The following is a 134,408-nucleotide window of genomic DNA, read 5'->3' as shown; positions in this document are numbered from 1 at the left end:
CTATGACGTTTTTATGACTTTTATGCCTTACTTTACTATGTCGTTTTTATGAATTTTTATGCCTAGCTATAGTATGTCGTTTTTTTGACTTTTTATGCCTTACTATATACATGACTTTTTATGCCTTACTTTACTATGTTGTTTTCATGATTTTTTATCCCTAGCTATAGTATGTCGTTTTTTTGACTTTTTATGCCTTACTATATACATGACTTTTCATGCCTTATTGTACTATGATGTTTTTATGACTTTTTATGTCTTACTATACTATGTCGTTTTTATGACTTTTTATGCCTAGCTATACTATGTAATTTTCATGCCCTACTATACTATGACATTTTCGTGACTTTTTATGCATTATTGTACTATGACCTTTTTTATGACTTTTCATGCCTTACTATACTATGATGTCTTTATGAATTTTTATGCCTTATAATATAATACATTTTTTATGCCTAGCTATAGTATGTCGTTTTTATGAATTTTTATGCCTAGCTATATTCTGTCGTTTTTATGACTTTTTATGCCTAGCTCTAGTATGTAATTTTCATTACGTACTATACTATGACTTTTTTTATGACTTTTTACGCCTTATTATACTATAACCTCCTTATGACTTTTTGTGACTTTTTTTACCTTATTATACCATTACCCTTTTATGACTTTTTACGCCTTATTATACTATAACCTCCTTATGACTTTTTGTGACTTTTTTTACCTTATTATACCATTACCCTTTTATGACTTTTTACGCCTTATTATACTATAACCTCCTTATGACTTTTTGTGACTTTTTTTACCTTATTATACCATTACCCTTTTATGACTTTTTACGCCTTATTATACTATAACCTCCTTATGACTTTTTGTGACTTTTTTTACCTTATTATACCATTACCCTTTTATGACTTTTTACGCCTTATTATACTATAACCTCCTTATGACTTTTTGTGACTTTTTTTACCTTATTATACCATTACCCTTTTATGACTTTTTACGCCTTATTATACTATAACCTCCTTATGACTTTTTGTGACTTTTTTTACCTTATTATACCATTACCCTTTTATGACTTTTTACGCCTTATTATACTATAACCTCCTTATGACTTTTTGTGACTTTTTTTACCTTATTATACCATTACCCTTTTATGACTTTTTACGCCTTATTATACTATAACCTCCTTATGACTTTTTGTGACTTTTTTTACCTTATTATACCATTACCCTTTTATGACTTTTTACGCCTTATTATACTATAACCTCCTTATGACTTTTTGTGACTTTTTTTACCTTATTATACCATTACCCTTTTATGACTTTTTACGCCTTATTATACTATAACCTCCTTATGACTTTTTGTGACTTTTTTTACCTTATTATACCATTACCCTTTTATGACTTTTTACGCCTTATTATACTATAACCTCCTTATGACTTTTTGTGACTTTTTTTACCTTATTATACCATTACCCTTTTATGACTTTTTACGCCTTATTATACTATAACCTCCTTATGACTTTTTGTGACTTTTTTTACCTTATTATACCATTACCCTTTTATGACTTTTTACGCCTTATTATACTATAACCTCCTTATGACTTTTTGTGACTTTTTTTACCTTATTATACCATTACCCTTTTATGACTTTTTACGCCTTATTATACTATAACCTCCTTATGACTTTTTGTGACTTTTTTTACCTTATTATACCATTACCCTTTTATGACTTTTTACGCCTTATTATACTATAACCTCCTTATGACTTTTTGTGACTTTTTTTACCTTATTATACCATTACCCTTTTATGACTTTTTACGCCTTATTATACTATAACCTCCTTATGACTTTTTGTGACTTTTTTTACCTTATTATACCATTACCCTTTTATGACTTTTTACGCCTTATTATACTATAACCTCCTTATGACTTTTTGTGACTTTTTTTACCTTATTATACCATTACCCTTTTATGACTTTTTACGCCTTATTATACTATAACCTCCTTATGACTTTTTGTGACTTTTTTTACCTTATTATACCATTACCCTTTTATGACTTTTTACGCCTTATTATACTATAACCTCCTTATGACTTTTTGTGACTTTTTTTACCTTATTATACCATTACCCTTTTATGACTTTTTACGCCTTATTATACTATAACCTCCTTATGACTTTTTGTGACTTTTTTTACCTTATTATACCATTACCCTTTTATGACTTTTTACGCCTTATTATACTATAACCTCCTTATGACTTTTTGTGACTTTTTTTACCTTATTATACCATTACCCTTTTATGACTTTTTACGCCTTATTATACTATAACCTCCTTATGACTTTTTGTGACTTTTTTTACCTTATTATACCATTACCCTTTTATGACTTTTTACGCCTTATTATACTATAACCTCCTTATGACTTTTTGTGACTTTTTTTACCTTATTATACCATTACCCTTTTATGACTTTTTACGCCTTATTATACTATAACCTCCTTATGACTTTTTGTGACTTTTTTTACCTTATTATACCATTACCCTTTTATGACTTTTTACGCCTTATTATACTATAACCTCCTTATGACTTTTTGTGACTTTTTTTACCTTATTATACCATTACCCTTTTATGACTTTTTACGCCTTATTATACTATAACCTCCTTATGACTTTTTGTGACTTTTTTTACCTTATTATACCATTACCCTTTTATGACTTTTTACGCCTTATTATACTATAACCTCCTTATGACTTTTTGTGACTTTTTTTACCTTATTATACCATTACCCTTTTATGACTTTTTACGCCTTATTATACTATAACCTCCTTATGACTTTTTGTGACTTTTTTTACCTTATTATACCATTACCCTTTTATGACTTTTTACGCCTTATTATACTATAACCTCCTTATGACTTTTTGTGACTTTTTTTACCTTATTATACCATTACCCTTTTATGACTTTTTACGCCTTATTATACTATAACCTCCTTATGACTTTTTGTGACTTTTTTTACCTTATTATACCATTACCCTTTTATGACTTTTTACGCCTTATTATACTATAACCTCCTTATGACTTTTTGTGACTTTTTTTACCTTATTATACCATTACCCTTTTATGACTTTTTACGCCTTATTATACTATAACCTCCTTATGACTTTTTGTGACTTTTTTTACCTTATTATACCATTACCCTTTTATGACTTTTTACGCCTTATTATACTATAACCTCCTTATGACTTTTTGTGACTTTTTTTACCTTATTATACCATTACCCTTTTATGACTTTTTACGCCTTATTATACTATAACCTCCTTATGACTTTTTGTGACTTTTTTTACCTTATTATACCATTACCCTTTTATGACTTTTTACGCCTTATTATACTATAACCTCCTTATGACTTTTTGTGACTTTTTTTACCTTATTATACCATTACCCTTTTATGACTTTTTACGCCTTATTATACTATAACCTCCTTATGACTTTTTGTGACTTTTTTTACCTTATTATACCATTACCCTTTTATGACTTTTTACGCCTTATTATACTATAACCTCCTTATGACTTTTTGTGACTTTTTTTACCTTATTATACCATTACCCTTTTATGACTTTTTACGCCTTATTATACTATAACCTCCTTATGACTTTTTGTGACTTTTTTTACCTTATTATACCATTACCCTTTTATGACTTTTTACGCCTTATTATACTATAACCTCCTTATGACTTTTTGTGACTTTTTTTACCTTATTATACCATTACCCTTTTATGACTTTTTACGCCTTATTATACTATAACCTCCTTATGACTTTTTGTGACTTTTTTTACCTTATTATACCATTACCCTTTTATGACTTTTTACGCCTTATTATACTATAACCTCCTTATGACTTTTTGTGACTTTTTTTACCTTATTATACCATTACCCTTTTATGACTTTTTACGCCTTATTATACTATAACCTCCTTATGACTTTTTGTGACTTTTTTTACCTTATTATACCATTACCCTTTTATGACTTTTTACGCCTTATTATACTATAACCTCCTTATGACTTTTTGTGACTTTTTTTACCTTATTATACCATTACCCTTTTATGACTTTTTACGCCTTATTATACTATAACCTCCTTATGACTTTTTGTGACTTTTTTTACCTTATTATACCATTACCCTTTTATGACTTTTTACGCCTTATTATACTATAACCTCCTTATGACTTTTTGTGACTTTTTTTACCTTATTATACCATTACCCTTTTATGACTTTTTACGCCTTATTATACTATAACCTCCTTATGACTTTTTGTGACTTTTTTTACCTTATTATACCATTACCCTTTTATGACTTTTTACGCCTTATTATACTATAACCTCCTTATGACTTTTTGTGACTTTTTTTACCTTATTATACCATTACCCTTTTATGACTTTTTACGCCTTATTATACTATAACCTCCTTATGACTTTTTGTGACTTTTTTTACCTTATTATACCATTACCCTTTTATGACTTTTTACGCCTTATTATACTATAACCTCCTTATGACTTTTTGTGACTTTTTTTACCTTATTATACCATTACCCTTTTATGACTTTTTACGCCTTATTATACTATAACCTCCTTATGACTTTTTGTGACTTTTTTTACCTTATTATACCATTACCCTTTTATGACTTTTTACGCCTTATTATACTATAACCTCCTTATGACTTTTTGTGACTTTTTTTACCTTATTATACCATTACCCTTTTATGACTTTTTATGCCTTAATATACAATGTAATTTTCATGACGTACTATACTATGACATTTTTGTGACTTGTTATGCATTATTATACTATGACTTTTTATGACTTTTTACGCCTTAACATACAATGACATCTTTATGAATTTTTATGCCTTATCATATAATACCTTTCTTATACCTTACAATACTATGACGTTTTTATGACTTTTTATGCCTTAATATACTATGTTGTTTTTATGACTCTTTATGCCTAGCTATACTATGACGTTTTTATCACTTTTCATGCCTTACTTTACTATGTCGTTTTTATGAATTTTTATGCCTAGCTATAGTATGTCTTTTTTATGACTTTTTATGCCTAGCTCTATGAAATTTTCATTACGTACTACACTATGACTTTTTTATGACTTTTTACGCCTTATTATACTATAACGTCTTCATGACTTTTTATGCCTTATTTTATAATACCTTTTTTATACCTTACAATACTATGACGTTTTTATGACTTTTTATGCCTTATTATACTATGTTGTTTTTATGACTTTTTATGCCTAGCTATACTATGTAATTTTCATGCCCTACTATACTATGATATTTTCGTGACTTTTTTTGCTTTATTATACCATGACCCTTTTATGACTTTTTACGCCTTACTATACTATGACGTTTTTATGAATTTTTATCCCTTATTATATTATAACTTTTTTATACCTTACAATACTATGACGTTTTTATGACTTTTTATGCCATACTATACTATGTCATTTTTATGACTTTTTATGCCTAGCTAGACTATGTAATTTTTGTGCCCTACTATAATGTCATTTTCATGACTTTTTATGCCTCATCATACTATGACCTTTTATGCCTTTTATATGCCTTACTATACTATGACATTATTATGACTTTTTATGCCTAGCTATACTATGTAATTTTCATGCCCTACTATACTATGACATTTTTGTGACTTTTCATGCCTTATTATAGTATGACCTTTTTATGACTTTTTATGCCTTACTATACCATGATGTTTTTATGACTTTTTATGCCATAGTATAGTATGTCATTTTTATGACTTTTTACGCCTAGCTATACTGTCGTTTTAGTGACTTTTTATGCCCTACCATACGATGCCGTTTTCATTTTAGGATTTTTTATGCCTTAATACAATACTATGGTTTTTAACGTTTTATCCTTTACTATTCTATGACATTTTTTGATGTTATTATCACTTACTATACTATCACGTTTTTTGATGGTTTTTTGCCTCACTACACTGTGACTTTTTTATAAAATTTTATACCTTGCAATACTATGACGTTTTTTGACGTTTTTTTTACTTTTTCATGCCTTACTATACTATGATGTTTCTGACATTTTTATGTCTTATATACTCTGACGTTTCATCCTTACTATAATAATGTTTTGACATTTTATGCTTAAATATACTTTTTTTTTTAACTTTTTTTTACATTTTTTGTCTTACTATACTAAGTCTTTTTATGGCATATTTTTATGTTTTCATGCATTACAATACTTTCCTTTTTCTGAAATTTTTGACTTACTGTACTATGATGTTTTTCTGACATTTTTAATGCTTCATTGTACTATGACGTTTTGACGTTTTCATGCCTTACTGTATTTTGACGTTTTATAACATTTTATACCATACTATTGCATGACATTTTTATGAGATTTTATGCCTTGCTACACTATGACCTTTTTCGACATTTTTATGCCTTGTTACATTATGACGTTCTTTTACACTTACCTAAATTAATAAATTAACTGAGATAATCTGAAGACTTTTTCAATTAGGTTGATATGTAAACTAATGAACTATAAATATCCGAAGCAAAACCTCAAAAAAAAAAAAAAAAAAAACTGCATAGAACTACAAGGCTTGTTTTGTTTTCACAATATGCAATGGGAAAGAACTTTTCTTCTCTTTGTTGTTATTAAATCTGGTAGTTTTGGTAGATGGAAGTGACAGAGTAATGAAGTCATGTCACTTAGTCTTGAGCAGCTGAACATTGCAGCTGAGCTGTACAGTTTTTCTGCATATTCTATGATGTTTTTATTACATTTTATGCCTTACTATAATATGATGGTTTTATGACATCTTATGCCTTGCTATACTTTGACATATTTTGATGTTTTCATGCCTTACTATGCTATGATTTCTTTATTACATTTTATGCCTCATTATACTATGATGTTTTTTGACATTTTGACTATGTCATTATGACATAAATGCAACTTTATCAAAACAACATGCCTATCAAAATTTGAAATGTTTGTATACAATTTTCTTAATAATTTCTTATTAAATTTAAACATGCATGTCTATCTTTTATATTTACATATAATATGAACATATACTGACAGGCTTTCAGATGGATATATAGTCAAGTAACATATGTCTACAATATATACACACATAAATAAATACATGTTTTTATTAGCCAAACATATTTGGCAAAATATGATATTGTTCCAATTTCTAAAAATTGTTCAGACAGTAAATGATTGTATTGCAGACCTTGAGATCCTTGCATTGTTATGCAGTGTCACCAAATAACAATCGGCCTTACCTGTTCGTTTGTACTATTCAAAGCTGCAGCAGAGTTGCCTTAACAGAAATGTAAAACTGGATGTGCAATATTCAATTTCTTCCTGTCGTTCTTTCATTTTGTTCCCACTGACTGCTCCCTTCGTCACCTCCCTCCATCTACTGCCACAGAGCATTTTTCCCCATTATGGATGAGCTGCACTCTATTGAAATCACGTCAAAACACAATCGAGCACAGAAGCGACACAGTCCTGAAATCACACAAATATAGTACATCATATTGAAGCCCATCAGAAGCACAAATGGCTGACAGATTACGTTAAGTGGATGTAGGATATTGTGAAGGTGTATTGACAAGATAATGGTTCTTCTTCTCTTCAGACCTCTCTCCACCTTATTCAGTCCTTATTACTGTCTCATCTTACAGGATCTGTTAAAAGCTCAACAGCAGAACACATTCACATTGGTGTGCTCTTACAAGCACTCATACTAATTGAAATGCTTTAATGTTGTCTTTTCCTTTACATTTATACACAACATCTTTTTTCCAATCCCTGGCTTCTTCTTTCTTAGGATAAGGCTGGAGATGCTCTGTATTTTTCTTATTGTGAACAAAGTCATGAACAAGTAATTCCAATATAGTCTGGGCTTATTCCTTTGTGGGGCTGCAAGCAACCATTATTTTCATTATTGGTTTATCTCCAGCTTCTTTTCTTCATTATAGTGTAGCGTAGAAGCTGCCTCTCCTAAAAAGAATAAGGTTGGGCGCCAGACAGGCAAAAGTTAATCGACCTTAAACCTATCAAATGTTTAAATTATTTAAATTAGTTCCCTTTGGAGAGAGCACAAAACCCCAGCTGCTCGCTTACTTCAGGGCTACAAAAAATAACATAACCCAGGTGTCTCAATATTCGTATATTAAATAGGTCAGCAACCACAAACAAATATCCTCATCATCAGAAATTAATCATTAATACCGGTCTTTAGAATTTAGTCAGCAACAAATATCATCATCATCATCTTAAATAAATCATCAATACCAGTTTTCAGATATCAGTCAACAACTAAAACAAATATCATCATCATCATCATCTTAAATAAATCATCAATACCGGTTTTCAGAAATCAATTTACAGAAATTAAATAGTTAATTCACAGAAATTAAATTCACTCTGTAATCAGGCTCATAATAATGATAATCAAAGGCTAGCAGTTCAGCTCAGTTTAGGTTGAAAGAGTTCAATTCAGTTCATTTCAGTTCATAGGAGTTCTGTGGGGTGTGGGTGTATAAGGAAGGGTTGAGAGGGTGTATGAAAGGATGAAGGCAATAGAATGAATGAATGCAATGGAAGCCGGGGGGGGGGGGTTTTTGAGGATGAATGTAAGTGTGTGTGGGCATGTGAGGGGCAGGTGAGTGGGGCAGGTGAGTTGGGCAGTCAGCTGGAGAAGCCTGGAGAATGAGGGGTGAAGGGACTTATCTGAAGGAGTGCGGCCTTTGACCTGGACAGAGAGAGGTGTTTCGCTGAGATCCAGACTGTCGCCTGTTCCCCGGAGCTCAATCCTCTTCTCCTTAAACCGATCCTTTGTTCCTTTCTTTTGTTTTTCTTTTGCCACCTTCAATTTACTCAGTTTTCAGTTCTAGATCCCAGTACTGGTTCCTTTTCCTTCATTTCCTTGTCTCACTTCTCACACTGTTTCTGCTTCAGCCTCCTTTGTTCTCCTTTATTTGAGCTTCCCCCCTCTCCCAGCTCAGGTGTCTCTGATTTGTAACCTCTCCTCCCTCCTCTTGTGTGTGATGTCACTTCCTACTCACCATCCTGCCCTGCTACTGCTACAATAGAATTAATCTTTTGAGACATAAAACATCAGAAAATAATGAAAAATGCACATGTCCTGGAGTAGAAGTTGATGTCTTCAAATTTCTTGTTTGGTTCAACCAACATAAAAACCCATAGATATTAAATTAACTATGATGTAAGAACAAGAAAAGCAGCAGATTCTCACATTGAGAACCCCAAACCATTAAATGTGGATGAAACTACAGTTTCAAATAGAAATTCATAGAAATTCATAGAAATTATTGGCAGCCCCAATTATAGACCATAATAAAACTGACCATAATAAAACTATTAGGTATTTATTCTATCTATTTAGGACTTGTTTTAGATGAGTCTCATTTGTCTAAACTTCATAGTCAGTAGCTCGTGAAGAAGCTGAAGATTAAATATAGTTTTATTCTCTCTTAGATAAAAACAGGCTTGTGTCCGTTGTGTATTCTTGACTCAAGGAATGTACTTTAGAGGTATCCATTGTCTCAATACTAAAATCTGAAAAGCACCAAGGCTTCTCACACATCACTGTTCATTGCACGTTGGGGTCAGCTGTTTCTCCCTCACCTCTTTAAGACTAAGTCCCTCACTGACACACATGTGATAAAGCCGGAAACAGGAAATGAGGGGAGAGGGAGATGGGTAATGACATGCAATAAAGCTCCCTAGTTGGAGATGAACTGGAGTGTTGTGGTTTATGGTTTAAGCCACCAGAATGCCCCTTATTTATTTTTAGGTTCTTGGGTTGTTGTCCTATTTAGGTTTTTTATGATTAAATCTTTTATACATATTAAACATTTTATTTATGATTTCTGTATCATTCTGATTGTCATTTGTTTCCTGTCTCATTGTATTTGTTCGTAACTCAATTACTCTCACTGTTATTGCTGCACATCTCTCTTGAAACAAGATTTCTAAGGTTAAATACATTTAAATAACTTAAATAAAAGTTTAGTAAATTGTAAAAATGAATGATTTACATCTTCAACGCATCTTTTTTTTCCCACACTGCCTAAACCTAACCTTAAAGTTTCCCAGTAGCAGTTGACAGTAGTTGAGTTTGTGAGGTTTGTCCTCTGTACTGTAACAGTGAACACATGGATTCAGTCATAAGCCTTTCTGTCTCTGCCGGTGTCCTCAGAGAGAAACAAGCAACCACGGAGCAGTTAAATGGATGGTCAAAAAAAAAAGTGTCAACTAACACACCCTGTGGCTGAATGTTGGTACAGTCTGTCTGGATACCAAGTGTGAAAATTGTCTGGTGTGTGTTTCTTTTCATCCGCTTACATCCATGTTTACACTCTTCAGTCTGTGTTTCTCAATCCTTTTAACCTTGCAAAATAATCCATAACAATCTATACACCTCAAGGCCAGATACTGTATGATTTCCTCATAGAAGGAGGAGGCTCTGACTTCTACTTACAGTGAGTCTTATCAATGGCTTACTGTCCTCAGGCACATATTTCCATTGCAGATGGAAAAGAAAAATACTAAAGGGAAAACTTGGCGTCTATTCTCAGATGCACATACATATTTTCTTAATATGAGCTTCACATATTTTTTGCTTGAAAGTCAAAAAACACATTGCGAATACACACACACACACACACACACACACACACACACACACACACACAGATCACTCATGTTTCCCTCAAGTCCCATTTGTATTTTTCAGCCATGGAGCAGATTGGAGTAAAACAGGAGAATGAGAACCAGGGATGACACAGGACAGCGTTTCCACAGCCACAAAATCTTTCTGTGACATCCAGTTTGATCTTTCCTATCCAAATGTAGGCCTACCACACACTGCGCTGGAAAGAACTGCACTGTGTTGAAATATGTGGACAAAATGACTCTGTTTCAGGTACAAAGCATTCTTTTTATTTACCCACAAATCCATGAAACAAAGATGAAGCAGAACTGAGTAATCCTCTCATACTGTGTATACAGTGGCAAGAAAAGGTATGTGAACCCTTTGGAATGAATTGGTTTTCTGCACTGAATTGTCATAAAATGTGATCTGATCTCGATTTAAGTCAAAAATGTAGACAAACAACACACAATTATAATCATGTAAGTCTTTATTGAATGCAGCCATAAAACATTCACAGTGATGGGGGAAAAAGTACGTTTACCCTTGTATTTAATAAATGGTTGATCCTCATTTGGCACCAACAACCTCAAACAAGAGCTTCCAGTAGCTGCTGATCAGTCCTGCTCAATGTTCAGGGAGAAATTTGGACCATTCTTTCTTTAAAGAACTGCTTCAGCTCAGACATATACTCAGGATGTCTGGTTTGCACGTTTCTCTTCAGCTCAGTCCACAGCATCTCCACTGGATTGAGTTCTGGGCTCTGCCCAGAGGTGGATTTTCTTTGTTTGAAGTCATTCTGCAGTAGATTTACTTTGATGTTAAGGGTCATTGTCCGGCTGCATCACCAGCTTCTCCTGAGCTTCAGCAGGTGGACAGACACCCTGACATGATCCTGGAAGAGACTGTGATAAACTTCACCTTTGGGATGATGTTGGGATGTTAGTATGCAGTGCCTTTCTACACCACACCACACTTGTGTGGTGTGGTGTAGAAACACACACGTCTGTGGAGTCCATGGCAGGACACCATGCATCATGTAACCATGCACCATGATGTGTGTGTAGTAGACTCATGAACAGAGATGTGAACCAGCGCCATTGACTCCTTTAAATATGGTCTGATCTCACAACACAATCTATTTTAACTAATGACACACAAATCGTTGTTTTGTTCTTGTGCATGTTGAAAACATCATTCAAACTATCACAGTGTGGGTTGGAAAAAGTATGTGAACCCCTCGGCTGACGGCATTAAATAAAGCTAATTGGAGTCAGGAGTTATCAAACCTGGAGTCCAGTCAATTAAAGAAGATTGGAGGTGTGCATTAGAGACTCTTTGGCTTATAAAGGTTTGCAGTTCACAACAAACATCTGTTGATGTGAACCATGCCTCATAAAAAAGAGATCTCAAGAGAATTACCATCAAGAATTGTTGATTAACATGAAGCTGAAAGGGTTAAGGATAAATTTATACATAAATGGAGGTAATTCCAAAGGGTTCGCTTACTTTTCCTGCCACTGTATAGTAGTGAAATAAAGAGTTGCTCTTTCACTATTAACATGAAGGGGAGGACAGCAGTGGGATCCAGACATAACATCTCACTTTATTTCAACACATTTGTGCAGTTTTTACATTTCATGGCTAGAAAATGTGATGTTATATTCCTCCCCAAAGCAAACGGACATGGGAGGTGTGAAAGAGGTTTTGGAGACAGGCAGGTGTAAAGTGGCACAATGTGAAAAACAAACATGTCTGCCTTCTCCTCTTTTTCTAACCGTGGCGCAGTCATCATCCTCAGATAAGACAGAAGGAGAAGGACGAGGGACGGGATCACAAACAATCTGCTGCTGATCAGGTAGGACAAAACACAAGATGATCTTTAATGAAGCAGAGTTGATCTTAACACATGGAACGTTTTTTTTTCTTTTCATATAGTGACATGCATTTATGTTGTTGTCCGGCCAGTTACTAAAGAACTTGCTATTCTCCTAAAAATTACATTTCAGTCCTACCATGTCATCTTTAGATGCAAGTGTTGCTAAGATATTCTATGCACATCCAGATTCACTTTTTTTTTTTACAAGTCAAGTCTTTTGTGTTCTTTCTTTCAGTTCCTGAAAGCATGCATGCTCTGTACATGTCTGCTCTGCTCTGCTCACTTCTGCTCGGTTTCCTGTGTCCTACAGGTATGGCAGCAGCTCATGTGTGACATAACTTGAATGGACTTGACATTGAGACACACTGTCACTCTGAAATGGCAGACAAGGTGTGAAATAATGTTCACACCTCCTTCTGTCTCTGTCTGTCTTCTTTGCCAGGAGCAGAGGAGAGCGAGGCAGACGGTGGGAGGCAGGAGAGGGAGAAGCGAAGCTTACCCTACTGGGACTTGTGGTCGTCAGACTTTTTCGGATGGTTGGAGGAGCTACGAGCTCAGGCGGCTCACGACGGGATGCAGGACCTGGCTCGTACCTTCTGGGCTCACTTTCCAATCGGCAACGAGCTGGGCTACGACAGTCCAGAGTCTGACCCTCAACTTCAGGAGTGAGGCAGAGGAGAAACAGGGTCCTGATTAGAGATTGTGTTATCATGTTTACAGCTCAGATGATTCACAGTGGTGCTGTGACCCTTTACGTATGTGTAAAGACAGAATTTTATCCTTTTTTTTCAGCAAAATATTTCTTTTTCTTCTAACCTTTATTGAACTAGTATGCAGAGTAACTCTTCCCTTTGACACAAACTGGACTGGTACAGCATTTGATGTAAGTGAAAAAATACAGAAATTAGTAGTTGGTGTTTTGCAAAATGCTATTATTCAAAAACTCATTCACATACAAAGAAATGTCTTACATAGTGATGTTACCCATAGAAATGTAAAACTCAGTTAGACATCTTACGCAGTAACTGTTAAACTCTGATAACACAAATCCAAATAGACTTATTTAAGAGGTGTAGTGCTGCATAAAAGCTACTCTGATCACCAATCCACTGGGTTTGACCGGTGTTTTACAGCTGGGATGGAAATGTTAAGAACTGTACTTGTTATTATTGTACAACGCTAACTTTATATGACAGATACAGAGAAATTAGTTACAAATTGTCAGCAGTTCCATCAAAGAGATATTTCACCTCGAAACTTGTGAGATGGTTTCATGTAAGAAATTCAAGTATCCCAAATTTCACAAAAAAAGTAAAGCTTAGAGACAGATCTGAGTACTTCTCCCATCACTGGGGTTCTCTGAGACTCTGACAGAAGTAAAGCGTAATTTTCTGTAGCAGACTTCTGAAACATAAAATAAAAACATAGAGTACATAAAGTTCTCATAAAATTAAGAAGTCAGGAAGTGCTGAGGGGAATGAACATTTTTATGTAGATATATATTTTTTAGCAGTTAGAAAAGGCCTGTCTCCTGGGCCCTGAACAGAACTTTAGGGTTAGATGGAAAATTGAGGTTCAGAAATTCACATCTGCACATGTTTTAGGTAATAAAAGGCTTTCATTGTGGTCTGGTTTTCAGTTTGGATTTGCCTTTTGGGTGAAGAGTGTTCGTCTGAGTATTTGAGGGTCATCTATGATGTCTGTGTACTGAAGTGACTTACTGAAGACACTTAAGTAATTCTGTCTAAGGTCACAACACTCAGACTGTAAGGTCAAGTGTGAAGAGAAGAGAGAAGGGAAGATGGAAGCAGAGTTAGACAGGCGTGAATGAACAAAAAGAGAAAATTGTGCTTTGGAGCAAAGTTCAATGTATATTTCTGATCTTACAATGTTCCATTTCCTAACTCCCAGGACAACACACACACATACTGAAACATATGAGGGGATTACGTTATCTGCTTCATTTTTATCCAGGAATGCTCCGACGTTGAGATGCTCGTTTCACAGATTTGTTGGCAAATAAAAAGTAAGCTTTGTACCTGAAACAGAGTCATTGCATGAACATATCCCAACGCTTTGCAGTTCTTTCCAGCACATTGTGTAGTACGTTTGGATGGGCAAGATCAAACCGGGTATCAGATGAAGGTTTTGAAGCTATGAAATTCTTCATCCTGTCAGAAACTCCATGTTCTCTCCGCCCATCATGTCTCTCATCTCTGGTTCTCATTCTCCTCGCTTACTCCAATGTACTCCATGGCTGACAAATGGCACCTGAGGGAAACATGAATGATCAGTGTGTGTGTGTGTGTGTGTGTGTGTGTGTGTGTGTGTGTGTGTGTGTGTGTGTGTGGCAGAAAAGCTGCATGTGAATCTGAGAAACCCACAGATGTAGATTTCCCCTTTAGCATTTTTCTTTTCCATCTGCAATAAAAAAATATGTGCCTGAGGACAGTGAACTATTGATAAGACTCGCTGTCAGTACAAGTCAGAGACTCAGCCTCCTTCTATGAGGAAATCATACAGTATCTGTAGGTACGCCTGCTGCAAGTGGAGGCTTTTCACTGAGCCAAGTCTATGTGCATCTGATTAGTGTGTGACAGGGCACATGGTGAAAATGCAGGCGTCATAATGAAAGTGTAGCGCCTTTTGGCAGAGCCTGAATGATGAAATAAGGACGGAGGATTTCTTAGCAATTTCAACCCCACTCGCCTTCCTCTACCTTCCCTCTCTTTCCTCATTCTGTCTTTTGTCCCTCACTCTCCCCCTCTCTCCAAAATCCCTCATGAAAGCAGCGCAATCATCAGGCAGCTTTTGGTTTCCTGCATTCCAGCTCTGTTCGTGAGACTGAGAGACTGTTTGTTGTTCCAAACCAAATGCTCTCCCTCTCTGACACACACACACACACACACACACACACACACACACACACACATCATTTGACAAGCTCAGGCCAAATCAAATGAGAATTTCTGAATTAAATCTCTATAAAGTGGCAATTCATCATTGACTCTGGTGTCACAAAGGCTATGATTAATCTATGTACAGTTACTTTGCAGGGAATTAGTAACTGACAAGTACAGTGACAGTAGTCATTAAAGCAAGACTATGTGATGTTTTGTATATGCAATCTTCCCCTTACTGAAAAACTGAAATCAAAAATAAAACACGCCACTGCTCAACTAAATACATTAACTGGTTTTGTATCGCCTTATTTGGTCTGATATGACGATTAGTTTTTGATGGCTAATGGTAGCAAAATTCAGAGCATGGAGCATGGATATAAGAGAGCTGGATGTGCTGTCACTCAGTCTTGTGGCTACTTTGTACTGGTGGTCAGTCGTAGTATTGCAAACAAAAAATCCCCAGCGGACCAAAAAGCATTTTCCATGTATATAGACCACCATTGTAAAAAACTATAAATCTGTTGACAGGGCACCACAAGCTCAGATATCTTTGCTGTGATCTTGCAACTATCTGTGAACAGTCAAGTTGAAAATCTGTGACGTTTGTTTTACTCCACTCCAGTTCTAAGGATGATCAAAAGATCAAGATGGCGTAAAGTGTACACCATGTAAATTGAAATGTGGGGGGGGGGGGGGGGGGTGTTCCTAGGACTAAAAGTTTTTAATTAATAACTTGCTGCTTAAATTATAAAACAATACAAGCAATTACACTGAAATATTTCAGACTCACAGTATATTCAACTAAATTTCAGCCTCACGCACTACATTCTCACTCCAGCAGTAACCTGAATTAGACCTTTCTAACATTCATGAGACTCTCCCCTCAAGACACTTGGTCTCTCTCATACAGTCAGCAGGCTGAGTGATTGATGTTTCAAACGAGGGCAAAGAGGTCCTCAGGCTGTTGGTCACTGACGTACTGCTGAAATTAATTTCAAGTAGCTGTTGCCACTGCCCAGATCTATCCTCAGGTATTTTAGCAGGAGGACGATGCTGTCATAAATAATACAGAGACACCTTCAACATGCATACAAATCCAGGCAGAGTTTGAATTATTTAGCACAGTTTACACTTGATTACAAGACAATGGGCTCAGACAGTGCAATCTTATTTCTCATTATTTACTGCAGCTACTTGTTTCAGAAGCTTCAAATTGCAATGTTTTGCAAGCTAAAATGGAATGCAGCTTTTTCTCCCTTCACACTGCTACTCATGTAGCCCACTGTGTGTATGGGAGATGGAAAAGTACCTAAGACACATGAAGATTCATTTAAGGGCGGAAAAGCTTCCAGTTGCAGTCTTGTTTCTGTAGGCAGGGAGGTAAAAGACATTCCACCGCCATAGGCCAGTTTCCACTTGGAAAGTCTGGGTAGCCGCCCACTCCTCCCTCTGGTTGTGCAGCAGTTTATGCACAGCTGTTGCCTTTAAGCAGCTCTGTAAAGACTGAACGGGGACAAAATGGCATCCCAGCAGCTCTATCTGAGGTTAATAGGGCTGGCTATATTGGTGACACTGTTGGCACTTAGAGGTGAGCTCAATCTTCTTCTTTTCTTTTGGTTTTCTCCTGCTTTACCTTTGCTTTGCTTTTAAAATGTTAAATTTTTTAGTCCACATTCATCTTTCACCATCTGGCCTCATATTTGTGTCTAGATTTGTGTGGTAGTTGGGTTTTTAACAGCACTCTGGTTTAAAAAAGATGAATTATGGCATGTCAGAGCATTTGTTTTCTATAAACATGTTAGAATCTTTATCTCTGCTACCGACTTCTCTCTCACTGTCACACACACCTTAAGATAACTTTGACAAAGGAAATGAAAACAGTACAGAGAAAATGTGGACTCATCAATAGACAAGAATTGATTTTAAAGGGTTATACTAATAGTTTTGGATGTTTCCCAGTTTACTTTTAAAGAAGTGTAATTAGAGCATAGCACATATTTGAATGCAATTTGCCAACCTTAAGTGTAGCTATTCTACTCCATTCTAGAGTAGAAAGTTAATGTACACAGTACATAATGAGTTATATTACAATTCACCTTCAATTAAAAAGTCTGAACTGCATCACATCAAAACATACCTTTTAACAACCTTGTTTTTTAAAAAGCAACATGACATGCCTGTTTGAAAAAAAAAATGCTGACTGAAAAATAGGACAAGCTCATCAAATACACAAAAATCTGTGAACTAATGCTATACAACTGGCAGTAATGCGAAGTATACCTTATTGGTAATAAATGGGATAAACATGCCATGACAATGTGATGGTCCTAAGCTGAGAAAAAGGTTAAACTCATCTCAAAGAAAATGACTAGAATGCATCTGTTCTTAATAACTACCTCCAACTTCCAAGCCTGTAGTAAACTCAAAATCTGTTACACGGTGTCAGTCATACAGTCCCTACAGCTGCAGAGTTGCACTGCACTCTGTTGTTTTACGACATACCTGTCAGATTGATACTAAATACATATTTATTCTTGGTAATCAGTCCTCTGATACCTCCAACATCACAGGTGTGCCACAGGGTTCTACCTCAGGACAACTGGTTTTTAATCTGTGTAGGCTGCAACTTCGCAGTGTCAATACTATACATCTCTACACCCTTCAATCACACTTAACAATTGATTGCTCTAATAACAATACCCACGGCTTAACACCAAATGAGTTTTGCTTTTTACAATATTTAACATGTTTATATCTTCAGAAGTACTACCTAGGCTTAAATGTCTAAAGCCATTCTAGCAGCTCTGTGAAGCTGTACTGGGTTGAGCTAAATACTAATGAAAGAATGCTAACATGCTAATATGCTAATATGATGTTTAGTACATATAATGACTAACATGTTTACCATCTTGGTTTAGCATGTTAGCATGATTATATTGTTTATATTTGTATATACACACAGTACAGCTGATGTTTTGATGTTATTCATTTTTTTTTATCACAAACCAAACCGACCAATCAATATTGCTCACTATTTAGCCATGCTGCTAGCATGGCTAAAAAAGTGAACTGTAAGTCAGAAAGAGGACTATAATGCACATTTAAACCTTTTAACTTAACCCTTTACAACATTTTTCTATCCTCTCGCTCTTGTATGAGTTTACCCTTTGAGGAGGTGCCATTTTATCCTTTAACTGTTATTATGTGGTAATGCTTTTATTAAAATGCACCGATAAGCTGATAAACGGGCTATTACAGACATCAGGAGGTTCACTCATTTCAAACAATGACTGTGGGAGAAAAGATAAATAAACAGCCCAATGCAGGCCATAAAAGCCAGCTGTGCAAAGAATGACTGCTACTGCCCATGTTGTGGACAGACTGTTATAGTAATGAGAAAGTCTGCAGGAGTTTGCTGTTCATAGTTCATTTGCAACACAAGCTGGAGAAAAAAAAACACATGCAAGCAATTTTCTCTGACTGTATCCCTCCACATCTAACCACACAGTGAAAGACAAAGTCTACCTCAAACTATGGACTGGATTTCTGTGCATTCTGAGGCATCTGGTATTCTAAGGTAGATGTGTCTTAGCCTTCTGGACTTTAGCCTAAAACAATAAATAAATAAATAAATAAATTAAACCATTATAGACTAATGGAAACATGGTATAGGGCTTAAGCACTCTGAAAGAACAGTCAATTACAGCTACAAGTGTAAAAGGTCATCTGTCTGAACAGGTAGGGTGCAGCAAAGAACAAGATACCTCATTAGTGTCCTTTATCTTTATAAGGATTCACCACACACAGTGTAGCTCCAGGGCTCCAGGTGGGTGAGAATAGCAGCAGGAAGAAAGTTGCTGCAGCAAATATATTAACATGAAAAATAGCGAAGGCAAAAATCCCTCTATGCAAGTTGGCAACTTTTCATTTAACCCTGATCATGGCTCCACTTTAACATTTGCATCTATAATAAAAACTGAAAATAAATTCATCCATAAAACTGGTTTAGTTAGGGGCAAAATTTAGTGTAGGCCTAAAACTACTGAAGCCAATTGTTAAAACTGCAGCAGTGCAGGCAGATTGTGATGTAATTCTGACTAAGAAATTGTAGCTCGAAGTTTGACAAATCAGCTATAAATGAGTAGCTTTAAACATCTTATACAAGTATAGAGCTAGCCTTAAATATTGACCATTAAAAACCAATTTCAGCTGTATTCTGTTTGCCCATAACTGGCAAAGACCTATCGTTTAAACTGAACAGAAACATTGTGTGGGGATGTTTTAGAAATGAATGACACCTGATTAACTTGTTCACACTGCACCTCATTGGCTCTCTTTTGTCTCACTTTTACAGATGTAGACGGTGACAGCAGCTTGCTCAAGATCTTAAGGAAAAGAGATGGTAACACCCTTAACTGACAGTATTGTTATGCTGCTGACAGAAAAATTAACTCCATTTTCAAGTGTTATTAAAAAATACTCTCATTATTTTCCCTATTGTGCTTCCATCCAGTGGCAGGAACTAGTACTACCCCATCAAAGTCCTCTGTTGCTGTCCCTCCATCCAAGGCTCAAGAGTTCCTGGCAAAACTGAGCAGAACCAAGAGAAACATTTGGGATCGCAGCAGACCAGATGTACAGCAGTGGATTATGCAGTTTATGTATATGGGGTTTGACGAGCAGGTGAGTTGTGTCTGTTACAGGAGGGTTCAGTGTTTCTCTGAACTCCTGAAAAGCAGAAATCATTATCCAGTGGAGCTGTCAACATGACGGGTATTCTGAAAAATAAAACCCGACGCAAAAAAAAAAACAACACATAGATTTACCACTTTTGAGAGATAATCCTTAATGTAGTTGTTCAGTTTTTAGAAATAAAAACACAGCACAGAAATACAAAATTTGAACCCTTACCAAGAACTCATGCCCAAACATTGTTTGTATTTTAGTCAAAGAGAAAAAAAATTCCCAGAGTTGACAAAGTTCCTCCAGAAGAAATGATACCTTTCTACTACTACTGACTGATTTGTAGATTGACTTTGACTTGTAAAGATGGTGGAGTGCACTGATGTTTAGAGACATTTGGTGGTTCATGACGTGTGCAATATTGTGTATTGATTTAAAATACTTAAAAGCCCTGAGAACCTGTTTTCTCAGTCAGCTTCTTACTGTGACCAATGTAGTCCTGCAAACACAGAAGGCTTTCTGATGCAGCAAGAACAGTTCTGATGATTTCACTTGACAGATTTCTGCATTTTTGTTTTTGTCTGCGTTTATCTCACTGGGTTGAAGTGGGCAGTGCGCAAGGGAGATGTCATGGACTGCATGTCTGTGCACCAATCAGAATCATAATAAAACACTAGGTTGAAAAGTTTAATTTCCCTTGGTTGAAAGTTTCAAGCCTGTTGCACCTCTGACAAAACTCAGTATCAGATAGTTGTGATAGTGTTGCACTTGTAACCACACCCAACAGTGATGTCACAGTGCACTCACACACACGTCTACGTCACTAAAACAGGGTGAAACGTTAAACCACTGGAGGTCAGTGAAAGCAAGACCTTCCACTGGTGTTAAATGACTTAAATCAAAATCTGAAGACAGTTGCCAGGTTGTTTGCTGACGTTGTCAGGCCTCTATCAATTCAATTATATCAAACCACATCTGATATGACCACATCAATATTTAATTTTGAGGAAAAAAAAGATTTTCTGGACCTGACAGAAAAAATACATAAACACGAAGACATAAAACAGACAATAAAAACTTCAGTCATCTGGATCTTTATATAATCTCAGATATTCAGAGGACAAAAATGTGGAGTGACAAAAGTGTATTAGGTCTGATGTCTAAAAGATCTTAAAGTCTTTAAAAAGGCACATGTATTCTCAAAATGTTGCTGTCTGACTGAATGAATAAACACAAACATGGAACGGAGTACATGGCAATGCGTAAATTCCCTCTCACACAGATAAATATAACCCCACTTACAGAGCCAGTGTCAGTTTTCTTTCAGACCAGTGACTGTCATGTAGAATTCACTAGAGACAGTAAGGAATGGAGGGAACAGATAATAAGGGCAGAAAAAAAAGGGAGCAAAGTGCACAAAATAACCCTCTACCCCCACTGTATTTGACAGCATTTGCGTTTCAGCGAGTATATAGCAGTATTTCTCAAACAGCCCCATGCATGACACCTTGTGCTTATGCCATTTGCTGTTGCTTCCTTAAAAGGCCAAAGCTGTCAAAGCAGTGGCCTTTTCAATGTTTGCCTTTCATGCATGTCTATTTGCCACAGCTGTGCCCGCTGACAGTCTCAGTGGGCACCTTATCAACTGCCTGTGTGTCCATTAGCTTGAGATTTGTTGAGGCTGAGTTTTCCTAACGAGTCACGTCTGTGGTGTTTTTCCATTCCCAGAGGCTGGAGACTGACCTGTCGTACTGGATGGACCAGGCACGCTCCAGTGACCAAGGGCGTCAGCATCACTATGATGAAAATTCCCCCATCGGCCCACGTGACCCTGGTTCTTACAGACACGGAGCGAATGTCAACTACGACTACTATTAGCTGCAGTCATACACAAACACAGGCCAGTGCTTCTGTGAATGGTCAAAGGGGTTGGATTCTTCATATAAGTCAGTCCCCTGCCTTCTCTTTGAGAGAACAGTCTGTGCTAGTTTGTTAGTCTTACACCTGCCACATCTCTGTCTTGATTTTGTTACACCCACCATTGTAAACCATAATCCACGCTTTCCCTCCATCCCCACATTAAAAATCAACAACTTGGCTCTGGCACTACTGTAAATAAAGATGTGACTCTACAGTGCCTGAATCTCCTGCTTTTTCATTTCCTTCCACACACACACACACACACACACACACACACACACACACACACACACACACACACACACACACACACACACACACACACACACACACACAATATCTTCTTCCCTAATTATATCATACGCAAAATATTGTAAATATTTTATTAAAATAGCATCTTCACCTGAAATTGATAACACATATCCTGAAATGAGAATTTCACAAAGTAGAACACAATGAAGTCCTGATAAACACATAATGATGCTGTAACAGTCTTTCTAGAAGATTTGTCCAGTCCTGCAGTGTGCTGCACAAGCAGCCAACAGGGTGCTGGCACGCCACTGATAAGAGGACAAACAACCAGCGGGAAAAAGAAAGAGTCAGGTAGCCAATCTTCGGAGGCAAAACACCATGAAACTGATTAACACAAAGCACTGTGAGATTCTCATGTCTGCAATTTAAATAGCAAAAGCGCAAATTCACAAAAAATGTAGGCTGGGTTTCAGATTTTTTTTTTGTCTTAAATTGCTGTTTTTGATTCAGACTTGTCCATCCAACACGCAAGCTCTGGCAAGGAAATCCTTACCCCACAGTGCAGCTGCAGCTCCAACACAAGGCAACGCTATCTTTTTTAAGAGACTAAAAAGTTGTCTCTGCTTCTCAAAAAAAAGACACCATATCCCAGAGTGCTCTACTCAACAGTATATTTAAAAGAGTTTCTCTTCGAGGGTCCTCTGAGGAGTGTTAACATCCTTCTCTGTTATGGGAGAGTCTGTGGTGGGAAACACGACCTCAGTTGTGTCTGGGCCTTCCCTTCTTCATGCGGGCGGCTTTAGGTTTGGGGATGTACTGGTTGTTGGCCTGGTGCTCAAGCTCTCTGCTGAAGTACTGGATAGTTTTGTTCAGGCCTTCCTCCAGCGGCACCTGTCAACACGAGACACAACACATCTTTAACATACTACTAATAAATAACTACACTACACATTACATATATGTTCATATATTGATTGGATGATAATAAGTCAGAGATTGGCTACAAATGTCTATACGTCAGTCATGTAGTCTAATGCTAATGATTACATGATGCACACATGATGCAGAGCTCATGATATATTTTGTAAATTGATTGATCATCTAATGATTTATTCATTCCAGTTTCCCCTGGCATTCAATTACTGGATTGGGCCAACATGCATCGATGAGCTAGATTCACCTCAAAATAAATAAATATAATGTATGTTTCAGTGGACTGTTGCAATGATGGTCTTCAAACTGGAAATACTGAATACCTTCCATCTTTTAGCATGGAAATGTCTTTTTGGAAATATCTCTAAATATCAAATATAAAAAATATTAGTGATAATTCAACATTCTTTCTTCTTTTCCCTTGAAATTTAAATATAGTGGTTCATTTTTTACCAAAGTCTCTCACTGTTAAATCTTATACTTTAATTTACAGACTTTCTTGCAGTAAAAAAAAACAAATGCATAAAAGTTTGCGATCATTTCAGTCTGGCATTTGTCACACATACCACCGGCTCCCAGCCGAGCATCATCTTGGCTTTTCGGATGTCGGGTCTTCGCCTCTGTGGGTCGTCTTGGGCCTCTGGAAGGAACTGGATCTGACTCCGGCTCACTGTGAGTGTGCATGTTAACAATCAATCACAAGACGACATGGAGAAGGGCAGGTTGTTAGTCTGAAAATTGCCTGAGCATGTAAACACACTGAGTGATGAGTAAACACATGCACAATTTTAGTGTTTCATACAACTGGAAGTGGATGTACTACTACAGCTGACATGCATCTCCTCAAAACTGTTAGTACAGTACATGCTCTGGTTATGGAGACGCCACACAGAGACCAAAACAACTGTGGTCAGTCAACTTGTGCTTCTTGTGTTTTTTCCCCAAGTGCCTCCAAAGCCAGCAGAGACCAATCATAGGGAAAACTAACTAGAGCAAACTGAATAATCTAATCGTCTCATTTTTTAGTATGGCAAAGCAGATTCATATTTAGTGCTCAGCAAAACCCTTTCCTGTGCAAATGTTCTCCTTGAAGCCACTGTCACTCTCAGAGTGAACGACAAAATGTGTGTATACAGTGTACTGACTGCTTGGCACAGCCTGACAATATGAGACATCCATTCATACAACAATAAAAGAGGTTAAATCCTACACTAACACTGAAATACATTTCTTTTCAGTCACACACAGACTTTCTCAGTTGATCTAACACCTTACCCACAAGGCTTTTGATGAGACGAGCAAACTCCAATATAGTGTGTTCTTCTGGGTTCCCCTAGAAACAGATTAATACACTTTGTTCACATCAGCGTCAGACAGTCAAATAAACCGACCTGCCAGTAAACTGTCTGCTTATGTGGAATTCATTTTCTAATTCAATTTGTGAAACACGACTGGGTAAGATGTACTCACCAGATTGACCGGACTGCTGATGTTACTGTTCATCAACAAAACCAGGCCATTCACCAGGTCACTGGAAAACAAATTAAACACAGAAGGAGAGACATTTAATATAGATTGTCATCTTTTAAATTCCACTCTAGCTTTGCTTTGTGTGAGGGACACTGCTCGCGTCTGAATTTCCCATGTAGAGATTTGTTTATGAGAGCATTATGTATATTTTGCATTCCACGTAATACAAATTTCTCAGATGACTCAACATAATTGTTTCAATAGCTTTCCTATTTAACACATCAACAAAATGTTCCAGGGCCAGGTGAGAAATGGCAGCCTCAGCACCCTCTCCTCATTTCATCCGGCACATATTGCTCAACATTATAAACCCTCTAAACTCTTCTGTAAGTGTTGTTAATTTGAAAAAAACATAGTCTGTACAGAGGTTTGGCTTTTTTTTTTTTATTGGGTCATGCATACAACTATACCCACATGCAGAGCATACATTTTATACAATACTAATAGGAGTCCAAAAAAAAAAAAAGCCAATTCACAAAATTTTCATAATTATGTTTTTAATTCTGATCTGGTTGACAAATCTTTAAAAAATACCATTTAAATAGTCCATCTTGCCTTGTTTTCTCAGCTTTTGTACCACATGCCGCCCACACAGATACATATACGATTCATTTGTATGATTCCCTCAATAGGCTTTAGACCTTGACATTACCAGGGACATGCAAACAAAGATAATGATATGGCAGCTGCCTCACCTACCACAGGTTGGAGAATAACAGATGCTGGTTTACTCTAAAAATCTAATTCACAAGACTGCACCACATCTACATCAGTTAGCTGTACTTTCTCCAATATGTCAAATTTGCATTCATGCATATGTGTTTTGTCCATCTCATTGAAATCAATGAGGGGAGGGTAATATCTCAGTATAACGCAATATAAATCAACACTAGCACAAACTTCAGCCTCCAAAAAAACTGAACATTATAAGCTTCAACAAGGTAGACTCAGTAGCCTGTTGTATTAGACTGTATATATGCACACATGCTGCTTAACCATACCACATCATATAAATGGGGTAGTTAAACATGACGGACTCAGGCTTTAAACATTGTCATGATTGTTGCAGAAGATTTTGTAGGAACTTAGTTTATCCACTTTGCAGAGGTTGGTGTGGTAGTTAAAGTTGTGTGTAAGCACATGATACGACATGACCCATGACAGCACGTCTTCTGGTTCTACAAATATTTTACAGATGTATTAATACACACCAAGAGACTGGTGTTGCTCTACTCCAAAGTTTTTCAAAATGCGAGGCAGGCAAGGGGTGAGAGGGGGAGCGCAGAGGGAGAGACGTCAGGCAAAAGTATTCTGTAAGATGAATGGGACGGGTGCGGGCTGGTGTTCTGATAACAACTGGCAGTCAGTTATTGTAGTTTGGCCCACTGCTCTGGCTCACTTATCAGTACAGTCAGCAGTTGCAGCAGCAGCGGCGCCTTTGGCGCACACACACACACACAGACACATGTAGTTAATGGAGGCAATAAGGCACTTGAAATAGTAGTAAATAGAAGTAATTTTTGATACTAAAAGCATTGGAGCCTGAAACTTCGAGCTGGGTTTTTCCTTGGACTGGCTCAAGTGACCCAGCGTGGCCTCAAGGTATCATTTGTTAAGGAAAGCCAGCTAATGAGAACATACGAGTTGTGCCACAGAGAGCAGAGGCATTTCAAGGAGAAATGAGTGGTGGAGGAGTTTAGCTAAGCGAACCTGAAGGCAGCTGAGGCACTACACATTACAAATGCAGGAAAGGCCTCTACCCTTGTAGAATCATTCACAAAACATTCATAAAGGTAAAATTTAAGATATAATTAAGATGGCAACACTATAGTGACTCAGATGCCTGATGTAACGCATATCAACACACCACCGGCTCCAGTTCTTTTTCCTCCTTGCACACTTGGTGAAGATGTATCTCCACACAAAGCTTTCCCTTACACACCAATATGCTACTGTCTGTATGCTGTGTTATAGATACAATATATTCTGCTGTGTTTTATAATGATAAACTATTTTATAATGATTGATCAAGGTTTCCAGTTTATCTATTAAATAACTGATTATGTAATAAATTATTTTGGATTTTATATTTTTAGATAATTATTTCTTCATAATTTAGATTTGTCTTCCCTTTGTATATTGCATTTCTTTTCTATTGATCAGTCAGAAGAAAATTAAATACATTAAATACTAAATATATTAAATAAATTAGTCATTAAAGCTGTTTAACAGTTCTGGAATTGATCATTAAAATTTGAAAGAGAAAGAACAGATATGACTGAGGGGAGGTTGTTGCTTTAAATCTTCACACCTAAACAGTTTTAACACAAGGTGGAAATAATCTGAATTTACTCAAGTAATTTCAGGTTTTCTGAGTTTCACTCAAAGGAGAGTTTACAGAAAGACCTTGGCTGTGTACAAAACACTAATGTAATACAGGGCAGAAGGTGAATGCTTTATGGACACAGGGGAGCTGTTTCTGACCTCTCTTCTCCAAACTGATCAGTTTAATCATTATCACCTGCACATAAACCATTAAATACTCTTTCGACCTGCCAAATACATATATTTCGGCATAGTTCAAGGATCTTGTGTGTGTGGAGGTCCATACAAATAAATGCATTGTTTTTATTGTTTCCTAATTGGTGCGTAAACAACAATTAAAGCTTTTCTACTGCAAATATTTAGATACAGATCAGTGGCGTGCAGTGACTTTTACAAATAGGCAAGCAGAGCTATAGAAACAAACACATGTTGATCAAGGTGACTAAGACAACTTATATTGACTTGTTTACTTTCTACTGCTGCCTCTTAATGCTTAGGAAGAAAAGACTGTTGAAGCAATTTTCAAATGCACAAGAACAGCTAGTCACCTGTCAAAGATCCCAGGATTATGTTCAATGCATAAGTGCAAATGTCCAAAAATGTTGCTCCCCTCTCTGCTTGATGAGCCTCAGCCTAAGCCAACAGAACACGGCCACACCCACGAAAATGACAGGAATGATATATACAGACGCTGCTGGTCAAGCTAGCTTCCCGAGACAAAAGCCTACTGCGGCTACAAGAGGGCAGTAAATTAAATGATGGATGCAAAAAGGCATCAGATCAGATCAGATGTAATTGATGGCTACTTTAAGCTTTAACTGGTCAAGCACTGCTTGCTTTGCTTGACAAGCACTTGACTGGTACAGACTAAAGGGAAGAATGATACATCTGGGGGAACATGACAAAACGAGTATAAATAGGTTACAGTTCCTCATCTTACCTTACATACTGAAAGGCTCTTGTTTGGGAACCGGTACCATAAACCTGGAACAACAATAGGTAACTGATTATTATTTCTGCATGATTCTCATACCCAAGGTAAATACGTTTTCATGTCTTAAACAACAAATAAAAACTACAAAACTTCCATGTACAGCACTGCTAATTATCTCTTTCCTATTTTACTTCTCAATGTCACATTCATTTTCAGTTCCATGCATTAGAATCAAATACTATTAAACCATATTCAACATATTAAATATAATTCGAATGAAAATCAACTGGATGCAGATTAAAACTACTAGTGTCTGACGTTTCACTTGAACTCATGTTCAATTAAACAAGAGTGCCAAGGTTTTTCATATGCTTTCATACCATTCAAGATGCACACTTGTACAGTAATCAGTTATCATCTCACAGAGGCTAATCTAGTGAGAGCATCCTCAAAATGCTAGAGGTGAAAACAAAGAGCCTGATGTGTTCAGAGGTTTGTCTCAAGCACTAATCAACACGATAAAAGCACATGATCAGTAGAAAGCTTAAAATGCATACAGTTAGAGGTTCTCCCTGTAGAGCCTGCAGGATGAAGTTGCTGACAACACGTCCATCATTCATGTGCATTCGGGAGCCAAACGTATTGAAGATTCTCGCCACTCTCACCTCAACTCCTTCCTGTGAGCAAAGAAGAAAGTGGGTGACTTATACTCTGATATACCAGAAACTACACTTGCAATTCATCTACTCCTCTACATGTGTCATTCATATCAGATTCAATATCAAAACCTTTTTAAACTTTTTATCATGTTTTCATTTTTCAAGTATGATGACTTTTCAAACTAAAAGGATCAGTCAGCCTCCCCTATTAAAATCTGAATAACCATAGCAGCTGTCAGCACATTTCTCTAATTGGGTGACAGTAACAAAGTGAGCCATTTACCCTCTTTCTCCTGTGTCTGGGCAAAACCATCCGCCACTTAATTAAAATCCATTTTCTGACCTGATCACTAGAATCAAAAAGCTGATTAAGTTCTCTGAGGTTGAAGGGTATTGTATATTTTCCACACATCACTTTTATGATCCTTGCATTTTACAGTCTATACATGTTAACTGGGATTTGATTATTTGATCTTTATGTTGCCTTTTAGCATCTACTCTGGGCCACGCGGGAGAACTGAAGAAAATTAGCCAGCAACTGTGGCCTATTTAGTTTTTACCCCTCTAGATCAATGGGCATTTCTCTACAGAACTGAAACTATCTATACTTATGTTTATATTTATAGGGCATAGCAATAATTTTGTGTCACATGCTGCCTTTCCTAGAAAGCACTTCTTTCATACAGTAGATCATTAAGTGGTACAGTAGTGATATTCATTTTCTTTGCATGTGAAGCAGAATTAGCAGCATTTTGTGAGAATGTGTGAGGGGAAATTATAATGATGTGTTGTCAAAATATTCTCCAGGTGAGTATGACACTAGGCTCTCCTTACATACAGTACATACACACTCTCCAACAAAGAATATATAAGCAAGGCCATGCAACATCATGAAAACACACACTGACCCCACAGACACAGAAAACTCTCCCTTTTAGAAATCCATGGCCTTCTTAAGTCAGTCTCGTGCATCAATACATATTGCTTCAGATGGGACATGGACCCATCTTGGGTCACATGGCATGAATAAAAACATGAAAATTATGTAGATTGTTCTGTTGAAAATGTGGAGCATGAAATTCAATGGACGAAACCCGCAAATATATTCAGTGTGGTGAGGCGCACAGACATAATAAGGACAACATGATAAAAAGGTCTTGGAAGGGGTGTGGGTGTGTGTGTGTGTGTGCGTGCGCGCGTTCACAACGCCCTGTAAATGTAAAAGACGGTGTGTGCACAGGTACAGTTAAACACTTACCAAGATGTTCTTTTCTTCAGTTATTTAAACACATCAGTTTACACACATCACTGAAGAGGTAAACACTGATACTCTAATTGCTGAGAGAAATCGCCTTGAATCAGTATGTCAATGACAACAGTTTGAAATAACCTACATATCCCAGGAACTACAATCCTATTGTTTGCCGCTACACAGGAATGTCCCATAAATCCAGTGCATCTGTGTAACTGCGTCTGACTATGTTGACTGGCACGCTACATATTTGAGTAGGCAGCCACACTGACTTCAAGTGATTTAATTCTCAATGTTTGTGCATTTACACGTATATTACTGTCCACGGGACACTTCCTTGGAGACATATGTTCTACCTTATTGGATAAAGAGAAAATACAAATGAAATGTACATAAGAATGCCAGGCAGCAAAAGGTAATAACCACAAAATTGGGCTTTTATACTAAACAGTACCAAGGACTAAATTGAGGAACTAACTCAGGGACTTCACGTTCTTTAAAACGTGTATGTAAATATGACAAGACAATGTGTTGTTAGTAATTTATAGTTACGATATAGAGATATATTAATGGATGTGGGAATGAAAATATGCAGAAGTAGAAATTGAGATTCAAACCCAGAAAGGATGATAGTCGAGTGCATCAGCTGAGTATTCTCTTGGGTTTTTATGTGTGGCTATTTCACCATGGTGCCAAATGGTTTAGAGGTTAAGATACCAACCATGAACCACAACCCAGTTTTAATCTGTCCAGGAATCTTTGTTACGTCTTTCTCTCCCCCATGTTTTGTCATCTCCACACTATCATTATGTAAAAAGCCTTTAAATGCCAAAACAAAAAATAAACAATAATCAAATCTGTTTCTCTTGCTTAGAAATTTGTATCTTTTGTCTTTATATTGAGACCAGCCTCAGTAGGTGTTAACCCTTGATGTGAGGCCGTATCAAAACAAAAAGTGATCACTGTTCTTGATGCCAAGGTGCAGATTAAGCGAGCAATAGTTAGGGCCATTAGTGCGTGACTGAGGAGGTGTCATCATATAACCCAGGTCATGTCAGGGCTCTACTGTGCAAGTGTGAAAAATTATTTAGGCATAGGCTAGACATTATACTGATAATTCTTATTTACTTGATGTTATTCATTCTATCGTTTTCACTTCTTCTGGGTCATGTTCTTATTTTCATTTTATTTGGCTTGCCTGGTTTCATTTCTTTGGTAAACCACTTTCTGACTTGGACTTTTATGAAAAGTGCTTTAAAAAAAAAAAAAAAAGTTTTTTTCTTATTCTTATGACGACTTGTGTAAAATGAATGTGGAAACTGTTGTAGCCTATTACTGCAAGCTCTCATATGCTCTTCTAACTTTGTAGGTTACAAGGTTTTTGGACTGTCACAGTGTGTAATGACCGTACCCAGCTACTCTCCCAACATAAGTTCAATGTGTGAGAGTGCATGTGTATGTGTGTACGTGCGCTTGCTGTGTGCACTCATGCACCATGATATCTTCACTACCGTGGCTCAGTGAGTTATTTTGCCCTACTCTTCCTGCTCTGATTTTACATTGTGTAATTATCGCCCTTGCTCTCTCACAGCAGCAGGTACAGTATGTTACGAGAGTGGAGTGTAGCGCTTTCTCCCTGACCATTCAGACGAGGCTTGGAGCAGGAGAGGACCACAGCATAGATTGTCAAATTGCAAAGCTGTCAGTTTCATTATTTTATATTCATGCATTAAATGTGCCTTATATGGTAATCCGCATGACAAAAAAATATTATTCACAGACATATGTGATCAGTGCAAGCAGTTTCCACTGTAGTTCCAAAAGAATGTCTTACTTACGTTAGTCTGCCCCTGCCTCATGTCGATACAATATGTTTACTGTTAAAAATGTACTAATGGTGTTAGTGAAGGTTACTAGCTGAATGTCACAAGAACCCTTAAAAACGTGTGTAATGTAGAGCCATGTGAGTGACTCACCCTAACACTTGTTGGACACTTTCTCTAGCAACCTGAACATACTGTCCGATTACAGTGAAAAACCTTAAAGAATAGCTGACTTGACCCCCGGATGACCAGTGTCATCAGTAAGCTGAGCAGTATGTGTATCCGATTTGTCACCTTTGTAAAACAGAGTTCCCACGATCTGTTTACCTGCTGTGGACTGTAGTTTTGGGGGACAGGTTAAAATGCTAGGGAGACTGGCCTGACTTGTGTGACACAATGAATGAAAATAACAGTTGTTGCATCTTACAGGAGTAACACTGGCAAACTAATGAGCAAATATGTACAGCCTGTCCACTTCCCCTGACTTGATGTTGAATGTTGTGTTACAACACAATAGCATTAGCTACTGCCCACTGTCTGTGCTGCTTCACTGGTCTTCTTGCTGTTAAATTAAGCAACTCTGCTCTTTAATTTATTCCATGCGTATGAAAATGCTTAATTAAACCTGATGTGTTACATGTCTTTGAAGGATCTATAGTGCACATACATGTATACTGATTCACTGCTTTTAACAGTTGAACCTCCATCTTCTCTTCTGGAAGAAAAGGCTTATTGTTCATCCTATATGCTTGTCACGTGCAACCTAGACAGCCATTCATCGCATCATAAAAACACATTTACATACAGTACAGACACACTCATACGTTCCCCCCTCCTGGTGAATGATAATTAAGAAGTGCATCTAATCACCAATCCTCACCACATAAAATCTTTTGGTAGGTGCTGCATCAGGAAAAACATCTGCACACTCCTATCTGTGCAATACTCATTTATTATAATTAGGAGGAGGATGCCATCATTGACTGCCGCAAAATACATAAAGAAGCACTGGTGCATCTAATTATAGATTCTAGTTAGCTGACTCTAAAATCAGTCATAAAATGTGATTATATGGCCAAAGATATGCCCTATCCTTCACTTCCTACTGGCTATAGCTCCTCTAAATTTACTTTATTTGCAATAGATCAGCTGCAAAACCACAGAATTATATAGTATGCATAAGAATACAAATATCGGTATCAATAAGCAAAACCAGTATCAAGATAAAATCCTAACAATTCTCATCTAGACACATTAAACAGGTAATAAAAAATGGGGAAGTAACCATCTAAATCGTGTTAATCAACACTTGTCTTGTATATGATCATGATCTGTCTTTATGAGTAAAGTTTTGTTTAAAAGCATCTTGTCAACTGGAAATCAGACATCCACTGATATATAGTTCATCATCTTTATAATGTTTGCTTTCTGTCTGAAAAGCAGGTATTGCTTTTTGATCTGCTGCATAACCTCATCAATTTTTAAATGTTAATGAATTTTGATTACATGACTGGGCAGTAGATTTAATGTGTGATATTCTTGTCCCTCTGCATAAATGACTGACAGCTGGATATTGAAAGCCAGCCATTTCCCAGAATTCTCCCTGTAAGTGTGAAAAAAAATAATGGGCAGCTGAGGAGGAGCAGGAGACGAGGCAGATAAATAAATATCACCTGCCTGAAGGAAAGGCAAGAGAAGTCAATCATATCTGATCATTAAAGGCTGGTGTCAATCAAGTCGTAACAGGAAAAAAATGATCAAAAAGTCTCAACATCATTTGGATGTTTAGGGAAACATGCATGAAGTTTTCAAGAGCTTTGATGAATTTTTCATCATAAAGTTCAACACAGACTCAACAAAAGATTCACTGATGGCAAACAATCCTGCACTGCACTACACAGCCACTGTGCATATCAACAATTTTTTAATATTGTTAGAGACCTGGTGGCAATAGGGCTGTGGTTCCACATCCTATTTCATTATTCTGACATTAACTTACTTTCTTACTGAAAATTTTCTACAGATCTAAGACAAAACAAATCAAATAATTTCATTTTAAAGTGATATATATATATATATATATATATATATATTATATATATATATATATAGGCTAAGGCTACATTTGCAAATTTGTGATGCTGTTCAAACTATTCTACTCATGGAAAAACTCTTCATAAACGTCACACAGGCAATAACATGACCATCCATCAAGCCAACCACTGTAGCGATATGTGCTGTAGAGTTACAGTGATGGTACCTGTTTCATGTAGGCGTAACACATAGTCTCTGCTACACGTTTCCCCTCATCGTAGCATGCTCGAGGACCAATTGGGTTCACGTGTCCCCAGTACTCCTCATTCTGTGGGTGTACCTCTGGATCTGGATCACAAAGATTTCAGAAAGATTTCAGACACATTTCAGTTTTCTGCATAGAGGTTTGGAAAAGCATTTTAAAAAACTGAAAGTGGAAACAATGAGTCCCTGACCTTCAGAGCTAGGTTCAGTGATGTATTCTGGAACAAATATTTCAGTTTGTTTTGTCAGATGAGAGAAAGTATTGATAATGATTTAGGGTCATAAATGCTGCCTAGTAAACAGCACTAAGCATAATTGGTGTGCTGTAGAAATGAGACACTTGAACAAATCATCACTTTACACTTGTGCAATTCTCCACGTGTGACTGGATACAATAAAACACAAAAAAATAACAATCACAAAGAGAGCCAGACAGCTGCGAAAGGTGAAAAAAAAAAGAAGAAAAAGAATCTTAAAAAAATATGGCTTGGGGTGAGGATGCTGCAGCAGTTTAAAGTGTTGCTACACATCCATCCTTTTGTTCACAAAGTCACTGGAAAGCAGGACAAGCGTCAGTTCAATCTGGTTTTGTAAAAAACACTTAGATATGAGTGGGAGGCCATCTTACTTACCTCCATAAACCTCAGAAGTAGAAGCCAGGAGAAGTCTAGCACCCACACGTTTGGCTAGACCTAAGAGACAAACAACACAATCACAACAGTCTTTTTTTTTTTTTTTGCAATAGACAACAGAGTTTAAAATGTGGCTTTAAACCTGAGATTACAAGAGAGAAGACAGACAGCAGATTGTGCCGCCTTGACAGTGGTGCACTATCTACAAAATGTGCCACACAGTGATTATACACAAGTACACCTTGCCCTTTAAGACATGGAATCTGTAACATTGCTGGCTTCATTTATCTATAAAAGCACTGATATTTGGATTTCTAAACACACAGTAGGTCTCGTGAACAATGGCTCTACTTGGTACACAAGAGGTTGTGGTGGCATTGCTGAAGAACCACAGTGAGGTGGAAAATAAAAAATATCAAGGAATAAATGTGTCCTCAATTTTCTCAAAGACTATAAATAATGGATTTTATAGTTTGTTTTGCAGTTGGAAGCTTAACGACCATTGTTAGTGCGATGGACGCTTGTCTCCGCTTCTCAGGCAAAATCTTCTCATGAACTTCATTTTTTATTAAATATATGATTCTGCTGCCTAACTTTGATCAATCTGCCAGCACCCAGACAAAATAACAGGAATCTCATTTTAAAGCACAAAGTATTTTGCTGGATATTCAGACTGTAAACAGTTGGCATGAACAAAAGCTGAAAATGTAATGAGGGAGAGGAATGGTCTTGTAAGAACTATGGTTCTTACCCTTTTTGCCCCACAGCACAAAGGGAAGAAAAACAACTAATGAAAACACATTTTTAAGACCAAATCTCTAAGAACCAAAGACAGTTTGAATCCATCTTATTTGTGGTATTTTGTGGTTTGTTAAGCTGTTTTTATTTTCTTGTATTAAAAATGATACATGACAAACTTATTACTGTGCTCTTAACAAAAGAAGATAAGGTCAAACAAAGTCTGCATTTCATATAAAGCCTTTGTTTTGAGACCTATAAATCAGCATCACACACTTACATACTCACCGAGCATGTTAAGAGTGCCAATGGTGTTGGTCTTGAGAGTTTTGATGGGATTGTACATGTAATTGGGGGGAGAGGCTGGAGACGCCAGGTGATAGATTTGGTCCACTGTGAAGAACAGGAGAAACATAAATCATCTCACCTTGAAACAAACATTTGTTCCAGTAAAATGTACTGACAGTGCAACTGAATGATTTCCTGTGTTTCATTTTCTAAATGCTGCAGCTTTTTGGAACCTTGACCTTGTATTACTGATAACCAGCCTTGGGTGTGTACAGTGTTTCATAATGAGAGAGGAAATACAAATTAAAAAAATGCTGGATGAATACAGTACAGTACATTCAAGCTGAAGGAGGATGAGTCAGACAAAAACGTGTCCGTCTATTGTTTCCCATGTCCACTCCCGAGGAAAGCCAATTTATCTATACTTTGATGTAGGCCAGAGCAAACAAATGAAACCGGAACCTTCATGATGAATAATAAGTGTAAAAGGTGACCCACTACTTCATAATTTATACTTCATATTTATTGAGTGAATTTGAATTTCTGACCACAGCAGATCACATAAAACTGTTGAACGTTGAAACGTTGAACGGCCGTTGCTTTCAGTGCTTAGAGTTAAAACTATGTGTCAGGCACATAAGCTTTGTGCTTGTCCTCTGTAATAGGTGTAATCGCCCTATATGTCTTTGGTAAGCTCTTCTTCCTCTACAATCTCTGACACATTCTTTTCTCTTTTCAAGGTGAATAACACCTTTTGAACACTTTTTGAAGGCTTGACCTCCTGATTCATGACTCAAAACATTTTCACTTTCACAGCTTGTTCCTGCTTCTCGCTCTTCATTTCTCTATTCATTGTAATGCTTCATTTCCTCCCTGAAATAAAGATATACTAACATCAGATTTGAATGCAATGGCAAGCAGCAAGAAGTCTCCCAGTATCTGTAGTTAGTTTAACAAGCGATTCACATTTTTAGGATTTTTTTTTATTTCTTTTTTCTACTTATTGCAAGGCTATAAGTCTGAGGCCAGATGTGGAACACCATGTCCATTTTCATGGAGTTGGCAAGACTCCTTTCACCTTAATTCTTCTTCAACGCAACAAACTACAAACCCTGCAAAAATCATTATTTTACTGTAGCATACATGCAGGGATGAGAGACATGTGATCAATAGGGTCATGGATTTTCACAGCTTGTGTCTTGGTGCCTGTGTAACCTTATGCATATTTACGATTTAATGCTGCTGCTGTTGTGTCTCCCAGACAGTCTGTGTGAGTCGATATGCAGCTGGCATGCCAGATTATGTGAAACACAGAATTTTATTTCAGTATCTCTGGTGAATGTAAATTGGACATGTGTGCATGATACCAATCTATTGTAATAAGTTGCACTGTATGCACTTGCACTGCCCATGCATTGTGTTATTCTAATGGGGCAATCCAAAGTCATCTTACCATAAACTGGAGTGCAGCCTGTGAGCTAGTTCAAGGTTGACAACCCAACTGCACAGCTACATTCACACAAACACATAAGGTTCTATTTTACCAGACCAAAGTGCATGGTCTAAAGCACATGGCGCAAGTGCACTTCGCTATTTTACCAGGAAAAAAAAAAAGATCACCGCACCGTTCAAACGGTTGAAAAGGGTTGTACTTAGTCTCTTAATTAATCCAAGGAGCTTTTTGGGTGTAACATGCAATAAACCAATCAGAGTGCCATCTCCCGCTTGCACCTTGGTGGATTGCTATTAAAATTGCGCAGTGTTTCACGCAGAATTAGATTCTATTTGTGGCGACTTGATTACATATTGTCACTGGCCAGTGAACCCAGTCCTGACACATACACACAGGGATGAGAGAATCAATTCATTGCACACAGCTCTACAATGAAGCAACATCACAAATCACATCGTTAGAAATCTTTTTTGTTATATTATGAGAAGTGGAAATGAAGTAGTAGTGAGTAAGTAGTAAGAAAGAACGCTTCTCTGTAGAGCATCATTTATGTCCAAGAGACATCCATGATGGATGGCAATGTTGCACAACACACAATTTGTGTGCTATATAAATTAATTTTATCATTATCATTATTATTATGTAAGAGATCAGAAATTGATCAGGCTTTATATACATGAAACACTGATTGAATAAATACTTGGATTGGCTCAGGATATTGCTAGCATTACAGGCACCAATTCCATGGATATTATGAGCACCCACTGGAAAATTAAACCCAGAGGTGACCAAATCGGAAGTAGGGCTGGGTTGAAAAAAAAATCGATTCTCTAATTAAAATCGATCTTCATTTGAATGATCCGATATCGATTTATAAGCCCCAGATCAATATTTTAATGCACGTCTCTTACACTCTCCTTTGAATGTGTGAAGCTGTCACCAAGAAATCTTTTCAGGTGAGTGTAGGTGTAGAGCTGCCGGAGCCTCCGGAACGAAGCTGCGCCACTTTTTTTTTTCTCAAATTGTTGAAATAAAATATCTCCGGTTTGCAGAAGCTGGTTGATATATATCTACATTTATAAGTGCTTGAAGATTCGATCACTAAAGCGTATCTCATGTAGAGAGCCAAAAAAACAAAACAAATGAAATGGATTGATTTCCAAACGTCAATCATGCAGAGTAACAGGCAAGAAAACATTCCAGTGTCCGGTAGCTGCCGGTAGCCTCTGAGCTTCTCAGTGAATTAAATCGCTAAGTAGTTAAAATGGGAACCGCAGAAAACATCCGTTCCTTCATCATTCACTCTTCTGACAGTTTCTTTATCTGTGGTGTATTCATACAGAAACATAACGAAGTCAGTCTGTTACACTTGGACAGCTTGCGCTGCTGGAAATTAAAGCTAGCTTAGCTACGTTTTCATAGCCTAGCCTGTTAGCTTCAGCTGACCTCTGCCTGCAACCTGCAGTTGGCTGAGCTAGGCTTTATTTGTATTGTACAAATTTTTTTCCGTCACATTACATCCCAGTATACCCTTTGTTATCTGCAATACCCCTTCTTTAAAATAAATTTAAAAAAAGATTACAAGTAGCGTAGCTATCCTGATGGTTCTGTTGTGATCAGGTGGTTTTGACAGGATTTATAATAATGATTAATGAAGGGTAGGTAGATCAATATCTGTCCTAAAACAACAGTCAGGTGTCCATAACTACGCTAAAACAGGTTTTGCTTGCTGTAAACATTTCTCCTGTCTATACTGGAAATTAAAAGATGCCTTTCTAATGAGCTTCCAATGTAAGTGTTGCCAGAAAAAAATCCAGTCTTTCATGCAAAACTACTTGCAAAACTTTATATGAAGCTAATATGAGACTTCAGCAGACTGAGTCAGGCGAATCAAGTAGGTATCTTAAAAAGGCGTGATCAGTATGAGATTCCCTCCACCATATCTGACCAGGGAAACAGTCAAGGGCAACACAGGAGCTATGGCACTGTCATGGGTGACAATTCTGCACTCTACCAAAGTGCTTATTCTGATTCCCAAAGCATGTCTCTTAGCTATGCTGTTACAAAAACAAAAACAAAAATTCACCTAATGTAGGCCTAGCATTAAGCTTGTTCTCTGTTCTAACCATGCACCATCTGCGTGTTAATGTTTTGTGTTGCTCATTTCCATTATGGCAATAAGTGACATATCCTCATATGGTCTTGTGTAAAAAATGGCTTCACCAACAAAAGGCCATATATATATATATATCTGTTGTATGCTGAGAGTAATTTGTATGACTGCTCTGGCCAACATTATCAGAGGCAGAGACCTGGCATTTGCTTTTCAAAGGGGTGTTACTCATCACAGTCAGAGAAAAGGATGATTATTTTCTTACCTGACATAAAATTATGTTCAAATACAATGGAATCAATTGAAAAATAATTGAGATGGATGAAGGTATTGTGGATTACTGTTTCTAGGTAACTATACATCATTATAAGTGTTCAACGCAGCTCAGGCTCAATGGGGCCTGAGAGTAATCATGTTCTCAAGTGAGCAGATTGCTGATCACTACAGTTCATCATTTCTTCTTATAAATCAAGAAACATCGTTAGGAACTCAAAGTTAAGAAGAAACATCATATCCCCAGCTCCACTTTTACTAAGGAAAACTGTTTTCTTGGTCATAGATACGTGTAACTGGGTGTGTCTAATCCACTTTTCATGTGTGCATATATAGGACCACGTTTTCAGACAGGGAAAGTATCACAATGGCAATAAAATTTCATGATGAAAGGAAAGATCATTACAATTAGCAATACATTATTGGGCTTAAACTAATAAACTTAAACTTAAATAAATTAAAACTGAAAGTAGCCTCTCTTACACTGGTCAAAAAGCCACCAAAACCCGCAAACATCTGGCTTTTGTCGGCAATGGGAAAAATACAATTATAATTCACGCCCGTGTAAAATATTACTCTGCAAGTCATGGGTATTTATCGGCTCCAATCGGTAGAGATTTAAATACAACACCCAGGTGAACACGCTAATTTTTGTCCCTTTTCCGTCTTTCCGAGCATGTGAGCAGACCCGTCATCTGTCCAGCACGATGCTGTTAAACCAGAAACACAGTGACGCAATCACCGATCCAAGCGTCTCACACGGAGGCTCCGACACTTACAGGAGCCCCAACCTGGGTATCAGACATGACGGATCCATTTAACCAGTCTGCATGGCAGCTAACCGCTCATTCTTTCTACCATGCGTCTTGCATGTGTATGTTCTGTAATTGCATGTGATGACATTACTCCCTGCAGTTACGTGTCTGTGTTCACTCGACTGGCAGTGTAAAAGGAGTCACTTTTAAAAAACCTGCTTATACGTGCTAATTTTGGAGTAAAAGGGGTATAAGTAGCCTCTATAACACCTAATACATACAATATACATGAGAAATGTCATTACTAATGTTAACAAAATAATTATTTGTCAGCCTTCCCCAACTCTACAGCAATTTGACCATTTTTTGTTAGTTCTGGCAAAGCTGTACCTGGTTTGACCCTCAACAGTAAGTAAAAACCATTTCATCACCCTCAATGTTTACTCTCTTGCTCACCTTCAATATAGAGAGGCTCCACCACATCATGATTAATGAGCTCAAAGTTTTCGTGGCCAATCCAGTGCTCAACATTTCTTTTCCTCCCTGTGAAGAAGTTGTCCACCACAGTTACCTCATGGCCATCCATCATCAGTTTGTCAGTCAGGTGGGAACCCACGAAACCAGCACCTCCAGTAATCTAGTGGAACAACACGTGTATGGTAACATCAGTGATTTACTATTCTTGATCATGTTATGTCTAGTCTTTCAAATAATTTATTTACATAACAAGAAATTAAACAGCCTTTCAGCGAGACAGACCGACCGACCGCTGTTGTTATCCATAGAGTAATATCGCTAGTGTAGCTACAAAATAAGAGCAAGGTTGTATAAAACCTGAATTTCCTTTTTAAATGTGTGCAAACAGATGCGAGTGTCTTAAAGAACATCTGAAGGACTTTGTTTGCCCAGAGCTGAGCCTTGCACTTATGTGCACTACTTTTATATGCTCCACTAATCATCACAAATATATAGTCACCCATTCACACACACACAACATTTCCAAAGACAAAAACAAAGTGCTGCCAAACGGCTCAACTCAGGGTTAAGATCATAGTATCGTAGTTATCTTGAATGTGATTGAAGTTTGAAATTGGGTGTTTGATGCATACCAAAATTCTCTTCCGATCCTTTTCTGACAGGAATTTGACAGGTGGGTATTTCTGAGAAAAACTGGGATAGAGAAGACAAACTCCTTAGTGATGAACATCTGGAAGAAATAGTCCATAAGAACATAACAGATAGCATAAAAGAACAATATCTGTAAGCTAACAATAAATCCAGTTCTTAAATAGTAAACTATTGAGATTTCACTACATTTCTCTACAAACTCTGCTGTCATAACATGCACCAAGAACAAACTGATTTGACTTAGGAATTATTCCCTGTCCCTGTCAAGCACTGAAGCAACATGGTGTCTTATTTTGTCTGTCTTTAACATTCAGACTTCATGAATGAAGTTAGTAATGGGTGATTTTTACTCTATAACCTTTCTAACTTATTTTTTTCAGGAGGATTACATGGACCCTTTGAAAGGGTGACAATTTAAAGGGTCCGTGACATTTCAAAGATTAATAGAAAGGAGCACAAATTAGGAACATCTCTTGGATGCAATCAACTAAATAAGTGCCTTTGTATTGTTGCCTTAATAGTAATAAATGAGTAAAAGATGACCCCAAATAATTGACATCTCAAAGCAGAATGTATGCACCATCAGTAACTGAAATGGAACAGAAAACCTTGGGCTCCATTCATCAATATGCTTATCCCTGCATAATGTTGTACACAATTCACCTGTAACACTCCACAGTGGCTTTTCAGGAGGATTATATGGACCCCTAATCCTCCATGGGTCTTGAAATCCTCTGACATGTTGTAGATTAAGAACATGGGGCTCTCTTAGGGATGGGAACTGATGAGATTTTATTGATACCAATGCCATTATCGATTCTGCCTATCAGCGTTGATAAAAAGAATTGATGAGCTCAGAGGTATCCGATTACAATGGTTGGCACAATTTGGAACCAGTTCTTGATTCCCATCCCTAAGCTCACATGGATGCAATCATCTAAACAAGTGCCTTTGCACTGCTGCCTCAATAGTATTCAAGGCATAAAATGTGACACAAATGATTAACATCTCAAAGAACATGGAACAAATAATAATGGCGTCATTCATGGACAGGATGCATGAAGAAGTTACAAGCACCACATGACGTCTAATATTACAATATGTTTTGTTGTATCCTTTTTTTCAACATCTGGTAAATGGGGAGGAAAGCCACGCAGATCAGACTCACTAGTTTTGAGTGTGTGTACACATTTGTACACAAAAGCACACATACAAACCTTTGTTCAAGATCACGAATCTTCTCTCTGAGAGGAGCCACAGCCTAAAGTGAGATGAAAAGTGAGACAGATGTGAGATAGGAGCACAAGTCACCTCCTGCTAAATATTAAATGGATCGTACTGTGCTACCAAATCAGCATGTTAATATACCGTAAACTAGGTGTTAAATTCATGTCATTTTCTTGCTCATTCAATTAAGTAGCCCTTAACCACAAACATGTATGAAATTTGTGAAAAGAAAAAAAAATCCAACCAATCCACCTTCAAACAAGAGAGAAAAGTGACGTTATATAAGAAGTATAAAACAAGCAACAACCTGTCAAAACAAACTAATATTATTAGAAAAAATATGGAAACATTTGAGAAGACAATTCCCTCCGATACTCTACAATCAAGTTTCTTGCCACTTTCTACACCCCCTCCTCTCTCTTTAGCCCCTTTTACACTGCCTGTTAGAGGCGGGAATGTTGTGCCTTTATTCCGCCTCGCTGTTTCTGTGAAAAAGACCTGGCATCACAGGACAGACACCAACACGCTGTTGTGTTACGTCATGTCTCTGATTCCAAAACGCCAGCAATGCTATCTAAAAATCACACACTGGTGCAGCATTATGGTTCCGTGTAAACCTGCAAAGGCAGCATAATGAGGGGTCTTCTTAATGGAAGTATAGTGGGATCTCTTTGCAAAAAGGACAAGTGGCTAACAGAAGGTTAGCTCTGACACATTAAAATGAAATGGTGAGCCCAATAGCAACAGCAAGATCCGCTTTTTGCTCATGCCAAATATCTCTGTGGCCTTGTTCAGACCTGGCATTAATATGCATCTTGGGTGATCTGATCACAAGTGGACAACTCTAAGCACAGGTACGAAGGCACCCAAGACGCATTGAGATCTGATTGCTAAGACCACATTTAGAGATGGCAGTGTGTGTGTGAATGTATCCTGGGCCACACTGAACGACTGTCTACTCAACTGACATCGTTAGAGGTACATACTAATTTGCGCGCCAACAGCATCATATTAAGGTGTGACCACGGGCATGTAATGGAATTGAAAAATTGATTCTCTTAGTGGAAAATGGATAATGGATTCTCATGAACTGAGTACACATGAAACACACTGTATGAAAAATTCAGGTGATAGACATATATTACAAGTGTGTCAAACATCTTGGGTGATTTGGTTTGCTTGGAACACAATACACACAGTCTGTACTGTTTTAATTTCTTCTTCTTTCTTTAATTTCTGGCAGACTAGGCATGGGAAGTGCATTGCTGTCCCGCAGGCGAAGAACAACAATGCATTTGGTAATCACAAACAGAAATGATGTACATGTTTATTTGCATATAGAGCAGAGATGTCAGATCCAATCACGAGTAGTTACTTGAGATGCGAGTGGAGACACATTCTAATTCCAGCTGTGAACTGACATACTGTCTACTTGTGATCAGATCACCCAAGACACCTGTTAATGCCAAGTGTGAAAAGGGCCTACATTACCATTACATAAATTAGCTCAAAAAGACGACTCCCACATTCACTTAACCTTAGTTGACAGCAAGGAGCCTCGTCTGTCTTTTTGTGCAGCACAATGGAGCCTATAACAGTGTATACTACCACTACTGTATACTATGTGTTATGTCTATTATGGATAAAAGTGTGAAGGAGAAACATGCTGGACATGAATGCATGACCCTAAGTTGCACAGGTGACAAAACATTTCTACATCAAAAATCATCAATTTAACCCCTTTAGATGAACATTTCACAAGGTTATTCAGATTAGGTTATCCAGACTTTGGTTAGTTGAAGAAAAAGGTTATGCAAATTGTCCTTGTATCAGTTGTTAATGAAGTAAATGATGATAGCATTCTTCCTTTAAAATTACATAGAGGAACACAGATGTAAAACCTGGCTTCCTCGGTCACCTTCGAATTTCTCTGTGTAAATAAATTAACAGTTTCTCTTGCAAACTATATTTCTTGTCATAATCGTGATGTGGAGTTATCATTATAGTTACTTCAAAACGATTTCAGAGCAGCAGAAAAATGCCTGTAAGATAGACAGCAATGCGATGGATTTCACAGGCAAGCCGACACTTTTAACTCTAAGGTCAACCTGATAACAAACTGAAATTATTTCAGTGAGCATCTGCAACATATGATAAGCAAACATTTTGATTCAATATTGAGGCAATTACAATTTGTGTCATGTGGCTGACTTTTCAGTTGCAATGTGTGTATGTGAAAGTATGCAAAGGTCTGCTAAATAAAAAAACATGCTCATATCTTGTTTCATTTAAATTGTCAGATGATGCTAGTTAAAGAGAAATTAATATGAAAACTACTTTTTCATGATGAAGACCAAGATTTATATTTAAAAACTTGAACTAGAACATGTAGAACATAGCTAAGAATAAAAAAAAAAAAACCTTGAGGACTATAATGCTTTACTTTTTTATATGGGCACAAGAAGTGTGTCAGAGCACTTGTTTGTGTTTTCTTGAAATGTGGTTGCCAATTTATTTAGACATTGTTCAAGGGTCACTAACTTACAGCAAGTAGAAACAACCAGCCAGAAAAGGAGAAATTAAGGAATTTTGACATTATCATTAGCAGTGAACTGATATGCGCTTTGACATATGTGCAAAAATCAAACATATAAAAAGATGTGAAGTTTAAAATGTTTTGATGTTTTTTGTGACTAGGATTGGTTGGGTCACGAAAAAATTGAAGCCACACAGCATTTCAGGCCAGGCTACACCAGATTATTTAAGAGCAATCAAAAATCTTGGTTAGGCTAAAGCAGTATATATAATGTAAAGCCATAGAATATCCTCACATTTATGGCTTTACAAGGGGACATTCTAGTAAATGCAGAATAATATGTCAATGAGAAAGAGAAATACTATCTGATAACAGATTAACTGGGTGAAAATGGGATTTTACTCACTTCATCAATTCTCTGCTCAAGCTTTATATCTCCATGTTCCTGTATTGATCTGTGATGAGAGAAACATAGAGAAAAGGAGAGGGGGATGACATGATGGCAGCCATAATCATAAAGTCAGAGAAAATATCTCGTCTTCAAGCACACTGTTAGACAGCAACCACACATGACCCACCACCCCCACCCATCCAAAAGTGGAATAACATTGTCTATCATGGTATATGTAACATTAAATCACAATACCTATATTTCTATATCTTGAAATGTTCTGTTTACTGTTTATGAATAAAACAACAGAGAGAAATGTTTTTAGCAAATTCAGCTGATCAAGGCAAGTCATCGAAAATGCTAAATAAAAATCTAATACTGCCATGAAGCCGTGGTGCTCACTGATTCACACCACTGTCAATAATGACCAATTACAACTAAAAGGAAAAGCTACCATGCTATGAGAGCCTAAATGGTTGACAAACTCATACTGTTTCACATCATTAATATACATCTAATCAGCACAATCACTGCAGGAATTCACACAGCATTTCAGAGGAAATAGAAAAGATAGAGCTGTGATTTTTACACACAGAATAATATTTATTACAACACTTTAAATAGGAACATCAGGTAAATTTCTTCACATTTTATAGTTATGACATGGCATAGTTCAGCTATGACAGAGGGAGAAGCTATATTGTGTTGTGTAAGGTATATATGTATGCGTGTTAACAATCCAGTCTGCTGAAGTATTAGATGGAGAAGGGAGCCACTGTGTGAGTCAATTATGAGAATCTGTCATTCGGGAGAGGATCAGTTATTCAACAACAAGTGTCAATTTACCTTTTCATGATTCATTTGATATTTCTAAGATTAAGAATTTTTTCCACACTTATCTATTTGACACTTTGAACTGCAGATACCAAATCATTTATAGCCCACATGCATTAGAGCTGTTTGATTAGTTTGTTTGTCGCAGGAATCAGATGTAAAACAAACTGATGAAAAAATTATATAATATATGGGAAACACTGCACTACTGTTGAGACAATGAGTTTAGTTACTGCAAAGTATGTCAAATATTTTACTTGAAGCAGTTAGGTAATAGAGAAACTAATTACTGTACCTCATGTTCGTATATGTTCCCCAGACAGCTGGAAGACAGAAAGAGGAAACTTGTCATAAAAATGGCAGCATCAGGAATGCAAAGTAGACATACAGGATAGAGCAGTGTCACATTCTTTATAGGAAGGGGCGGACACGGCTCTATTTCTGAGGAGGCGGGGGTCCGTTAACATCGGTAGGAAACTCCTGCAGATGTTTTACCAGTCCATGGTTGCCAGTGTTTTTTCTATCTTGTGATGGTGGTGGTGGGGCAGCATTAGAGGAGAGACAAGATGCAGTTGGACAAACTGGCTCTGTGGTCGACATGGAGCTAGACCCTCTGGTGATGATGGCAGAGAGAAGGACCTTGCACAAACTGCTGTCTATCATGGACAATGACTGTCACCCACTGCATACTGCCGTAATGAAGCAGAGGAGTATGTTCAGTCAGTGGTGGGTTGCTGTCACAGAGCTGCTCAATAGACAGAATCAGAAGATCCTTTGTACCCAGAGACATTAGGCTCTTCAACTCTTACCAAAGGGGGCGGGGGAGTTGAGTACTAGGCCTGATGCTCTGCTCTCTGTTTGCTATATTTTACAAGCTGTATTAGCCCTGATCATTATGCACTTGAATTTTTCCCACGTGTAATTATTTACCTGCTCCATCAACAATCATATGTGTAGGACCCTGTGCTTTAATTTCCTAAAGCATCTTCAGGATATCTGTCTGTCTTTGCAACAAACCTCCAGTCACCAAGCTTATAATTTTGTTTCGTAAGACACTAATGGTACAGTGCATTTGGAAAGCATTCAGAACCCTTCAATTTTTTCACATTTTGTTATGTTGCAGCCTTATTCTAAAATTGAAAAAAATAGTTTTTCCCTCATCACTCCACAATCAATACCCCATAATGACTGTGTGAGATGGGACTAATCATACCTTGATCTCAACCTGTGTCAGATTGTATGATATCAGTTTGAGGCATGTCAGATAGTCATACCACTTCAAAAATAGAAAAAATCATACAGGAGTGTAGGCATGTCATCAACTCGTATTGTCCTCCTGTGCTGCTTCTATATTTAGAAAATGCAGCACCACAAGGTTTTCCTCTTTGTCAGTCACACAAACTTTCTTTTCCATTCTGTTTGTGCATGTGTTTTTTCTCCTCAACTTCATTCAAAAATAGTATACAACATGTTGTGCCAACCAGTGTATTTTATGTCATTTCATGATGTATTCTGTTAAGCTGTTCACCAAAGCTCCTAATTAGCCATGAGTAGACGTGTCTCACAGTGTGATCTAAGACCACCGTTTAGGATTTACCACAGATTTTACATTTTTCTAACTGTCAATTTTTGTCACAGACAGTGCAACATCGCACAGTGTAAAGGGGCCTTAAGTCAGAGTTGAATTTGCTTGATCTTGGACTTTAGTAAATGTTTGTTGCCATATCACCTAAGTCAAAAAAAGACATGGGTTTTACAGACACCATGTTCACTGTGCATCCCCAACACAATCCTCATATCAACCACTCTGTTCAGCAAAGTAGACCAATCTAACATCTATACAAATACAGTTTGTTAGACTAAACAAAAATGTACAAAAAAAATTTGGTTTGCATCCATATTTGATGATTCAGGAAAAAATGTAGTTTGGGAATATATAAACACCAAAGTCGGTTTACTTCAAGTCTAATAATAGAGCTGCAATAATAACAATTTTCATGATTGATTAAGCTCTTCACTTTTTTTTTTTTTGGTTAGTCAATTATTTAGCCTATAAATGTCAGAAAATGGGGAAACATGTCTCCAAAACTGACATTTTCAATATATTAATATGAAAACAACAGTTTAAAACCCAAATATTTTCACTTTACAATTATATGAAACAGAGAAAAGCAACAAATCCTCACATCTGGGAAGCTGAGACCTGTTTAGCATTTTGCTTGTTATATGATGTTTATGAATTCAATAAATAAATCAAACATGTTCATAATCAATTTTCTGTTCATCAAGTAACCAGATTTAATTCTTTCAGCACTAAATCATATAGTTTAACTTTCTTTGAAACACAAACTTTTACCTTACACAAGCCACCACTTTTTTCCCTAATAAAAATGGGCTCACTTTAAAACTGGATGGTTCATAATTAATATCTAACACATTTTTACTGTATGTTGAGCCTGATTGCTTCGACCATGGCTCACTCGAGGGGTAACCTAGGTTTTTCAAACTATGTCAAACCATTTTTACAAGGTGCACTGTGGGGGCTTGACCACTAAAGATTATGTTGTGTCACTTTAAACTCACAAGAGTTTACAATTTGGATATCATAGTTTAAAAAAAAACAAACTGACACGGGGATGACGACAGTCAAGGTAAAGAGTTTCAGGTCAGAAACACCCAAATACACAAATCTGCATACTTACAGGCGATGTAGGCGATCAAAGCGAGGGCAAAAAGTAGCTTCATCATTCTTCTGTTTAATCCTGATATCAGCCAGATGACCCGCTTCATCATCCAGGACACCAACGAGTCACACGTTCAAGTCCAGCTACAGCATTTTGAGTTAAGATTGCTCATGTCCTCGGTGAAGTCCGGTCTTTAGGATGTATTGGTTTTTTAGGCAGGTTGGCAGTGACTTGGCACACCTTAGTCACACAAAATGTAACTAGCTATACGGGACAGGCGAGTTAGCTGCTGCTGCTACGTCAACACCAGCAGGAGCAGTTTACGTGGCTAGCAGCGTACACACCGCACAGGTAGCAGACTGTATCAGGTGGCAAGCGACACTGCGGAGTGTCAACATTCACAACTACAAATAAACTTATTTATCAGCGCCATTTATCCCCAACTACACGGACAGTTATATTGTGTATCATTTCTTTCTTACACGGGTATCTTAAAGATACCTTTACAAACTGCAGTGACGCTAGAACCCAGACGGTTAGCCGTTAGCAACACATTAGCAATCAGCTACGTCCAGCTAGCAAGCGACTAAACAGACAGCGCATTTTTCTTCCTTTCACAGCGGCCGCTCAAAAACAACACACGCGAATTCCGCCTTGCAGTTATACTCTATAAAGTGCCGGGAAAATACAACAAGTGCTCATTTTCACGCAGAACACATCTCGGAGTATGCTCCTCTCAGTTGGGCCGAGGAGTATCAGATGAGCGATTAGTCATTGCTCGATTTAGCAGCCTGACTTTTCCTGCAGCAACTGTGTGACGCTCATTTGACTTGGCGAGCCTCTAATAATAACAAAAATAATAACCGTTTTATTTTAGTATTGCCTTTACCAAGACTGTTGCCATTTTTAGTTTTAACGGCATCATCTAACATTGCAGCACTTATATATCATATTTATTCTCTTTTCAAGTTACAGAATAGTCATTTTTTGACACTGTCACAATGGCTCATTCATTCCCCCGAAACTTTCCACGGTGCAGTGAACGTAACTTGTTGATTTTCCCATTTCAGCCACTGAAGCCTGGGGGCTATTCCAGAAAGCAGGTTTAGAGCTAGAGAAAACCAGAGTTACTTAACACTGAGATGAGGGAAACTCTGGGTTTTCCATTGTACAAACTGAGATCACTTTAACTGAGTAAGTTACCGCGGTAAATTACTCTCGAGCTAACCTGCTTGCTGGTAGGTTTTCTTCAAAAAACCCTTAGTTTCTGTCTGTCTCCGCCCCTCCTGCCGCGATTTAACAAGCTTCTGACACTGTGCGTCATTTTCTCATTCATACTGTCTATAGAAAAGTATATTGGAGCGGATTCATTTAAAGAAGTTTACATTGGGATTAGATTAAAATACCCAGTATTTTATACAGTTATAGGCTGTATATAGTATTTAACAGCATATCAGTTACTGTATATAAATTTACAACATGCTGAAATTTAGTCATTGATGCTGTTGAGCAAGATATTTAAAAGTAAAGTAGACATCTGAAAATTAACACTGAAAATCACCAAAATCATGAGGCTGTCCCTGGGTCAGAATATGAGGTTACAATCATTTTTTAATTAAATAAGAGGGGTCAAAAGAGATCTGAAAATAAAAGAAAGCAATGTGCAATTGAACTGCAAGAAGTATTTCATATTTTCATGTCATACAAAGTGAAAAGAAGTATACAATTATTCCATCCAGAATACTTTATAATTTACTTAACCCCAGCGATGTTTAATAAAATGTAATAAACATTTGAGGTAGACAGCTGGTTTAGGTGTGGAGTAACATTCTGGTCCAGCTCAGACCTGTACTTGACCTTTAAGATTATTAATATCCACACATACCCTCTGAACATTAAGTCTCTGCATGTACAAATTCAACCAGACAAACATCAAAAATACATCTTAACATCACTCTGACTGAAAGATAAACAAGGATGATGTTACCAAATTGATTTTTTTTTTTTTTTGGCACAGTACTGCTCATATGGTCCATACTGATATCCGGTTTCTTAGATGACACTCCGCCTCCCAGATGATTACTCTCAGTTTATTGTGGTGATTGACTGTATCTTTGATTTAACTTTAAATTATCTAAAGCAGTGGTGTCCTTTTTTTGTCAAGGGCCAATAAAATTTAATTTCATTCAAAGGCGATATTAAATGTTTGTTTAGTGCTGGAGGCTTCTGAGACTTCTGAGTTGACCACTAAGCAGCATTGAATGTGCATAATCAGCTTTATGAAAAATTGGGAAACTTGTGCGTTGTAATATCTGCTGTAGCAAAGTAGAATAATAAATAAATAAAAGAACATGCTGTGTAAGTATTATTACAGTTTAACTCCCAGTTGACTGAGAATGCGTCAGATGGTGACTTGACCAACGCAAACAAATTTATAATACTAGAATCAAGTGAGATTAATGTCACATTCAAGCATTACTTCAATCTACAAAGTGCACCTGGTGGAAACAAGAGAGCAAAAAAAACTGTCAATTTCCTCTCTTCCGTCTTTTCAAATTAATTACAGACTTCAGAATAAGTGAGAATAGCTTCTTAAACTTGTACTACACGGTCGCTTTAGGCACAATTTACTCAATTTAAAGTCAATTTACTCCATTATCAGTGTTTCTGGGTGTGCTGTAAAGAGGGCATCCGTAACCAGACACAAATGAATTTCTATTACACTTTAACAGATACATGTAGACAGTTCTATTTGACCTTTCAACCAGCCTGAGACAACAATTGGCCTACAGCCACATGACCATAAGCCCAACCCATCTTTATAGAAGCCCTATTGGCAGATATGCATGTGTTAACATAGGATTGGCTGTTTTATATTTTATCTGTCTCATACTTACTTACTTACTGTTTTGTGATGACCCTGATGAAGGCCACAAGCCAAAAGTTTTGCATCAGTTTAATAAAGTGTCTCAGACATGGTGACAGAAACCAGAGCATCACGCACTTAAATCTAACTGCTAAGATCTACAGGAGTGTTTGGGATATTTTCATATTTCACAGTACTTAACTTACATAATATATACATGTATACATAATATACATATCATGTGTCAGCTATAGTCAGTCTAGAACCAGATTGGTTGGTTGCGTCACGTCAGTGCAAAGTAAAGCAAATAGTCTTTATTGTCTGCATAACCAATAAGCAGAGAGACAGTGGATCAACCGAGTGACATCAGAGTCCCATACTATAATCCCACATGCAGGAAGGTTGTAGATGCAGACATGGAAGCTGCATGCATTAGAAGGAAACTGGATGAATTTGGTCTGAGGACAGTGACAGTGCAATGAAGTTAATTTCCTGAATGTCTTTGTACTTCATGCTTAGGAAGAAGGTACTGACACGAGCACTCAACTGAGAATAATCCAGTTGTTCAGGTCTTGAATGGCACAGGTCATCGGTCAATTGTGCTATACAAAGCACAATTATCTCAGTAAACAACTCTGTGATGAACAAAATTTTTCTAGTTGACTGTTTTGTTTCAAGACCATAAAACATGCTTACAAAATGCAATCCACTGCATGATAAAAAAAAACAGAATTAGATGTAAGCATCAGAGGCTAGATAATCACAGCATGATTATTTGAAAGCATTTTTCTTAATTTGTTTATTTCACATCAGAAGAGTTTGCATTATCACTGGAGCTGACTGAAATAAAAAGACAAATATTTATCATCTACCAAAGGCTGAATTTCTTACAAACAAGTTGGTCTTATCAAACCTTTGTCATTCCTACAGCAAACTGTTTGCAGAGAACTGCTGAATGCAAATTAAATGTCAGAAGATGAGTGAGAAAGTTTTTTTAGATTGTTTTTTAACAAAGACATTAAACACGAGGTGGTATTAGACCTTTTTATGACATGTTTTAATTTGGTTATGTCATTGGCTGATAAAATTCCTCAGAGGCAATTTCCAGAATAACCCATCTGTCAGGGATGTTTGGTAACGGACCATCTGACAGCTGTTAATTGTGGGGATTGGCGTGAAAACAGTCAACACGGAACTTCTGTCTGGTCATTTGGGGCCATGCCACATCATCGAGAGTAAAAACCTTGGGAACTATATACCAGAGGACAAATCAGAGCAAAAATACAGTTATGATCAAATGGACTGGACATCACAGACTTGTAATCACACGGATCTCCACATGTATTGTAATGAAACAGAACTGAATAATAGAAATTGAAACAATTAATAAAACTGATTCACAGCCATTGAAAATGTGAATTCACTTCACTTTTTCCTCAAACACCATCATTCTTTTTCTCCACACGAAGTACAGCAACTTTGGTGACAACTTTTACTTTTACTTATGTAATTCACAGCTTGATAACAGTTTTATTTTGCATGCAGGCCTATCATTCTTACTGGTTAAAAGGCTTAAAAGGTCCTTGAAAATCCTGAGTGTATTAGCTGCTCTAGATTTCATGAGGCTGCTGCTGTTTTTACTTGAAATGTGGATTAGCATTTGCCAAGCTCCCTGTTTTCACCCAAGAAAAGTTTTCTCCTTTTAAATGTCCTAGTTATGACTCGTCATCTCATAATCTGGGTTTTGTAGTTAAGAGAAAAAAGGGGAGAGAGGTCGAAATGACTACACTAACAATTCCTAACAAAATATAATAACAATTTATAAAACGAAATTATGTCATGTACATATTTGTACAAATCAAATCAAACCAAACCAAAATATGGGCCCTGGCTGTATTGTATGTATTCGTCAATAGGCCTTTATCACAGCAGACATTTTGACAGTGGGAAAAGCACAGGTGTAAATGATAAAATGAATGATGTTTGATTACTGTCATACTGCCACGGCTTACTGGGTTACACCAATGGAAGTGAACCATTGCTAATGTTTTTAGTTTACCTGCGCTTTTCCTATGATGACAAGTCAAAATGTCTGCTGCGAAAAAGGCCCATCACTATTACTATGACTGCTGTTAAGATGTGCCAGCAGAAGTATGTCGCACATAGGCCTACTTCATGCCTAGCAATATAACACACTCAAAAGTTTAGATGTAGAGAAAACAGTCACAAGATCGACGTTTTTCAAATTAGCTGAGTATCTATTTAATTAAGCTACAGTTGAAAATGAGCCCAGCTGCAGCTCATCTGATCTCATCTGAGGATTTGCTGTAAAATAAGCTGTGACTAGAGGCAAGGGTGGAGAAGATGAAGTGTAGAACAAAGCACTCTTTGGTTGTAACATGTATCTTTAACCCTACTACTGTTGAGAATTTTTTGAATTTGCACTTTTGCCATTTTTCATAGCTTTTACCATGATTTTCCCTGATTTCCCTCGATGTGATGTCAGCACATGTGCCGGTGGCCTACAAGACAACAAATATGACCGGTTAAAGAGAAAATAAGATCAAAGAGAGATAACAGGCCTCATACATTTCATAATATAAAAAAATATCATGATATTCCACAACATTGCAAAGTTCAGAGACAGCAGGGGCATCTCTCCACTGCTGGTTTCGTGCTTTGTGGGATTAATGTGCCAGAATGTGTATATTTTTGTAATGCAAAGTAAAACGTTAAGTGAAAAAATAAATGTGAAAACCGTAAAACTGCTTAAGAGTAGAAGTAGTCAGAGGAAGAAAAGAGGATCTTGAAAAAACAGAAACTTCTGAGATCATCTACAAGTTTTTACTCATGTTATCATGTTAATTTATCTAGATGCCTCAGGCCAGCGATTGCAGCAGGTTTGCGGTTCATCACTGCACTATTAGGATGTGCTTAGCTTGCAGTTGTTACTGCAACATATTTAAATTTTGCCTTTAAAACCCTTTAAAATACAATCAAGAGATGCTGGCTGTTAAAGGATGTGACGCTCTCAGTTAATCTACTTTGGAGGCTTTAAATAGCCTTATATTGGTGCTTTGGATTATTTTCTTTAAAGATGAAATACTGTAGTTCCTACTTTTAAGTTATCAGGAAGCTGTACTTTGAATGAAGTTATCAGCAGCCCCACACATTCCTCAACAGAAGTTCTTGTGCTGAGATATTAAGAAATTGCCCATAAAGATATTAACTAGATGACCAGTTGTTTCTGACCCTCAACACAAATGTATCTTGGTCTTCTTGCTATAGCTCACAAAGAATTGATGGCTGGACAATGAACTCTCTTGCTTTTCTGTGGGTTGGACCTTGTTCAATTTTCAGAGGGACATGACTACATATCATTTAATAAAAAGCTGTGTTTAAAGCAACCCTGAGAAAAAAAAAATCATTACCTGCAAGTGAAAAGCAGAAGCTGGTACACGATGTGTCATGGAGGTCGCACGTCTGTCTGTACTCTCTGTAGTCAGCATTAGAATTGCAAAGGCAAAGACCAGGGAATAATGATCCAAATATCATGGTGCCTGCAGCCATAGAGAGGAACAAAACATGATGAAAAGGCTCACACTTTCTCATAGTGTTGCACCTTGTTGTACCCTGCTCAGGCTTTCAGTACCACACACCTGGTCAGTCGCTACATGAAGTCAGCACGCTTGTTGGATTTTTCATTTCATCCAAAACTCACAGAAATTGTTGAACCAATCGTTCAGCAAAAAAAAAAAAAAAAAAAGCTGGACCCGGTTCCACTTTGGCAGCAGCACAATACATCATCTGGCAAGAGCACATTCCTGGTAGAATCCTTTGTAAAGTGAATACTGTAATTCTGCTGCATCACAAACATGAATGTATGACTCACACTGACTTGTAATCATCCCACCATTACCCGTAGCTGTCAAATCTAAAATCTGTTTTACTCTTGTATTCACTGTCAGCGTAGGAGAGAGAGCCTTGAGTCTTTTGTACATAAAAACAAGGGGCTTCCATAAAGTCACTTTCATATCCAATATTGTTTTTGCTTAGCCCCCAAAGCTGGTAATAACAATAATTTATGTACAGTAATGTGGCTGTAGCTGTTGCTCAACAAGACATATACCTAAGTGACAGATATTACATTTACTCTAAATTAATCTGAATGTATAAAGTAAGACAAGTTACAATCAAAGGGGTGATAATTAAATAGTAATTTCAGTCTAGATTGTTGATGACTGTGAAGGCCCTGCGCCCCACAGGCCTGTGATGTAAAAGCAGCATTCAAATCTATCATATAATTACCCTGCTGTCAGAAAAAGAATTAAAGGAAAATGTGAGTAAATTAAAGTAAATGAAGGTACAATTAAAGGAGCCACACACACACACACACACACACACACACACACACATCCCCCATGACCCCTGTCATCCCAATGCCTCGTGACGTCAGAGTCGCCTTTAAAAGCTGCTGGATAGCGGCGCAGACCGCACTTTACACAACTGTCCATCCTGCGAGAGCCTCCAGTGTGAGCACGGATTACAATTAATCCAAGAGAAGTGAGATGGAGATGACAGACTTACCGAACATAAAATAAACAGTTAGAAATAGGTTGAGTCATGTGCAAACTGGGATGAATAATAACAGTTGTCTGAAAAATATGAAGGCGAGAAAAGAAGCTGGCGCGCTCACTTGAATTTGGTGAAAAAAGAAGAGGAGACGCGCGATGCGTTAAGGTAACAGGTGCCACTCCGGTTACAATGTGTCTTTTTGCCTTTGTGTCAGTGTCAGTTTTGTAGGAAGCTGCTGCATGATCTCGACATCAATGGAGGAATGTGCGTTTTGAACACAACGTTGAGTCGCTCAGGTCCCATGCCCCAGAGGAAAAACAGCATGGAGAAAGACTTAAGGAAGAAGCTGGTTTTCATAAACTTTGCGATGTGACCAACCTTAACTACCAAAACGGCTCCAGAGTGAAGAGAAGCTCCGATGAATGGACCGCAGCATGTTTTCTGGTCAGGCTGGTCTGAATTACAGCTTCAACCTGAGCGATGACCGGGAGCTGGTGGACACGCCGGCGGGCAGAGGGAACCTCTCCCCGGCGGGCTTTGTAGTGCTGTCCGTGGTGCTGGGCTTCATCATGACTTTTGGCTTCCTCAACAACTTCGTCGTCCTGCTTCTGTTTTGCAAATTCAAGAAGCTGCGAACACCGGTTAACATGCTGCTGCTGAACATCAGTGTCAGTGACATGCTGGTGTGCTTGTTCGGCACTACTCTCAGTTTCGCCTCTAGTATTCGTGGAAAGTGGCTGCTGGGGCGCAGCGGCTGCAGCTGGTACGGCTTCATCAACTCCTGCTTTGGTACGTACTTTATGTTTTCTGACACTTTTCAGACGCCCGAGCAAAAATATTATTTCAGCTCGTATGTTTGAGAAAGTAAATGTGGTATATGTCATTTTACATAACGACAGCACTATTTATGGTGATATTGTAGATTTTCTGGACATATAGGCTTCAGCACTTTATGGACAAGATAAACACAGGAGAATGAATACAACCTGAGATAATGAAGGGAAAGCGATTAGATGCATAAATGATGTTTTCTGAAGAGTATGGCTGTCCATCCTCACACCATCTGTTAATTTATTTACTGTATGAGAAGCAGTTTAGGCCAAAATTGAATACTTCACTTGCACATAGGCTACAGGCTACATATATACTGGTACTAAGCACTTGCACGTACAGGCTGTCATGCAAATACATACATATGTACATGAGTGTGAGAAAGTATGTGTGTTTGTGTAAGTATCCATGTATTTGACTGTGAGAATGTATGTGTGTGTATGTCAGAATGTTTTATGCTCATGCTTGAGTATTTATATGGGTGTGTTTAATAAGTATGTGTGTACATGCGTGGTTGAGTATGCATGTATCTGGAAGGCACCGGAAATTGGAGCCACAAGGTGAGGAATGTCAGTTACTGAGAACATGGTACTCGGTGCACCATTTGAGCCTGCGTATAGATATGTTGGTTCTATTTCACATGGGATATGTAAAGACGGTGGACAGCCCACCTCTCTCGTCATCAGCTCAAGACCAATCACGGACAAACTACCGCTAACTGGACACCAGGCCTGTCATTTCAGAAATGAGGGTTAGGGGTCAGGGTTGGCTACAGTTGAAACCCAATACTTGTTTCACTTATAACATTGGTATTGTTTAACAGAATACAGTGAAAATCAAGCAACACCTCCTTATCAATAATCACCATATTTTACAACCAAAGGTTCACAATTTTCTTTCCCTTTTCCACTATTAAAGATCTCATGATTGTCAGAGGGAACAGAAATACGAATCTACCGTTGGCAGAACATTGTGATCTTTTCCATACTAGATAGAGGTAACATGTTCTTGCTCTGGAACACGGCCACAGCCATAGCTCCACAAGGTGGAGAGGGGCCAGGATCCTCCTGGTGGCACCTCAGTGGCACCCTGTGACATCACGCAACCACGTTCTACTTTTTTGTTTTTCATATATTTCATCTAATTAATTCCGCCAAAGAGGTTATGATTTCGCTTGTTTAAAAATACTAAGGGGAAAAAATAGACTCTTTACTAATCCTCTGTCTCATTAATGTAAGAGTGAAAAAGAAATGAGCCGAGCTGAGATAGTTCATGTATACTGGGTACTCCACTTGGCTCACATGCTAGTTGTGTTGTGTGGCTACTATGAGAACTAGTCACTTCTGGGCTTCCTGTACAACAATAGCTGCTACTGAGTCTACTGGACACTCAATATGACTCCACTCCCAAAGATATTACATCAAACACTGCAGATAGCTCCCATTTTCACTCTTTGCTTTGCTTTTAAGGGATTATGTCTGTTTCTGGAAATCCACTCTTTAGTCATGCAATATACATTTGGCCTGTGATTGATAATAGATAATAGATAATAGATCATAATATCTTAATAGATCATTTGGATCAGATGACACAACTGTATCATTGTGCCATTTTAACTCTCGCCATTTAATTTCATAGTAATATCTTTCTTGTGTAAATGTATAATCTGTATGTCTTGTGAAGTTAAGTTCTGTTTATTCACTTTCTGTGTTTTGTTATGCCTCACTGAAAAAAAGAGAATTTTGTTGGGGAGGAATTTCCAGTGAACTGAAACACTTCATACTGTGTTTTTGAAGTAAGCGAGTGTTCGTTTTGACTTTGAGTTTGTTCCCCTTGGGGCTTCCATACTGTGGTGCTCAGTATTTGTTTGTGTGGCATGATAATGAATGCAGGAGATGGTGCACACTGAGTACTGACGTCCAGTGAGTCTGTCAGTTACCAGACATCAGAGGCTTATGTACAATGCTTATTTCATGTTGCCGTTCACCTGCAAATATTGTACCTGCAGGACTTGGTAAAAAAACTCTGAAATGCTGATGAGATATGCTGCTTCACATTGATGAGACACTGACTTCTTAAATACACATATATATATTTTACATACATATATGTATATATATGTACACACACACACACACACACACATAAATATATATAAGACTAGCGGTAGAGAGCGATGTCTACCATGTTGGTCCAAAATCTCCCATAGGTGTTCAACCAGGTTGAGATCTGGTGACTGAGAAGGCCATAACATACCATTCAAACCATTCAGTGAGCTTTGTGGAGGCATCTGCATTTGCCGTTTCTCCACTCATTTATATGTAATTCTGTACTTCTATTTTGTACTTGTAATGTACAAATGTTACTCACAAAAAAAAAAAACACTCACAAGCAATACAAGCAATCTTGTATCATCTTTCACAATGGTACTCCTATATGAGAGAAGTATTACAGTACATTACTTGTCCTCCACAGTGGTGGCCTTGTTAAAAGAACAATAAAACGTCAGTGCAACGATGCATGCTTACGCTTGAATGTGTATGAAAATGGCAAAGTGCTCTGGTTAAATTGCAAACAACCATATTAATACCTGACTTGGATTATTTATTTCTTTTACAAATATCCCGGCCATCATCCGCACCCTGCTGTTTCTCCTTCAGATGAGATAGCAGAGGGGCTGCTTCTATACGTCCTTGCCGGAGCACTTACTCACACATTATGTGTAACAACATGATTGATCACCAGTTGCCTGAGGCTAGTTTCAAACAAGGATAAAATTTAAAAAGGCTTGTGGAGGATGTCATATTTTTTGAGGAGAGCAGTGAAAACATAGAAAGTCCCTCCCATCTTCTCTATAAATCATCTTGTCTGTCTATTTAGAAAACCAAAGGTAATGCCAGAGACCAACATGATGCAGAATGACTCATGTTTATTCAATCCGTTTATTAAAGTTGTTCAGTGTAGCTTTACACGTTTGCCGAGTAATGCCTTTGATGCACAACAGGATAATTTGTGATGAATTTGGTGATCCTCTGACTTGACATCTATTTCCATCATCATGTCACATTTTTTATTCGTCTAATAATTTAGTGTATGACCAACGCATTTACAGATTACAATGCATGTGTTAAAGGGGCTTTTTAACAACAGGGTTACTTAATTGCTTGTGTGGGATGTTGACAACAGATATTGCAAATCTTGGCTCAGACATGACCTGCTGTGGTCATCACTCTCCTATGTGTGCATTATGTTGAACACATATACATACAGTAGGGTAGAGAGTAGGACTCTAATGCACTTCTGAGCTGCTAAAACATGTAAGTCATAGACGGTTTCATAAAATAACATATTTTTGAGCTAAAAAAAAAACAGATAGATTGGTTGTAGTAGAGTGGTTGGCCAGAGTGAGGGTGACCCTAAGGGAGAAAAACAACTGCTGTCAGAGTGGCATCGCATCCATTATTTTTGGGTTTTTCATCAGAAGGTGTTGTGGTGTGAAAAAGAACACCGAACCACAAATATGTCATCATGTTGCTTCGAATAATCCTAAAAGTCCTAGATTTTCCAGCCATTCAAGAAGAGCTACATGATAATACATGAGAGTGAAATGAAGAATTATTCAGTGAAAGTATGTTCACTATTTTTCATTATAAATAGATAGTTTCACAAACAGCAACATGTTTAGAATAGTAATCAACCCACAACGTGACATTACAGGTTATTGAAATGTTAAATGTTAAAAGGTATTACCTAGTTGTGTTTTCATTTTGAATTGAAATATTTATCACAAGCATTGTGGGGTTCACGTGCTACAATCCTTCAGATAGAGAATAGCTCTTAAACCAAGAGAGCAATCAGAAATACTTTTAGCTGTGCAATGTGTCAAAAAGATTTTCTCTTTCTCTTTCACGGTTAAGAACAGGAAGGAACACTTCAAATTTTTCAAAGGTTAATATAGGATTCAACAACATCCAGATGAAATCCATATTAATTCCAGTCAGTCAAACTAATTCCATGATTACTGCTGCCTGTCAATGTTGATCATCACTATTGTGTAATAGTATTGGCATTCTAGCTTATTTCCAGCTGGTGAATGATGTAGGCTTTGGCATTGCAGGCTTGAAACACATAAAGATATTAAAAATGCTGTAATGGCATTGTAGAATGTAAAATCCTAAAAGCTTTATTTTTAATGAGATGACAGTTGTTCATTTCTTCAGTCATGTAATCCTCAGAAAGAAACACGGGGGGTGGAGTTAATCAGTTTTTTTCATCTTAAATTTTTCTCCATATGGTTTGTTTTGTCTTTTTACCTCCAATATATTAACCTCCCCATTTCCATTATACTTTATTTTCTAGGTTACACCAAGACAAAAGTCCTGTACTGTTTTGGCTATTGGAGAAATACTGTGTGTAGGATTGCAAAATATTTGGAGTAGGTTATGTAGCTATTGCATTTACTCAAATAATGAATTATTCACATTGAACTGTATTCAATAGTGTTTGTGTAATTACTCTCACTGACAGAGGAGGGAGACAAATGTTTCACACTGCAAATTGAAAAAAATGTCCTAAAACAGCTGGTCACTGTAGTTTTTAGCAAGTCACTCAACCTGGAGTAAATAATGCGTTTGTTGGGGGATATATGCACATTTTGTGTATTATAGAGGAAATGCAAAATTCATTATAGCGCAAATGAACAAAAATGTCACTCAGTGCAAGTGAGAGGCTCACTGATGTGTTTCAATAGTTTTGGGACAACAGCGGAGGTTTATGGTACAGAGACATACGTTGAATCAGACTTTGGCTACACCGTTAACACTTGCTGTTTTTGGTCATGGGATTAATTGACAATAAAAATATAGAGAATATTCATCAGACTTTAACGTATTCTGTTGGATGATGAAAATTAAATTGAGTTCAGGAAAGAAAAATAAGGCCCAAATCTAATCTCCGCCATGATAGACTTACATACAGACAACTACCCAAAAAAATGCTTGAGGGCCTTTACATGAGTTCTCACTTCTGCAAATGAGTTGGGTATACTTCTTGCATGATAAGATTTGTTTGTGTGAATATTAAAATACTACCACTACATATAACATCATATCAACTTGGACTTAATTACAGTGAACGACTGTCTTTGGCTCATGTGAGGCCCATATATTTATAAGGGTTTAAGGTACTTACATACCAAGTTGAGTATTTTCGAAACATCTGAGTTAATAAATAATTATGGCTTGGCGTGTTGACATGAATGCTATTTACAAGTTTGAAACTTGTTAGAACAGTAGTTGCGATATGACAAGAATGCAGCATTAGGGTCGATATCAGAGCAAGAACATAAGAGTCTTCAGCATCTCTAGCAGCTCTGTGAGGCTGTCATAATCGCTGCAAAAAAATCAAGATGTTATCGGACACCTGTTGAGATCCAAGGTTTGTTTTTGATCCTGCAGCGGAGGAAAAGTAAAAAAAAGTGGCCATATGCTGGTGTTGTGTGAGAGGATAGTAATAGCAAGCAGGTCAATATGAGATTTTATGTCATATAATAATTTAGCCTCTGAGGACCATGAATATTAAAAGGTGAAGAGTACGTGTGATTTCTGTATGTTTATCCATTTTACTACATACACATTCATCTCTCCCTTAGCTGTAATATATTACCCTGTAAAATTTGATGTCTGCTCTAAGAGCTTATTTTTACTTTAATTGGAAACGTTTGCATTTCTGAAGTTGGGGCATGTAGAAGTGACCCTGAACTCTACTCATGTACGAACTGCCCCCAATGTATCATCGGTATGTTAGTGTAGGTGTGATAGGTATGTGCTGTTGTAGTAGCGCTGTATGAATGTGTGTGTGAATGGGTGAATGTGACTCCCAGTATAAAAGCAATTTGAGTGGTCAGTAAGACTAGAAAAGCCCTATATAAATGCAATCCATTTACTTTAATCTTCACTGTATATTATAAGTTCTGAGTGACAGTAAAAAGAGGCTTTCAAGCATTTTGTCATGCTTCAACTGTTTTTCCTCTCAAAAGATCCAGGATTTTGTGCCTTCTAACTCCCCATTCCTCAAATGCCAGATGTCAGAGGTTTTTGAACTCCACATCACCATCACATTACAATATGACTAGTCCTGCACAAAGGTTTTGTCATGAGTCCTCCCTTGTTTTTGAATTATATTGGAAAATGTTGGTAACATCATGACACTGTGAAATAGGAGAAAATGAGAAAGATATAGAGCTCCAGAGAGGAAGATATGAATGGTGGCGGGTGGGTGACAAGGTTAGATTTGGCCAGGGCTGTTTCAGCGAGCATTAATCCTCCATAAAAATGTATGATAACTGCTCTGAACAATTGGTTTGCTCTGTTCTATTTTATAATGCAGAAACGCAACATAGATCCCACAATCAGAGGACACATGAAAAAAGCCAGTACTGGGGCCCTGTGGTGACTGCTGCTCCATCACAATGTGTGTGCACCATGTGAAAACTACTGACATGCCATAGATGGGATTATAGCTTCAATCAGCCACAGATAAAGAATGAAGAAAAACAATATGATTGAAACTAAGAAATTAAATTTACATTTCAAATGCATCACTATCAAAATCGGCCCCATTTCTAAATTAGGTCCCATGGTTCAAAATTAATCTATATTATCATCTGACAATAACTAATTAGGGACTTAGAGAAAATAAACACTTGGGTTTTATTACAAGTTCTGTTTTGTTGTTAGTGCACTTTAGAGCTGGAGAGGGTTAGGGTTAGAGGATTTTTGTAAGTTTTGCTTTTGCTATTGCTACAGCTAACATTAGCATCAACAGGTGTTTACTTACCAGTCTAGAAGAAATGTTGAGCATGCGAGTTCAGCATAATTCTTTTTCTCACGAAGAGTTGTCTCCACCTGTGGAAAGCAACACCAATGTGAACTCTATCTCTATCATGTCTTTTCCTCTACTGAAGTTAGCACGCTAACCGGCTAGCCCTGGATGATAGCAACTCACTGTAGCCTCCACTTTGCCCTGAAGGGGCAGTGCTGCTCAGAGGGCATTAATGATGGCCAAAGATCTTTCACCACCCACTCCTGATTGACTCCAGGTTTTACTTTCAATCAAACAAGACACTGATTGAAATTCACTCTATGCACCTCTAATGGTCAACTTCAGTGAGATGGTTTGGGATGTGAAATAGTTGGGAAACCCAGAGAGTGACTAATACAGTGTATGTGTCCACTAAGCCCTGCTAATGCAGCAGCTCTAGAGATGGCATAGTCGGTGCACTGAAATATTTCTACAACTAATGAATGGATGGCAATGACATTTTACACAGACAGCAATGGTTCCCAGCAGATGGATCCAACTGACTTTGGTGATACCTTTACTTTTGCTCTAGCAACAACAGCAGGTTGATGTTTTTACTTATTTACTTATATCAACATCTTCTTAATGGATTGGCAAAAAAAATTTGAATAGACATTAATTTTTCCAAAATGATTACTGATGCTGGTGATCCTTTGACATTTTCTCTTGCATATTTTATATTGAAATGTCTTATTGGATAGATTGACATACATTTTTGTGAAGACATTAATGGTTTTCTAGAGGATGAATGCTACTGACTTTTCATCTGGCAACATGAGGTTGACATTTGAGGTGAAGATCAAAATGTTTCATCAACTATTGGATGGATTGTCGTACAATCTGGGTTGTCCCTTGCAGAATGAATTGTAATCACTTTGATGATTCCCTGACTTTTCATTTAGCACCACCATCAGGTCAAATTTTGAATGTGTTGTTTTTGACCAAACACCTGCTAAACTAAAAGCCCATGAAGCATGTAACACACAACTTTTGTAGTCAAGGCTCACCAACAAAGTATTCAAGAACAAAACTGCCGGCACATCAGACCCACACACGCAAACAACCGCAGCAGACCATGTCCAGACCATTAATCAGAGAGGAAAGAAGAAAAAACAAGTTCCGGTTCACAAATCTGTTTTCATTTTTTAGACTTGTTGTCTAATCTATGATTTTTGGTGAGATATTTGATCATTTCAACATTTATGGAAATAAAACCATGTGAGAAGTTTAGAGGGGAAAATCACCATTTGGTGGACTCTTAACAACTCAGACATCTGAAATGTGACCCCGATTAAACACTGCTTTTTGTGAGAAGAAGCCAAAAAAGTTGAAATGTACTTAATTCATTTCCATCACTGATAATACAATTACTTAGCTTTCATCACATAGGTATTTTAATATTGTTCAATTAACAAACCAGATAAAACTCCTGAGTGACAACAAAGAGGGTGTTTCTTAAAAACCTAATACCAAAAAGGTGAGACTAACTAAGCCACCACACCAACACAAAAGACTATTAAAATGAATAACCCTAACCCTGACTGAGCACCAGTGTTTGCCAACATTAGATATTGGTAATGAAATGATAAGCTAACATTGGAAATGAATCGGCGCTTTCAGCTAGCTAACATTAGTTAGCTAAACTGTAACTTGAGGCAAAAGTTAGAAACAAGATAACGTCAGCGTTCATCTGTAGATACTTCACACAATCTCATTCAAAAACAGTGGTTAAGACAGTACAGTGTGTTAAACCAACTCGATATTTTGCTACTGCCACTTACATTTACCATCACTGACGCACGGGGGCAAGACGCAACGCGAGACACTGACGCGAGTAAGAAAAGTAAACAAGACTTGACGTCAGGGTTAGGAAATGGTACGGCCCAATTTAGGGGTGTCTGAAATCGTATCACAGGATTCTTTAAAGCATGAATATGGGGAAGTTATTGTAATAGTTATAATTACAGGTAAGAATAATATATGGATATAACAGCCACCAGGAATGTTGTTTTTACCTCCTTAATAGGCAGTAGTATTTTATTCTACGAATTGGCATTTTAAACTTTAAACACTGACTGATTTAAAGTATTGTCTTCATTATTTTTTTCATGTTATTTTTGGTATTTTATAAAACTTTGTTAAATGTTTCTGTTCATTGTCTTGGTGAGCCAGATGACTTAAAGCTGCCTACACTCACTCCTCTGCCTCTCTATCTTCCTCAGGTATCGTGTCGCTGATCTCTCTGGTGATCCTCTCCTATGACCGTTATAGCACTCTGACTGTATACAACAAACGTGGGCCAAGCTACCGCAAGCCCCTGCTGGCTGTTGGGGGCTCTTGGCTATACTCCTTGTTCTGGACAGTGCCCCCCCTACTGGGCTGGAGCAGCTATGACATAGAGGGGGCAGGAACAAGCTGCTCTGTATCCTGGACGGTTCAGACAACCCAGTCTCACGCCTACATCATCTGTCTCTTCACTTTCTGCTTGGGTCTACCTGTCCTGGTGATGATCTACTGCTATGGCAGGCTGCTCTGGGCAGTCAAACAGGTAGAGAGACAGTACAGAGTATGTGTGTGCTTGTGTTTATGCTATTTTCCTGTTAGATGTTTGAGACGATACCACACGTTACTTGAATGTATTATCCATCAAAATCCACCTTTTGTGTATTGAACACTGCAAGCTTGAAAGGAGGCTAAAATAGTCAAATCAGTGTATGTTCAGCCAGCAGCCCCATGAAAAGGGGCATCCATTAATTACTGCAATCCTTCAATTTCAGTGTCTAGTGGAGCGGCAGAGTGGTGGACTCAAAGCACTCTTCTTATGTTCATCAACATCATCTTCAATAAATTTTAGACAGACCTCACCCATTAACAAAGCTGTCTGAGTCTAGAAAAAGAACCCTGATGCTCGAATTGCTCTTTTGTGACAATGACTCTTCAGACAAACGACAGAGCCGAAGGGTCATGAACAGATCATTGCATGAGAAGAGTAAATCGTTACATATGGTATTGAGTGACCTTTGCAGACCCCCAGGTAATGGCAAGATCATGCTCAAAGTTTTCATGTTCCCAAGCCTGTGCGCTGGAAGTGCACATGGCCTCTCACTACTCCCATCTGACATTACTTGTGCTAAGTACTGGCAGAGTACGAGGCATTTTCAGGAATTTTTTGGTCTGCTTTGGGACCATGAAATAGCCAGTAAAAAGGCACAGCTTCCCCGTCCTCCGCTGGGACTACAGAAATAGCTTCTTTCTGCTTTAGCTCCTGTATCTTGCTGGAGGGAGAATCCGCTTCCTCCTGGGAAGAAATTTGTCTCTCACACACCACAGTGGAGGAAAGAGATATTTTCCAAAATTGAAGCAAACAACCCAAATATAGGGCTTGCTCCATCAATTCAATTTGACTGTGTTGTGACAACAAACCTGATGCACGCTAAAAGAATATACCTGAAAACTCTTTGGGCCTCTCCACCATTGAAATGTCCCAGTTGGACATGTTTGTGGTGCCACATTGGAAAGGTCAGTGGCTCCCTGTCAGTCACATTAAAATCCTAGGACACTACACATCCATCTCAGACATCTCCCAAACAGAAGTGAGAGAAGATGACATGATGTGATGATGTAACATCAATGAAATCTTAAGCACAGCTGTAATGAAGTTTGATGGAAGAATTAATTAGGCTAAATACACCAGCAGCAAATGTCAGGTTTGGATGACAGTGTAGATCAAGGAGGCATCCATCACAGAAAATTTACACCTGCAATTTCTCCACTCAGCTATTAGACCAGAGTGCAGTGCAGCTAGAAGGTGTTTTCACACATACACTGTCTGTACTGCTCGGCAAAGTAAGGGAACAAGGGAACTCATTACTTAAAGTTTTCTTTTGTGAGGCAGGTTAGGGAAAACGTTGTTAGTAGTTTTCTCTTATTATTGAAGCAGTTTTGTTAGTTTTTAGCTGATCTTTAAGGCAAAATATCAGGGCACATGAAAAGAGTAGTGCAGACCCAGCGCAGTCTGCACTGTGCACTTTGTGGAAGCCGAGGCACAACACATCTTTTAAATACATGAAATGAAACCAACCGGTAACATGTGTTAGTTCCCCACAGAATAACCCACTGAACACAGCAAAATGATATTATCCTCACACTGTAAGTGGATCCAGCTGTATGGACAATAGCTGGACTTCCAGGCGTCTTTTCACCATTCATCACTGTTAAGTACATCTAAAGTATCCATGGCTCTGACTGGTACATGGAGTTTTGCTGAGTTTTAGGGAGTGACTTCACTCCACTTAAGTAAGTTAAATCCTTTGCACTCCCAGAGATTTAGATAGTTTAATCTTAAGGGTAAAGGGGGTTAGCACTGCAGGGGATTATCATAGCATTCCACTTCAGACAAAATGTAAGCCACTTGTTTCTTCTCATTTTAATCCACTGTCTTTTAAAGCACTTTGGACCTCTGTTTTTAAAATGCTATACATATAGAGATTATTAGAATATGATTGTGCAGTACACAAACACAGAAGGATAATGAAGGAGGAGGAGGAGGAGGAGGAGTTGTTGTTGGCTTCCCTAAATAAATCATTTTCTCCGTTTGGACCGACCCCTGGTATCAAAAGGCAGCTTTTGCAAAGTGCCCTTGGCCTATAATCACCTCTGTATGGGTCACATAAGATGAATTGGTTACAGTTCAGTTTCATTACTTTTGTTCAGTCACTTACACACAAAAACATTAACACACATCACACACTTTAGACCTAATAAGTTTCATGTCATGTCAGATCAGGAAATTATTACCCTAAAGTTACCTGATCATTGGGCAAAGAAAAGTTGAAAGGCACTGAGTGGGAACTGGATGTGTTTTTGTAGACTGTGAATTAACCAGTTGACTCAATGAAAATGATTTCATTTTCTGATTGTGTCATCATCCGTCTGTTCAAAGTGAACAGAGCTGATCACAAAACAAACAAGATGGAAAGCAGTTTCTTTATGTAAGATACCACAAATATGTGAAGGTCCCCCTCTGTAGTCAGCCCAGGCGACTACAGTGATTCAGTGCATGCACAAACACCATGTTTAATACTACAAAGCATTCCCTATATTCCACAATATATTGTACATTCCTGCAGAAATATCACATCACATCATACATTATATTATAGGGATTTATTTCACTTTGGCCGTGGTCTCGAGTTATTTTATTTTTTTTACAGCTTATTTAAAGGCCAGGCTCTCATTAAGTCTGTCTGAAAATAACACCTATGTGCCATATGTATATTGACTGAGTATTAGCTGAAATCATTTCTCCTGTCTATGTTGGCTGCTAAAAGATCCATTCTTTTGAGAAATTTTCACAGTAATGGTTGACAAAATCCTCCGTCCTTGTGCAAAAATGCATTCGAACAGCTCATTTGAAAGTTTCCTCAGTTAGAGTGGCTAAGTTTAGTGTTTTCAGTACAAAAAATCTTCTTTTTTATTAACTATTAATGCCTCATTTCTCCAGTTTGTTGCATACTTGTAGAGACCAATTTGACTCATAATGACAGTGTGTGAGTACATGAGAAATCACAAGTAGAATAGTGTAATGGTGTGTACATTTTTTTTTTTGTAAGCATTTGAAAAATGTTGTGTCACACATCAACCTATATGTTGTTATAATATGTTTGTCTTATTCTGACAGAAACAACTACATCAAAATGATAGCAAATGGTTTTACACTTTGAATGAGCTGAAAAAACAAGTTGGAAAAACTAATCCACTCTCATCAAATATGAGCTTAGTAAAGTCAACAATGCCAGAAGCTCTGCACATAGAGAGGGGTGGTGGTGTGAGTTTGCATCACATCAGAGTGATAGTGAGACCAGTACGATTATACAACCCAGTGTGTACACCTGCGTGATACTAGCTGATTCTAGTGTTGAAGCACCTGGTCAATGAATCACTGATATGAGGTATGAATAAAGCAGCCGATGGCAATCAGTGTCTGTCTGAACTGATCATGGATGTATGAGAGCTGGATACAATGCCACCATTCAGCCTGGCTGCTCATTTAAACCAGTGGCCAGTGCTATCACAACAATACAAAGAAAGCATTTTAGTCATAGACCACCATTATAAAAGATATCTGTTAACCTTGAAATGCAAACAAGGTCAGTTATTATTCCTTCTATTATGACTTCCATGATGGTTTTATATTTCTAAAATTCTCCCACAGTCTACAAAAAGGCACTTTTAAACAAACCTTACTACCGGTTAAGAGTCCCGGTCCTTCAGTGTCAATCGTTGCAGAAGTTTAAGAAGTCTGCAAGCCAAGCTGCCGCTAACGTTTGCTCAGCTTCTTCCTCTGAAGAACTTGAGATCCAAATGACTGATGACTGAAATCCTTCATCCGGTTGAAATATACAGTTAAAACGACAAAAATGTAAAAAAGTATATCCTAAAAATGTGGCTTAAAATTGGATCAAATGTCCATTATGACCACTTATGGCAATACAGAAGAGGTACATATTGTACCTTTAAGTGTGTGACATCATCTCAATGAAAAATCCTTGAGCTGAGTGCGCAGAGGGAGCCAGAAATAGAAACACTAATGTGCAGCTGGCCGAACAATGTGGAAGCAAACCCAGAAGCTAGAAAAACGATTTGGCTTATGCACTGGGCAAATAATTGTCACTCATGTAAATAATTGCCAGTGTCTGCTTCAGATAATACATCCATGGAACTGAAATAACGCTTCATTACTGTGGGAAGGTATGCAACAACAGACTCCCTCACCTACTTTCTCAGTGTAAAAGTGAATGATGAGAGAAGAAAAACATCAATGTTACCAGAAAAGGGGGGGAATTTTATTTTCAACTTGCTTCTTGAATAGGAATTTATTGGATATCTCCTGTATGAGTAACTATTTCATGCTATTGAAGTTATATCATCCATGATTGGAGCTGAGCCCCTGCTGGCTCTGTCTCGGTCAAATCCCATCAAAACTGATCATTTTCATGAGGCGCGCAGGAGTCTCAAATAAAGTTATGAGAAAGAACTGGGCTTAGTGGGTTTCATAGAGTATCTGCATGTATCATGCAGTGAGCTGGAAAAGTCTCCCACTTCAGTCCAACTCATCATCATAATTTATCAACATAACAGAAGGGTGAAAGAAGGGCTAAGATTAAGGAAGAGCCATCTGTGTTTGAAGACATCCAAAGAGTGATGTTAAGAGAACTTTAATTGGATTAGGATTAAGATACAGCTTTAAATATATATATATATCAAGAGACCGCCTGTGTGTAAGTAGATTTGTTGAATTTGGTTACTGCTACTAATCTGCTCAGTCCTCTCAGTAATCTTCCTCCCAGACTGAGGAAGACCAGTTGTGCTCCAAACATCAACCTCTCTGTGTAGAATTAAAGAAGGGAAACAAGGTAGCAGTGTGTGGGTATGAAGTTTAGATTTTCTGCTGTCTGATTTCATTATCTTATAGATATACAGATAGTTACAATTAACAAGTCATTGCCTTTTTGCATCTCTTTTGTTATTGATGCATAATAGAGCAGTGAACTAATGAAAACTGTTACTATATCGATGCCTTCCCACAGATGACATGTTCATCAGTTTTTTAAAATGTCTGCGTATGTTGTTCTCTGAATTAGCAACACAGCAGGTGCATTCAGTGACTGCTGGAAGTCAGAGCGTCCTTGAATGCACATTCAACCTGGAGTCTTCCTAAATGTGACATGTATTTTTCAAGTTTGTCCTGCAAGTTTGGTACAAAGACAGAAAACCATCAGCTGCCTTGAAAGATAGGAAATAAAAGATGGAAATGAATCAAGACAACAAACTATCAAAACATCTCAGCTCGATCACTTTCTCCTACTCTCATGCACAGGTGGGCAAGATCCGAAAGACTGCAGCCCGCAGGAGAGAGTATCACATACTGTTTATGGTTCTGACCACAGCCGCCTGCTACCTGTTGTGCTGGATGCCTTATGGTGTCGTGGCCATGATGGCAACATTCGGTCCGCCCAACATCATTAGTCCTGTGGCCAGCGTGGTGCCCTCGCTACTGGCCAAGAGCAGCACCGTCATCAACCCTCTCATCTACATACTTATGAATAAACAGGTAAGTCAACAAACGTGTGATGCTTGTGTGTTTGTGTGTGTGTGTGTGTGTTTGTTGTCCAAACTCAAAGTCATCATTTTGAAAATCAAGGACAGTTTGACATGTACAACAGCTTTATTTACACAGTAAAAAAGACAAATTACAACAGCTGAAATCATACAAATGGTCTATTTAAATATTAATTCAAGTGTAATAAGAGGAGAATTCACTGACAAATCAAAGTCAAGAAGAACACCCTAAGGCTGTTGGGAGTGAAACACGACCTTCACTCTTCATATGTTCAGTTATGGATGCTTCTTTTTCTCTTCCTCATTTGGGGAATGCTGCAGGAGGAAAATGTATTAAAAAAATTTTTTTTAAAAACTTAAAATGTTGAGCAATCCTCCAGAGGCAGTGTGTGTTGCAGCAGTTCCAACAAAACTGAAAATAAACCAAAAAAAACACCAGACATGAAAAATAGGCCTCAAGAGTAAGGAGCTGAGAGGAGGCGGCTGAGAGGGCCAAAAAGTAATAAACAGTGTAGCATGTTTTCTCATCCCACCGCTTCATCCGTGGTCATACATTAAAGTTAATGTCAACTTTCACTACAATGTCCTGTATTTAATACTGGCAATAAAACTGTTGTATTGAAGAGGATCAAAAATTAATTTATGTTTCATCTTAAGCATCCCAGAGAAAGCAGAAGCACCATAGGGGTCCTGCTATCACTTTACTTCCTCATCCCGGGTTTAAATTGCCCAGCTGAGACATAATTAAAAGGGAATTTGGCACAATATTAAGATGTGAAGATGAAGTTGCCAGAAGGAAATTGCACTCACTCAAGTGCATCCAGGGAATTAGTGATACCTGCACCGCAGCTGGATGTGATTTCCCTGGCCACAAGCATGCATTAAAATCTGTAAAACACCGTGTGTGAAAAAGAAAATCTTATAGTACAATCGCCTCTCACAACATTAATGACAATGGTGTCTACTTGCAGCACAGTACGGCACAGACAGTTTAAGACTCGGCCCTGATCTTGACTTGCATGCTCTGTGCATTGGAAAGTGATCAAAAATGATTAGAGATATACATGTACAATATGTTCAGGGTTTCTGCACCTTCAGTGTGTTACAATCACAAGTACTAAAACATTTAGTAATTTATCTCGACAGAGAAACGTAAAAACCTACAGCAGAGCTGAAAACCTGCATGATTTTAAATTAATGCTGAAATCTCCTTATGTTTCAAAAATGGTTCTTTGCGTCTATTTTGTAAACCTCTGGTACAGTCCTCTAACAGTTGCTGAATTTCTGACTTTACTGGGGTCCTTGTACCACAGCAGCTTCTAATGACATGCCATATAATCAACATGAAACTGGGGCTGGGTATCAAACCTTCATACTTTTAGTACTCGAGCCTTGAGTATCAGAAACTCTCTTTTACTTATTACGACATAACTTGTCAACTGCTATTAATCAATGTATTAACCATTGTGTGAGATGCTGCACGTCAGTGAGGAGAACTACTTTCTCGGTAATATTCGATTTGCAGAATTTTGCATCAATGTGATGAAGTACTTTTGTCATGTATGCAATTCACTGAATTAACTTTTTAATGAACTGTCTGGTTCTTTCATCAACACATAGTTTCAATAATGACATGCAGTATATCAGTGTTACAATATAAAATACCATGATAGAGGATTTTACCTATATTGTCCACCCCTACTATGAAATATTGGAACCTGGCGCTAAATATTTGGTCAAATTCTTGTTTCTTTCCTTCAATTTGTTGAGTTTGTTGAATGATACCAACCCCAGAATCATCTACATACAACTACAACCACTACAACTACTACTGAGCCATCTTCTTCAACATTCAAAGCAACATTTCTGTGACACGTTTTTCACAACTTATACTGAACCACAACCAAATGGCACAAGCACATTTTGTAAAATAGCACAGCGAGTAATAAAAATCTCTGTTATAGGCAAGATTTTTTCTGACTGCATGTCTGCGGCAAAGAAAAAACAAACACAAGAACAAAAAAAAAACAAAAAACCCACAAGTAACCCTCTTTTCTACACTGAGCCAATAACTCTACATTGTGCCGCAGATGTGGCACTGACTCACTGTAAACATAAAAGTCTTCCTTGGAGGAGACAAAGTAAATCTGATGATATTACCGGTTCAAATTCCTCTTTTATAATCATCTTTACTCTGAGCTGTGGAAGGGCACAGACCAATATCAGAGGATTCAGAGAATATGAGACATTTATAGTTGTAGGAAATGAGCTTCATGCTTGTTATGTGACGAGGAAATAACCCTGCAATGAGCTGCACATACGCAGACCCACGCTGCAGTAGTAAGCTTCAGGAAAGGTTTGGCCGTTCCACGCTGTGGCAAAATTACATTCAATAAAAGAGTGAACTGACCGTCAAAAACAGGGGCTGGTGATTGCAGGGGCAGAGCTGAGAATCCCCCTGACACAGATCACTTCAGCGATATAGACTGCTCCGCACCTCTCATGCCAACCAAACTGCACGGTACTGCAGTCCTGCCTCAGTATCTAGTGCATGTTTCCAAACAGCCACAAGGCAACCCGAGGGAAGTGTTCAGTCGACCACTAGGCACAGGGTTACGGCTGTTCTGAGCACCTGTTTGTACTGTAGATCCATTTTGGCCCCATTTGTTTTGATTTAATTACATCCTCAGTAAAAAGAAAAAATGTGACTATAGCACGCAGTAACACGCAACACAGCTTCTGATTTCATGAGAAGATATCAGAACAATGCCAAACAGGAACACCTGCTATAGAGCAATGAAATATACAGTAATATGACTGATGTGACTAAATCTGCCTTTTACTCTTTGCGTTCCTCTGCATGTGTCTGCAGCGTGCTTGTGAATGTGTGTTGCATTTGTGACATTCAGCATGAATGACTTCTTTGCTTATTCACAACCCTTTGGACCAGAAAAAAAAAGAAAAGTAAAATCACAAATATCCACCGTTATAAACAGTGGCTTTTCCTTTAAGTGGAGAACCACCCGTTACTATTTAAAAACACGGATTTTTACACCATTGAAACACACCCAGTTATTGAAAATTCACTTGTCTATCTAAAAACATTGATCTGTTGCTACCCTAGTCAGCTCCACAGCTAACGTGGCTCAGCTAAAGCAGAGAGAAACATCTTGTACAGATCCATCTCGGAGACTCCTCCTGCAGGTCTCTGGTCTGGTAAACCCTCTTGATGAAGACAAATTCTTTCAGAAGCCTCCACGCTGATCCCTCCCCAGAGGGGGGTATGGCTTATGTTCTTCATGGGTCTAATTTGAAACTTGTAAGATTCATCCTCTTTGTCTCCAGTGGTTTTATTGCACCTCTCCCTTAGTCAGCCAGAAAAGGCCAGAGTGTGTGTGTACATCAAGGTATGTCAGCTTTCATATCTCAGATGTCACAGTCGACGGTGCTGAAGCCTGGGAGAGTGACCCGTCCCTTCCTCCTCAGGTCACTCTCGGGGCCCGTGTTGATCCGCTGGATCAGGCTCTTCTCGTATAGGAGGGGATGGTAGGCACCCAGTGTACAGGCAGCGTCATAATAACGCTCGTGGTAGTGGCACAGGTCTGTCTGCCTCATGGAGGGAATGTACTCGTACACGTGCACCTGCTCGCACAGCGCCATCATCAGGAGGATACCTGCAATGGGAACAGAAAGAGAAGCTCTGACATTCACTTGTAATCATCTCCTGGCTTACTTTAAAACCTGCTGTTACCCTCAACAGGGGAATTTAGCAAAGAGCAGTGTTCTTTATTTTTCATTGCCCAGTACAGCCACAGTCTGATCTGCTGGCCATTAAGCAGCTGTACTGGGGCAGTTTGGGGTTAAATTAATTGTTTTGGGAAATGCACTTGTTTGCTTTCCGGTCGAGAGAGATGTAATAGCCTTCCTCAAAGTCGGCTACACTTGCTCCTTTAGGGAAAGCATTTATCATCATAAGATCTCCACCGGATCTGCACAATGTCAAAATTCAAGGACTGCAGTTAAACCGTGCAGTTCTTGGGAACACATGCAATTGTTAAGTGCAAATGTGAGGTTCAGTTGTGCTGAAAAAGGAGCATGCATGTTCAGCAAAAGCCTCCTTTAGATTAAAACAGAACTGAATACATAATATATGAAGACAGTGGGTTTTCCTGCCTCAGCAGGCGCTGCATGGTATTTTTTGTACACACTGATATGTTACCAGCACAGAGAGATGTTGGCTCCCACGTACATTTTATTACCTTTGTTGTTTTTCTTTCCACCTTGCTTTGTACTTTGCTGCTGATCTCCATTTATCATTTTCTCTCTTGTGGTTATTATTCTGCTCAAAACCCTACTCTTACCCCTGCTACATTGCTGCTCTCCAGTGTGATCACACACACACACACACACACACACACACACACACACACACACACACACACACTGTTTCCATGTGTTGGGTCGCCTACTTCTTTTGTTGGATTGTGCTTTTACAGCACAATCCAACAGAACCAGTGGAAATGAGAATGTGTTTGTTTTCTACAACTGCACACGTTAAAGGCCATCAGAATCATCAAAACAGTCCTCAAGTAATGGCCTTCAAAACTGCAGAACACAGGTGCCCTTACAAGAACTTGTCGTGTCCCATGTGTGTGTGAAAAAGCCCCGCCTCGAGTTGTACAAATTCATCATGCAACAGAAATGAAAGGTCAAGCTCACCACTAAGTGTTAGAGGCAACCGCCTCTACTCTGCCAGTGCAACAGGCCATTAGGGGACCATTCTCTCTTCTCAGGCATCACTATCTGTTCACTCTGAGGACATGTAAGTGCACTTAGACATGATTTCTGCCTAATCAAACTGAGCAGACCTGCGCCACGAGCCTCTCTGGCAGTGTGAAACAAAGGCCAATCCATCTCTGACGTTACCAAGGACTCGCACTTTGGTGGGCTTACATTATGTTCACATTATCTTTCTTTCCCTCTCAGTTCTACAGGTGTTTCCTGATTCTGTTCCACTGTGCTCACTGGTCAGCGGAGAACGGCAACATCTCCATGCCGTCCAAGACCACGGTGATCCAGCTTAACCGCAGAGTCTACAGCAACACGGTGGCCTGCACCGCCCAGATCTCCACCGACGCCCTCAACCAGTGCTGCAGCACTCCGGCCACCAGGCAAACAACCCCCCCGAGGTCACTACCAGAGCCTGAATGTCCTGAATATAACCCGACCACAAACACGGTCATCACGCAGCACGAATAACTCACACCTCATAACTGCGCTTACAATGTGAACTACAGTGACACGTGGACTCATGCCTGACGCATTTAGACAGTAAATGTAGTATTTGTATGAGCTTGTGTTTGTACAGAACAGAATCGTTTTGTGTGTGCACCCACTCAGTTTGAGTTTTTGTATTTATTTTTTCATGTGCAAGGTACTAGATGGCCATAGAAATATAAATTCCATACATTATACACAATATGGCCAAGTATATGTGTATATATGTATACAGTATATGTGTCTGTTCAACACCTCATTCCTCGACTATCTGCATTTACATGTTGATATAACAGCCTGCACTTTTCTGGGAAAGCTTTCCATAAGAACCTGGCTGCAGGGATGTGATCTCATTCAGCCCCTGATGTTTGGCGATGAGGCCTGACTCACAGTCAACGCTCCAGTTCTTCCCAAAAATGAGTTGGACTGGTTTAGGTCAGGGCTCTGTGCAGGCCAGCTGAGCTCTTCCTCACAAAATTACCAAATTACCAAAGGAAAGTCTTTCTTTCTTTCTTTCTTTCCTTCTTTCTTCCCTTGTCAAGTTGAAACAGGAGAGGGTCTTCCTCGAATTGCTGCTAAATGTTAGTAGCTTACTATTGTGCAAAATATTGTCTTATGCTGATGTTTCAGTTTAATTGGAACTAAGGTGACAAACACAAACCGTCCAGACCAAAAGTATACAACTGTTATTTACTTTTGGCCACGTAATGTCTTTAACCCTTGGGTTTTTTTTTTAGGTCTGGACTGTAAGTGCATGACATGCTTTTATCCCAATAGTCATTGATTGATCAATTCAAAACTGTCAGTTGATATACGAGGTTTAGATTGTTGTCGTTGTTAGATTGTTGTTGTTTTTAATGAAACAATCTGCCGATCTTATTACTTACTAAGCACATTTTCTGTAAACATGAGAGACAGGGTAAAAACATGTAGAAGGGTCGAGCATTTTATGGTTCCTCAAAGTCCTCGTCTCTTAAAGATTCCTGACCCCAGCTGCACATTCAGGTTGAAGTTATTGATTATTGATTTCAGAATTGTAGCATTTATGTGTTTTTATTCCTTCACACTGTGATGCCTAAAGTATTTAACATTTCTGTGATAACTTTCACACATATAATTTATGTTGGCTCAATTCCTTTCTGAAATCCATGGACTGTTTTTTTTTTTTCATCCATTTTTCTTTTTACAAAGCAAAAATCTGGTGCCTTTTTCTCTGTTGCTGTTGAGTCAGTCTGTCATTGTGCTGCTGTAAATGGCCAGGCTCCAATCAGTGTCTAAGTGGATTGATGTATTTGTCATTTCATGCCCATCTTTTCTTCCTCTTACTCCGGCCTCTGTACTGCTCGGACTATAAATATTGCAGATTCCTAAAAGTTCTCACACAAAGACCTTATCCTACATTTAACTTACAACTTGTATATATCTAAAGTTAATCATTTCGTTCTGCATGTAGCCAAATATTTGTTTTTTTTCTACTTGTGTGTGTTTGTTTCTGTCCTGGTTACTTTGTGCTGCATGATTTCTTTTGTTTCTTTGTACATTACATTTTAAAATTGATCAGATATCTTGAAGTGAGACACAAACACTTAGACCTGTATTAGATTAAAGAGCTCTGTAGCAGTGACTGGTCACATCTGTAGTCCCACTCGGGGACAAAGAAGAAGAACCAACATAGACCCCATAGACCCTATAGACGGGAGGCCATGGGGGCAAGCGAGACAACGCTGACCACTATGGCCAAGACAGGTGGACCACAAGAAAGGGGGATATGGGATGCCAAATGGCTCCTATATCATCAGCGTTTAGTGTCCTCCATGCCAGGAGGAGAGAGGCCGGTCTGAAATGGGAGAGAAGCTGTGATGTGTCACAACAAGACGTACAGCCAAAGAGTAATGGTCGGCCAAGAGGACACAGTGTGATGGCTAGGAGGGGGAGATGGCTGTGATGCAACGTGCTCAAAGAGCTAAGTTTAAGGAATTTGTAAAAGCTTCTCCGAATGTGTGCGTTTTCCACAACAGACGACGTGTAGATTTAGAGGGTTTCTCCACCTCGTCCGCAATGTTCTCGCCCAGAAGAACCAGGACTGGAACGCATAAACCTACTGGAGACAGAAACTGCTGAAATTTAATGGCCCTGAGTGAAAAGGTCACAAGTCACAACGTAGATATCAAGCATGTTTGATATGAACTCCAGATGTGATTACTTTCCTCAAAGACTGTGATGGCTGACCTTCTCACTGCAGGGTGCTGCCAAATATGTTTTCTGACAATCTGACTTGAGCCCACCCGGATGCTTAGTTGAGTCAGTTCCAGTTGTGAATGGATGCCAACGCTACTGACTGAACGGGACAATATAAGAGCTGACAATATTGTATTTTATTATTGGATTTAATCAATTTAATGAATATCATTGCTGTGGAAGAAAATGAATGCACTGCCTAAAAGAGGCTGGTGGTTCTCATGAGAATGATATGGAAACAAAATGAACTGTACGACTCAAAATGATGTGAGGCTCTGATGTGCCCGAGTACTGTCAAGAGATTTCCGTCCCTTTCATAATGATCAACACAAAAAAAAAAAAGTGCCACACCTGTCTCTCAGTGATGCTGAAAAAGAGTAGATGTTGTGTGAAATTTTAACTCTGACAATAAATTCATGGGATGTTTGAAAACCTGTACCTGACAAGACAGTGTTTAAAACTTCTGTTTGTGTTCAGAAGAGGTGGCATATCCGCACATAACAGAAATTAAAGTGTGATATCAATCTAAAAATGAAATGATTGTGTTTTGGCTGATTGGTGACAGTGTTAGAATTCCTTCTGTGGAGAGAAGAAAGATCCCTTCATGGCATGAGTACAGTGCACAGTGCCGCCCCTCCCTCTTGTAGTCATAATGACTGTATTTCTTAGAAAAGACAAGAACAGAACCCTGTATTTAGGATGTCACCCTGATAAAAGGAGTAATTAACAAGCGATGCTAGAACTTACCAATTTCCTGTGAAAAAGAAAAGCTTAGCTGCTGTTCCTACAGAGGCTGAATACACAAAGTTGCTTCGAACCAATGACATTTTCCACATAAATGTCTTTGGAAGCAAACACTGGGCCATTTGCACCACGCCTCCGTTACGCAGCAATGTGTGGCATAGGGAAGAGACTAATTATTTTTCAAGAAAATTTATAATTTCTGAAAAGAGAAGGTCGCAAATGATGAGCACGTCTTTAATAACAGGCGACGGGGAGGAGGGGGCGGGCTTGAAATTAATTAATATATACATACATTTTATAACAGAATTAATCATAAAGCTGTCTAATTTACAGCACTGGTAGTCTAACATGTAAGTAACGTGGCAGGAGTACACACAAAAGCGAGGAACATGCTGACATTTTAATTTCATTAATATGGATGCAGGCAGTGAAGCCTTACAACTCTCATTTAAGGCGTGTAATCAATTGCTGATTTATGCCAGTGTGATTGCAGATAATTTAATAGCAATAAGTTACAACAATCAGGACAGAAAACCAGCCACGCTGTGGCTGAGAACCGGTGCAGGTCAAACAAAAGCTCTGCTGCCTGGGTTGGAACGAAGCACGGCTGCTTAGCTGTGTTTGTTGAAGGGCTGATAAAACAGATCAACATGTGGCCCGTTTCTCCTCTGTGGTTAAATTGTGTGAAATTCCCTGCTGTTGTTGACGGTTGATTGTTTGTTTTTTTTTCTTTTTAAATTCTTTTCCCTTCAGATGCTTTACTACTTATGCTTTGCTTAAAAGACAGATGACCAGCAGAATACAACTAGAATGCTAATGCAGCATGAACCTAAAGAGAACAATGATCTCAATCTGTTGCTCCTGTCTGCTGTAAGGAGTTCACACCATTGTTCAGCTGCCTGGCTCAAAACTTTACTGTTCTGGTTCAACATCGCTGCTCTCAGATTGTTATTTTCGTTTTTGTTTTTAAAACCCACTATTTTAGCACAGTTAATAAGTAGCTGGTGATCAAAGGGGAGAATTTAGCAGCTGAAGAGACGGACAGCTCTCTACGGAGGTGGCAGAAACAAAAAACTGAGATAAAAATAAAAATAACTAAATAAACAAATAATCCAATCAAATTGAATACTATACATTGCTCTACATCTGCTGGATATGTGAGGAAGCTGCTGTTTGCTGACAAGTTCGCCACATTAACATAAAAGGTGGTGATAAGTCAGTGCAAGTGACAAAAAACTGTTTCGGTTTCATCCAGTATATCCAATACCAATTCAATAACAGATATTTAAGATCTACAGCTACATTGCTGATACATAAAAGAAGCGGATTGTGGCTAGCAATGTAGCTAGAGAGATCCAACTTCAACAACAACAAGCCTAGAAAAACATCTCTTTCAGATATAACAGCCGACTTGTTTTGTACAAAATCCATTGATGATTACAAAAGGTGTACCTTACTCAATTGTTAAATTGCACTAATTGTGCATTCAACATCGGGAGTGAAAATATCATTAGAATCAGTGGATCAACCATAATAATAAGGGTCTGCCTCGGGCAGGTAGGGCTCCTGCCATAATTGGATGTTTTTTTTGTGTCTTGTGGCCGTGTGAGGGGGAAAAGCACATAAAGAGACCATCATGAAGTCGATACTGACATGCTGGAGAGTTTCTAAGATGGGCTTACAGTGGGCACATTTCCACCACCCCCTGCATGGATGTGCTGCTTTGGAGTACATCGCATGGCTATACTGCATGCTGATAATGTCATTGTGCATATTGAAGATAAAAATTTCATCATGTCTTACCGTGTCTGTGTGTGTGTGTGTGTGTGTGTGTTAGTGTGCGTGTGTGTGTTTGTGTCTCTATCTGCTCCAGGAGCAGGCAAGGAAAAGATAAGAGTCCAGAGGCTGAAAAGCGAGAGAACAGACGCACAGCGCATACATACTGACTGTATATATGCATGTACGTGTGTGTACTGACCTATGAAGCCAGATGATGGGGGATTGGGCTGGATGTTCTCCTGAGTGTTGCCCTGAATCACGTCCCAGAGTTGCCACACATAGCCGGGATGAAGGATGTAGAATGGCTGGCCAGGATGGAGCTTGCGGTGCTCCACATAAGGACCAAACAGGTTGTAGTCTGGACTGGCATACCACTGACAAGACAGAGAGGAGCAGAGGAAACACCTCAGTTTAGACAACAGGGAGGTTGAGTCTTGTGACAGTCTTTTTTTTGTACTGATTCTCATTCTTCTAATCATTACTGAACTTTTCTCTGGTTTAAAATGTTAAAAATTACATCAATATGGTTTAGTCAAAGTGCCAGGGTTTAAATCCCCCTACGTATCACTTCCACCACACAATGACAGATTATCAAGAGGATGAACAGGTTGTGTGCCCACAGCCATGCAGCCAGTTTCCTTAATGCCTTTTGCACAGCACTGTGTATGCAGATTGACACTAGAGGGCTGTTTTCATCTGCTGAAGGGGGGACACTTCTCTGTGCTCACCTTAAATCTGGGTTTAACACATGTACATGAAAGCATCACAACTAGTCCGGAGCTAATCATGACCCAATATGCAGATTAAACAAGTGTGATGTGAAAACTTGAAACTCATGAAAAGACACCTTTTGGTGAAGTTTTAAGAAGGTGATTGAACTTTTTTCAATGACGTCAAACACAATTCAGTTTTCAAAGGAGAGTATTTTTATACATCTTATAAGACTTGGATGAGGCTTCTTCAGCTTAGTGGAAATATCTGAAAAAGAACTCACTTCACATTATATGTAAATAAACAAAAAATTAGCATAATTATGTGTTTATATGGGTGTTCTGTAATTTAGACAATTTAACTGATTGCTAAGTGGAAATAAAAGTGTCAGCTGTGATGGGAAAACACACAGCGCTCAGCAAAAATATAATATAAAGAAAGAAGATAAAAGGCTACAGATAGAATTGGGCACTATTTTAACTGAGCTAGAGAACAATCATTTTTAGTCGTTCATCTGATTTGGACATCAACATCTTTCTTTTCATTTTGGGTACTTCCGATCTCTTCTCAGACCTGACAGAGTTTGCTTTCATGAGATCGTCTAAAACCAGTGCACATATACACATGTACATATACACATGTACATATCTGTCTGCGACTGAGATGGAGAATGTTCCTTTTTGAAAATGTCAGGGATTTAAAACAAATAACAGAGAGATGCGTGATGCTAACCCTAACACATCTGGAAGTTGTGGCTACTTTTATGACTTCTCTTCCAAGAAAACTAAGAAAAACCCAACGCTGTGGGTAAAACATTTCTCACTGCCATTTCGTTCCGTATTGTGCAGGGTGGTTGTACAATAGCAGTGGCTTGCACTACATTTGATTTTTATTTATGTATTCTTTCACAGTCAGTTGCAAGGTGATGTTTTATTCACACACGTTTTTTTGTTGTTGTTACTCTTAAATAATGCATGATATTCACGACATGCACGGAACAAAATAGAACTAAAACACTGTTAACGTAACTTACCAAAATAACCAACATACTGTAATGACAAGAAAAGAAGGTTCACGAGTCCTGTGTGCTGTGAGAGGATGTGAGCGGTGCATGTGCAGTATGTTTCCTCGTGTAGGTAAGAACCCTTAGTGAGTTTGTGTCCAAAGACCATATGATGTCTCCTTGCCCCCCCAGGTCGGCGTTTCAGCAGAAAGTGTTATACAGATGACTGAGCTGCACAACGGTACGATCCTTGAAAAGTTTCTTCCAGAAACCCAATCGTTTTTTGACCTATGTTAGAGAAAGCCTGTCCGAGACGATTTCGTGTTAAAACACTTCAGTGTTTGGAGTCAGTCAGAATATACAGGAAACACTGTATTATCCTGACAGAGAGCGTCCCTGTGTCTAACAGCTCAGTTTGGTTTGGCAACCCGACTGTGGAAAATGAAAACAAGCAGCCTAGAGTTGTCGAAACAGTCTGAACATTTTTTAAGCAACTGACAAAAAAAAAAAAAAAAAGATGATGAGATGCTCAGAACAACACTGCTGTATAGAGAAAAGCTCTGCCTATGATCGATGGCACTGAACACCTCTGTGCTGCATTTGGAGAACTGCCTTCTGGTGGATGTTAAAGAACACCTCTGGAAAACAAAAATATGAACAAGAGATCCTTTGTACCCAGGGCAATAATACAAACAACAAACACCACTATCCTCAAGCAACAGATTCTAACTCCAGCTACAAGTTGTATGAACTTCTGCCCCCCCCCCCCCCCCCCCCAACTTATTGTATTCTATAATTCTTCATATGTACCTACCAAACATACGGTACAGTACAATGGACAGAATGATGTAATCAGTGTGTCACGTACTGATGTAAGTAAAGGTCAGTTATAATGGAGTCATGGAAGAAAAAAAAAGAAGAAAAGAAAAGCTCACCCCATAATTTATCCTTCTTTAAACAGAGACACCGGAGAAGATCAAATCATTATATCCTTTTTGTTGTTTTTCATAATATAAGGAGAGCTGGATGAAATAGAGTTTTTTTCCATAGAAGAACTGGCACGAATAATACATGACTTTGCTGTTAAATGAAGTACCAAGTACATCCAACATATAATACATTTAATGACACTAAATACATGGATTGTATTTATTTGGAACAAGCCATTAATTTTAGCATTGTAGGCAATTTAGTATCACACCGGAATCTGTTTTTATTGTTTGTCACATTTGTTGTTTTGCTGCTAATGTCATGGGTACTTGAGAGCCCATTAAGCATAATTAAATCCTCCCAGTCATTCTGGCAGTTGCAGTTAAAGGACATTGGCAGCCCTGATTTGATCTTATCACCAGAGGTTTGTTCAAGTAACAACTTGCAGCCAGTGTTCACCTGTTATAAATAAGGCTGTGCCTCGAGCTTCCAGCAGATCATTGCTTATTAAGTAACATTGTGATAGTGAGAAAAACAGCAACAAAACAAGTCAAATTGTTATTCTGGGCAAAGAGAGGCTTCCTCAGCATCAAATCATGGTTTGACTAAAGCTTTATGAGGGGGCAGTTCATGGAGCTCTAAAACGCTTTGCAGTAAGTGGATCAGTTGTATCCAAAGCACAATGAAGCAGACCTAAAGTGACCACGCCATCAGAAGATCAATGCATCAAGGTAAGATAGAAAAGCAACATCATCATATATACAGAATTTACTAAATACAGAGCGAGCAGAAGCAAGTGTCTAAACCACTTCTAAGGAGGGAAAACAAGGCCAAATGCCTGAGGTGGGCTAAGAAATACCAGAATTTCACAGTGGATGAGAGGAGAAATGTTATATTTACTGATGAATCCAAGTTTGAGATTCATGGCAGTAACAGAGGGGAGTGTGTAAGGAGACGAAAAGGAGAGAGAATCAAACCGACAGAGAAACATGGTGGTGGGAATATTCAAGTCTTGGGGTGTTTTGACCAACCAAAGACCAAAGTACAAGGAGGCCCGACTGTCTTGGACTTTCCTCCACAGTCACGACTGTGCAACACACATTTTAATTTAAGAGCAATAAAAAAAAAATATATATCATCATTTTTAATCATTTGTCAGCAAAACAAAAACCAGTGTGATGGAAGATGTGACAATGCTAAGCAAAGCATCAAGACTTGGAGACAGACTGACCATGAGGCACAGCAGGTGATAGAACAATACACCCCAGCAACAATATACTTGGTTACTGGCATTGGCAGAGGACAAAATATTGGAGCTGTATACAAAAGATTTAGGTGTAAGTGAATGACATCATGTCCTTTACAGAAATCCCATTACTCTCTTTTCAAAAATCCTTTCCGACAGCTTTTTGTGTTGTGGTCTCTTTGTTCAGCTTTAGGTAGTCTATTGTTTGGTATTGTGAAGGACCAAAGAGCTACATAATGGTCGTTTGTGTTGTGGCTATTTTTAGTGACACACTAACACACACACTAATTGGCCTTTTTGTTGTAATCTTTGCTTAAATTACCTGTTTCAAGTATGGCATAGAAATGCTTCCCCTCCATCTACAGACACTGCATCATGTGATACTCCTCTAGTAAGTAAGGTGACAAGCGTGCACTATAACAGCCTCTGCTCCTCCAGAGAAATAAAGGTTAAAGCCCTGCTGATTAAAAAGGACAAGTGCTTTTATTATTAACCTTTAAGAAATAAATGCTGACAGAAAGTTAATAAGAACAGACAAGAAAGTTTCTTAATATTCTAATAAAACAGGAATTGGCCTGATCATTTAAATCATTAAGAGAGAAAGCTACCTGCAGCATGCATATCAATTTTAATCGCATCATGCAGTTTTCACGTTGTTAACCTGATTGCTTCAGCTCTCGCAGGAGTCTAGAATCTTATTGATTGTGCCAGCAAATCGTTCCCCGAATAACAGTTATGAGGAAGCATGAAAAATAAAAAAATAAAAGGGGTGGGGTGGGGGGGGTGGGGGTTGGAAGAGTGTGTCGGTATAAAAACACGCTTCAGGAAACACGTGCAAACATGAATCCCAGCCATTTCAAGGGCAGGTGGAAGTCAGGGATCGAGGGGGCAGAGATGGATGCGAGCAGACGGCGGATATGACAGAGGGGGGGCGGGGTCAATTACAGTAGTGAAACCACTGTGGTCCCTATGGTGGAGTGGCAAACTAGCGAAACCTTTCCATCCATTGTATGGGCTGAATACATTAACATTTTCCTTCCACTCACCACCGTCATCTCGGTCTCACAGTGAACACATCTTCTACTGAGACCGCTTTATTGTGTTTTTAAAGCTCGCAGAAGCAAGTGGAAGCAGTGCAACAAACAGCTTAATGAGCTGCCGTGTGGATCATTTGACAAAGACAAAAACAAACCTTGTGTAAGTTGACAGTGTAAGGCGCTGGGTCCCAGGCCACCAGAGTCACATTCTTGTAGATGGAGCTCGTGTTGAATCGATGTCTAGGATTTGCCAGAATCTGTAGAGGGATGCACGATGTGAAGAATTAAATCTATGTATGCATGCGAGTATCAAGCAAAATGGCATATTGAAGTTATTTTACCAAACTCAACTCAACTTCACAGCCAGAAAGCGAAGGCAAAGAGTTCAACATTTTGGGAAGCATCTTTATTCATAGCATCCAATTAACTTAGCTTAGTATAAAGACTATACATGGGAGGAAACAGCTAGCCTATCCAAGACTCACTAATAAACGCATTCAATTTTAAAACAAGGCTTACTATTAGTCAAGAATTATGTAGATCCCAATCATATTTCGTTTATATTTTCATCATTTGCCACATCACATCCACGTCTTGCATGTGTTTCGGTCAGTGACACAGGTCTTTGCATCATATATCTATTAATGATTCATTATTATGCATCACACACTGGCTGGACTCTCACTGACCTGCGAGTTGATGATGCGGATGGTGGTTTTGTTCCCCACGTCCCTCTCGTATCCTTCTGTAGGTGCAGCATTGAACCGTAAAACCGCATCATGAGTGTCTGAAAGGAAACAGAGAGGTCTCCTGAGGCACGTAATGAACTGACCTTGAGTTATACATGTTATTATGACTATATATATATATATATATAGGAATATATGAATACTATGGATGGGTAATGAGATGAGCTTCAGTATAAAAGCTTCTTTACGTGCCGTTACATATTTTGTAGATTTACATGCAGCTATGTAAATCCGACAGTATAGCTTTGGTATTTAGAGAGTCCTTGAGTTGTTCAGATAAATACAAAGTTAGATAAAGTCAAACCTCTGAGACAAAACATCTTGACGTCTATTAACAGTTTCACAACAGTAACCAGAGTTTGTCAATTTCTTGTTGTAGTCACTGTCTTCTACAGGTACTGCTTAGTATCATCAACTTCAAATATTTGAAGGTACACTGTGGCGCACACACACATACACACACACACACGCACAGTGTTCATGGCAGAAGTCACTATGACAACATGGTGGCAGCAGTGATGTAAGTTGTGATCACACTGACGATGACATCTGGCAGGTTTACAGACAATAGTTCTCTGCAGTGGTGAGTTCAGGTACCTGCCAACACTATCATAAAGAGCTTTACTTTCAAAATATTACAGTTTCACCAGGGAACTCAGGATTTTGAGTCCATATGTTGTTCATTTTGTTCGTATAGTGCCCTTTGCAGTTCACACAGCAAAATGAAATCCTCAGCTTGACGGATGGCTGAAGTAATAATTACAAATTTGTAATTTCTGCCTGTCTGTTGATCGATCTGTCAGATCTAGCAAACCCATTCCCGTGTTGATCTGACACCAGAATGGATGATGCGCCACCTTTTGATCTGATGCTCCTTCATCACTGCCACCGGTCGACTGTTACAACAGCGTTTGGCATTCAGAACATCACTACCTTCTGCAAACACTCCGGAAAAACATGCTCACAAGCTCGACATTGAGTTTGCCCTCCTGTTCCAATGTAATACTGTAAACACACCTGGTCCCTACAGAACTACCAGACTGATGGATTCTCAAGATTGTTTTCTTAAAGCAGAGATCATTCTTTGGCCACATTCAGCAGACAGGTTTCTCATGATAAAACCAAAGACAAAATAATGATAACTTAATAATTTCTTTTTCATTTCTATTGTTTTCTTTTTCTTCGAGAATGGGGAAATGCCGGCTGAGGTCATCAGGGACCGGGCCCCAAGATGTTAGAGACACACACCCAGGTTTGATCAGCCTGTGGTGGGCCTGCCGAAACACCTGATGAGGCTAAGGTTCACAACTGATGATATGTCCCTACCATCTGCTGGCGGTCACTAACATCTGCTGGCGGTTGGCAAATTCATCATCAGTCTAGTGCGGAGGGCTTTCAGACATACAAGGGTTAATGACCATCTTGTCCAATCTTTTAAAGTTGAAATGCTTAAATTATCATTTAGTAGTTCATATATATTTTGTTTTATGTATATTGTTTTTTGTTGATGTTTTACTATTGGTTGTCTGAGGAGCCTCGCTTACACATGTATTTGCCGTAGCTAATTAGTAGCTTACAAGTGTTTCACGTATTTAAACCTTTGGTCTGATGAAGCGCTGAGTGAAAGGCGCTACTTTTTCTCAGTGTTAATATCAGATGAGAGCGCGGTCACTATCACATTCAAATATTTTGTGTTACTGAACAAGTATACCACCTTGACAGAATATAACTAAACAAATAAGTGGGCACACTGGAGCCTACTTATAAAATCCTAATAGACGTCAGGGAACCAGTTCCAGCCCGTGAGTTGTGTTCATGACAAATGATTTCATTTCTATGAATATTTCTTCCTGCAATCAGTGATTTTCAGTGCTGTCTGACTGTGACCCCTCAAAGTGAAGTGATGCTTCACTTGTGACCCTCTTTTCAGGTAGTGAAGCGCCATTGGGAGCAGTATAATCGAAATAATGTTTTTTTCTATTTTCTTTAATTCCTTCTCAGAGGAGACCTAGAGATTTTAAAACTGTCAAGTACTTCAAATCAAAGAGAAATTCAGAATAATACAACCAAGTATAAATGGCGAAAACTAAGAAATACCAATTACCTCTTCACAACAGAATAAAATGATTACATGACTCAAGCCGTGAGAATTTGTCTAAATTCATTTCATTTAATTGTTCTGAAAGTAAAGGAGTTTCAAATATATTAGAATTAGTTGCAGGCTTTTATTTTTTTTGTTGTTTAAAAGCTTTTATTTTCTCCTGCCAATGCAATCAAGCCCAAACTGAAAAACATTTATCCAACCCTCCAAAAACAGCTTTGATTTTCATAACACACAACACAACATTTTGTAACATGTTCAATTTGAAAGAAAAGATCGGTTTGAGTTCAGGATTGATTTCAAAATTTGTTGCACAGAAAAGTTTAATGGGAGAAGTTAGATTTAGCCATGGTCTTAATGAAAACATTATTTTGTTTTCCAGCGTTTAGTGGCAACATCAATTTACCAAATTACCAGTTTATTAACTTAATCTGTGCAATCCACGACGATCAGACTGATGCTCGATTCAACTGCCACATTCTGCCGACTGTAGTTCGCAGCTTATGTTCATTAATAAATTCAGATGATCTCAAGTCAAGAGCGTGCTTCTCCCTCTCTTCTAGTATTTATGACAAGGACCTGGGGTTTCTAATTTCCTGCTGACTTTGTGTGTGAGCGCATTACAGACACATCAGCACGTTTAAAAGCTGACAGTTGTTAGTATTAATGGCTGAGAGTAAACACTGGCTTTCTCCAGCTGTCAGCGGACTGTATGAAAAAGAGAGAGAGATCTCATCGACACAAACTACTACATCAGGTCCGGCCGTAAAGTATGTGAAGCTTGTGACACATGCGGTGGTGGCGAAACTGCAGTATTACAAGATCATTATTCACACCCTCTCGCAGAGGGATTGATTACTGCACTGCCAAGGGCCCATCTATCAGGGCCTATGAGATTAAACCTGCATGAGCCCGCTGCTGCTCTGTTGATGGTGATATGATTTAATATGCTCTTCTTGTTATGTTACAAACACATTTTACAGTAAGAGATCGACACTCCTGTGTCTCCTTTTGACACTTGGGGACTTGTTAGAGAAAGATATGTGTGCATGACCACTTGCACATAACTGCTAGTTAGCTTTCAACTTAATATAACTGACCCTGTTCAGCTGCTTTTGAAGTTATGATGCAGTTACTTCAAAGTTAGGAATCTTTCTCTGTCTAACGGTGTGGACGCCATCTACCATGCCTGACAAATACAAAGTGGGAGAAGCAGCCATGAATGTCATAAGGAAGCTGCTACAGCAGATGTCTGGCAGGAAATGAAGTGTCCATTCATGTTTGGTCCAAGTCAGGAGGGTCACTTTGGTCATCTGCTAACGTGTTTGTTTTTTTACCTGAACTGAATTATCATGTGGTATCAATCATGGCTCCAGTTATTACTGTATCATATATTCCTCTGTGCTGGCCACCTTTCACCAGCTTAGTGTTAGGTTATAAATCAAGATGATGCACTCACTTCTAAAAGGTATGAAATGGCTTTGTTCCAATTAAATTACCAACCCGTTAACCCGTTATGTGCCTGAGCGTTCTCTGACATCGGCAGGTTAGGCCGTGGCGGGGATATGTCGGCTGTGGACTGTTGTACGGATGTTGAAGAGTTATAAGGCAGTTTTTGTAACTTTACACGAAAGCTTTTGTTGACATGTTCTGGTTTTACGGTTTTGTCTTTGCTATTTTATCTTTTCTATTCTTTTCTATTATTATTTCATTTTCTTTATTCGTTTCTGAACAAATGTTATTGTCACCGACAACGGAGCTGAAAAACGCTGATTAATGAGTTGTGAGACAATTCACAGAAATTTGACACCGATTTTGTTACGTAGTTATTTACTGAAGTCATTAATCAGGAAAAAAAATCTAACATTTGCTCTTCCTCTACAATGGGGGAATTTTCTTCTTTTCTAATTTACATCACTGTAAACTGAATCTCTTTGGATTTTGGATCATGGATTGGAAAAAACAAGTGATTACAGGACATCACCTGGGCTCTCTGGAAATTGCAATGTACATTTCCACAGTTTTTGACATCTTATACACTGAGCAAGTCAAAAATAATTAATAATCATTATATGTGCTATGTTCTTTTTTTTTCATTGATGTCTTTTATTCTCATGGATTCAGAATATGAAGACTAAAGGAAGGGAACAGAAATCCATATTGGACAAAAAAAAAAAAAATCTACATACCAAGGAAATCTAAATGTGTTTAATGTTTAATGCAACTGCAACTAGCCTTTTCATGTGATTAGAGCTTTGTTCAATGATTTTAATGGTGAAAAATTGGTGCAGTCTAAGAGGACTCAGATCCACTGTCTTTTTTAATACTTCCACTGGAGGGCACCAATTCAGACTGAATCAGTTACAGACAACACAAAGCGGTTTCATTCACTTTCACTTTAATCTGAAATAATGACTCACCGTTTGCAGAAAAACTACACGAACAAAGAGGGACAGGAGTCAGAGACTTCACCAACACACACTGGTGGATCCTTAACAGGATATTTACTCAACAGTATTACAAACTATGATTTCAAATATAACCTCAGAGTGGAGTCAAATCCTCTCAAACAGTCCCAGAAATAATAAACATCGCAAGCTTTGGGGAAACCCGGTAGCTCACAGAGTAGAGCCCGTACCACGTGCTACGGCTGAGTCCTTACCGCAGCGTCCCAGGTTCAAGTCCGGACCGGGCCCTTTGCTTCATGTCATTCCCTCTCTCCCTCTACCCTGACTCTCCTGTCTGTCTCTACTATAAAAATAAAAAAGCAGACATGCCCAAAAAAATGTAAAAAAAAACAAAACAAAACAATTACAAGCTTCAGAAGGAGAATATCTGTTTAACAGAATAATGCTATACTGGGCCCTCATCATGTATTTTCTCCAGCCCGTGTTGCACTGGAGACGCTGTTCATTCTGTTCGCCACAAGATGGCAGCCACACATCGTCACACATCAAGACACTGAACTAAACCGAAACCACTGTTACAAAACTCTCAAATGGGGAACTCGGTGCAGCAGCTGCTGAGAAACCCTGTAATCTAAATGTCAGCCAACCGAAGGAAGCGATTTTCACATCTATTTGTTTTTTTTTAGTTTTTTTTTGGTTCTTTTAGGTGATTCATCACCTCTCACAGCTGCATAATGAGCGTTTTGACTCAGTGAAGCCTGCTGGGAAGGACAGCAGTGTGAGCGCAAGTAGACAGAGTGAGATCAATGCAGTTTGATTTCCTGTTGAAGCTAAGCCTGAGAATTAATGTAACAATGTCAAGCTTCTCCAGCACTGCGAGGCTACTTAATAATTAAATCGGCTTTGGTACATTTATCTCATTCATCAAGTCACTAAGTCTCTAAGTCTCCTCTCAAGAAAAATCTCTTTTTAAAAAGTGAATAGCATGATGATGACACAATGAACCAATACTCTGCTGCTCTGCTGTTTGACATACAGATGCATGCAATAGCCCCCAGAGAAGAGCCAGTCATGAATAACATGACAACTTTTATGTTCTCATATTGACTTCAGATCCCGCTTTGAACTTTTTACAAGGTATGCATGTTGGAAACTGGGGAAATGATAATTAAACTATGACGCTGCAAAGACATTCACTTCCTTTGTCTATGAGCATGTGCATATGGGTCACATTATTGGACAGAAACCAAAAACAAACATGGGGGATGATGATGCATCAAGAGAGATTTAGAAGCACCTGCAGAGTTTAAATCCAAGCCCGGGCGCCCAAAACTGAAGACTGACTCTGCTTTTCTGTGCTACTCAGTCAAATGTTCTTCGTTCTACAGTATTAAAAATCCTAATATTCATCAGTAAGTGCAGCAAAGCTGTTTGTACCTGCAGCAGGGGAACTTTTCTTGCAGCATACGGGGGGCGTCGGTGTTGATAGACCACAGCGCTCACACATTGCGAGTGCAGATGCAGGTTTACCTCACTTGCATTCATCCGATTTTCTGAGAAAGGCGTTTTGAATGCTGTCATTTTCTAGGCCAGGATATAATCTGGGTCAGCCAGTGTCTGTAAAACTCTGTCACTGTTTAGAAATGTTAAATGTGGAAAAATAACAACACACAAAGCCGAAGCCCTCCGTATTAATTCTAGTGTTTGTTCTGAGCAGCTGAATTCACAAGGAAATGCAAGGAAGCTATATGTGATGCGAAGAAGCCTGATCGGTTACCAGAGGGGTTTCTGCTTTCTTCTAGTGAGCCATCTGTCACTGAGTTCACACTCTCCCCACTAACCAAAGAGCTGCCAACGTCTCCAAACCAAGAGCACACACAATCTAATGCAAAGACATATAGCCTGCTAGGCACACACACACACTACCCTGCTTACAATCAGCTTGACAAGTTAATCAGCAAATGCCATGAAAAAACATGAATGCAAATCACTGCAGGTGCAGATGGATATTTGTTGAACTTTAAAGTACAACATCTTCGTGGGCCACTGTAACAGATCAAGAATACATGATTAGCGCTGGCCCACAATGAACAAACTAACTTTTTCTTCTGGAGTTTCCACGAGTTCAATGCAAACTGCTTTTACACTGGTCCATTCAAGGCTTTATGGTCACGCACCGAAGTCCAACCCTCACAAAAGCTTTCACCTTCTCCCGTCTATTCAGCCTTTATGCTACTAAACTAGCTGCCAGCCACATAAATGGAAGCATTACAGCCCTCAGCAGGTTTAAAAACTCAGTTGAGGAGCTTTAAGCTGCAAAGGTAGCGACCATCGGACAGTCAGTTGTCAATACTCGAAGACCCGAAACACTCAGTACATAAGGAGGTCCACACCTTACACACACACGGAGGGAACACTCTGATGTCCTAGCACTATGATCCAAATACATGACGCCTGGTAACTGGCTGGCTTAAATGTAACTGGGGTTGTTGACATGGATGCAGCTTTACTACGCTACAGCTCTGCTTTGTAGTGCTTTTATGATGCTGAGCTGCTTCTAATGAAACTCAACACTTCTTGGAGAAGTTTCACAATAAATGACTTTATTGAAGTGAAACATTAAGCCACTTGACCTGTTGTAAGTGTTTGAATTTAAAACAGATGGAAAAGCATTAATTGCAACCAGTGCCAATACCAAAGTAACACAGTAACAGAAAATGGCAAGTTCTGTCTCTAATAATTAATTAAAGGTCCCAGTTGAGAATTAACGATACAACTATTTCTCTGTTGGTGATTTTACTTTGAAATGGCATTATATTTATTGAGGGTACCACTGTGACCGTTTTCTTTCCAGGACAAAGGGTCTAATTATCAGATTTAGACTTTAGTGTGAATCTTACTCATCACTGGAGCTTAAATAAAAAAGATTTTCAATACAACTTCAACTTTTCATTAAGCACAAAATGCCAATTTGTACACAAGAAATATTAAAATCTAACTAACAGATGCCATTAAAGCTACTGAGAAAATTCCCTCTCACTGTAAAATCTTTCTATATCAGACACTAAATTTTCCACTTGCACCACCCAGGGATCTACGTCACAGCTGTACATGACTGACATATGGGAATCTAACAGGCAAATTTGCTCAGTCGTGCTCCTGGAGCAATAACACTTTTAGGTTTCATTGACCACATGGTGTTTCCTCGGCACCACATTCAGAAAAAAGTAGATTTTAAGTCCCAGAGTTGGTGTAATGTGAGTGAACATTGCCACCTCAAGGGGAAGTGTGCATAGAAGGGCTTTAAATTTTTATTACAGTGCAAGATCTGCATGCATGCTTTCAAACTTTATTTTTATTCTCTTTAAATGTCGCCCTTACTCAAACTCTACGATATCTCTACTCACCGATCTCCTTGCCCAGTCCTGAGCGCAGGATGGCACCAGCCGAGGTGACCACCGCACAGGTCTTGAAGCTGCTCTTTTCCTGCCGCCTGTACAGTTGTTCCAGAGGAAGGGATGGCACAAGACGAGCCCAGCCAAGCGAGGAGAAAGGCTGCTCCGAGCCATCCACCGTCCTCAGCCGAGCCTGGGCTTTCATCTGACACAGCAGCTCCTTGGCACTGTGGGCAGCCCTGCGAAGCCTCTTGTAGGAAACATGGTGTTTGTTAGCACTCACGTAGTCTTTCATGGCCCGCTGCAGCCGAGGACTCAGCATGCCGGCGGACACGCGGCCCCGCCACAGCCGCTGCACCACAGAGGCCGACTTGGAGAAGTAATATTCCTCCAGGTCAGAGGAGTCACCGCCGGCTCTTCTGTCTGCTGTAGTCCTCACTCTGTTTCCCAGTTCTTCATCTTCATTGTCCCTTTCATCTTCTTCTTCCTCCTCCCCTACGTGGCGGTGTGTGTTGCTGACATGGTTCTGATACTCGGTGGTCTGAAATGTTCTCTCACGACTCTGGACTGAAGGGTCTGAGTGAGAACCCACATTCTCTGTACCAAAGGAGGACCAGGCAGCCAGGCTCTGAGGGTCCAGGTAATCCTGGCGGCTGGCTTCCTGGCTACCATAGATGGCATAGGGAGCGCTGTTGGGGCTGTGGCTGACCTCCAGGCTGGACTCTGGGGTCATGGAGCTGACGGAGGGCTCCGGCTCATCTCCAGGGTAGGTCGTAGTTAACGTCAAAGCCAGTTCAGGTCGGGAGCCGACGATGGCATGCTGTTGATGGGAGGCCTGTATGGAGGCCAGGCGGCGAGTGTCGGGGTGCTGGGAGAGTAAAGAGCCGGCAGAGGTCAGGGGTTCATCCACGCGAGCATCCAGGAAGTAAGAGAGGAGGGCGAGGAAGAGCAGAACCCAGGCCAGCATTCCCACCAACACCAGCCTCCGCCACTGCCTCATACTGGACTTCATCACCTCTCACTCACATACACGCCTGTTCAGCTGGCCCACCAACAACAAAGCCCCACGGCCAGGACTTAGCCCAGAGGTCAGCTGGAGGGCCTGCAAAAGAAGAAAGCTCTGAATACAGCTGCTCGGGGGACGAAGACAAAATGTGGATTATTATGAAAGAGGTTTGAAACACTCACCTCGACTGATGCTTCTATTTCTTCATGTCCACGTGTCCGCCAGGATATAACAGGACCCTGAGAAGAAGAGTGCTACAAATTAGTGGGGTCAAAAGAGCACATGCATGCATGAGGCTGTGTGTGCATGAAAACACAGTGCTCGCATAGACACGCCACAGGAAAACGCCTCCTGCAGGGCAGAATCTGGCTGCTCTCCACTTATAACATAAAAGGAGAGTTTTTCGAAACTAGGCTCGTTTATTAACTGGAATTAAATTTACAGCTTCCTTCATATAACATTCAACACTAGAAGAACTAAAGACTGAACCATGAGTTGTGTTTCAACGTCACATCACAAAAAATAAAAAAATAAAATCGTACAAAATATGAATAACCTGAAGAACATCTAAAGTAATAACAAATATACTCCAGGGTTTGACTGAGGAATGTGGGAGTGTGAAGTCAAAAGGAACTTTAAAATCAACTCCAAGTTAATGCAGACTCTATGGTGTTCAAATGGTTATTATCAAACTAACTTCAGCCTGACCTGCAGTGTAGCTGTCGGCTTTATTTCTCACATCAGCACTGATTGTGACTGATGAGGCGTTTTTTTTCTCTACATGGAAAAACTCAGAATTAGTGTATAAACACTCTGTAATGTTGTTGTAAGGCCATTTGTAAGTGTTTAAAATGTATTTGTCAGCAATTGTAACTTCTCCTATGAGGACATATTTTGTATTATTACAACTGTTTTATTACACTGTCACTCATCATCCGTCCTGTCCACAGGAGTTGTTGTTGTTTACAAATACATTACTGGGCACTTGTGTCTGCTTAAAATTACATTAAAATGTGTTAGAACCTATTTATGCAGTGTTTATATACTGCTTGGACATGCTAAAGAGGGGTGTTAAAATATCAAGTTAATGATTAATCAATTACTCAATTGACATAAAATTAATTGATCGAAAATTGATTGATATTGATCGATTCCTTAGTTACAGCTCCTAAATTGTGAGGATTTGTTGCCTTCCTTTGTCTGATATATGATGATATGATTTATAATAATGAACTGAATATCTGTAGGTTTTGTACTGTTGCTCAGACAAAGAAAACTATTTATTAACATCTCCTTTGACTTCAGGAAAGTGTGATGGACATTATTCACTATGTTCTGACATTTTATGGACCAAAGAATTCACTGACTCACTGAGGAAAGTTTGGGAAACTGTCCGTTCTTTTGGGGCAATCAAAGCAATAAAGGATCAAGTGATTGCACGCTGGTGTTAAACAGATATACGGTGCTGTGTTTCTACAGGATAATGACAGCCACAATCAGAAAGATCCGTCTCCAGTGACAAGAAGAACAGGAAGTCCCACAACAGATGGTCTGGTTCCCACAGAGCCCTGATCTAAACATCACGGAGCCAGCCTGCGATTACATCAAGAGACCGAACACACTGAGACAGACTAAGCCCACAGAAGAACTGTGGCAAGTTCTCCGTGATGCTTGGAACAACCAATCTACCAAAAACTGTGTGCAAGGCAAAAGGTGGTCACACCGAATATTGATGTATGTTTTTCTCTGTTTACTGCACTTTGTAAGAAGTTAACTAACTATTCATCACATTATTTTCAAGACTATCTCACTTTACTTTTAGTGTCTAAAATAACTGCAGTGCTATGTTTTCTCTAAATAGACGTAATAAATATATAAATAACTGTTTTGTTTTTTTATTTGGATTACAGTTAGCTGTCGCCACAGTAACAACCACTGTTCCGTTGCTCCACTGAGTTGCACTTTGAGTAAGACGCTACATCAGAAACCTGGACTCAGCTCAACACATGTGCTTCAACATGTCACCTTTGCTTATTTCGTTCCTTTGCCAAAATCATTAAAAATAACACTGAACAATCAAACGTCGTTATCAGCCTGATTTATTTTTGCTGCAGCTTTGATAATAATCTTGTGTACAACACGTTAGGTTCACTGATAGCTTACAGAGTGAAATACACAGCAACGAAGGTGAATAAATGAAGCATTAAATTGCCTCACATCAGAGGACTACAATCCTCTCATCCACGCGTAATTATGAGTTTTGGTCTCCTGATGTGGGAGTATTTCTCTTGAGAACACGGCAGAGTGAGGCAGGAGAAAAAAAAAAAAAAAAAAAAAAAAAAAGCTCCTGAGTGTTAAGCCTCCTCTAGTCCTAATTACAGCTTCCTGTGTCTGTAGCTGCCAGGTCCTGCAGAGTGAAGCAGAAGTGATTTCAGGCGCCCCCGCTTTCCCTCCTCCCCATATACTCAGACATCCTGGCCTCTCGCCCTGGGGCCACACAGGAGGCCAAAGCTCATCCACTGACCCTGGGTCAAGACGGAGGAAACCAGCAGGGAACAACTGGGACACAGGGAGCAGAGACAGTATGGGAGAAAGAAAATACTGGATGGAGACTGAGAAAAATGCACATCTGCACAAACACACAGCATCTGATTATTTTCTATAAACTTGCAGCATGTTCTGGCGCAGGCCTCAGGGCCATAGTCAGGTGTGTCTTGACAGTAATCCCCCGCGCAGCAGTTTCGACGTGTCTGCCACACTGAGGTCAAATGTCACTCAGTGGAAAATGCGCCATTTAACACCTGGAAATAACAACAGCACACCCAGAAGACAAAGAAAACAAGCAGAACAGCACACCCCTACCCAATGGCAATGTTATCAACAAGCAAATGCCATCTATATGCACCACTGCTCCACACAAGCCCACTGCAGATGTATGCGCGCGGGCCCTGAGGTGTGTCGTGCATGCATGTGTGTGCGTGCAGATAGCTTGCCTCACCTGGCAGCAATCAGGATGTGTGCTTCAGTAACTGTGGTGAAACAACATAAATGTGTGGCACAGATGGAGAGGCGGGGGTGGAAGACAGAGCTGGTTTTGTGAGGGCTTCACAAAGAAATGGTGCAAAAAAGGAAACATTGAAACGTTGCGTCTGCCAGACAGCAAAGGACGACTAAATGACTGAGTGTTAGCAGGAGACAGTGATGAACAAAAGGAACCTTAACAGAATATAAAGCACAGATCTTTTAAAGAGCAAAACCTGAATCCAGATTACTTGAATATATGATAATAATTGGATAAATGTTGATTTTCTTTTATATAAAACTTTGAAAAGCAGATAATCTCTTTATAGAGAAGCTGTAGCGAATGGGATGTTTAAAAGTGATTTGAATAGTTCATCTGTCAATCAATAAACTAATCATTTCAGTTCCGATGACTTTAAAATCAAACATTGGTAGTGATGAGTTCTTGTTTACCACTTGTCTGTTTTTGATTGGCAGCAGCTGCATTGTGAGGATTACCCACAGCTCACAGCAATATGAGTGTGACACTTCAAATATTGAGGTCCAGAAATTGTTATTATGGGTCACATGACCAGGGCATATGGCCCATTGTCGCTGGTGACTGGTGGCATCTAGGACAGCCGGCGTCAGAGACTGAGAACATGAGAACATTGAGACGATGAGTAACTTTGAACTGCAGCAAACAGTGGCGAACGCAAATGGATGAGGAGTAAATCCGTCTAATAATGACATAGTCACCTTAAGGTGTTGTTCCCAGGCATCTTTTATCTTGGTCAGTGTTGGAGGATTGATGTGATGAATTGTATATAGTCTTGAAATACAGCCTACAGAAGAAAAAAAAAAAAGAAAGAAGAAAAACATGGCAAGATTGGTGTTTGGAGATATTTTACATTTGACGCAGATCATCAGGGACAAGTTATAGGCGACCAAAGTCCAGTCTGCAAACGGTGACACAGAGCATTTCAAATGAAAGGAGGAAACACCTCAAATTTATTTAAGCAGCTCAAGGACGGATATCAGGGTCCGTACACAGAATTCAGGATGAGTGAGTTTCAGTTATTACCAACATGTTGTCAAAATGTTCATGTCCTGAAATGTTGCTGCTATTTTTTGTGAATAATGACAGCTGGTATCTGTTGTAGCAACGTCGTCTGTCAGAATATAACGCTGAGTTTTTAAATTAACATTTTCACACTATAGTGGTCTATCACCTTGTATTATTCAATTTAAACTACTGCTCCTCGCACACTGACAATATGGAGTGTGCATGTATGTTTTCTGTTTTTTGCTGTGGAATCGAATTTGGTATCAAGAATTGTGGAATTTCATTGGTATTGGCATCAAATTTCTGGTATCCGTCGTTTGTGACATCCCTGGTCCGTTGTTCATTTAAGGAGTCCTTGATTCATTCAATGCTAAACCTGTGACTCATTCGATCTCAAGTACAGAGTACAGGGAGTTCCCTCTATTTCCGTTTGGTCAGTGTGCATATAACAACTGCTGACTAATGTGAATTTCTTTCAATATTTATATATGAAACAAAAATACTTGATCAATATAATATAATATAATGATACTTGATCTCTTTAGGCCAGCTTAACACTGCAAAACATCTCCACAACAGAACCAGAAAAGTAAGCGCAAAATAGAGAGCATATTTATACATCCCAGTCCCAGCATGCCTTGCTGCTCCATGCTATAATATTCTCAATGTGTCTATAGTACAGGCATTGCCAGAGGTGACTTTACTGAATTCTAGCTACTATTTGACTGCCAGGTAAGTACATGGCCAGCCCTTCAGGGCATATAGCCACACATCATCTGACTGAAAATTGTTCATTCCACTTTACTACACCCTGCTGAGGACCCAGGGTGGAGAGGCTGTGTTACGAATGCTTTAATCACAGCCAACTTGAAAAATTTGTCTAATAAGCGAACTGAGGTTTCTGTAGGAAATAAAGATTCTGGCTTTTAGCATGGGAAGGTAAAGGCCACATGAATTTTACAGAAACAACTTAAAACGGGAGAGTTAGCTCAGGTTAGCTCACAGGAACATTTTCTCAATACTTGTCTCTATTCAAGCAGAAAATAGATGTCAATGGATAGAGCCTGATTAGCCTAATAAAGATTAGTCCATGGTGTTTCAATAAATATGTCTAACAAAGAAAGGCTTTGGATAAATGGAACAGAAAATAGACCAAGAGCTGGTTCTGCAAGAAAACATGAAGTCCTCTATTCTGCACACTGCATGGCAATAGGATGTTAAGTCTGCACATTCTCTCGCATAAAACACTGACCAAGGGGCTTGTTCCTCATAAAATATTGAGCCCTCAAGAGTGGAGTTGTTCTCCATCTTAAAAAAAAAAAAAGCCCTTTTCCTTTAATATTCAAGCAGCAACTGGCAGCTACAAACTAATAGATCGCTGCGAGGTTATAAAAAAGGCGACAAGACAAGGTCCACTAAGCCAGACAAGAGTGTGAACGATGTGGTCAGGAGTCACCTTTTTAGATTTCTGAATTCATTTGTGAACTTAAAAATTCCTGTCCAAGTCTCCCAGGATTGTGTGAAGAGAACATGGCATCATTGCAAATACAGTACGTGATCTATGTATAAAGTGTTTTTGCAGTAAGGTATTACATGAGGGGGTAAACATTTAGAAAAAGGATGTGGTTTGAAATAGAAGTGGGTGGGTGTATGCATCTTCACTACTGGGGCCCAGAGTTATTTATGAACGTCAGGGTGAACTTGGGTGAAGTGTTTTTTGGTTTTTTTTTGTTTTTTCGTGGTTTGACTCAACCACATCGTACTCCAACTCAGGACCTGAGTATCTTCGAAATCAAAGTGCTTGTCGCAGTATCTATCTGCATTTAAAAACACACCCCCACCCCCCACAATTTTCTGCATCGACAAAGCGAGGAAACTTTATGAAAATAGAGCGCACCCTTTTCCCCCTGTTCACACATACGGACTAGGGGTGGAAGGATTTTTCAAATTCACAGTTCAGTTCAGGCCTTGATTTTTGGTGTCGCAGCTCCATTTTTCAGCATCAAGACACGACACATCTTCGTGGTTTCGCTTTAGGTTTCAGAATCACTACACTCCTTATATAGGCAGGCTTGTGAGTGTGTCTAGTTGAGCATTTAGTTTCCACACTGGATTAAAGACACGATATCTTGTTACAATTCATATTGCGTGTGAACGCTATTTACCTTGATGACCGACTTCTCCCACATTTGCACGACATGTTTCTGCAAAGTTTGGTTGGAGCTAAAAGCTGTACTTCTGTTTCTCGAGGGTAAAAACAGACACAACCGGTTATCTCAACATTGTTGCCCCAGCACATCAGAGGTAGAGCTGACAAGTGCTCAACTTTTCCAGCAAGATTTTTAAGTCGAGGGAAGGTGCCAGGCCGCTATTTGTATGTTCCAGTCACAATAAATAGCAGCCTGTCACACCTCCGCAATTGGAGTCTCTTTTTGTGAATGCCTTGTTGGCGAGAGGTCAGGGAGGCAGTGTGACACAGTCAGGAGCAGACTTTGACTGTGGCCTTTCAGAGCAGGTACAGACACTTCTGTCTTTAGACATGTTCAGCAGACACATCGTACAACTTAGCTTGTTCCAAGTAAACTGAACCTTCATTCTATCTTCCTGCAGTAGTCGCCTCAAGTTTATTACTCTGCCAACGGGTTTATGTTTTCACCAGTGTCTGTTTTATTTGTCAGCAGGATTACACAGGAAAGCCAGGGAAGAGCACTTAGATGCGGATCATTTACTGTGAATCTGAATTTTTTTATTTTTTTATTTTTTTAAATCCACACAATCTCAAAACTAATCTGTACTTCAGAGTTCACGCTCCACTCCAGAAATATAATGAACTCCACTTCAAATGAGCAAATTCCAATTTTAACTTTTCTTAACAAAGTTTGACTAAATGATCGCTCTAACAGAGGAGTCTTTGTACCCGTTGTCTCCACTGAAGAGATCTTAAATTAATCTCAAGAGAGCAAGGTATAACCTTGTGAAGCAGATAAGCAGCACTTAATCTCACCATTTGATCTGCCACATGTTAGTCAGGGTTCACACAGAAATTATCTCATCAACACCTTTAAAAGTCAGAATTCGGTACGCGTCAGACTTTTGGGTTGCATGTGAATGCTCCCTGTCAGATTGGTACATTCCTAACATTAGAACGTCTTTAATACAGAGGTAATTACACATGTATTGATCTTGGGCCATTTTTGCCTTCCAAACTTGGCCAATACAAGGAATAATATTTCACTGTACAACATATACTGCTGTACTTCTTCATATAATCTCAAGATAGAAACTTGTGCAGTTACAGATCAGAGAAGAAAAAAATGAGACACTGCAGACAAGAGCAAGGACGGACTGTAACAAGGACATCAGAAGTCACTTGAAGTCCTGAACTGAAGCGAGAAAATTGAGCTCAAAGAAGAAGCATATGCGCAGACCAAATGAATTGTGTCTCTCTTTCCTCACTTAATGAACCCCCAGCTGCAGGTCCACCCTGCTTTAGCCTCCAGAGGCAATGAGGTTATTACCGTGTAGGACATCAGACTTCACCCTGTGTAATTATACTGCCAGTGTCCGAGCTTTCCAAAAGGCTTCGCTGCACTTCATCACATCTTGAAACCCTAAAGTGCAGCTGTTAAGAATAGCCAGTAGACTGAGTGGCTGGCTACCTAAGTCCATATAAATGAGCAGCTAAAAATAGGATAATGTTGAAGCTAAAGCAGAGTCTTGTTGTGTAAAACAATCAAGAAGTACAGATTTATCCAATGTTACTTCTGCCATTGCTACTACTTTTGTAGCATAGTTTCCAGGCCAGTCAGGGAGGAGAAGAGAAGAGAGGAGAGGAGAGGAGAGGAGAGGAGAGGAGAGGAGAGGAGAGGAGAGGAGAGGAGAGGAGAGGAGAGGAGAGGAGAGGAGATGATATATAGCATGTTTGTGTAAATATAACATATAACATGATGGATGTAAGCACTATTACCCTTTACTTCAAAGGCAAAAACTTTCAAATCCAGGGGTTAAACCCTCCCTATGTAGCCAGCCCTAATCCTACCGCTGCTCCAACATGATCACATAATGAAAGGCTTCCTCCTCCCTTCACTTCCACTTCCAATGCTCACCTTCTTTCCTTCCCCCACATCTGCCTTATTCTGTGACCTACATTCAGCTATGGTGCTGTGCATGCAGATGTAAGTGCAGACACCGCTCCACTGACTGTGTTTGTGTCGATTTGTGTTTGCTCTAAAGTCAGTCATTTTAAAGATTATGCCTTACCCACGCGAAGAACAGAATTAATATTGCATCCACTACTGCATCTCTGTCCGTGTGAGCAAAAGTGTATGCGTGTAGTTACTGTACTACTGCTCTGCTTGCCAGTCTTTGTGTGGAAATGTGACTTACTACCAGCAGTAAATCAACCGCCTCCTCACCACTGGCACCTAGCATGTGGAGCTGAGAACACACTGCAGGCGATACAGCTCATTCCAGCCATCCAACTGCCTGCCAATCACATACACCAGAGCATGCAAGAGCATGACTGCATGCACACATATAGATGCACTGCTGAGCACAGGCCAGCTTTGAAACCTAAAGTGAAGCACACATTTAAGCCACAAATAGAACAAAACACTGGTTAAATCTCAGTCTCTCCTCATATGTAAAGGAGGCTAAATGGAAACACAGAGGGCCAAGTTACAAAGAAAAGAAAAAAAGAAACAAGAAAACTGGCATTCCTAGCTTTGCCTGACTACAAAAGAACTTGCAGGGACTTGAATGTAATGCAACTCAGCATGAGTGTTGCTCTCAGCCTGTACAATGGCACTGCTTTCAACACATTGCCTAAATGATTCAAAAATAATAATAATAATAATAAATATATAGTCTGGTAGTATGATTTAAATTCCCACAAAACAGAAAAAGAGTAAATTAGATCTGAAACAGCAACAATTTTAACTTCTCTATTGTTTAAGTCAAATGTGAATTTGCTGGTTTTCTTTGTCTTCTGTCACAGTAAACTGGATAACTTGAGGTTTGGACTGTTGTTGGACACATGGCAAGGCACACTTTTTGACTCATAACAAATATTAACAGGGTGATTAGAGCAGCTTTAACTTTGTTTTCCAGTGTGTGTGTGTGTGTGTGTGTGTGTGTGTGTATGTGTGTTTGTGTGTGTATATCTGACGTTTTTTTAGGTTTTATGGCAGTCTCAAGACGATGTCAGCAACATGTTCTTGTCGCTCTTTGGTGCACTGTCTTCATGGTAAGAGAAAAATATTTGTTTTATATGATAAAAAAAGGGATGATTTCTGTTCTCCTCTATGCAATACACACACACACACACACACACACACACACGCATGGACGCACGCACGCACACAGAAAAAACATCAAACCATGTTTTTCATTTTGTGAAATGATCAAAGAAAAACAAGCAAGACGCCTTTGATCCTGATTCTCTCTTGGTGGTAGTGGGATCAGACTCATGAGGGATGGTTTCGTGCTGCTGTAATACCAGGTCCAACAAGGTCAAACCAGAAAGTCCTAACTCCATTAAAGACTGATCCCAGTGAGGCAGATTAGGTCTGTCCTGTCCCCTGCTATCCTCCTCCTCAGCACTGATTATATCAGCAGAGTAAAAAATGTCTATTTTTGCAAAGGCTTGCGTAGACGCTCATTAATCTTGCTCTAAAAAAGCAACCACAACCAATAATGACCAAAAGGTGCAGGATCGTGGAGGGAGGTGGAAGTCTCTCTCACACACCTGTCACGGGCCATCTGCTATAGAAAATTCACACCTGATCCACAATGCAGAGAGGAGACAACAGGGTCTATATCCTGCATCTATGTGCCCACACATGCCCACGATGAGCCTTCATTTTGCAGACAGGAGTGCAGGCATCCACACCGTAACACCGAGCTGACACCTGGACACACACAAACCCGGACAAGGTCATTGCACTACCAATTAGCCCCTCTCTTTCTATCAGAGCACCGTGTGAAGTGTCCGTGCGCCTTGTAATTACCAGAGCAGAGGACGCGTTTCATTTAAAACCAGCACTACTGACACAGCTCTTGAGAGGAAACAAGCCTCTGACTCATTCAGAGTGAGTAACAGGCAAGAGAAAGTCATCAGCTATCAGACGTCCACTGGCTCCTCAATGTCTAAAAAGGGAGGTAGACTTAAAAGTTGAAATCTAACAACACAGTGTCTAAAGCACATTAGTCACAGGAAAAAGAAATGACACTCATGTTTAGTTGGAAAAGGGACCTCCTCTTTCAGAAGAAAGGACGTCTGATGAAAACACACGACCGGGAAGAGTTGAATCATCCTGACCTTCTAAGCACATCCTATTCTGATAAATCACACAGGGCAGCGGTTCTCGATGACAGGCTTTCACGGTGCACAGAGCCCTCTCAAATACAGCCTGCCAACAGCAAGGTCCTGTGAAGGAAATGCAGCTCTACACCTCACATTATGGTCCATAAATACAGCTGGGAGCGCTGACGCCCACAGCGGGCAGTCGTTTGATGTGACAAAAGGAGAGAAAGTCCACTTAAGGTTCATTTCACTGTCCATTCCCCTTCTTGTATAGGCTAAATGGACCTAACAATGCTTGCACCAGCAGACTGTATTGCTAGTCACCCTCTCACACCTACAGTCAATCACACTCCTGTTTGTTTCTGTGCTGGGAATAGATTCACCAGAGTTGAAATTTCATGCTCATCCATGATTCAGAAAGAAGAAACTAAGATAGAATTGAGGCTCTTTTCACTCCAAGAGCTAAAAGCAACAGCATTTGTCTGGTTCAGACACAGAATGAGAGCAGATCTGACAGGTTAGCACATATGCTAATGCTTTAAAAAAAAAAAAGGATGCTGACAGGATTCATTCATATCAGTATTTCACACACTGGCTGTGGTATATGAGGGGGGGGGGGGAACAAGATGTTTGACTGCCCAAAGAACAAGCCCCTTAATCTACAGCTCTACAGCCATTTTCAAACAGCTTAACCTCTCTATAATCTGTCTGAACTCTGGACACTTACTTCTAAACATGGACTGAGATTAGCAGCCTATCAGAGACTTATAGTACAACTATGAAAGCAATGCCACAATAAGCTGCTCAAACAGCCCATGTGCCTATTTAAGAAGATACAACAGGAGTAGAGCACCATACATCAACACACACGCATGCACACATACACACACACACACACACACACAGAAACGAGTGCCTAAACAACGTCTCCTCTCAGGAAGTTTACAATCTTGTGAAGACAGCTAATTACTATGGACGCTCATGTGTTTCTCATGGAGAGTCCCGTCCTCTGTGTGTGTGTGTGTGTGTGTGTGTGTGTGTGTGTGTGTGTGTGTGTGTGTGTGTGTGTGTATGTTCGCGCACTCACTCAGCCAGGAGTGAGCGGCACAGCTGGTCTTGATGACTCCAGCGCTCCTGCTTTTGAAGGCTGAGCTCAGATAACTGCTGCTCCGGTAAGTTAGTGCGCATCTGAAATTACACCTCCACCTTCCCAGAATGCCCTGCCCGTGCAGTCCATCCATTCCTCTGTACTGTATCTCAGCATATACAGTCTGGAACAGATAAAAAATGAAACTCTACCTCTACCTAGCCTCAGCCAGCGGTAAAATTATATGAGAATTTTAGGATTAACTAAAAAGAAGAAGTATCGACCCAAAAGTCTAGCCTTGCCAGTTCATGAGCAGATGTGTGGTGCTGACCACTGAATTTTGATAATGTGAAAAGGAGTAGTTTGTGGTCATGAACCGCTCCTCAGCTTTACAAAGAGAAGTTCAGCTCAGTGTTTTGCTGTCCGGTTCAAAACTACTGCTTGGTTTCATTTTCACGACCCTAATAGCATTGTGTGTGGCTGCAGCTGCTGTTTTCAGTGAAAAAGCTCTAAAAGCCCACTGAACACTATCTGCTCAGCACCATACAGCAGTCAGTCACAGTTAGAGACTGTAGCTAGTGCACATAGTGGAGCATTTAACAGTTAAAGAGCTAGATATTTCCCTCAGGAGGTGGAAAACAGAGTTAATAGAGAGTGAAATCATTTACCAGGTGACTACAAACATGACTTCAAATGAATGCCAAGTTGCTCCGTAACTGCTAGATGTGTAAATACAGCAACTGCTCACTGAAGCAAGCACGCTACTTCAACTTAGAGGTGCTGGTGTGTCCATGTTGTGCTCACAAATTTCCCTAATCTCATTCTTACGATACGCAATACCACCTTGTGGTAAAAGCAGTGCGACTGTTCTGAGCAACTGTAACGGTGCAATATTTTAAAAAAGATGCTTCGCTGTGCTGCTAATGAACAGATCAAATATTGCTTCTGTGTTTCAGAGACAGGAAGTCTGCATCCCTTCAAAATGCGTCCTTCAACAATAACTCCTTCCTTTTCTGTCCTGGAATCTATTTTCCATTTCCCCCGCCAATGCCGTAAGATCAGGTTCAGGTTCAGGTTTATTATCATCTCCACACATGTGCATGACATACACACAGAGAAACGAAATGTGGTTTCTGATGGTCCCCAGTGCAACATGGGAGTCATCCAATACATCACAATGAGTTGTAACTGAATATTTCATCTTTTTTGCTTTGTTCAGTTTAATGTGAACACTGGAATTCAATTAATTCACTATATTAGTTATCAATTACTGTGATTTTTGTTGAGCTCCATCTGATTGTCTTTTCCCAACACTCTCTTCCACATAAATCGCTTCCCCTCTCAAGACGCCAGTGAGAGCAGTCAATTCTTGAGTTTACCTCAATCATAGGGTTGTCCCTGAGAGCAATCATGTATTTCATCAGTTAGTATTTTTAGAACACCAGGATTTTCTCACTGCTATTCTGCACCTCAAAAAGAGAGAATCAACCTCCAACGGTCCCTTTCGGCCCACTGGCTAACACGTTGGTTTTGCACAAGAAGAGGTGAGTAACATTGGTGAATGAAATATTCTCAGACTGTTTTAATAGAGAACAGGCTCGGGCTGTTGTTACAGTAGCGTGTCCACATGCACTGCTGGGTACATCAACTCTACAATAATAATATGAGATAAATAAAATGCTAATTAAACATGAACATACAGAATCATCTCAGCATATTAAGTATGCTGAAAAACAAGGCTCTCCAAGACTTCTTGTTGATATGTCTGGTATGGACTACAGTCTTTTCTTTCAGATACTTTGTGTAATTTTTGTGCATTGTAAGGGAATATATATGTTGTAAATAAAGTATATATTGTTTTGTGTTGAATTTGTCTGACAAAGACCTTGTAGCTCAAAATACATCAAATAAAATTTGCTTTAAGTATTCAGTTTGCAGACAATTTCTCTTTTTCAGAAATCCTTGGCTCTTGACCCTTGGGACAATACTGAAGACTGCCGACCTGCCGAGACAAACGTTGGCATCTCAAATGATTTTGGTCAATATTGATTTTCATATCATTTTGGTGGATAAAATACAGGAAAATAGTGCGGAAAATGGCTCCAGGTTGTCTGCAGTACAGTGCTGCGCCATGGTCGAATAAAAGTGGAATATTGTTAATGTGTACAAAGAATGCAGCCCCTCTACACACCTGCGCTCTGTCCACACACACACACACACACACACACACACACACACACATACACACAAAAAAGGGTTCGCCATTTGAGACAATAAACATCCAGCTGCAGAGACAAAGAGGTGCCAGCCCGTGTGTGGCGGTAATTAGATAGAAGTTATGTGCAAAAGCAATAATGAAGATGTTCTGCGAGAGTCACAACCTTTTCACACACTGGTGGTGTGTATGTGCATTTATCAGGTGACTATTAGCACATTCATAACGAACCATTCAGGTGGGTGACAACATGTATAATTCACTTACTATGAAAGAAAATCTCCTGACAGAGAAGAAATAAATAATTTATCTTTAGTTTTATATTATGTGCATATTTTCATCTAAACTCCCGTGGTTAAAAACACTGTCCACTGAATTCAACTTCCGTCCTCATGACAACCTCTCAAAAGCTTTGAAAGCCAGAGAGCGCATAATTATTCAGCAGCTGCACGCACAAACAAAATGACACTTTTTGATGCAATGTCACGTTAACCTAGAGAGACGCTTTCTATTTTCTTCCTCATGCTGTTTATGCTGCACAGGGAAGACAATACAAAGAGGAGGCCCGCTTTTGATTAAAGTGGACGACGGAGAAGTGTGAACGCATGGGTGTGTATTCCTGCTGTCATGAGTTTCAGTCTACTGTCGACCTCCACCACTTTTCTTGAAGGTGATGCAATCATGTGTTTCAGTGACATTGAGAGAAATCCCAACAGCTTAGAGTGATAAACTTCCGCTTCCCTTTTGCTGATATCAGACAACTCGCAGCACTTCAAAAAACATCACACTCCAAACCAACCCCCCCCCCCCACACACACACACACACACACCCCCCCCCCCCCCCCCCCCACACACACACACACACACCCCACTCTCCACACACACTCACCCAATTGCCCTTGACACTTGTGTGTTTTCCTCTGCTTCTAAATGCGTTCACTCGTCTCCATTGCGTGACATCAAGGTGATTAAGAACATAACACCTTTGCGTTTAATTTGAAGCCACTGGTCAGAAGGCTGAGGTGTAGCCTATCTGGTTGTTTCTAATTGAACTGCTGCAAAGCAAAAACCTGCCTCTGTTAAGCTGTGCGGTTGTGGACATGGAAGTGTAGTGGTGCAAAAATAAACACATTTCAATGAGCAGTCCCATCATTACAACACTGCTGCCATAATGAAGAGAAGATTATGACTCCAGAGTGACATTTGACCTCTTCATGCAATCTTACAGCATCAAATATCAGTGTAATATTACAGGAATTTACATGGTGTGTCTGATTGTCAGTGGGTTAAAAGAAAATCATACTATCAATATTGCTTTCAGATGTCTTTGCCTGGAGCTCTTTTCTTGGCCTGGGTTTCCTGTTTTGTTTTTGGGCTCCACCATGTGCATGAAGCTGTTTAACAATGACTGACGGTCAAGGGAATAATAAACCTCTGGATGTTCTCCTCAAGTTGTAGAGCAGTGTGCAGGCCTGGCTCCACTGTGTGATCTGTGAATGAACTCCTCATTGTGGAGAAATCAGATTTTTTTTTTTTTAAATACAACTCAATGACACCCTACAGTAGAGCGTCTTTGCACCGTGAACTCTGCTGCATGTGTCAATAGCCTAATACTCGTTACGTTTGTTAAACCAATTTATCTTGTGTGCAAACGTTAAAGAGCCGCGCGCTGTCTCAATGAGCTTGCCGTTAAATTAGCTTCCTTTGATGATCGCGGTGTTCCGGTAAAGTAACGAAGACAAAAGACTTTCTCCTACAAATCTCAAGGTCTTAATACAATAAAATCTAAAATACTGAATCGTTTTAACCGCACATCGTGCATGCACATCCTCCCCTTGTGCTGCTCCGTGTACAGCACAAAGCGCTCTGGAGCAGTAAATGCAGATGTGTATGGAAATCCTGCGGAAAGCGAACAAAGCCTTACCTAAAAACTGTGTCGGTCCTCAGTGGATGCTGCTGCTGTTGATGCTGCTGGTGTCCAGTGGTCCATTTTGCTCCTGTTCGCCTTGTTGCACAGCGAGCATGCAGCTCTGTTTGGCTCTCCGTTCACCGTGAAGATATCCACTACTACGCTGAGCAGAGCGGCGGGGCAGTGTTGTCTGTCACATTGTTGCTGGCCTTTTTCTCGCATCCACATCAGAAAATGAGGGGCGGAGTCAGCGAGGGCTGATTTTTCGAGTGAGGCACCGAGGTGGCTTGTTGGCCTGGAGAAAAGGATTGAGGAAAGGGAGGAAGGGAGGGAGAAAAGGTATGGATATTGAATTTGATACCTTCCTAACAGCAGTAGTATGTCAGTTACAGAAGGAAGGAAGGAAGGAAGGAAGGAAGGAAGGAAGGAAGGAAAGAATTAAGGAAATTTGATAATTAATTTCCCAACAGGCCTGGCTGAACATTTTTATATGCTTTCTTTCCAAAAGTTAGATTAGAAGATTGATACCACTCCCATCATTTTTGATTAAAAATAAGGCTAATCTAGTAGCTGGTTAGCTTAGCATAGCTTAGCTATGGTTGGCCAGGAAGTGTGACTGTTTGAACTTCTCAACTGCTCCCAGCAAAAAAACATACATAAACTCCAATAAAGTGTTGATTTTACTATTTTTATACAAATTAAACAAACAAAATATAACATGTTGCTTATTGCGCTTTAGAGGTGCTGGTAGGCTGATTTTATTACCTCTGGGGGGTAGCCAGGGTAGCTGTTTCCCCCAGTTTCCAGTCTTGGAGAAGCTATTTAGTAAGTTTTGCTATAACTACATAGCCAGCATTAGCATTAACAGCTGTTTACTTACCAGTCTAGAAGAAACATTTCAAGTTGAGCATCAAACTTCATTCCTTTACACGCTGAGACCTTCCTCCAGCGGTAGAAAGCAACAACCATGTTAACTCTTGTTTTGCTTCTACTCCTATCATTTCAACTTCTGCTGAAGTTAGCATGCTAACCAGGTAGCCAGGCAGACCATCTGGGCACCAGGTTTAGAGGCTTATTAAGATCAAGAATAAACAGTGAAACTCAACTTTGAAGTACCAGAAGCCAGAATCATGGAAATTTGAGCTTCAACAATTCCACAATTGAGCAAACATATGACATTGAAGATCATATAATATGATCAATTTGGTTTGCTCATCTACTTAATGAATCTTAAGATGTGATTTTTTTTTTTTGGCAGCTGTGAAAACTTGCACATGGTTGTTATCATAGCTCTCACATGAATTTGAAAAAAGTCCTCCAAATTTTCTAATCTGAGACCTCTATTGGTAAAATAATTTTTTTCTGTTACTTCCAAAACAAATCATTGTTGTGATGTCTGTTCTATGATGTGACAACAAAGTAGTACAGATTTGCACATGTTCAGTTACAAAAATTACTTTGGTAGTTTTGGGTAAAGATCATAATTTGGGTTAAAATGACTACTTTGTTATGGTTAGAGGACCTTCATTGTCATGGTTACAATAATAACCACTTGGTTAAGGTTAGCGAACAAATGTGATCATGCTTAAAAAGAAACTACATTGACTTGCAGTAGGAAATAGTTTGACAGTCTCATTTGAAAGTAAAATTAGGTTCCAGTTAGGTCATATTTAGTTGCTTTTGTGTTTTGCATACATATGTGTCTATGGAAAACATGGTGGGATTACACCAATGACCTTCTATCACAGAGGCGTCAGCCATCACTGTTTGATTAGACACTGGGTGGGGCAAAGATCTGTACCAGATTTCTGTTTAAGTATGAATGCTTGCATAATATATGAATGTATTTGAGTGTGTGTGTGTGTGTGTGTGTGTGCGAGTGAGAGAGAGAGAGAGAGAAATTGCTGTTATTGTGTGGTGCTGGTTGGGCGTTTGTGCGCTCCTCTCTTAATTGCCTCATCAGTAAATGTCACACGTTCAAATAGCTCCGCCATCTAGATTTATTTATTCATTTGTGCTCCATCAGATGCAGGCCCTGCTGCTGCATGCTGCAATTACTACTGCACAGCCAAATATGCCAATGAATAATAAATCACTACACAAAAAGATCTAACCAGCTGTCTGTGATCCATAAGACCAACTGGAAAGAAAACTTGCAGTGGATGGTGTTTATAGTTGAAACATCTTCTTTAACCACTGAAACTTGTTCAGATGTCCTCTCAGAGAATAAAGGACGGACACTTAGTGGTGTAAAACTTGCTGAATATTTCCCACGAACAACCACAAGGCGAACACACATCTGCACACACATCCGCATAAACATGCATATGGATCAGGGAGTTTGCACAGATACTCAAAATGTTGCCTCCAAATAATGCATCCAGAGGCATTGGCTTCATTGCACACATGCTGTTCTCTTCAAAGTGAAGCTCAATAACGGGCCGTTTGGAGGCAGATGACTCACACAAATTCATTGGTGTGCTCAGAGACTGTGACTGAAAAATGGAGAGTGTGAGTGGGCTGTGGGAAGTGTTTTTCTGGCCCAGAGCAATATGTTAAGACCTCTGTACTGATAGGTCTCTTACAGTCCTCCCAGCACCACCCCCCCCACCCCCCACCCCCCCAGCAGGTCAGCAGCCCTTTGTTGAACGCCAGACTCAGGTGCTTATCATCAGTGTCCAGGTGTGTGTCAGTCAGCAACACTTAATTATACTGCAGCCTTTGTAGTGGACGACTGAAAAATGAATTTCACAATGAGTGAGCAAGGTGTCTTAGCAGGTGTGAGAAAATGTGTGCATGTGTGCTATGACAGAAGAAGTGTTCTTAATATGTGTGCATGAAAGTGTGCATAAAAGTGCATCTTGCATTTTTTAGCACAGCTGCAAAGTCAGCATCCTCACAATTTGATTATTCATGTAAAAGATATGGAAACAGTGAAGCAAAATTGTTAGCTAGTAGTTAGTTAGCTCTTGTATTGTACTGGAGTGCTAAAAAAAACTTGCCTTAAAAAGCCTACTTGTACATGCAGCAGGGAGGTGAGATTTATGTTTTATTGTTAGTCATTGCAAATGATATGTTTTATATTTACAAGATAAAAGTCTTCTGAGGATCAACTGACGAGCTTTGCCAAACATAATGCTATCTCATGTAATGAGTTTGGCTGGGGTTGCTGTACAGTCCTCACAAAACAAGCAGGACAGACCCGCTATTGCTACTGGCATTTTACCAGCTCTCACACAGTGGATGTACCACGCCTGTACAGGGCTTTTTCTAACATAATCAATAACCCCATAAATAATGCTGTAAGCTAACAATATTCTTAGCCTTGAGATATTCTCTAGGTACTTACTTCCAACACAACTACTTAAGATAGTTAGCTGGGCATGCTAACATTTGTAGCGTACTTTAGAGTAGACAACCACCCTTTTAAAGACATTGCTTTTACTGTTGAGTGTGTTTTTGTTTTTTGAATGGCTAAAAAAAGCCATATTCCTCCAAACTACTTGTGTGGAGTATCACTCAGAGAATTTGGAAAAACGGAAATCTTGACAGGCCTATTGTGCCTAGATACAGTTGCTAAGCTGAATTGGACAGCTGCTATTAAGGGGAGAGCAATCGATCAGTTGACTGTTAGATTTTCTTTTACCTCTCCATGGATAAAACACAGTCTTACTTCATCTGACGTGTCTCACACCAGCAAAAAATATGTGGCAATTCTCTCAGGTTTTTTTGTTTTTGTGCACACAGAGCTGAACACGCCTATCTACAAGGATAAAGGCCTTCAATCTTTTTTTGGAAGCTATGATGCTATGAAAGGTGGGTGACTGGCATCCCTTCCACTGTTTCCTGGGCACATGTATTGTAGTCTTTTTGCCTGTGCTTTAAAATCAAAACACCACCACCAGCACCACCCTCATCATCGCTACCTGCATAATCATCATTGAAACATCATGATTGAGATAAATCACAGAGCAGTCAAAGCTTTCTGCTACAGCTAAAATCATATCTGAACATCTGGCCATCTCTCTGATCTACCCCACTTTGTTGTTCCTCTCAACTAATTGTGGCCATTACAAACTCGCAAGAGCGTGACGGTTTCCATGGCAATACATTGGATGTGCTCGGGTGTTTCGAGCCTTCAATATCCCGGTCATTTCATGCCATCTGTTTCTCCTGATCGCAATATCTCAACTGATTTAGAAATTATGTGAGTCAACATATCACTAAAGTCTTGCTGGCTTAATGGGCTCATTCACATCAACAAAATCCTGGTGGAGGTGTTTGATGAGGGGATGACAGATTGAAGGATGAGACTTCTGAGAGCATTTCATTAGGTTCATATTGTATCCTCACAGGCTGCATAGTGATAAGTAAACAGCAAATCATATAGTGAAATGAAGGCAAATGGGTAACTTTGCCCTAAACAGACAGCAAGAGTGAAGAGAGACAATTAAATCTGGTGGCAGTAGGCCATTTGTTGGGTCTGATGCACTCATGTGTGCATGTAGAGGAAAAAGAAGCCAAATGATCTGTTGGTAATGGCTGTGATCTGGAAATATGATTACAATGGGAATTAACTAACAATGTCAGTATAAGCAAAGGAATACTCACTAATTATAATCGACTAAATATGCATGACTATGGTTAACTTAGATAATTGGCAAACAGGTACATAATTAGCAAAGGCCAAACTCACATTTAGACACAGTCAAGCAACACAACAAACAAGCATCTCTGCACCTCTGCTGCTGGTTGTGGAAACGGTTCAGACCTCTATTTATCAGGGTTCTATCATTTAATTAATTACAGGCTCCTCTGCCTGCAGGTCACGGTTAACCCTTTCTGTGCCACGCTTCACAAAACAGGGATTTGGTCATGACCCAACGTTGGACAAATAAAAATAGTACAAAAAGTCAGAAGATAACCAAAGTCATTTGTATTCATCCTCTAGGCTCCGTAGATATCTGGGTCAAATTCCATGACAATCAATGAAACATTTGTCAAGATATTTCAGTCTCAGTCAAAATAACGAATCAACCAGCCAACACTGGCATGACCCTATCATGGGTCAAAAAGAAAAACATGTTTTGTTTGAGCATGATGAAGAAGGAAACTAAGATACCAACAGCTGGACATGATACCCACATATGCTGAAAGACCTTCTGTGTTCTTATGTGACGCACATTCATCCAAATTAAACAATGGTTTGTCTTTTAGTTTCAGGCCCTAAATAGTCTTATCATCCCTCTAAAGCGTACTTCCTTGTCAGATAAATGTGTCATTTCTAGTTTAGATGACTTGTAATTTCCCTCTGACAACATGCTACAACAGATCTTGTGATCAGTATCTCAGAGACTTGTAAACTCGCAGAGGCATTGGCGGAAAGTGATGTGACTAAAATGGTGTATGACTTAAGAGGTGGTCTTATGAATGATACATAAGTCAGATATGAAATTATCTATCCAGTGAGGTATTGCTTCTGAGAAGTTGTAAAATAATAAAACAAAACCCAGACAGTAGGGGCAACAAGTTTTTTTATTACCAATTGTCATACTTTTGTCTGCTCCATATCTGGACACCTGTCACACCGGTTATTGTTGTTCATTAATTCATGCTTTTAAAAAGCACCGCTTTTATGGCAGGAAGCAGGATAAGCGATTCATTATAAAAGAGCAATAAACTTTATATAATTTTGATCATTGTACCACGCTGTTACAGCCGCCGCTCTGTTCACTTTTGTTGTGCCTAATTTTCCTGTCTGCTAAGCTGCCTGCACAGTCCACCCAGATGCTCCACCCTCTCTGTCCTGATTGGTGTGACCTCCAGGCTCCTGCCAGCTCCGCCTTCAGCTCACCTGGGTTCCTGATTGGTGCGGCCTGTTTGCAGCTGGCCAATCCCAGCCGCCCAATCAGGAGCCAAACGCTACAAAACTCCTGCCAGCCTGTCAGTCCGGGCGGCTGACTGTTAGTGGCAGCTCGCCTCTGTGCCAGAAGTTTGTTTTTTGTGAAAAGCCAAGAAAGCAGATACTGGTAGCTTGTTGTGTGTTTTGTGTTTTGTACTTCTGGTAATCTGGTAGTCCTTGAAGCCTGGAAGTGGGGTCAGGTTTAGATTTTACTAATAGACTGATTCTGCTGATTCCTCCACCTGTAGAAATTACTTTTGTTATATACACTAGGTGCAGGGGTGCTGTTCCTGTTGTGTTTTGGTTTTTAGTTAGCTTTGGTAGCCAGCCTTGTTTTTCCTTTTACTTTGAATTAGTTAAATAATATTACTGATTAGCTCCTAGAGAGTCCTCCTTTTGTTATATTCTGTTTTTGCTTTGAACAAGCACCCACCGGCCCCGTTCCTTGGTTTATTTTGTCCATGTTAACCATTATTTTTACAAATTTATGTTACAATGAACAACCTTATACCTATTAACCACTGGGTTTTGTGTTGCTTCCCTTTCCCCTGTGAGCCGGGTTGTAACACACGCATAACAAACAGAAGCACAAAGACACACAAAAGGGAAGCGAAAAGAGAACTACAAGAGTTAGTGTATCGAAGAATGACAAAGCGGAAGCAGACAACAGTCAAGTGACTCCACTGGACCCACTTAGACCTTCCCAAAAGACATCCAAGAGACATAGAAATTGCTGAAAGTAAAACCTTGAGCTGTAGGCTCCATGAGGAGCCCAATACAAGCACAAGATGACAGATACCACACTGAATCCAAACAAAGTATACATGATGTACTATGGACGAACGTATAAACCTTAAAACACGCAATGACTTAACTTCCAATGTGATACATGTACAGCCATTTAGTCTGCTTCTTCCAATTTATTGTTGACAGTTTTCCTTTCCTACCTTGTGCTCAGAAGAGTACCAGAACCACAAGGCTTACTAGTACAATGCACTGCAGCATGATAAGGGATAAAAATGCTCAAGACAAACCTGAAATGTCACCACTAAGACACATTACTGTGATAATGCCACTGCCACTTATCAAAGAGACAGGAGTAGACAAAGAGAAAAGATTAATTTAGTCCAAAGGTAAGGTAGGATAGTGGCTTTTTCTCTTCCCTTTCACTCGTTTCCTTCCCACATATACTTTGTTCCACCTAAATATTACATGTGCATTAGGAGGCCCAGTGGATGACGGATGTGTTGTGGTAGCAGCTACACCTGCTCTTTGCCTCATTTCTTCCAGTACTCCACAACGCCGGATGAATTCAACGACCCAAGAGGAGAAAATGTAGGAAAAACCTGTCATCATTTTGCAAGCAGGCTGTCGACACCTCCATGTGACCTCTACATGTAACAAAGACGACCCAGGGCTCTGCAATAAGCACCATTATCCCGCATTTACACCCTCTGCTCCAGATCTCCTGATAATAACCAGCACTGTGACATTAGAAAAGCACCTTTTTTTTCAGTGTCGCCTGTGGACAGGACAGCTGGCCCAGCCATGTTTTGTAAACCAGCCTGCTGCAGTGAACATTCAGCCACCTGAAACAATTGGATCAATCACTTAGCATTCATTACCCTTGATCAGATCACCTATTACTGGAGCAGAATTTTTTTTACAGCTTACCTGGGTGTAATGCACTAAACAACTTTTGCCCTCATAAAGGACGATAAATGCTGGAAAATAATTTTGATGTTAATGCAGATGCACGATGTTTCCAACATAAACAACTGTTGAATAGTTAACAATTTCATAGAAATAACACAAATGTGACATCATGTAACAATTTAGACATTTGATGCAGATGTCTCAGTGATTTGTTTTATATATAAAATCCCATTCTCGTGAACAAGATATCTCAGTAACCTAAATTTGGCTCAAATGTTCACTTGGACTCAAGGATGAACTGATTAGATTTTGCTGGTCAAGGGTCAAAGGTCAAGGTCGCTGTGACCTAACAAAACACATTTTTGGCCATAACTCAAGAAGTCATATGCTAATCATGGCAAAACACGTAACAGGGTTCATTGAATTTCTTCAAAGTCTTCACTACATATGTGAGTCTGGTCAGACATGGATATAAACTGCAACTTCACTGGTTAGCAGAAATTCTAGCTCGGTATGAATAAGGACCTTTTGAGAAAGATTTGAGAATGTCAGTGTGGTGGAAACATCTCTGCATGTACATATTTTCATGTATATTGGCATGACAGTGGATCCACAAAGTGTTTGGACCCTGCCAGTTGCTGTCACTTGCAGCTATATTCATTTGTGCTGCTGTTTTCGCAGCAGTGTGGGACCCCATGAGATTTCTTCACACCGTAACTGTCACTTCCAGGGAGATGGCACCCCCACTCTCACAGTCTCACCATACGGCAATGGCAGACGCCATCAGCTCACCTTTTGTCTGTCTTGCTGTCTGTCTGTCTGTCTGTCTGTCTGTCTGTCTGTCTGTCTGTCTGTCTGTCTGTCTGTCTCTCAGGATTCAGCCTTGTTTTCCTTTATTTTCCTATCACGCTTTTGTTCCTGCACAGGCTTCACACTTATGGAAAGAGCAATTAGTCTCCTTTCTACATGTCTGACAGTGTGAGGTCACAATAATCACCATACTGATAAGATTTGATGTCATATTTCTGCAGGTCCTTAGCTACTCTACTGTCATCCCAGGACAACTTTCACCAGTCTGCGTGTTTCCCTCTTGATGTTCCACCGACTTAGCGAGATGGCTCCATCGTTCTCTCTTGGACGTCGTCCTTGTCTTTCTTTTCCTCCTTTTTCCATCTCTCTCTTTTATTTTCTGGCTTTGCTTATAATGTGCCAGTTATCTGACTGATGTAAGATGGATGTAATACCTTTAATGATTACATGCTGTTGATAAGATAAGCCATCTTGAGCTCTTTGAAACTCTTTATCTAAACCTCTCTAAACCTATAATATCGTTTCCAAAGAGACGGCGGAAGTAGTGTCATGTGGCTTAGGCCTAAGTATTACCTTCAGCAAAAAACAACCACTAACAAAGATGCTTGGTGTTTTCACTGGACTACACTTCAGCTTGTGTATATTTTGGAGTACCGCAGCCTGATACTGTGTCACACTCTCTCCCAGTCTCATTTTGTCTAACTGGAAAAGACAAGGATGAGGGTGGTCGTTTTAAAAGCAACACTTCCCCAGGCAGACACGGCTCTGTCTGGTCCTCCATTATATCGCTGCACCCGCCTTGCGCTAGTTTGGAACTAGGTTGTTTCCATGGCGACCAAGTATTTGATGGACAGCTCTGTGTATGATGGCTGGTCCGCTGTGAGAGCTTCCACCCTCTGCTGTCTTCCAAACGGGATGCTAAGGATTTAGCATGTCTGCATATCTACATACTAATATATTCAGTAAATACATTCAGTGCATTCATATTCAGTACATGCACTGTGATGCTCTCACTGTCAACCAACTGTAGAAATTAAACAGTTGCATTCACACCCCACACCCAGCATGTCTACTTTTAGGTACAAACGCCTACATCATATTTTTTTGTACAGCCAATCCTACAAATCCACAGTACAGCACATACACACAGAAAACATTTTGGGTCTCTGACGTGTGAAATTTGACTTAGTATGAAATTTTGCTCCATCATATGGGACAGAAAACGCACAAACACAAAGCTTGCACATTCAAATATGGCAACCTGTTATTTTCCTGAGTTTGCTCTTGCGGTATGCTTGTGCATAAGTTATAATTCATGTACCATGAGATGATATAACTTATTGAGACCCAAGTTAGATATCTTCTAGCTGTCCTCAGTGGTGAAATGTAGTTAAGTATTGTACATTTACTTCAGTACACATTCAAGGGATCTTTATCTTTCAATTTTTAAATATTTATTTGCTTGTTTTTGCTTTTGTTTCTGTCTTTGTTGTCTTTCAAATGCACTTTTAATGTCCCCTTCATGTCTTATTTTTGTGATGTATTTCTATGCCTCTGTAAAGCACTTCGAATTGCTTTGTGTCTGAATGGGCTTTATTTGTATTTATGAATATTTTCATTTTGTGCTACTTCATACTAATCCACCAGATTTTACAAGAAGGTATGACAAGATATGACAAGCTTATAAGATTTTTCACTGTTACTGCTACTTCTACTACACTACTCCTTTAATGCATCAGCAATTATCCAACAATATATTATATCATATGCTCACACGTGACATTTTTCTAATGATACTCCTACTTACAATCTTCGCACCTTTACTTCTTTGATATTTTAGTGCTGTACTTTTGGTTGTAATGGATTATTTTAATATTGTAGCATTACTATTTTCACTTAAGTAAATACTTTGAATTCTTCCTCCATTGCTTCTACTTGCCAACAGACTTGTGTGTTAGGATTGTTGCAGCACAGTTTGGGTTGGTTTTAAACACCTAAAAATCTTACCAATCAACATGCAAAAACTCAAAGATTTCAAAGACTTCCCTCAGACGATGCTCTGAGCAGCTTCCTATTCCTTCATATAATAGATAATTTTGATTATTTTTTTCATGCTGAAAAGCGATGTGAAATAACCACAAATCTTTCTCACCTCCTCAATCCCCTTAAAATCACTCTGTTCCAGCCTTTTTTTCCACTTATTTTCAAAAGGGATGTATCAAAGTGTTTGGCAGTGAGAGGCAGCAAAGCCCTCTTTAAAGGATTACTGTGAGAGTAGGATGAGATTTTTTCACTCCTTTTCCCTGTATCTTCCCTCGATGGCTGCACAGTGCATAAAACCTATATTGCTATTCTCACTCATTTTGTACTCAGGTTGTTAAGAAATACCTTATAACAATTCCCTTTGTAAAAAAAAAAAAAAAAACCAAACTAAAAAAAACATACTGTATTATCAAACGAGACCGAAGAAACTGTAATTATCCAGCACCAGAGAGAATCTATGTCTGACAGTGTGATCCCACTCCTGTTGGTCTCTCAGCACGCCTGCGACTCAACACCTGCAGGTCACAGACACCATATGCCTCGGTTAGCAATTCACAAGGAGAGCAGGACCCCCACACCCACGCTGAAGAGAAGAGCCTAGTTTTTATGCACCGTGATCATAGTCATAGTGAAAAACCTCCAGTATAGAACACTTGCTAAAGCCTAATTAAACATTAAAGATACAATGTATGTCATTTCTTCAGCACACCTATCTCTCTCCTGATGTCAAGGTGTGCTTCTATTTGGCACCCGAGGTAAAATATGTATTTTTTCCTTAATTCACACCCTCGCACAGGCTTCAATTTATTATGATACAGGTAGCCCACGCAGAATAATGTGGCGCTGAGGATTTGCATGACAAAACTAATATGGTGAAATGCTGTTAAGATGAAGTGGAGGACTGAATGAAATTGCCTTGGCTTCCCGCATAATTTCACAGTATGGGTTCATCTTGTTATACTGAAGTATGAAAAGCACAACAGGTAAAGCAGCAAACACGTTCGAGATAGGTAGTCAGGACTGAAACAAATACATAATTCATTCTCTATGTGGCTAACTGTTCCCAGAGAGAGCACAACTGTAATTATTTTTCAGCGATATACATATAGAAAAAAACAGAGCAGACATGTTGTGTGTCACCGCATTGACCACTGATGCCACTACAGTTGTTTCATGAGTGTGTGGTTTTGAGCAGCACTGTGTAATTTCACTTGTGCTCTGTACAGCCTTTGAACGCTTGTTTCCTTTTCCCCCAAAAACTGGCCCGACTCCTCATCAGATATAATGAGGGAACATGGAAGCCAAACTAGAGGTTTGAAATGATAATTAGTAAGACTCCCTGCTACTGAAAGAGACAGAAGGACTGATTTAGCACGGCAGAATTAGAGATTGGAAGACAGTAATGGGACATATTTAGATGGCAGTCATATATTTAGCTGTGGTGCCCACGAGAAGGAATGAAGTGAGTTCAGATTTTAGCTCAACGTCCATAACATGTATTTATACCAGAGGGCAATACTAGCGTGGCCTGAACTATGTTCACTACTACAGAAAATTACAACCTTGTGCGATTACACTGCAGAATAATTGTATGTTTTATTTAGTTCAGATTGTAACATCCAAAAGCATCAAAGATTGTTTATGATGTCTAGAATAATGACCAATGAAAAACAAACAAGACAACACTAAAATCCATGACAGATGATTTATGAACACCCTTAACAGGCCTATTGCTTGACAAAAACTTCCTATATATTAAGTTTGTTTTTGGTCATTAGCACAACAAACACCCTGATCACATGCTCATGATCACAAGTTGTCTCTACAACCGTGTGAATGTACAATTTTCACCAGATAATTTTCTCTTCTGCTGTCCCTCTAATTAGCAAAGTATATGCTGCAGATAGCATCGCACTGTCTGCTTGCCTCTGTCACGTAGCTGTATGAAAAATGCTCATATGACTGTACGAGAGCTGATGCACTCTGACCTCACACACCTTGTGGTTTGTGTTGTATGGACTGCAGCCTGCCCTCAAAAGCACCACATATTCCAATATTTTATTCTGATAATGTACTCTATGCAAACTCACTGAGAAGCTCAGTGAGGATGTACAACAGGGCTTTGAGCCAAATGCTTATGTCAACATGCTAACATGCTCACAGTGGCAATGTTAACATGCTGATGTTAAGATAATGTCACTATCTTAGTTGGTAAGTTTTTCAAAGATTTCGTCTTAAACCAAAGAATTCAAAAGATTCAGAATCTGACTTGATGATTCCACCTGAAGAAAAAATAACAGATCACCAATATACCAATTTTTGCACCAAACCATCTTGTAGATGTTAAAATGAAAAATAAAATTAAATGAAAACTTCAACATGCTGGTGGTACTGTATGAAAAGTCAGGGGATCACCAAAGTCAGTAAGATTCATCCTCTGGCAATACTGATTTCTTGTAGAAATTTTCATGGTAATCGAGCCAATAGTTGTTGAGATACTTCAGTCTGGATAAAGATGGGGCTAAAATTAGAGAATATGTCACTTTGAAAAGAAAGCAGGTGCTCATACGTGGCTCAGAAATCTACGATACAACTGTAACTCTGGGTTTCAATTTGACCTAGACATTTGTCACCTGATGTTTCAGTTTGTCTGTTCAATTTTCTCATTTTAACTCATCTAGAGGGTAAAAAGAAAAAGGAGGTATATGCTGTTTATAAAATGTGGAGCAGAACAAACTTGAATTTTTAGCTGTTAACATTTTCTTTGTCAAATTTCTGTTCATCTCAAATAAAATGCAAGCGCATCAGACATTTGCATCATTTATTGCCAATGAATCGCTGCATTGCAAGGAATTTCTGAAGCAGGAGAGGATTCAGCCGGGAGCACAATGAGTCTCCCACAGCTATTCAGAACAATACCCAACAGATTTGTGACACTAAAATGGGATTCATGAAATGTATAACAGGAGAGAGTCTATAGAGAGGTATATGGCAATGAGAATCCAGAACAGGAGGAGGCTGAGTTGGTGCAGCAGCCAGGAACAGTAATGTGTTGCAGAGAGGCAGAATAACCAGCATGAGAAGGAGCATTATGAGCTAGATTATGAGCAAACACAATGGTGTCTCCACAAACGTATCTGCATGAACACAGTGCTCTGAACATGAGGGGTGAATTATGGGTCAGCTGATCATCCGACTGAATGCACAAGAAACAGAAAGCTATATTCTGAGTGACTTTGGATAATTCATTGCATTATATAACTGAATAGTGCAAAGGCTTAATCGTGGCCGCATACTATGTATTTCATATACTAAGATGTCAAATGTTTATGGCCTATTATTTAGATTTTAGAAGGCCGGCATTATTCCATATTTTGTCAGTGTTTTAAGGTTTAAAATTAATTCATATATTTTACTTTATTTACTAAAAAATATATGCACAGTGTTGACACATTAATTATTAACATATTCATGTTTACACGACCTATTTACATGAAGTCTTTATTTTTTCTTTCTTGCTTATATTAGTTTAAATATTTTCATTTTTTTTATCTTTAAAACAATTATAAATCTGCTGAATCTATTTACCTCAGTCGGAGTCCTCCAGCTTCTGACTGGTAAGTTGCCAGAAAATCTCATGACCGGACAAAACCCGACAATGCCATAGTTTGTCTCTCGGTACCTATCTATAGCACCTGACTCATAAAGTGAAATAAAGTGCCCATATTCTTAGTAGCCCATACAACAGTATGACTCAGTGGATAAAAAAAACTCTGCGTCACAGAGGAATAAACTATATTTGAAAGGCAATACATGTTAATGGGCTGTGTTTATAGTTGGTCTTTCTGTGGAAATTGTTTATAGTAGAAAAGTATAAAAATCTATCAGCAGTATTATCCTTTAAGGTCTTTAGATATTTTACTAAATCTAGTTAATTTCCCTCCAGAGCAGAGTTCTTTTAACCAATTTAAAAAGGATTTCTTATCGCTGTTGTTTAGCTCTGATGGCAACTGACTAGAAATAAGAACAAAATATGCTTCTATGACTTACCACTAACACTGTAAATGCTCTACATCTGCTATTTGAACTCACCATTTTTCTGTCTTATAATAAAACTCTGCAGCCTACTGACATTCCTAACCAGACTCCTGTCACCTCCGTATAAAGTTACATTTTTGAACAGGAGTTTGCAAAGGCCCCCTGGATTTCTCATTTTCTTTCTCGGGATTGATTTCAGGCTTTGCAGTGACACACAGCTGTGCAGTGTGGAAATGTATTCCCCAAATCCCAACTACAGTAAGGCTGCAGCTTGCTTTTATCCATTTTTTTCCCCCCAGCATCTCTGCGACTTCCTGCTTCAGACTACCCAGAGGCGGCCATTAGGAGCCTGGAATGAGACAGTCTTTCTGTGCACTCGTCCAAGTGTGACGAGCGGTTGGGGTGGGAGACACACGGGTCATCACAGATCCATTCAGGGCTTTCAGTCGGAGTGTTTGCCTGGCATGATGCCCCTAAAAAGGTCACCACTATGTGAGATAACATTTTTACAACCATCTCATGCTTGGCTGGACTACTTTGGATGCACGAAGAAGGCAGCAACGACGCAGGGGTTTGTTAGGAGAGTCTGCAGGGTAAAAGGACAAGTAAAATGACGACAGAGACAGAGACACTGTTATTGTTTAAATCAACTGTTGTGCCATTTTCACTGTGGGGTGTTGTTTATCTCGTTGCTGAATTGTTTGTGTTTGAGTTTGGATTGATTACTCTGGAGATAAATGTGCTGTTTGATTATGATTAAGCCTAATTAGATATTCACCTTTTGATACATTATTTTCACCACTTGAGTAAAAATTAGATCCATCATGAATACAAAGTAAGTTCTACATATTATAAACTGAAATGGAAAATTGCTGTTGTGCAGTCAGTCACATGTCAATGCCTATGATGATATTTATAATTAATTATTGTTAATTATTATTGTTCTTATAACACTCTTAGAAAGAATGTGGTTCTAAGTTCAGAACAAAAAGGAAACAAGATTAACAGTTAAAGCTGCACTAGTCAATATTCTTATATTAACAATGGATTAAATGATCCAAAAAAGAGTGAAAAATACCAAAATGAAGGGGTCACTTGTGGGGATAACCTTACAGAGAAATGACTCACTTCCGATCTATTGAACATGTTAGCATCTTTTAGCTAATTGTTTTGGTTTTACACGCCACAGTGGGAAGTTTTTACTGAAATGCTGATACACTCTGTCTCTACAGGACACTGCAGACAAAATTTGCTGATGAACATAGTGGGGCATTAGCAAGTAAAGAGACAGATTTTTGTCTCACAACTTGGTGGAGACCAAAACACAGCTAAAAGGAGAGTGGATATTTTTCCTGTGACTGCGATTCTGAACATCTATCAAACCCACAGTGGAGGAACTTTGAAAATGCAGGCACAGAAAACAAAAGGGAGTCTGTGTAAGCCAACCCGCAACCGTTCAAACCTTTAAAGTCAGTTCTGTAAGATACAGTGTGATTCTGGTGAAACCAAAGTCACAAAAAAAGACATGAAATCCTGTATAGCTAGTAACTTTAATACAGATCAAAGTGAAGTCACGGTCTTTGAGCTGAAAGCACATAGAGAATTTGTGAAGCCACAGTTGGCTCCCTTGGATTTGCACTGTTCGGAGGCCAGAAACCGTAGGATTGTTGATTCAGACCAAAATTTTTCTTCTCATTTCCGTAACACAGCACAGACAGCCATCTGTCAGCCCAGGATCAGATCTTTTCTTTCATTCCAGGTCACTGAAACCCTTATTCATTCCTTTATTTACAGCCAACTGGACTGTTGTGATTCCTTATTCAGTGACTTAACCCACAAATCAATTGAACGGCTCCAGCTTGTACAAAATACTGCTGCTAGGGTTCTTGCGAGAACTAGAAAATATGATTGTATTTCTGGCTTCCTTGCACTGGCTACCTGTGGCCTTCAGAATTGATTTTAAACTTTTATTACGTTTTTAAGGCACATATCGACCTTGCCCCACCCTATATCACTTCTCTCTACTAACACTCTGCTGAACAGAGGAGAGTGGGGTGTTTGCCATCAGGGGTCCTGAACTCTCAAAAACCTTCCACTGGAAATTAGAGAAAGAACCTCAGTGTTCTCCTTTAAATCTCTACTAGAGACTTATTTGTATAATTTTACATTGGCTTTTTGTCTAGCTCACTCATTTATTGTTTTATTTTCTTTTGTATTTTAGTTTCTGCCATGTATGTTAATCTTCCCATTGTTTTTATCTTCTCTCGTGTCTATGAAGTACTTTGTGAACTTGTTTTTGAAAAGTGCTTTATAACTAAAGTTTATTATTATGCTGTATGCTCTGATATAACTTCTGATTCGTGGAGAACCAAGATTTGTCAATAATGTATCTATCTTGCCCAGCAAAAGTGATTGCAGACACAAATGTATAACTGTGTGTCATCTATAAAGAAATTCAGTTTACTTTGTGCGAAGCAGGTAGCATGAGAAGAACATGGGACTGAGACAGCTTTATGCACTGTACCAAAAAAAGTGTTTTATCTTCGAGACATTTGCAACTTTATTATTTCATAATGGACCCATGAGAGCCAAATCTGAAACCAACACCAGACGCTTTCAGTCTCAGATGACAGATTACTTCACTGTATGGTTTCTCAAGTGTGGTTTGTCCAGGTGTCTCACTGGGACTTCACCAGAGTATAGTTTACTAAGAATGCTGTTACTTTGTTTAAAGTTTAGAGTCGGATGATCAACTGCTCTCAACTGGCCGATGAATTTCTGACATGGCCGACGTCAGCGTCATGTAGAGTTGAAACAGAGCCACAACTCGATTCCCCAAATTCAGTGCCCTTTTTTTCACTGTGTAAAGTCATAATCAGAGTGAAAATCAATCCAGGACATGGCACCACAACGCGTCACATAGACAGGAAATATGAGGGCTGCTCCTCCTATCACAACTAGATATACCAGAGAGAAACATTGGCAGGAAATAACCACGAAGCTGCAAAATTTTTGTAACGAGCCTGTTACACAAGTAAAGTGTGAGTAGTCAGGTCATGGCTTGACAATCGAACTCCTTGGAGCTTCGGCTTTACATCGCAGACGATTTACTTGTATAGTATGAACTGGAATTTAACAGCAATATTTGTAAAATCATAGAGTGTATGCCGAGCTTAAGGGAGGTACAGAGGGCAAGACTGTGTAAGGTAAAAGGGACAGGTCCACATAGGTGTTTTAAGTAACAGCTGATTGTTAGTTATTGTGGTTTGGCGCCTTATCAACATGATCAACAGTTGCTGCAGTAGCAGTGACAGTAACACACAGCTCAAGGAATTGAATCAGCTACTTTAGAACCCTTTGTTCCTGATTGTGTCATAACACACAGACATGATATTTTTATATTTAGTGTGATGTGCACTTTCCAAGAAAAGTGCAAATAAACATCCATACACTTTTGTTAAGGTTGGCTTTCTTGGCTGAAGAAAAACCCAGCCTCAAATGTGTAATTGTGAGGACACTGTGTAAGACTTTGACAGATTGATGACAGATGGGCACGGCTGTGGATGTCAGTGGTGTAGCAGCTTAACACCTGAAGCTGTTATAACGTACAGGGATGGTTTAACATGAATTGCACACTTCATATGAGGGCGGGGAATACACCACCTGTTTGCCAGTCATTACAAATTCATGCTATGTTACTAAACACTGTTCAAAGTCATCAAACTTAACTTAAAATTCTAGTGGAATTCCCCAAGTTTCCAAAGATGACACATTTTTTGGGGAGGTGTGTATTAAATGATACAACACAATTTTTCCATTTGATGGACTGATTGAGTCGTTTCGGGTTTGGATATTTCACTCAGTGTAAACATCACATTGCTTTAATAAGGATTGGAACTTGCTGATACCTCATAAACTGTGGAATAAGGTTATTTTAATAACCTTAAAGCTTCTTAAGTGGAAGCAAAAGGGGAGAACTGTGTGTGGATTATAAATAATTCATTTATGCATTTAGACAGTATTTAGAGAAATAACTGAGGATTCGAAGCCAGACAGGCAGAAGGCTGGTCAGTGTTGGTTTTACACTCAACGTACAAGACTTGAGGAAGCTGTTGAACTACATATGCGGTCATTTGCAGGGGGCTGAATTGAAGCGCACTCAAGTGACTTCTTGAGAGTAACCTTTAAAAAAAATTTGAATTTAAGTGACAGTGTTACATCCAAGTAAAAAGCAAAACTGTGTAGAACCATCCATGACGAGCCAGGAGCAAAGATAACGGAGCCCTTGAACTTTAAAGCATCTTTTCGTTGGTCAAGTTTTTGCAACATCACTCTCACTTCACAAGAGGCTCATGGTTTGTGAAGTGAGACTGCAGTTGTCGTGAGGGATCTTTTTTTCCTAGAAGTGTTGGCGAGATTGTAAATGGGTAAACCAGCTTCTACTCAGTTTTTCCTCCTCAGATGTGCGGATAAAAAATGTACAGACATCACGGACAACCATAAACTGCAGATGATTTGACATTTTCTGGTTGTGGTACACCAATTTCAAACTTCAGTTGATGCGTTATTTGCTCTCACACAGTGACGTCAATCAGAAAATACCATCTTGTGGTTTGCACTGTGTAAGTGCTCCCCAGAGTTTCCTTGTGCTGACATATGTAAATGAAACATCCAGAACCTGGATCCTCAGCTGCGCTTTATACGTGTGTACTTTAACCTTGATAAAACACTAGGACTCTATGGGGATTCAAAGACTGTAGCTACTGAGAGGAGTTCAGTCACATGAAAGAGCAGCTGGATGAAATGAACATTCCCTCAAGGCCGGGCTGCTGCTTCTGATACTCCTACAGACACACCACAGGGAGAAGGCTGAATAAGCATTATGGCATGGTGAAAAACAAGACCTTAAAGTCCAGCTCATCTGCAGCAGTGACCCCACCCAACCACAAATCTGAGGAGTTCTGCCTGCATATGTGCTTCAACTCGAAACCATTTCCTTTTGGTCATTCTCCCTCCCCCTGCATGTGTTTTTCTTCCTTTACATGTGTATATGTACTTTTTCACAGTCAATTTGCAAGATAATCCACCTTGAGTAATTTTTTTTTTTCCTCATTATACTTCCCCGCAGTATCTTGTTCTCGATCTGTCGGTGAAAGAATGTTTTTCATAACAAAAGGCATGAAACTTCCTGTTCAGATAGGACACTGATCAGCAGAAAGTTTGCAGAGCTCACCAAAAACTGCTGCGTGCGTGTGTGTGTGTGTGCGTGGGTGTGTGTGTGTGTGTGTGGGTGTGTGTGTGTGTGCGTGCGTGTGTGTGTGTGTGTGTGTGTGTGTGTGCGTGTGTGTGTGTGTGTGTGTGCGTGTGTGTGTGTGTGTGCGTGCGTGTGTGTGTGTTTGTGTGCGTGTGTGTGTGTGTGCATGTGTCTGTGTGTGTGTGTGTGTGTGTGTGCTTCTGTGTATATTGAAAGAACCTTTACTCAACAATGTTACAATAATTTATTTATTTTTTGCCTAATACAATCATATAGTTTGACTGATGTGGACGTGTGGCAGTTTGTTTTTATGTACTGTGATTATGGGCTGCATTTGTGTAGTTTTGTAGGTCTGTGTGGGGATTTGATGTCAGATTTGATAAATTATATGTGACAATACAGAATGCTGTTTAAACCGAATATTTTGATGTGTAGTAATAATGAGCAAAATATTATTATAACATGAAAAATAAAACAATTAAAAATAATCTCATTAAAAGGTGAACATTTTTTTGACATAATTAAGACTGATAATGTTTTTTGTTCCTATATTTTTCATGGTTTTTAACTTCTTTTACATAATTATTTATTTTGTGTTGGAGACATGAAACTGAAACTTGAGGTTCTAACTATCTACAGCTCTTATTATCTGCAATCTGTACCGACCACATCATGTTGCATATGTTAGCCCATAATGGTTTTTCTGCCAAACCAAGCATCACTTTCCTCCTTTCAGTTTCCTGTTTGAACCATCTGTAAATCTGTTTCCTTTGTGACTTCCTGCCTGACTGGAGAACCAATGACAAGGCAGTAGACAAATCTACCCTGACTTCAAGCCCTGAGGAGGTGCGTGTGTGGGGCGGGGGGCCTGAGCAGATGGGGAAACAGACAGTGGTAAATGACCAAAGGTGGCCAAGTTGTGATGTATGGCCGGGTTAAGCAACGTAGCGCCAGAGGTCGTCAGACAAAGATCTGAATGTGTAGTGGAGAGAAGGGTGAGGGGAGTGGGGGTGGAGCCCAGACAGAGAGAGAGGGTGTGAGATAAATGAAGTGACAACAAAACGAGGGTTAGAAAGTCAGGAGAGGATGTGGAGGGGGTTATTGCTGGTGGCATGGGGGTAATAAAACAGACCTCTACTTCCAAATCATGTATCTGGTGCTGAAATGTGACATTTGACACAATATTAGTCAAAAACAATTAATAATAATCTATCAATTGTTTAGATGATCCATAAAGCCAGTATGTGCTGGTTCCACCTTCTCAGATTTGATCATTTGCTGCTTTGCTTGATCCTGTATTATTTTAAATCAAATGTCTTTGTGATCTAGATCTTTGCTGGTCACACAAAACAAGCCATAATAGGCTAAAACATGACATGGTTTTTGAACTCTTAAAAACTCAGTATTTTTAGTTCCAGGCATTGCTCTAGAGATATAAGATCACGCTGTTTGTTGACCACTTTGGACTGAAAAGTGGACTAAAAGTTTTTGATGCATTTTTATGAAATATTCATATTCCCCTGAGGATGAATCCTAATGTCTGGTGATTTTCATCCAGTGCCACCACAAGGTTGAGATTTGTTTTTATTTATTTTTTATCTCAACATCTGTGCGATGTAGAGATATTCTTATTCCCCTCAGGATGATTTGCAATAAGTTTGGTGATCCCTTAACTTTATCCAGCTCCATCATCAAGTCAAACTTTCAGTTTGTCCATTACATGAAACTATGACCAAATACCTGCAGAACTGATGGTAAAACCACCAGGCTCAGGTGAACTTCATGTTTACTACTAAGTTGACTCAAACTTAAAGTTAACTTAAATTAACTAAGCATTGTCATTATGAACATTAGCATGCTGATGTTATCATTTAGCTCAAAGCACTGGCATACCAAAGTAAATAGTCACATAGCCCCCAGCACAGCTCTTGTTCACTACGTTTTGCCATTTCATACACTGAATGATTGATCAGTTCAGCCAAAAAATAATGGTCAGGCTTATAAAAATATCCATGACAGTTCTTAATCATAAACATTCAGTGTCTAGCCATCAGA

At 39.0% G+C, this 134,408-nt stretch overlaps 4 protein-coding genes across 5 annotated transcripts; 2 read left to right on the top strand and 2 right to left on the bottom strand.

The window, feature by feature from the left end:
• Positions 1-16,949: 16,949 nt before the first annotated feature.
• Positions 16,950-22,387, top strand: cunh2orf40 (chromosome unknown C2orf40 homolog). The gene is made up of 4 exons (XM_022740758.1): positions 16,950-17,118; positions 19,885-19,932; positions 20,044-20,213; positions 21,942-22,387. Exons 1-4 carry the CDS (start codon positions 17,049-17,051, stop codon positions 22,089-22,091), a joined length of 438 nt encoding a protein of 145 aa, XP_022596479.1. The 5' UTR covers positions 16,950-17,048; the 3' UTR covers positions 22,092-22,387.
• Positions 22,388-22,502: 115 nt separating this feature from the next.
• uxs1 (UDP-glucuronate decarboxylase 1) lies at positions 22,503-49,951 on the bottom strand. Its single transcript, XM_022740757.1, has 15 exons — positions 49,210-49,951; positions 46,803-46,830; positions 45,689-45,737; positions 42,737-42,780; positions 41,501-41,561; positions 40,848-41,028; positions 35,798-35,902; positions 34,772-34,831; positions 34,102-34,223; positions 28,665-28,784; positions 28,114-28,157; positions 24,789-24,849; positions 24,594-24,651; positions 23,885-23,988; positions 22,503-23,276 (listed from the first exon to the last, which is right to left on the bottom strand). Exons 1-15 carry the CDS (start codon positions 49,298-49,300, stop codon positions 23,145-23,147), a joined length of 1,260 nt encoding a protein of 419 aa, XP_022596478.1. The 5' UTR covers positions 49,301-49,951; the 3' UTR covers positions 22,503-23,144.
• Positions 49,952-56,598: 6,647 nt separating this feature from the next.
• On the top strand, positions 56,599-77,886 carry LOC111218196 (vertebrate ancient opsin-like). The gene is made up of 4 exons (XM_022740365.1): positions 56,599-57,421; positions 66,547-66,872; positions 72,204-72,437; positions 77,432-77,886. Exons 1-4 carry the CDS (start codon positions 57,055-57,057, stop codon positions 77,702-77,704), a joined length of 1,200 nt encoding a protein of 399 aa, XP_022596086.1. The 5' UTR covers positions 56,599-57,054; the 3' UTR covers positions 77,705-77,886.
• st6gal2 (ST6 beta-galactoside alpha-2,6-sialyltransferase 2) lies at positions 72,533-112,868 on the bottom strand. 2 transcript variants are annotated; one of them, XM_022740363.1, is made up of 8 exons: positions 112,666-112,868; positions 100,829-100,914; positions 97,252-97,308; positions 96,076-97,165; positions 88,100-88,197; positions 87,566-87,667; positions 82,683-82,857; positions 72,533-76,119 (listed from the first exon to the last, which is right to left on the bottom strand). In XM_022740363.1, exons 4-8 carry the CDS (start codon positions 97,073-97,075, stop codon positions 75,872-75,874), a joined length of 1,623 nt encoding a protein of 540 aa, XP_022596084.1. In that variant the 5' UTR covers positions 97,076-97,165; positions 97,252-97,308; positions 100,829-100,914; positions 112,666-112,868; the 3' UTR covers positions 72,533-75,871. The 2 variants fall into 2 exon arrangements, with proteins under 2 accessions (XP_022596084.1, XP_022596085.1); XM_022740364.1 differs by lacking the exon at positions 100,829-100,914.
• Positions 112,869-134,408: the final 21,540 nt, after the last annotated feature.

This window comes from Seriola dumerili, unplaced genomic scaffold (genome assembly GCF_002260705.1).
Source record: "Seriola dumerili isolate Sdu_G_001 unplaced genomic scaffold, Sdu_1.0 BDQW01000052.1, whole genome shotgun sequence".
NCBI lineage: Eukaryota > Metazoa > Chordata > Actinopteri > Carangiformes > Carangidae > Seriola > Seriola dumerili.
The sequence above is the reverse complement of the archived record's forward strand: the minus strand, read 5'-3'. Positions and strand labels throughout refer to the sequence as shown.

What these genes read in the sequence shown, in the direction of transcription:
- cunh2orf40 (XM_022740758.1), top strand. Translation starts at nt 17,049, where the DNA reads ATGGCATCCCAGCAGCTCTATCTGAGGTTAATAGGGCTGGCTATATTG. An exon ending in GATCTTAAGGAAAAGAGATG is followed by an intron (nt 19,933 to 20,043) that starts GTAACACCCTTA and finishes GCTTCCATCCAG; the next exon opens with TGGCAGGAACTAGTACTACC. An exon ending in ATATGGGGTTTGACGAGCAG is followed by an intron (nt 20,214 to 21,941) that starts GTGAGTTGTGTC and finishes TTCCATTCCCAG; the next exon opens with AGGCTGGAGACTGACCTGTC.
- uxs1 (XM_022740757.1), bottom strand. Translation starts at nt 49,300, where the DNA reads ATGATGAAGCGGGTCATCTGGCTGATATCAGGATTAAACAGAAGAATG. An exon ending in TTGAGCAGAGAATTGATGAA is followed by an intron (nt 42,781 to 45,688) that starts GTGAGTAAAATC and finishes ATCTCACTTTAG; the next exon opens with GCTGTGGCTCCTCTCAGAGA. An exon ending in GGAGCCTCTCTATATTGAAG is followed by an intron (nt 35,903 to 40,847) that starts GTGAGCAAGAGA and finishes TGTTCTTCACAG; the next exon opens with TGGACCAAATCTATCACCTG.
- LOC111218196 (XM_022740365.1), top strand. Translation starts at nt 57,055, where the DNA reads ATGGACCGCAGCATGTTTTCTGGTCAGGCTGGTCTGAATTACAGCTTC. An exon ending in CTTCATCAACTCCTGCTTTG is followed by an intron (nt 57,422 to 66,546) that starts GTACGTACTTTA and finishes TATCTTCCTCAG; the next exon opens with GTATCGTGTCGCTGATCTCT. An exon ending in TGCTCTGGGCAGTCAAACAG is followed by an intron (nt 66,873 to 72,203) that starts GTAGAGAGACAG and finishes TCTCATGCACAG; the next exon opens with GTGGGCAAGATCCGAAAGAC.
- st6gal2 (XM_022740363.1), bottom strand. Translation starts at nt 97,075, where the DNA reads ATGAAGTCCAGTATGAGGCAGTGGCGGAGGCTGGTGTTGGTGGGAATG. An exon ending in TCCGCATCATCAACTCGCAG is followed by an intron (nt 87,668 to 88,099) that starts GTCAGTGAGAGT and finishes ATCCCTCTACAG; the next exon opens with ATTCTGGCAAATCCTAGACA. An exon ending in ACACTGTCAACTTACACAAG is followed by an intron (nt 82,858 to 87,565) that starts GTTTGTTTTTGT and finishes CTGTCTTGTCAG; the next exon opens with TGGTATGCCAGTCCAGACTA.